Source organism: Grammomys surdaster, unplaced genomic scaffold, assembly GCF_004785775.1.
Source record: "Grammomys surdaster isolate TR1022 unplaced genomic scaffold, NIH_TR_1.0 126546, whole genome shotgun sequence".
Classification (NCBI taxonomy): Eukaryota; Metazoa; Chordata; class Mammalia; order Rodentia; family Muridae; genus Grammomys; species Grammomys surdaster.
Genome location: NW_021621338.1, coordinates 4,849,137 through 4,989,168, shown reverse-complemented (window position 1 = coordinate 4,989,168; position 140,032 = coordinate 4,849,137). Strand labels below are relative to the sequence as shown.

At 51.4% G+C, this 140,032-nt stretch overlaps 4 protein-coding genes, 1 long non-coding RNA gene and 1 pseudogene across 9 annotated transcripts in view; 2 read left to right on the top strand and 4 right to left on the bottom strand.

Moving 5' to 3' along the window:
* Asic4 (acid sensing ion channel subunit family member 4) overlaps positions 1-19,615 on the bottom strand; it is a 21,731-nt gene extending 2,116 nt beyond the window's left edge. Inside the window, 6 exon segments of the mRNA XM_028760670.1 lie at positions 1,876-1,932; positions 2,366-2,528; positions 2,714-2,841; positions 2,943-3,087; positions 18,652-19,272; positions 19,274-19,615. Of these exon segments, the coding sequence (XP_028616503.1) occupies positions 1,876-1,932; positions 2,366-2,528; positions 2,714-2,841; positions 2,943-3,087; positions 18,652-19,272; positions 19,274-19,615 (1,456 nt within the window).
* Positions 12,837-13,748, top strand: LOC114615015. The gene is made up of 3 exons (XR_003710417.1): positions 12,837-13,065; positions 13,283-13,380; positions 13,602-13,748. It is a non-coding gene; the product is annotated as an uncharacterized LOC114615015 (long non-coding RNA).
* Positions 19,616-26,757: 7,142 nt separating the features above from the next.
* Gmppa (GDP-mannose pyrophosphorylase A) lies at positions 26,758-33,829 on the bottom strand. Of its 3 annotated transcripts, none has more exons than XM_028760584.1 (13): positions 33,450-33,829; positions 32,909-32,970; positions 32,711-32,808; positions 31,350-31,453; positions 30,896-31,082; positions 30,527-30,586; positions 29,383-29,513; positions 28,309-28,443; positions 28,090-28,187; positions 27,889-27,935; positions 27,647-27,739; positions 27,311-27,479; positions 26,758-27,036 (listed from the first exon to the last, which is right to left on the bottom strand). In XM_028760584.1, the coding sequence occupies exons 2-13, from the start codon at positions 32,946-32,948 to the stop codon at positions 26,936-26,938; spliced, it is 1,263 nt and encodes a 420-aa protein (XP_028616417.1). In that variant the 5' UTR covers positions 32,949-32,970; positions 33,450-33,829; the 3' UTR covers positions 26,758-26,935. The 3 variants fall into 3 exon arrangements, with proteins under 3 accessions (XP_028616417.1, XP_028616415.1, XP_028616416.1); XM_028760582.1 differs by having other exon boundaries at positions 33,754-33,829; XM_028760583.1 differs by having other exon boundaries at positions 33,527-33,729.
* A 3,628-nt stretch (positions 33,830-37,457) lies between these two features.
* On the bottom strand, positions 37,458-93,335 carry Speg (striated muscle enriched protein kinase). Of its 3 annotated transcripts, XM_028760610.1 has the most exons (41): positions 92,797-93,335; positions 83,993-84,082; positions 83,574-83,910; positions 79,614-80,920; positions 77,733-77,876; positions 77,046-77,228; positions 67,442-67,617; positions 67,156-67,244; positions 66,248-66,423; positions 63,563-63,823; positions 62,252-62,410; positions 61,949-62,138; positions 61,618-61,841; positions 58,782-58,901; positions 58,447-58,551; positions 58,076-58,282; positions 57,638-57,761; positions 57,374-57,549; positions 54,593-54,705; positions 53,901-54,069; positions 53,650-53,746; positions 53,325-53,525; positions 51,922-51,979; positions 51,296-51,373; positions 51,031-51,209; positions 50,633-50,659; positions 49,959-50,111; positions 49,180-49,222; positions 48,140-48,208; positions 45,965-47,933; positions 45,537-45,668; positions 42,673-42,789; positions 42,344-42,511; positions 42,126-42,248; positions 41,777-41,944; positions 41,086-41,665; positions 40,435-40,674; positions 40,099-40,322; positions 39,215-39,290; positions 38,789-38,938; positions 37,458-38,474 (listed from the first exon to the last, which is right to left on the bottom strand). In XM_028760610.1, exons 1-41 carry the CDS (start codon positions 93,188-93,190, stop codon positions 38,282-38,284), a joined length of 9,789 nt encoding a protein of 3,262 aa, XP_028616443.1. In that variant the 5' UTR covers positions 93,191-93,335; the 3' UTR covers positions 37,458-38,281. The 3 variants fall into 3 exon arrangements, with proteins under 3 accessions (XP_028616443.1, XP_028616444.1, XP_028616445.1); XM_028760611.1 differs by lacking the exons at positions 83,993-84,082; positions 92,797-93,335 and having other exon boundaries at positions 79,614-80,917; positions 83,052-83,648; XM_028760612.1 differs by lacking the exons at positions 37,458-38,474; positions 38,789-38,938; positions 39,215-39,290; ... (33 more) ...; positions 83,993-84,082; positions 92,797-93,335 and adding exons at positions 64,142-64,938; positions 68,425-68,599.
* An 8,282-nt stretch (positions 93,336-101,617) lies between these two features.
* Des (desmin) lies at positions 101,618-109,055 on the bottom strand. The gene is made up of 9 exons (XM_028760570.1): positions 108,365-109,055; positions 107,146-107,206; positions 106,955-107,050; positions 106,665-106,826; positions 106,372-106,497; positions 105,715-105,935; positions 104,022-104,065; positions 102,519-102,601; positions 101,618-102,330 (listed from the first exon to the last, which is right to left on the bottom strand). The coding sequence occupies exons 1-9, from the start codon at positions 108,937-108,939 to the stop codon at positions 102,289-102,291; spliced, it is 1,410 nt and encodes a 469-aa protein (XP_028616403.1). The 5' UTR covers positions 108,940-109,055; the 3' UTR covers positions 101,618-102,288.
* Positions 109,056-117,688: 8,633 nt separating this feature from the next.
* On the top strand, positions 117,689-118,117 carry LOC114614936 (annotated as a pseudogene).
* The last annotated feature ends 21,915 nt before the right edge of the window (positions 118,118-140,032 follow it).

The following is a 140,032-nucleotide window of genomic DNA, read 5'->3' as shown; positions in this document are numbered from 1 at the left end:
GGGAGGGAGGGAGGGAGGGAGGGATGGGTGGATGAAGGATGGATGGATGGATGATGGGTGGATGGATGGATGGGTGGATGGTTGGATGGATGGATGGGTGGATGGATGGAGGGAGGGAGGGGTGGATGGATGGATGGGTGGATGGATGGAGGGAGGGAGGGATGGATGGATGAATGATGGATGGGTGGGTGGGCAGAATAAACTGACAGGATTCACAGACTTGATAGGCTAGGATGTCTCTGCTTGACCCTTTGATCCCCCGGTTCGCTCTCTCCTTGTCTTATACCCCAGGGACTGATCCCTGCCAAATGCGTCATCTTGACACCGTAGCCCTCCAGCCTGTGGTCAGGCAGGTCAGAAGGCATCGGAGGGCAGAGGTACATGTGTGTGTACTTCTTTCCCAATTTTTTCAATTACTAGGCTACAGATCGTAGAGGATGCATTCTTCTGTGCCACACTGCTCTCAGCCAGATCTCTCAAACAGCCCCAGGTAAGGGCTCATGCTCGCTCTTCCCCTCTCATTCTCCCACATCTGTCTCCCCTCTCCCTCTCTGTCTTCCTCTCCCTCTCCCAGCCTCTCCCCCCACTCCCCTCTCTCTCTGTTTCAAGATGCTCCTTCAGACCTTCAGGCCTGAGAGTGAAGGCTCCCTGGTGTCACCTGTTTTGTGGACCTGTGGCTCCCTTATCCAGCTGATACATCTGTTCCTTTGTTTAATGCTCTTCAGTCACACACTTTACAGGTGCAGGTGTTATGGGGGTACAGAGGAGAGCCTGGTTTGCCAGTCCACTACCCCAGTGTCTCAAATGCATACCCAATGGCCCATCAAATTTAGATTTCTGCAGTGAGTTCTGGTGCCCTGCTTCAAACTATCTACTGTGCTCACGGTATCACCCACTCACCTTTTTACCTTGCCTTAAATCTGTGCTGGCTTCCAAGAACCTCCCTCTCCATGCTCTGCTCCCTCCCTTGATCTCTGTCTTCAGCTCTACTACCCTAGACAAAGCAAGTTTTCCCTAGCCACAAGGTCTCTGGGACATGGGACATGCTATCCCTACTATGTAGAACCCTTCGAACCTTGGATAATATGTATATAGTTTTTCATGTAGAATCCTTCCTGCTTTTCCAGACTGGGGCTACTTGTCCCTTCCCAGGGCCTTATAACACCTGTGAGAAATCCCTGTTCAAGAACTGTTGAGCTGTGTTAGCATCTGTCCTTAGTCAGTGTTCATGGGCAGGGCTCTTGGACCCTCACTCTCAATACCCAGAGCAAGTTGAATAGGTCTAGAGGATGAATCAATCAGTCAATCATTAGGCAGGTGGATGGATGGATGGATGGATGGATGGGTGGATGGATGGGTGGGTAGATGGGTGGGTGGATGGGTTGATGGAGGAATGGATGGGTGGGTGGATGAGTGGATGAATGGATGGATGTGTGGATGGATGGGTGGGTGGGTGGTGGATGAGCTGCAGCTCAGGGAGACCTGTGGAAAGATGGAGTTCATTTTACCCGTATTAACATCCAGCAATGTATTTTTCCTAGGGCTCAGAGAGAAGTCATTTTACTCTCTCCCAGAGAGAAGCGGGGGTGGGGTGGGGTGGGGGAGAGAATGTTGACTTGGAAAACTGAGATGGGCTCCACTCTCAGTCTTGGTTTTCTGTAGCACCCCCTAGATCTGCCATCACTGAGTGTCTGAACCTATAGAAGCCATTAGGACCCACCCCCACCTCCACCTCCCGCTGAGATGTGAACAAAGCTCGGCTTCAGCAAGACCCCTCCAGGACAGACTGGGGGGAGAAGTGACAGGACACAGGAGATGGGCACAAAGAGGGATGAAGGAATGGTGAGAGGCAGGGAAGGGGAAGGCAGCACACACCCAGTGTGTGGTCAGCACATTCAATGTAGATATTTGGTGGGCAGATGGTCTCGTTGCCTGAAAGGAGAGAAGAATATCTCTGAGATTTACAGCCCTTTCCCTTCTCCCTTACCACACACCCATGTAGACATGTACATGTACATATGTTTGCACATGTGCATAACATCAATGTATACACACGTGCATAAACACAGTGAAAATGCATACACACACATATGCAGGTAATTGTACATTTGCTTACACAATCATGTGTACGTTTTTCAGTTCATGCACACAACCCCAAAGCACATACACACGAATATATATTAGCATGCGCGCAAGCATGTGCATCCATGCGTTCCCAAATACATGAACCCATGCACGAGTATCCAGACATACACATGAGCACATGCTCATGAGTGTAGATGCGTGTACATGTTGTACGCATTCCTGCCCCTGGAAGTTCAGGAGCTCAGAAGAGTGGCACCAAAGACTGGCTGGAGGTGCCCACCTGGCATGTGCACCATCCGGCAGTGGCAGCGCTGAAGCACGGCCTCCTTCTCACAGCGCAGTCGGCAGGCAGACACACTATAGGCTGAGTAGCCCTGAAGCTCAGGCTCCCTGAGCTCGCTTTCCGCCCGGCAGTTGCCCCAAGGCTGGGGCAGATAAGTTAGCTGCAGAGATGGGGCATGACAAGGTCAAGGCCAAGCGTGTCCGTCAGGGCCAGTCCTCCAGTGTCAATAGCCCCAGCAAGGGCCATGGGGCTGGCAGACTGAGTATCTGCAAGGCAGACCTGGCCAGCATCCCTTTGAGCAGTGATTTGCCCTGTGCCCAGCCTAGGCCTAGCTGGGATGCTCACCCGCTGTTCCTGGCAGGACACAAAAGTCTGGAAACCTGGGGACACACCGAACCCCAGCTGGTGGATGTAGGGAGGTTCCTCCTGGCTGTGGATCTGCACCCGGATGCCGGCCTCGAACGACGTCTCATCTGCACAGCAGAGTTGAGGTGCTTCAGAACCCCCTTCAGGTAGAGAGCAGAGCCCAGGCCCCATCCCTGAGTTGGCCCTTATCCCCTTCCCGCCTGCATACTTGTCTCCCTCCATATGGGGAGGTATTCCTCCTGCTGAATGTCTAGCATGATCTCCAGGCCACTACCCATGCCGCCTGCCCTACTGGGCAGTGAGCTCTGAGGATCTGCATTGAAGGTGTAACACTTCCCATAGCGAGTATAGACCTACAGGGAGAAAGAACACGTCAGACACAGGACTCTTTTATTAGTTTTGGAGGGTCAGGTCTTTACTATGTAGTTCAAATTGGATCTGTTCCTCCCTAGGGCCTTGCAGTACCCCAGAAATTCCCCTACCCAAGATATGCTACACCGTGTAGCTACAAGAGCCCTCTGTGTAGCTGGCCTTGAATTCTCAATCTTCCCACTCTAACCCCCTAAGCGCTGGGAGTACAGAGATTTACCACACGCCAGGCTCGGAGCTCTTGCTCTCCTACCAATTCCTGCCCTCCCTCCTCTGAGGAAAGGGTCCTCCTATTGCTACTTAGGGTTTTTTTTTTGTTTGTTTTTGTTTTTGTTTTTTGTAAGGATCCTTAAAATCTGCATCTCCCCGACTCCTGTAACAATTCTAAAATGGTTTCCACCTACTCCGTCTCCCTTCATTCATCCATCCCTTTCCTGTTTTCCACACAGCAGTCAAAACACTCAAACCAACCAAGTCCCCTGCCAGATTCTAGTATCTGTAGCGCACACATCATGTAAAGCTCAAGTACACACAATAAAACGTATTTTAGTCTCGTGCGAGTGTGTGTGTTTACATGCAGTGGAGGCCAGAGATTAATGCCCAGTACCTCCCTCGATCATTTTCTCCCTTACTTATGGAGGCAGAACCCTTCACTGAACATGGAGATCATCAATTTGGCTAGGCTGGCCGGCCAGTAAGCTCTAAGGATGCCTCCCCAGCACTGGGAACACACACACACACACACACACACACACACACACACACGTGCACGCACACATCCCAGTGCATAGATTTTTACATGGATGCTGGTGAGCAGAGTCCTCATGCTTACACAGCAAGCCCTTCATCAACTGAGCCATCTCTCCAGCCCCAGCAAAAGTTATTTTTAAGCAAAACTAAACAATGATAGCGCTTTTCGCCAAGATGGCGTCGAAAGCGAAGAAGGAAGCTCCTGTCCCTTCCGAAGCCAAAGCAAAGGCCTTGAAAGCTAAGAAGGCAGTGCTGAAAGGCGTCCACAGCCAAAAAGAAGAAGATCCGAACGTCACCCACCTTCCGGCGGCCCAAGACACTGTGTCTCCAAAAGCAGCCAAAATATCCTCGGAAAAGTGCACCCAGGAGAAACAAACTTGACCACTATGCTATCATCAGATTCCCACTGACCACTGAGTCAGCCATGAAGAAAATAGAGGACAACACACTTGTGTTCATTGTGGATGTCAAGGCCAACAAGGACCAGATCAAACAGGCCGTGAAGAAACTCTATAACATTGATGTGGCCAAAGTCAATACCCTGATAAGGCCTGACGGAGAGAAGAAGGCGTGTGTCCGCTTGGCTCCTGTTATGATGCTCTGGATGCTGCCAACAAGATGGGGATCATCTAAACTGAGTCCAGATGACTCATTCTAAATAGACACTTTTTTTCACCATAAAAAAAGCAAAAACAAAACAAACAAACAAAAAAAAAACCAATGATAGCTTCTCATTTTCCAGAGAATAAAATCAGACTCTTTCCTTAGCCTTAAAGTTGCCCTTCAGTGTGACCCTGGCCCTCTTCCTCCCTCCCTTTCCTGAAGCTGTGAATCAAGCATCTAGTCCTGTTCACCCTCAGGCCTTAGTGTTGCTCCCTCTTCAGGAGTGGCAGAGCTAGTGGGCCTGCATCCCACTTACCTCAGACCTTGCTCATCTGCTCCTCTACCCTTTTCACTGTCCATTGCCCGTGTCCCCCACTGGAGAGCGAGCTGCATGGAGCAGGGAGCCTGCCTGGTGTCCCATGCATTTGTCCCATCGTGGGGCACATAAGGAACTTTCATAAACCTTTTCTATCCAAAGCCCATCTCATGTCTCCTCCACGAGCATTCTCCCCAAAAGACACCAGATGGCGCTGGTGACCCAAAGATGAAGGCACAGGCCCGGACTGAGGATTTGCAAGGCTGCCTGGAGTCACTGAGCAGCTGGAGTGGGAGGGCTACTGAGAAAGAGGCGGATTCTAGTCCCCTTCCCCCCCCCCACCCCCCGCCCGGCTCACCCCACAGGGATGTGCTCCTGGGTCAAACCCATCACAGGCAGCACCTTCTCTGGGAGTGAGGGGTCAGTGTGCTCCAACATTACCCCCACCCCTTTCCTTGGGAACGTGTTCACACTGTAAAGGCTGGGAGAAGGCATGGAGTGGCTTGGAGGGAAAAGATTTCAGATTTGGCTGCAGCGGGAGAGTGCTGAAAGAAGAGACCGAGCTGAGGGTGGGAAGTGGAGTTCTGAAGCAACTCAGGGACACCTTGAGGGTAAAGTTCTGTTCCCCCTCCTCTGGTGAGTTAGTTACCTCCAGCCTCAGCAGCTCTTCTCCTACCCTACCCCTCCCACACGTCCCCCCAGTACAGCCTTCACCCAAACTGATTTCTAAAACAACAAAATACGCATAGCCGGCACTTTGACATCCACAAAACATGAAAACATCTACTGCTACGCCATGTCATCCACCCGGTCCCTCTGATTTCAGATGTGTTTGATGACCTTGGTTCCAGAGAAGAAAACTGGAGCTCAGAGAGGTGAGGTGACTCTAATGAAGCTGCACAGATAGTGAGTAGATGAAACCCATGAGAATGCGAAGCTCCAGCTATTCCCATAGTTCATTGCTAGCATCCTCTCAACCCAAACCTACCCAGCTCCCACCTCAGGATGGAGAGAGAAGCCTCATATAGGAACTTCTTTTCCTCTGATCCTCTTTCCCTTCAGCTCCATTCTTTCAGTGTCTTCTGCCTTTCCCTTCCTTGCCCATCCCTCCCCAGCTTCTGGGTTCTAGTCCTTGCCCCGTACTTTATGGTTCCTGTCTCCACCTGTATTCTCCATCACAGCCTGTCCTTGTGGGGCAGGAGTGGGCAGCACAGACATCTTAGAGCATGTTAGGTTGGGTGCTCAGTCTAATGGAATCATCACAACTGTCCCCAAGGGCAGTATCACTATCTCCTCATTCCACAGACCAGGAGACAGAAGCTCAGAGAACTGGACCAGTTTGCAGAGGTCTCCAAGATCAGCACTCCTCAAATGCCAATTTGTTCCTGGATCCCCTTTGTAAAGTGCTGGTTCTGGTTTAATACATGGAGGTAGACAGAGGTAGAGAGCAGGAATGAAATTCTGCTTTTCTTTTCTTTCTTTCTTTCTTTCTTTCTTTTTTTTTTTTTTTTTACAAACCTGCTGATCTGTGGTGGCACAAGCCTGTAATCCCAGCAGCTCTGGACCATGGCTTGCCTGGGCTACAAACTGAATTCAAGGTTAGCTCTAGTGACTTAGTGAGACCCTGTCTCAAAAAGTAGAGGGTCATGGGTTCAGCTCAGTGGTGGAGTGATTGCCTACTGTGGGGAGGTTCTAGGTTCCATCTCTGGTGCTGAAATTGAAAATAACTAGAGGCCATACAAGAGTCAAGCAAGATGGCTTGGGCCTAGTCATGGGCTCTCAGGCCGTGACTGGAGAGAGAGGAGCCTGAAGTGTACTGAATGCAAGCCTCCTAGATCGCTAGTGGTGTGGGAAAGGCAAATACAGGAAACGTGCAAGTGAGTGCCCAACATCTTCCTGTTTCAGGCTGAGAAGATGCTGGAATCAGTTCCTGCCAACTCAGCCAGTTTTGAGTGCACGCTTGAGTTGAGAGGCTAAATGAGGCCCAAGTGATGTGAGGGAACCCCGGGTTTGTGTTGCTCACATAACTGTGTCTGCCACGGTCTCCGATGCTTAACCTCACTCACAGGTTTTCAACTCCCTGAAGCCTGGAGTCCTGCTTCCCTCTTAGCAGAAGGAGGGGCAGAGAGCAGGAGAAAGGCAAGCATGATCAAACATCCTCATTTTGTCCCAGATCAAAATTTTCTTTCTTTTTTTTCTTTTAGAATTTCATACATGAGTACATGTCTCAGGTCAGGTCTTTTGAAAAGTGCTTCTGATAGATCTTTTCCTTGGATCCTTTCACACAAGCCACATGAGGTGATCATTGTTGCCCCCTGTGAAGGATGAAATAATTGAAGCCCAGAGAGGGAAAGTGGCTAAGTATGCACAGCAAGCAAAGAGCAGTAGAGATTTGAACAGGATCGAATGCTGTAGACAGTACAATCAGGACTTAGGAAATACCTGCTGCGGGCTCAGTGGATGAAAGATGTTTGGGGGCTCCTAGCCCTTGGCAGAGCTGCACTGTAGGCTTATATTTCAGTATGTATACACAGACACATGAGTTGAGCCCTCTACAGGATGGAGCTCGTCGTCCCTGACTTGGGAGGAGTTGATTACCTGGCAAATGCGCAGGTGAAGTAGTTGTATACTGGAGAAGGGGCAATGTGTGACACCGACGGTGAGTGAAAGTAGTCCACATCCAAAGGACAGTCTACGGAGACTGGACAGGCCAGACTGTCAGGACTGGGCCACCTGCACAGCTTGGGTCAGGCCCCACTGCTGGGAAGAGCAGGTCGTTGCCCTGGAGACAGTCCCTGGCCCAGGCAGTGATGGTGGAGTCAGGCACCGGCTCCTAAGTGGTAGAATTCTGGTGGCAGCACAGCCCACAGCTTCTTCCATGGAGACGGCACGACTGTTCAGCCACAAGGTCCCACTGGCTGTCCACTACTCCCTCCCCACAGGCCGGCCTGGAAGGATGTGTATACAAGGGTTGAGAGCCCACAGGTCCAATCATAGAGAAAGTTGGCGCTGGACCAAAAAGTGCTCTGATGGTGGCAGGGCCATCTCCAGATAACCTCAGCTTCTACGCTGTGCCCATAGGGCCTTGATCCTATCAGAGTCCTAACACCTTGGCTTCTGATCCTGTGCTACCTGCCCTAGCTGGAGTGTGTGACCTTAGAACTTCCGTGAGCTGAAGGTGGATGGTCTGTAGGCAGGTCATCCTAGCATCCCTCTGCCGGCTTCCTCTAGCTAGCCCTTTACTGGTCCCTCTCTGACTCTATCTCTCCTTGCAGCGCTGGTCTGAATCATTGCCTGTTTTCTGCTCTAGGTCTGTCTCCCGACTGCTTCTGTAGATCCCTGGGTCTACATTTTCTGGGTGCCCAACCAGTTATCCCTCCAGACTCAGTTTCTCTGCTCCTAGCCCTTGGCCAGCCTGTTTATCATCTCTTGCTCTCCCAAAGCCTAGACACTGTCTGCCCTCTTTGTCCCTTGCCCCCTGTACCTCTATCCTATTTGCTTTTCTCTCTGTCTCTCTTCAATTCAAGTATTCAGTTTCTACATCTTGTTTTCCCCCTAGGTTTTACTATGGGCCCAAGGTTGCCCCGATGTCCTCCCCATTCTCTCTCCCTCCCCATCTGCCTGAGACAATGATCAGGAGCTGGAAGAGATCTGTCCAGAGCTTGCTTTCCTGAGCGATGGCTCCTCTCTCAGCCCTCTGAGCTCCATCCATCCACAGCTCCCATTTCCCAAGATAGCTCTCCCTGCCTGGCTGCTGGCTCCCCCACCCCACTGCAGCCCTCCCTAGCTCTTCTTCCTCCTACAGCACAGAGCCCACAGGGTTAATAGCCAATTAGTAGGGCCAGGGCTCAGCTATGTGGGAGAAGGCCCTGGGCCTCTGGGAGATAAGAAGCAGCCAGAAGCAGCAAGGACCAGGCAGCTAATCCCACAGCTAATCTGCAGCTTGGGCTTTATCTCCACCGCCTTCTGGGCACCCAACTTCTGCCAAGACCCCAATACCTCCCGCCTCGCTACTTCTCTATGGATAGTAGACCTTCTCCTGTACCCCTGTGCCTTCCTCTGTGAGATCCACCCCCATACCTCCTTCTTAGGTGCCCCGGAATGAACTACCCTTCACCCTGCAGTACCCTGGAATCCACTGTGGACCAATAGAAGGGGTTGGATTCCCCTTCATCCAGCCATGACTAGCATCTCAGGTGGGAGTGCTCCTAAGCTGTGAGTTTACTCAGAGGTGACCCAGGATGCAGGCTCCAGGGGCAGAGGAAGAAACTCAGCACTCATTGCTGGGATATCTGTGCTGGTTAGAAGCTGAGGGTCACTCAGACCAACCCCCCAGTCCCACGACCCATTGTACAAAGGCTAAATCAGCTCCCCATCCAAGAGCACACAAATAATAAGATTCAGCATCACAACCCAGCCTGCCTGCCCGACTAATGACAGAATTCTTTGCTAATTTCGTTCCCTCCCTGGGAGTCAATAGACACTAAGTCCAGCTGCCTGTAACCTGCATTAGTGATTTTTTGACTTTTCTGAACTTCAGTTTTCTCTTCTGTCAAATGGAATCTTCCAGAAATTTTCTGCCTGACTTCTTTCTGGGGATAGTTGTAAATCTTGAAGGGGGAAAAAACATAGCAAGTCCCAAAGCAAGCACTTGTAGTCCTAGATACTTAGCAGTCTAAGGCAGGAGGATTGCTTCAGCCCTGGCATTTGGAGCAACATAGTGAGCTCTCCTTACACCTTAAACAGACACCTGTAAAGTGAAATCATATTTATGACTCCCCAGCATTGGTCTGTGATGCTGGAAGAGAAGCCACAGAACATAGGAGAAGGGACAGAGTCTGTAGCCTGACAAAGCAGTGTTCAAATCCTGCTTTTTCCACTAATCTCAATAAACAGCTTGAGACACTAGATCAAGAGCTGGGTGTCTGACAGTCTCTTTAGGTCTTTGGTTTGCTCCTCCATAAAAGGCAACCAGCAATTCTTCCCCCTCAGGTTAGAACTGCAGATTAGAGATAAACTCCAGAGTGATGCATGGCCAGCACTCAGCAGGGAGGCGGGGGTGACCTAGGGAAGGGAGCATCCAGCCAGGCAGTACAGCGCGTCCATCTTCACAGGGCATCCTGCCTCTTAGTAAAGATGTCTGCCCTTGGCGAATGATCAGCATGGAGCTCTTTCAGAGCACAGCTCACAGGCTCTTCCAGCAGATGGGAAGCTCAACCTGGCTTACCTCCAGGACTTGTTTTTATTGAGGTCTGTGGGATTCAGACCTCTTTGATCCTCCATTTTTCATCTGTGAAATGGGAATAAAATCAGGTACCCTTCAAAGTTGGCATGAGAAAAGAGATAATTATGTAACACATTAGCAACAGCAATAGCAATTTTCTGAATGTCTGCTCTGAATCAAGCAGGATTTGAGTACTTTACATAAATGAACTCTTTAATGCAGGAGGAAAAAAATGATAGAAGCTATTCTTTTTTTTTTTTTTTTTGGTTTTTCGAGACAGGGTTTCTCTGTGTAGCCCTGGCTGTCCTGGAACTCACTTGGTAGACCAGGCTGGCCGCGAACTCAGAAATCCGCCTGCCTCTGCCTCCCAAGTGCTGGGATTAAAGGCGTGCGCCACCACCGCCCGGCGATAGAAGCTATTCTTATTGTCCCCATTTCACAGATGAGATGGTCGAGGCACAGAGAGGATAAGAAACTACCAAAGTCACATGATGTATGTAGTAGAGCAGAGAACGGTGGGTGTTGGAACAATCCATGTGTCAAGCAGTATTCCTTAAGCCTTTACAATGTGTCAGGCACTATGTTTGACACAGGGGATACATCCCAGAACAAAACAGTCTTCCTCAAGGAGTTTGCTGTGGGATGTGGAGGCATGGATTCATTTAAAAACCTGAGCACCTACACCATGTGCCAGGCATATTCAAAATGCCAGGTCTACAAGAGGGAACAACACAAACCTAACAATCACACAAATAGATACTACTGGCTGTGCTCCACGCTGTGGTGGAGATCCCAGCCAAGGCAGCTGCTGCAGCGCCTGCACAGGAGGGCTAGGGAAAGCTTCTTTTGAAGAAAGCTGGCTGGTCCGCTCCCCAGGAAGGACATTGGATAGACCACATGTTCTTAGCGCCCAGTTCTCAGTGCCCAATGTCACCCACGTGCTTTTCAAGGAGTCTTCCTCCCCAAGGTGGATCTGGGAATGGCGGTAGTGTTGGTTCAAACGTAATCACGAGAGCCATGGTGGATGCGAAGGAAGAGTTGGCTAAGCTTCCAGGAGCCAGAGCGTGTGAGGAATTATGGAAGTCGAAGTATGGAATTGGGAGCTCGGGGTTGTTTTCCAAGTAGAAGAAGGCGGGACTCCGGGACTCAGGTAAACAGTTACACCTGTACCCGGGCAGCCACTGCCTAAGCATTAAACCCCAGAAAGAGTTTTGTAAGCCATAAATGTTTTTAATCTAACTAAGTCTTTCCCTGGCATCTCCACCGCCTGATTCAAACAAAGCTGTTGAAGAGTTTAGCACTCACAGTTGGTGGGCGGGAGTTTTCAATACCAACAAGACTCGGGGAGACTTGGAGTACAAGTGTGTGTGTGTGTGTGTGTGTGTGTGTGTAGGGTGTCCATCCATCCGTCTAGTTGACAGCGGGTGGACTCCATCAAGGACCCCCTTGAACTAGGCTCACTTTGGCAACACAGGCCTAGTTGCCCGCCCCGCACTACGAGGCCGCACCCACGGGCAACGCTTCCCGCTGGCCGCCTCGCCTGCGGGGCGGGCATCCATCACCGAGCAGCGCCCTCCCTCTGTCTCCTCCCGGCTCCTCGGCTCTCCTCCCTGGGTTCGCCTCATTTGCATTCCCTCGGCTCCCGGCTCCTCGGCAAAGTGACCTCCGTGCACACAGCAGCGCCAGAGGCTTCCACCGCGGAGGGAGACACCGTCGCCCGCCGCCCGCCGCCCGCTGCGGCCGGGGAAGAGATCAGTGGGGCGGGAACAGGGACAGCGCTGACCGGTGTAGACTGAGCTCTGGACCAGAGCTGGGCGTGGCCAGTGAGCCTGGGAACTACCGAAAGGCCTGGTGCTGAGGCAGCGCTGAAGGACTTGAGTCAGATTTGAACCCGTGACCTTAGTCTCCAGCCCCGCTGAAGTGAAATGTGGAAGTCACTCACCCGGAGGTCTGGGGAGCTGTGCCCGAGAAATGAAACCTCCTTTTGAAACCAAAGGCTCTCAAACATCCCAACCTCCACTCGCATCCTCGCTAGGGAGAAGCCTGCTCCACTGTGTAGTCACCCAAGAGTCTCCAGCCCTCCCCAGGGTCTGTCCAGTCCCTTGTCCCCACTCCCCTGGCCAGCCAGGCTGCCTCCCCCGCCCCCCGCTTGGTATTTACACCTTTCACACATTTGTAAGCTATTATCCTGTCCACGCTTAGTCACCGCTGAGCCAAGCGCCACGGATTTAGCTCCTTTAATCTTTCGTCCTAAATCAATCCTCCATTTCCCCTTAATCATCCCGTGGCTCCTCTCTGAACTCTCGCTGCTGCCTCGCCTGCCGCAGCCTATGCCTATCTCTCTGGAACTGCTCCCTCCACCCCCAGCCCCAAAGCGGTGTCCCAAGGGCACTGTGAACATTTAGGGGGTGGACTGAATATTCTGCCCTGCTACCCCCTGCTTGGGAGACAAGGGAAGAAACACAGGCATCCCTGCCCTTTCTGGAAGACACACAGCAGTAGAACTTTGCTGTTCTCAGTATGAGGCTCTCAATTTTCCTGCCTACACCCACAGCACAGGGGGTGGGGTGGGGGTGCTCTGAAGAGTCTAAGCCCCTGTTACGACCCACCAAACACAAAAATAATGACAACAAAATGCATAACAAGTCTGGTAGATGAGGGCTTTTCCCCACAGCCCGTGTAGCTGGCTGTCCCACCTCCTTGACCCAGCTGCTTAAAGGAGGAGCCAGGGGAGCCAGGAAGAGCATTGGGTGGGGGGTGGGGGTGGAGATTGGGGGATGTGAGAGCTGGTATCTCCCCAACCTGAAGTTGCTGTCCTTTCTCATCCTCCAAGGACCATCCTTAGCCTCCATCCCCACTTACTCCTCTCCCAGTCCTGGGTTGGATCCAGTAGCCTAGAGACTGGACTTTTTTTGAGATCTCTAGGACCCTTTTGCCTCCAGGTCTGATCCTTTCTGCCCCTCAGTCCAGACCTGGATCAGGCAGCTCTGCTCTCCACCACAAGAGGGGGCAGGTTCCTCCTGGAAGCCCAAGGACAGGGATGGGGGTTCATGAAGGAGGCCAGGAGAGGTACGGTATGGGGGCCATTTCTTCAGATGCTAATCAGCATCTTCCAGCAGTGCGAGAAGCTGGGTTGATAATGAGCCCAGCTCGGGGCTGATTCCTGATTAATGAAGAGGCTACAGGGCTTCTTGAGTGGGGCCGGGTGGGGCATGTCTCTCACGACCCTCCCCGCTGCCCTTGAAGACCAGCCCTCTGTGACGGTTTTCCCTGTTCTTCCTTTCAGGCACACTACCTTAATCCGATCCACCATCTTCTCTGCCAATGCGTCCAGACTGAGAGCGCCCCCTCCAGGAGGACTGGAGGAGCAGCAGCCAGTACAAAGTAAGGTGTGTTTTACCCTCCTGGGTTCTGCAATCTGAGTTGTAGGCAGTCTGCAGGATTGTTAAAATTGGGGAACTTTTTTATTGAAACAAACTAGATTTGGAGCTTCTTTTGACACCTTGGAAGACTACTGACATCCTCACATGGGCAAGAGTTAGTTGGAACTGAGGTCAAGACCCCACCTTTCACCATATGTGATCTCATTAACTTTTCTCTCCTAGCTCCTCAAGGCAAGAGCAGCCTTCATCCAGATCCAGATGTTCACTAAATGTGCACAAGGGTCACACCTCAGGGCACGATGGGACCATAGGGACAGAGGACTGCCTGGGAGATTCAGGCAGAGATAATAAAGTTGATCTGGAAAGTGAGAGGTCTGGACAAAAATCAGAAGGAATCCCCTCCCAAAACACACACACTTCTAGAGCCAAGGGTTTTAGGAAAGGTCTGGAGTTGGGAAGTGAGCATGGAGTAGCCCCTTTGATAGACAGTGGCAGTGGGTTAGAGATTGAGCCTGCCAATATTGGCCAAACTACAACACTAGGAAAGACCAGGGACCAAGGAGGAGACAAATGGGAAAGGAGATTGCTGAAAAGCCCCAAACTGGGTGTCAGGGCAACCAGAGTAGCACAGGGCTTACATGAAGTCCTCATTGCCTCAGAGCTGTCCTGGGTATTGGATTGGGAGGGCTGTGAAGGGAGGGGAGGGCAGGGGGGGACTGCCCAGCTGGAAGAGGCCTTGTCTAATTGTGCCTGATTAGTAGAGAGGAAGAGAACAGGGCTAGTGATTAATAGTCACGGCAGTCACCAGCGTGCGGGGAAGGAGGATTGGGAGGGGGAGGGAAGCCTGAAAGCCAAGGGGGAATGGAGAGAGTGAGGTACCCATGGAGCCTTGGCCTCTTGCCCTTCTAGGGACTCTCTGCACCCTTGATTGGGGGAGGGGCTACGTTGAGGAGCTGGGACCTGCCCCCACCTCCCAAAAGAGTCCCTCCTCCTTCTTGCTTCAATTTTCAGGCAGAGGCATGGAAGAGAAGAGACCAAGGTCATGCCTGCCTCTGGGAAAAGTAGTATCTGTATTATGCACACGATGCTTTCAGATACCCCAAAGCCTCCAGCCATGCTCAGCTTAACCTGGGACCTCAGCTTGACTTTGTCATACCCTACAAAACATCATTGTTTAGTCCTATCTGTAATTCTAGCCCTGACTCAGCCAGGCAATCTGAACCTTAGTCACCAATATGCTGTCCAAGATAACACGCACGAGTTGCAGACGCCAAATCACATTCCAAATGCTCAACAGCAGCCTTGCCTAGCTAGTGACTACCATGTTGGAAAATGCAGATGTAGGATGTCTCCATCTTTACAGAAGGTTTGTCATCTAGCACTGACCTACAGAGTACATGTGTGCATGCTTGCTTGGGAAGGCTATAACCACACAATGGACAGCGAAGGTCTGAGGGAAGACCAGAGGATGGAGAGCAGCATTGCTCCAGAGCAGGGATCAGAAACCATCAGGTGATGTTGAGAACAGTGAGATAAAAGACAGCCCGGAGCTGCTGTGGTGGTCTTTGTGACAACTGGCATTTGCAGAGTGCACATTGTATGCGTGCCAGGCAGTGTACTAAACTCTTTTCAGGCATCTTACCCTCAAAACCACCCCAGAGACAATGTAATAGATACCGAATGGATGCTCACAAAAGCATTTCAGTTTCCTTGAGGCCACACGACGGAATAGAATTGAGGTACAAGTAAATGCACACGGTCGGTCAGACAGCTCCAGAACTCACACATGGCATCCTGTCCCCCGCGGAGAGGAGATGCTTGGCTTTCAGAGCTGCCACCTTTGCATTTGTACAGGGCAAGCATGAAGGCTAGGGAGAGAGCTGCTGCTTCCTATCAAGCTGATAGACTGAGAATGAGCCATGATGTGGGGAAGAGACCTGGGGCTCAGCACACAGTTGGCAGATAGTGTAAACAGGGAGAAAGGGTGAGCACTCTACTGTGTCATGGTGAACAGGACGATGGGGAAAGTATGAGGTGCAAGTGGGAGTGGGCCGATGTGAGCTGGCTGGAGAAGAAAAGGGAAAAGCTGAGGGCCCGAGTGGAGGACAGTGGGGATGGACAAGGCCATAGCAAGGTGCCTTCAGAACCCCTGCCCCTCTCTCTCTCTCTCCTCTCCAAACCTCACTCTGGTTGCCTCATCCCTTAAGCCTCCGCAGCCCTCTCTTAGCCCAGAGTGGCCTCTCTCTCCCTGAACTCGGGTTCTTTCCGTCCATGCACCTCATCTGGCAATTAATCCTGGAACCTTATGACATCGCTTGCATGGCTGATTAACTCTTGCATGGTTGCTTAAGCTTTTGAGGATCCCTGTCCCTGTTCTATCATGGGACTGAAGGCATCTTGAGGACAGGGGTGGAGGACTAGGGCTTCCCTTCTTTGCTGTCCCCCACAGGTCCTCTCAAGGAACCCAGCGTGCATGGGTCCACAGACTAGCATTTTGAGCGCCCGACTAGGAGTAAATGAAGGGATATTTGGGAGCGTGGGGGTGTGTGTATGTGAGAGCGATCTCAGTGGCACCAGAAGCAAGAGCAGCGGCTTAGGGGACTGGGGGAGGGCACATTACCCAGAGTAAAAATAGGCTGGAAAATGTGACATTTATTAACTTGGATTCCGGAGGAAAGGTCACAGCAGAGTGGGGAGTGGGAAGGAGGAAACAGGGAAGGCAACAGAAAACACATAGCAGTCCCTTACTGAAGCCTGTCTGTCACCATCACTGGCCATGTCACCGCCCACTCACTCCCTGGCAGGTGCCACCTCAATCAGCTCACATTTTCATCTCCTCACCAAACCCTTCAAATCCCCATCATGTACCCCTACATCCTTGCCACAGAGCTGAGTGATGGACTTCACGTCCTCACTGGAGGCCTCCAGTCTCACCCATCATGTACCCCTACATCCTTGCCACAGAGCTGAGTGATGGACTTCACGTCCTCACTGGAGGCCTCCAGTCTCACCCAGGCAGCACGTCTAATCTCGTTCAATACCATGGGTCTCAGCCCAGTTCCTGTTTCAGACTCAACCAAGTACTCTAGGTCCAGGAGGCGTTCTATGCAGCAGGTTGGGGACAGGGCGTGAGCAGGAGGCTCTGAGTCCAGGCTAGGACGGGCATGGGGAAATAGGAACCTCATAAGGGGAATTCTGTCCCCCAGTGCTTGCTTTGTTCCTCTCTCTCTCTCTCTCTCTCTCTCTCTCTCTCTCTCTCTCTCTCCCTCTCTCTCTCTTGCCCCAGGGTACCAAAGGACCTAGGGAAAGCTATCCTCTCCCCATCCATCCTCAGGATTCCAAGAACTTTGGTCAAGCTTTGATCACGGGAATCCCTGCCCCTGTATTCTCTGGACACCTCTTATCCTATCAGAACCCCTCAGCCACCTTCCCTTTCCTTCCTAAATGCCCTCTATCTCTCTTCCATTGATATGTGTCATCGGTGACCTTCCCCTTTCCTGCCCACCCCAACTGGAGCTAAGAGACAAACTCAGGGACACAAAGGCCCCATTGATTTCTGCCCCAGCAGCACCTGCTGAGACCAAGTTCCTCCCCACCCCCACCACAGAGGGGTGAGGCTGCCAGGCAGGAGTCCCATGGATCCCAAAGGCCACACTCACTTCACACATCACTTCCCTCTTACCTCTGGTCTTGGAGAGCAATGTTATATTTTCCTAGAAGACAGAGCATGTAGCTAGACAACAGACTGCTATTCCCTAATTCCACTCCTGGAACAATCTCCTCCCTCCTGCCCCTCTCTTCATGTTAATTCCTCCCACCGAACCCACCCACACAACCCAAAGCAAGAGGCCCTAGACACTGCAGACTTGGTGGGGCCAGGAACCTGGCTGACACATGTTTCCTGGTAACACTGAGGCAGGGAGAGAAGGAGAGTTTGTGGGTGAGGAACTAGGCTCTCAGGAAGGAACATACCCATTGCTGCTGGCGGCTGGGTGTGAGTGGGTACCTTGGAGGCACTATGCATTTGCTCATATACCAGCCAATAGCCACAAGGATGAGACCACACACACACACACACACACACACACACACACACATACAGGCGTCAACTGGGGACTAGGGACAATCAAGCACACTGTGAATAATAGCTTGTGAGTGTGTGTGATAGACCTGACAGCATCTAAGACACATCCCCCACACTCATCCACCTGATGGTGGGAGGTGTACAAGGGGAGCAGGCAGAGCTGGCACTCCACTTCTGGTGAGGGGACATGTGTTTGTGTTCACATACATGGGGGGTGATGGTGCCAGTTGTCTCTGCCTGGAGAATGGTGGGCAGAAGTTGGGGCAGGTTGGTGTCAGGAGCTAGGATGACATCCTCAGCGTGATCCCCCAACCTTGGCAGCTAAGAGCTGGGGTACAAGCATGGAATGAGTAGCTCTCTGGCTGTGTGGGTGTGCAGGAGTGCATATGAGTGTAGTGACAGGGACACTGAACACACATGGCAGGGAGTATGCAAGGAAACCATGTCCCTGAGTGTGTGTGTTCGTGTGCCAGCTCCGAGGATGAGTTATGCACAGACAGGGAATGAGTGATTCCCAGTGTGAGAGCCAGAGCCAGGCAAGGGAGCAGGAACAGGGACCAGAGGGGGTGGGGGCACTGGCAAGCAGGGCCGACCAGGGGGAGCATGAAAGAGGGGTGTGTGAGAACAGCTGTGAAGGGCTGTGTGTGTGTGAAAGACACAGAGGCGAAAAAGACTGGCATCCAGGGTATATGAAGACCATCTCCATCCAGCTGGCTGATTGGGCCAGCTCCCCAGAAGGCAGCCCCAAGTCCTTCCTTAGACAGGGACACTTCTCCCCTCTAGCAACCCTCTCCCTGTCACTTTGATTTGGTGGGAAGAAGAATCCAGTAGCTCCCCGAGAAAAAGGAGAACAAGAACAAAGTGGACTCAGTCTGTCTGGCCTTGGGATGAAGACCAGCTCCAGGGCCTTGAGTCCATTCTGAGGAATACCCCTGGCCCCTGAACCTTGAACACTGCAGCAGCAGCAGAAGAGAAGGAGGAGCTGTACCATGGGGTAAGCCCTTCTGAGCAGCCACTGTTCCTGGGCTGAGGAGCCAGAGGGAAACACCAGCTGAGGGAGACACGAGGCCCGCCTCTGGTGGCAGAAGGAAGGGAAGCCCTGTTGAGGATGCCCTCACGCACCACCCTCCACCCCCACATTAGCTTCTGGCCACCTCAGGTTTAGGTGGCCCAGTTGGTAGAACTCACCACAGAGAAGTTGCTGGCGGAGCAGTGGTGCCCACTGAAGTTGCAGCTCTTGAGCATGTCAGCCAGCTGGTGGCCAGTGCGGTTGAGGATGTCTACCATGTCAGGCTCTGGGTAGCGAAGGCCAGCTGCACGGTGCCCATCCCGGTCTTTGGGGGGCAGCCCTGTTAGATTGGCCAGGTGGAAGATATCAGCATCGCTGAGTGCCGAATGCCGGAAGCGGTTGATGTTGCAGAGGGTGACAGCCGGAAAGCCCGCCACTGGGGCTGGGACAGCAGGGTCCATGGCTACCAGGTGAGGCCAGGTCAGGTAGCCCCTGGCCAGGCTGGCTGCCTGGTACAGGAAGGCAGCCAGTGAGGTGAGTAGGGCCAGTGCCCACAGGGTTCTGCGCAGTCCATGGGGGCCAGGGCCACAGGCCCGGCCCAGCCCATGCAGAGTGCTGGTGCTGGCAAAGGTGGCCAGGTCCCGAGGGGCTGCTGGCCCCTGAGCAGCCCCCAGGAGGCTCTGCTCATCCCCTGCCTCCTTCTCCTTGGGTTTTGCATCCTCCTCAGCAAATTTGATTTTGCACACAATCTCGATCGGCATCTGTCCCCGGCTGCTGGGACTGGCCAGAGCCTCACTGCCACTGTCCCTCCCTGGACAGCAGCCCTGGTGCCCTCCGGAGTGGTGGTGGTGGCAGCGGCTGCTCTTCTAAACTCAGGGCAACCAGGAGGAGGATGAGGACAGGGTGGGGGCCTGAGGTGGGGGCGTCACTCCCACTCCCAGCAGCTCCGCAGCCCCGGCGCTGCCTCTGCCGCTGCTGCCTCTGCTGCCGCTTGTCTCTCTCCTCGATCGTCTCCTTGTGGCTTCCCTTATCAGCACCCGCACAGCTGTCAGCCCCTGCGTGTGTCCCTGCGAGCAAGCGAGTGAGCGAGGGAGCAAGCGCTGCTCCGCCACGCCGCGCAGCCCCAGCCGCTCCGCTCAGCATGTGCTCTGGAGCCCACCCCGTGCTTAATAATTCAGGACATGTCAACAGCGTTTCACCGTCGGGCACTGGCACGGGAGGCAGGAGCCAGGCCAGGGAGGGAAAAGCCCCACCCTACCCCAGCCCAGGATGGAAATTCCAGGATCAAGGTTGCTTCTGAAACTCTCTCGCTGTACCTTAGTCAAGTGTGGGGGCCACTGACAGCCTCGTCTCGGCCAGCCAGGGAATGATCCTATGCTGAGTGCTCGGCCCATCCCTCGCCACTTTTCCTGGACCACACCCCATGAAGGGTCAATCAACCCCACCTCCTGGCCACCCTGACTCCTGACTCCAGTCTCCAGCGCATCTCACTGCCCCACTCAAAGCAGCTCCCAGCAACTCCTTGTGAGAGCCACTTGTTTGAATGAGGGAGGGAAGGAAGGAGAGGGCACGCAAGAGAGATGAAGAGACAACTGTGGCTTCACTTAGACTCCCCTTCCCTAGAGCCTTGCTGCTGATTTTAACATCCACTGCACCCCTCCCCCTCCCAGAGGAACGCTGGTTCCCTTTTTCTGACTTTGCCCCCAATCCCAGGTCCAGTCATTCTTGTGGACTGAAGCAGAGGCCACTCTGGCTGGCTTGCTCGTCTGTAGCCACTTTACTAGATCTTTAGTCTCCAAATCCCTTGTTATGACCAGGCTTGGGGAAAAGGGGGGGGGGGGGCTGGATGAGCCAGGCCAGGAGGCAAAGAGCTCAGAGGCAGGGGAGATGGAGATGCTGCGTCCAGGGGAGGTCTTAGAGCCAGTGGGAAGATGAGTGGGGGGTTTCAATGGGAATACTATGCTAAGAAAATCAGTGCCCAGAATGTCCTGTCCTCTGGCAGAGCTAGGTAGGGTTGCCCTGCAGGCTGCTATCTTGGAGGGAAAATCAGACACATGGGCTACCATCACAAGAGGAAGTGGAAGCCCCTCTTGGCTCACCAGGAGGGGATACGTTGGTTCCTCCCGCTTGAGGGTAGCAAGAATGGTCCACTTGTGCCCACTGGGGGGTGTGTAAAAATGTGAGTCCTCATGGGGGAGAGGAAGCACTTGTCCTGGGAGGAAAGGGGGGCTGATTAATCGGGGCGCTAATGAGCAGCAGGGAGAGGAAGCTCAGAGGGGAGGGGGAGGCGGCTCCATCGATCCAAGCCGCGGAACCAGCAGCTGAAAAAAAAAAAGTGAGAAGGGAATCGATCTGAGGGAAACGGCAGCTGCTGGGGATTAGAGCCCGAGGTCCACACGCTGTCCAACGGCCACCCCTCCCCTGCGTCAGCCTGGCCCTGCAGTCTCAGGCTGGCCCCAGGGAGGGTCACAAGCGTAGCTCCCCTTGGGGGTTAAGTTTGCTGCTCAGCCCACCCTGGCAGCAAGGCTAGGTCAGGCCCCTCATGAGGGGCACACCAGTGTGTAATCCACCTGCACACCTGGTCCTAGCCGTGTATGGTGCTCTAACTAGATGTTCCCAGCCTTTCAGCAAAGTGGCTTCCCAGGGCCCCACAGCTGGGTTTCCCTACAAGTCTAGGTCAGCAGGCTCTGGAAGTTGGGAAGATAAGACCTCTGGAGACAGGTTCAAGTGCTGCTTTTGGCTGGGACACAGCAGAAGTGGAGTTGGCACTGGAAGCAGGTGCTGAGTTCCTATGGAAGGGTCCAAGTGACCACAGACAGTTAGCTCCCTCTCCATACCCTGGCAGTAGTCTCCCATAATTTCTCACCCCCTCCGTTGACTTCTAGACCTTTCCAAAGCCCCACCCCACCCCCTGCACCACACACCCACCATTCCTCCTTTTCTTTCTTCCCTTTTCTCCCAATATCGATTTTTCTTTACTGGGTTTTTAAAAAAAGGTGATTTAATTGCTTTTTTAAGGTTACTTCAGTCTGGGGCTCTGCCAAGAAAGTGGGAGCTGCCCCCCAGCCTCCCCCCAGCACTCACCACTGCCTGATACCCTCGCTATCTGCCGAGCGCTCAGGGTCAAGCTGTCTCCACCGCACTCTGACCTCCATCATGACACCCCTCCCTCCCTCCCCCACTGCAGGTCAGCAGGGACTCTTCCACCTCTAAAAGGAAAGACGTTGGGTGGTAACTCCATACCGGGGATGGGCTCTGTGGGGGAACTCCAGGGCATTGGAATGAAGCAGCAGTTTGTTACATGCAGACTCCCACCATTGCCTGGTGGCCAGCCGTCTCTAATTGTCCCCAGGTCCCTACCATCCAGTCTCCCAGACCTCCTGGAATCAGGGTTCCCAGTGGGGACCCCATCCTTCCAGCCCATCTCTTGGCAGTTTCGAGTCACTCTCCCCACCCCCAGCCCCTTCTGGCCCCCTTTCTATCCCCTCATACCCCCTTTGCCTCTGGCCCTGTCCCCTCTCCCCCCCTTCTCCCTGCTTCCCTGCCTGCCTCCTTCTCTGCCCGGCTGCAGTTGGGTGATAATCTCCCTCATTTAGCCTCCCGGCTGCTTCCCCGGCTCATTGCCCAGCTGGTCCCTGGGGCCCGGCCCAGTTTCTTCCCCACCCCCACCCCCAGCCCTGCGCCCAAGCTCCCTCAGCCTTTCCCTATTTCTCTCACCCATTCCCTAGGGACCAGCTGCCCCCTTGGGGTGGGGGAGGGATGGGGGGAGCAGAGCTGAGGGGAGCTGGCTAGGACCTGAGCTAGCAGTAGGCTAGTGGAAGGGGCTGCTAGGGACTCCAGAGTTTGGACTGTGGGGAGGGGCTAACGTTCAGGCAGAATGTGAGCCCCACTCGGGTTCGTCTGCCCTCCAATTATCCCCATTTCTCAGATTTGTTCACAGCCCAGTTCTCCCCGCAGTGAAACTCGGAAAGAGAAGGTTAGCGAGAGAAGGAGGCAAAGGTCAGAGTACACTGGGCTAGGCAAGTCGGGAAGGGTGAAGGCAACAGGAGGGCAGGGTGGATTAGTCAGAGGTATTGGGAGGATGCTTGGAAGTTTTACTTGAGCAAAATGTCTCCAAAGGAAAACCCAAGACTCCCAGGACAGAACCTGAAGGATTTCCCAGGGAATCTCTTCACAGCCCAGGGAGTCCCCCAAAGCGAGCTTTTTCTGTTCTTTCCAATCCTATGAGGGCTCCTGACTCCCCTGGCTGGCTGGCTATCTTCATAAACCACACAACCTTTGAACTCCTAAGGAGCATTCTATAGATCGAGTCCCCAGCCTCCAGATCCCAAGGGACACCTCCTTGACACCCGCCGCAGCTCAGAATTCTGGACCTGGTGCTGACTGGGTGGGAAGCCAGTGTGGGACACACGTGGGCGGGAAGGGACAAGGATGGGGCGGGGGGTTGGGTGGGGGTGGGGCAGGGGTGTCTCTGGCCTGGCCAGACCTGGCTGGCGAGCGAGCAGCAGTGACAAACGGGCTGTGCGGGGGCCGAGGGGCGGGGGGCGGACGGCGGCTGATTTATCTGGGTTATTTATGCCACGGACGAGGCAGGAGAAGCGGTTAATGAGAGTCCCGGCGAAGGGGGATGGGAAGGACTGGACGTGATCTGAGGCAACTGAAGAGGGTTAGCGTCCCACCTCCAGGCCCTGCCCCCACTGTCACCAGTACTCTCTGCACCCCAACAGGGCCCTCCCTGGGCTATCTCAGAGGAGCATCGGCTCCTCTGCCTTACACTCGCACTATCTATCCCTATTTGGGTATTCTCAAGCGGAGGTCATTGGTCACTGGAATGGAGAGGGTGGGATTCAATCTTAGGGAAATCCTGAAGGAACTAGGGAGGGGACGTGGAAAAGGAGGGCAGGAAGAAGAAAGAAAGATACACATCCTGACTGACTAGAAACAGATGAAGTATGAGGGGTCGGTTGAGAGGGCTGAGGTAGAAGAGGGAGGGTGGGAGTCGGTGGGCAGCCCACAGACCCTGAGCAGAGGCTAGAGAGAGGGTGAAGGGCCTTCAGGCACTAATCTGGTGTCAGACAGGGAGCCCCAAGATGGGGGTCTGAGTGACAGAGAGGCTAGGCAGGAGGTGGCGCTGGTCAGAGAGCAGGAAGGAGGGAGAGAAGATCCCGAGAAGGAGGAGGAGGAGAGGGCTTTGCAGCAGCGAAAGCTGCTGGGAGCAGATAAGGCAGCACGGCAGCAGGAGGGATTAAAGCTCCGAGGGGCATGGGGAGGGGGTGCCGAGTGGGATGATGGGAGGGGGCAGGGAGGAAAGGGTTGAGGGCAAGACACCCGGCCACAGAGGCGAACAGGGAAAGGAGATCTTTGAGGGGCAGGTTTAATCAGGGTCTATTAACTAGGAGAAGAGAAAGAAGAAAACTCTTGATCATCCGTTCTGGGAAGGAGGACTTTCCTGTCATGAACAGTCCTATACCCCCCACATGCCCGGGGTGGAAAAGCTAAGTCAAGCGATGAACTGGGGAAGGTAGAGAACTGCCGAATAATAGGGTTGGCAGAGGCTGGCCCCAGGAGATGCTCAGAACGGATCTGGAGATACTGAGGGCACGCAGCGCCTCCTTGCGGTGGCTAGTGGAACACAGGAGAGTCAAAGGAATAGGTCATTGATGCTCAGTCCACTGTTGTAGACACCCCACCTGACTAGGGGTAGGCATCCTTATGGGGAGGGGTACAGCCTTAGAAAAAGAGTAAGTTGCTACCCAGGGTGGGCTCCGAAAGTGTCCCTTATCATCCCTTGACCTACTAGAAAGGTGTTCTTGGTGCCAATAAAACCCTTTGCTTTGCTTCCCTAAACCTAGCCTAGGACAATTCAGAGATGGCTTGGTGATAGAAGGCAGCCTTGTGGGAAGAAAGGGAAGGAGAGGGGGGTGCGGGAGGGGAGCGGAGGTGGCAGGCGGGGCTGGGTAATTGCGTGTTTGCCAGTTCTCAGTCTCTGCACACAGGGAGCGTGTGTTGGTGGGTGTTGCTTCCCTTTGAGGAGTGTCTGTTGGCAGAGGTGTCAGTGTGTCTATCTCAGGGGTCTGGGCTCTCCTCGGTTCCCACCCCCTTTTTGTTTTGGGGATCATGGCTCTGGGCACACCCAGCTGTGTTCCGTGCTGATGCGGCAGATGTGGCGGGCCCCAGCTGTGCCTGCTTCCCAGAGAGAGGGAGGAGGCTGCAATCTGCTCCCCCAGAATGGCTGCTAAGTGCCAGGGGGAGGGCCTAAGAGAGAGGTAGGATTGGGACCTGGGCAACCCCCGAAGGACATGAGGGAGGGCACTGCCTCCCCCAGCCCTACTCTGACCAGTCCTCCCCAACCCTAGCCAGCATTCTTGGCTGTCTCTCTCTCTCTTGCTCCTGAAGTCCATCCAAATTTTTCTCCATACTCAGACCCTGTCCTTAGCTCTCCTCCCCTGTCACCCCATCCAGTTTGATGCCAGGGACCCACCCCCTTTCCCCGGCCCCCAACTCGCTCCCCTTCGATGATTTTACAGAATAATCTTTTTATGGAAACTGGAAAAAAAAAAAGCACTAATGGCAGGGAGCACACCCCTCCCCCGCATCCCTCCCCCTGCTCACCCCTCCCCACTTCCCACCCCAGTTCCTTCTGGCTTCTCCCTTCTCAAACCCACCCCTGAACCAGTATCCTCCTACACCTCTACCTTCATGAGGCTAATGAAGGTTGGATGCAAGTCCCCAGAGGAGCAGATAAGGGGGCTCCCTGCTGCCCCTCTTGAGGCTGAGTGCTGTGAGCTGCCCCCTTGGACAGTTGAGGCTTTGGCTTCTCCCAGTGCAGAAGAGTGCTTGGAAGGACTGAGGGCATCGCCCCTTACCCTTGAGACACTTTACACCTGAGACCCCCTCAGCCTAGGCAATGCTTTGAAGATTTTGGCTTCCCTGCGCCATACCACCTTCAAACACTGACCCTTTCCCCTTCCAGAGCCTCTTGCCATCATGTCTCCACCCCCACTGGGTCTAGGAGGGGGGTCCCGGGGGCCAGGGCCTGACACAGACTTATTGGATTTCACGGTGTTTTGCTGAGAAAATAATTAAATTATCATATTTATGATGGAGCTGCCATGGCCTCTGCCAACCACTTGGAACAGAAGGGTCAGGGTAGGGGGAGGAGAAGAAAGGAACCTATAGCCTGGCTTTGTGATCTAACCACCTCCTAGACCCTTCCTTAGGGAGGTGACCCCAGGCTGATGGTTTCGGATGTGACAGGTCTGGGTTGAAGGCAGGGCTGGGAAGAAACCAGGGAAAGGGGCTGTGGAGACTCAGATTACAGGTTAGGATTGCTAAAACCTTGGGCCATCTCCCCCAGCTCTCATCCAGCCCTCATGGCATGGCAGGTCATCTCTAGGGCAGTCCCCAGGTCAGCCTTGGTCCAGTTCCCATATATCTTTCTAACTGCCTGCCCGGAAGGCTATGAAATCCTGAGATCTGTCCCAGACCCTGGTGTTGACAACAAGGTCCCGACACCCTGCTGCCTGCCACCCAAGCAGGCTGCCAGGACCCCCTCCTGTCTCCCACCCAAACCCTGCCCCCCTATTCTCTTCGGGTAATTAGATTCCTCTCAATTAGCAGATTACGATCATTACCAGCTCATCTGGCAACTAAACTCAGCACCCACAGCTGTGGAAAGGGGGGTGCCAAGAGGGGCACACTGGGGTCATGGGCAAACATAGAGATGTGCAGAGAGCAGGGCTATGACCTGCTAAAAGGTATCAGACTGCCAAGAGGTAAAGGGGCCTCTTCTAAACCAGACCTCTGCCAGAGGAGTTGGGGAATGGATCCTGGAAGACCCCTGGGTAGGGGCAAACCCCCCAACTCTCCAGAGCCAGCCTGGGAGCAGATGGAGCTGGCAAAGCGTTAAACAGGCCAGGGCTGGGTCTTGGCATGGAGCTGAGGAGAGCAGGCTGCTGAGTGTTCAGCCTGCGTCCAAGCCTCCCAGCAAGTGTGCCCACTGAAATCCTTCAGCTTTCGGCATTCTGGAAAGCCAGGCCCAGGGAGGCAGACAAGCAAGCAGGGTGAAGGTCGTGGGGGCCAGCAGGCCAGGAGCCTGGAGGGCCTTCCTCCAAAGCAGCTAGTGCAGAAGGCTGAGGCAGTGGGAGGGGGAGATTTACCAAGACTCCGAATTCATTATTCATGAGCCAGCAGCAACGACTCCAATTTAAATGCTAATGTGGGGGGCCTGACTCAGCTGCCCCTCTTGTACCCACCCCCAGCCCAGGCACAAGCGGAGTCCAAGCTGGCTCCAAGGTTCATTGGGGTTTATTTGGGAGTGGAGAGGGAGGCCAGGTATCCCTGGCCACACACATGGCTCCCTACAAGGTGGCTTCCTCAGGTCCTTTCTGGACAGAGCTGGCCAGGCAGGCAGCAGCCCAAAGGAGAGTGGGCAGGAGTCCTGGGGGCCTTTTGGCAGCATCCTCACAGGATGATTTGGTTGGTGAAGCTTCGACTTAGCTCCTTATGTGGTAGAACAATCGAGTTCAAGATGAGCACCTCGGCAGGGATCCGTACACGGCAGCCTGAAGTGTGGATGAGGGCACCAGGAACAGGTCGTGAGAGGTGATGAGACAGAGAGCTGGGGCCATGGCTAGGCCTGCCCATCTGTGCTCCAGGCCTCATCCCCCAGTGATTCACCCAGGCTGGGTACATGGCACAATCTTGATAAATGTTTGCTTAAGGAATACACACATACTCGAGCGTACACGCACACAATACGTACAAGAACAAACATTCCCTCTAGCCATCACCTGTGGAGCTTCCTAACTCTCACCCCCAGCCCCCAATGAACCATACCCAGGATAGTGATGGCAGGAAGCAGCTTTCCATCTTTGAAGAGGCTCTCACTGTCCATGCGAGCTCGGGGGTCATTGGGATTGGGGTCATTGGGAGTCCCCTCTACGCGGGCCCAGCGCCCCACAGTGCTCCCCCAGCCCACAATGCTGTGAAGGACACAGGTGTGCTCCTGTTAGATAGAATGGCTCAGGGTGAGTGGGGAAGGAGGCAGGCACAGGAAGGTGTGGGAGATGCAGAGCCTGCAGCCGGGCTCACCCCTCTTGTTCTGGAAGGCATACCTGAGCCCTCTCCCTCAGCCTCTTGGGTACAACACACTGCTGTGTGCCTGGTTCCTACCTGCAAAGTGGCTCCGTGGAGGACAATACTCTCTCGAAGACGCACACCCTCGCCTATGGTCACCCCCTTCCCAATGGAGACATTGGGGCCCAGCTGTGGAGATGATCATCATACTTTGAGGGACTTGGGGACACAACACGTTTTCCAAAGCAGGGAGACACACCAGCACCGGACCTTAGTCCCTAGGTATCCCCATGGGTCCCAACAGCCTTTCCCTGAAGCTGGGGCCACAGCTTACTTACCACAGCTGATGGGGCCACTTTAGCAGTTGGATGGATGTAAACATTTCCTAGAAGCAGAAGAAACAACCTAGGGGCAGATACCACAAAACACATCTGGACAGGAAGGGGAGGAGACTGAGCCTTCTCTTCCACACCTGAAGTGAAGAGTGTAGGCCCAAGGGCGTGGAGGAATAAAGGGTGATAATGGGATGGGGCCGGTACCTCTGATTCGTGGGCCCCCTGGAGTGTGTCTGGCTAGACGTTCTGGGTGAGTGATCTGGTATCGCCCCAGATAGAGGCGTGAGGCATAAAGGGCTGAGCTAGGGACCAAAAGGGGGAGGTGCACTCAGGGTCCAGCAGGGCCTGTGCCTACCACCCCAATGCCACAATCTTGAGTCTCAAGATCCGTGGCACAGGCTCTTCCCTAGCCCCCCCACATACCCTGCAGACTTGATCTGGCTCCAGATACCATCGGTGAGGTGCACATAGATTTGGCCCTGTCCAGCCAGGGCTGAGAACACATCCTGCTCTAGTCGGATGGTCCCTGCGCCAGGCCATGAGCCTGGAGACTCCTCCCTGGTCGAGAAAGGAGGAGACATCAGTTCCCTAGGTGAGTCTGAATACAGAGTTCCTCTAGGAAGGAACAGAAGGGGCTTTTGCCACTCTCCAAGCCCTCCTCTAACTTTGCTCCTTTACTAAGGTCTATTCAAATCCTAGGCACCTCTTCTACTATCCTTGATTGACTACTCTCACTGGGGAGCCCCAGGCCTAGACCCCACTCCTCCCATCCCTGCTTATGCCCACCCTCCCCCCATTCACCCATTTAGTTCCCCTCCCTCACTGGATGGCAAAAAAACAAAAAACAAAACAAAAAACAAAACAAAAAAAACCCCAAACTCACCCCTGAGCAAGGCAGCTGGTGAGGGCAGAGACAGTCACAGAGAAGGGGGGGGGAAAGAGATGGTAGAGATGCCAGCTCAGCGGAAAGAGATAGAGAGGCCAGGAGAGATGGAGAGAAGCAGAGACATAGCAGAGTGAGAAATGCTGTCAGCAGATGAATGAGGCGTGAGATGGGAGCTGGGTGGGGAGGGGGGACCCAGTAGCCAGCTTTCAGGCTTGGGAGGGACAAACCTGACATTACCCAGCAAGGCTCTGGGCAGCCTGAGCGAGTGTGTGTGTGTGTGTATGTCTGCACTTGAGCGCATGTGCACCCAAGTGTGTGTTGCCGTCTGTTCTCAAAGATGTCTCTGGGACAACCAGGGCTGGAGAGAAATGGACCAGAAGTGGAATGGGCAGGCAGTGACAGAGGAGGAGCTGGGTTGTATAAGGAAGAGGGACAGAATGAGGTTAGAAGGGGAGGGGCTGAGCAAGGCAGGCTACAGATGACAGTGGGAAAGGGCAAAGGGAGAGAGACCGGGAGCAGGGTGACATGGAACCTGCAGAGGCTGGCAGGGGGCATGGGTCTGGGACAGGGATGCTTGGGGTTGGGTCACAGGGTCATGGAGCCTGCCTCACAGTTGCCCATCCTGCTGATTACGCTGGAAAACATCCCGGAGAGGCTTCAGGGCTTCTGGGGAGAAAAGGTAGATGCCACAGTTGATGATGTCACTGATAAAGGTGCTGGGTTTCTCCACATAGTGCAGGACCTGAGGAAGTGAAGGCAGAGTTCACAGTGGAAGGCGGGCCTCCACACCACCACCTCACAGTACATCACCCCCAGGCCCCTCTACGCCAAGAGCAACTCCTGAAGTTCACACCTTGGCCCTCCCTGGCTTCACATACCCGGGGGGCTACCTGTGCTCCGTCCTCCCTAACTACTGGTATTTCAGGAACATAACTGGAAAATAACCAGCCTCTGGGACGTCCTTCTCTGCCTCTTCCTCTGGAAAACCTCTGTTTGGAACCCAGTTGACATTGTTACTCCTTGTCACTCTGCTGCCAACTGCACTTAGCTCTTCGGACCTGACACCCCTAACCTGTGGTCATACCTCACTGTGCCAAGGACTGGCTTTTGACTATCTATCCTGATAGACTGAGGTTTCCTGAGAGGTGAAGAATGTGGTCTGTGGTTCTGTTTCTTTTATGTTTAGCTGGTACCTGCCACAAAACTGCACACGTATGTCAGCACACACATGTACCTTCCGTGGAGATCTAGCTATATCAAACTATGAACAAGTAAAACGGTTTGTGTGTCAAAGACCAAGAGATTCGGGGTCAGGGATTTTTCACAAACAGAGACAAGGCTCCTCTGGCCTTAGAGACTATGCTCCCACCTCAGTAATTAAGGGTCACCAAGCTACTTCCTGCCTATCTTTGCACAAACCGTTCTCTCTGCAGCCTCCTTCATCTCCGTTTCTTGAAGGAAGCCCTGCCCCCTCATGTCAGGCTCTTGCTGGGCCTCTCTCTGTGTTCCATAGTGCCCTGTGCATACATTTATTAAGACAGCACTCCTACAGAAACGAGCTAGCACCCTTCCCCGTCAGTCTCTCTTAAAGGGCTACAAGATGATTTACTAGGGAGGGGTAGGGGGGATGGTGCACAAACTGTCCTATCTGTTGGATATGATGGATTCCTCCTGAAAGTGTTCTCAGCATCCCCTAGAGGTGCAGGGTATGGGGTTGAGCTTACAGAGAGGCACCCAGCCCCATTCCATGCTCACCTCATGCGTCTGTGGATTCTCAACGATGCAGCCATAGTTGAGGGATTGTGTCCTGTTAGCCTGAGAGACAGACATATCCAAGACAGTGACCTGCCTCCTCCAGGGCAGCCAAGGCTGTTTTCTCTCCCTTTCCTCTCTTGCCCTCTAGCACCTGGCACGCAGCTCTGACACTGACAGGCCTTCAGCAGAGTTGAGTGCTGACAGCTGCCCTCCCTCCCCCTACTTCCCAGTAACCAAAGGGCTCAGGGTTGCCAATGACACCTCTGTAACTGTTGGAGTAGCACAGCTCCCTCCCAACACCCATCCCTACTCCAAGACCTACAGTGGCCCCAGTCTCTCTACAGCCTTCAGCCCTTCCAGCCCCCTCACCGTGGTGCCGAGGAGTAAGAAAGGGTGGCGCTGGCGCCTGTGAGCATCCAACATGGCACTCAAGGGGAAGTCAGAGCAGACATCAGCATTGAGCACGAAGAAGGCCTCAGGTGCCCCAGCCAGGATTTGGTCCCGAAAATGGTAGAGGCCACCTCCTGTGCCGAGGGGAGCAAACTCCTGCAGGTACCTGTCCCCAGGAACCCCAGCCAGCTCAGTGAGATACCATGAGCCAGGGTACCTGACACACACTCCCCTGATACCTCCATCCTTGTCAGAAGTACTTCAGGCCTAGGCCTGCAAAGAAACCTCATATGAAGCAATTCTGATGCCCAACAGAAGTACCACTTAGGTATGGCCTAAACCCTGGTGAAGACTACTGACTCAACCCATTCCCAAGAACTTTGAGACTCAGACACACACACACACACACACACACACACACACACACACACACCTGACTGGAAGGTTAAACTCCTGCTGGGTGGCTTCTAGGAACTGGGTGAGAGCCTCATCAGGCTGGTAGAAGCCAATGAGTAGAATCTCCTGCATCCCAGGGACCTAGGACAAAGTAAGAGGTTGGCAGAGAAATTTCTGATGGGAATTGGGAAGGTCTGGGTACTACTGGTCCAGAAGTCTAGAAGATACAGGTTGAGCTCTGGTGAGTATCCTGGGTAACCAGCCAGCCTGCCCTGCTTTTCTGTTGAACAGTGAGGAAGTTAGAACACTCAGCTCCAATCTTCCCATTCCTTGTATAGTCTCCCATGCACCTGGACTGGAACGACCCTGTCCATCAAGCCACAGTAATGTATAATCTAGTCATCTCTTCTGCCTTTGTTTCTTTGTAACCCCCTCTCTCAGCACTGGGGATTGAACCCAAGACCTCACACATACTAGACAAGTGCTTTCTCTCTGAGTTGTATCTATAGCTCATATATGTGTGTCCATGCATATGTGGGGGTACATATGCCCGTGTGTAAATATCCACATGGAGGCCAAGGCCAGTCTTGGATCTCTACGTGAATCTGTCTTCAGGAATAGGCCACCTTGGTTTTTTTAAGCTCTCACTATGGTCTGGGACCTAATGATTGGGCTAGACTGTGCTGGCCAGTAAGTCCCAATGATCCCCCGTCTCTCCCTTCTCAGTGCTGAGATTGCAAATCCATCACAAAGACTGGCTCTTTTAAAAGGGTGATGGAGAGTGAACTCATGGCCTCACGTTTGTGCAAGCAAGCACTTACCAACCATCGCTCATAATATATTATTCTAAGTTTGATTCCAGCATAAGATGACAGGGTCATTTATTAAGGGTCTGCATGGAATTAGGCATTTTACAGCTTCAACACTCTACACGGGGGGCGCGCGCCCCCCCCAATCTCCTTTACAGATAAGAAAACCAGAGATGAAAGAGGTTGAAATTTTGCTTGCTCCAGGACTCAGCAGGAAGACCAGACTCAAACTCAAACCTCACCTATCCCAATAACAAAGCAATAAAGAAAAGGAGCTACAGCGTGGGGCTCACGCTTTATTATCAATCCCCCCTGCTATGACTCTAACTTATACTCTAAGATTCCTGCCTGACTTCACATTCCATACTGTAAAAACTAGGTGTGAAGCCTGAGCAGCAAGAGGCAGGGAAGTCAACAAGGCTGGCTGCATGCACACCCTGAAGCAGGGTCACTCACAGACACCTGGGAATGGCAGCCTGTGGAGTTGCCACTTGCTGGGAAAAGACCGTGGCTGGGAATGGAAGACAGACACACAGCATGAAGGAGAGGAGCAGGGAGTATGGAGTGAGGGGAAGAACTACAGGGTTACCTGGGCACAGGCTTCTATATGGTGCTGGATCATAGGGACGCCTGCCACAGGAAACAACGGTTTGGGCACCTCAAAAGACAAAGGCCTGAAGCGAGTCCCTGAGAGAGGACAGGAGAACATTTTAGCTTCCTATTTCCTTCTGTCCCAAGCCCATCCACCATTCCAGTCTACCCACTACCCCATTCCCCATCTCCTCACCCTTCTGGGGGCCTCCAATGAGGATCACAGCTTTAAGCATGACGACCGTTGTTTACCTAAACCTCAAACCACAACAGAAGAATTACAACCAGATCTCATACCCCCAAATCACAACACACTGTCCTTTCCTAGGATGGAAACTCAAAAGTTCAATATAGTCCCTCCTTGGGCACACCACCACAAAGTTCATCCCAATCTAGAACTTGGTTGGCTTCAAATACCTGTACCCCTCCCTTTTATCTCTAATCACTTCTCTTTGGCCATTAACAAATTCTGTAAACTCAGGTATTCAGTGGAGCCCCATCTCTGACGGAAAATCTCAAAAACCTGAAACCTCCAGTCCCAATGCCTTGCAAATGACTGCTTCCTCTTCCTAGATGCTCAGCTCTCAATCCCAGCGGTAAGTATGGAGCCACAAACCTTGAGTGAGCTTAACTTCAATCCTATGAATAAGCCCCAAGTACTGAACTAACACTAACCTGCATTTGATGAGCACCAACCCTAACACCTCTAGGTGAATGTGAATCCTACAACTACCTACATGTGCTTGAATCAAAAGACAGGTTCCCTTGACATGTCAAACGCTGAGCCTACTACTCCAGCAGTGCGCATACTGACCACTGGTGCGGAATCTCTGGATTCCAAAGACTGATTGCTGACCTTCTCGACCCCACAATTGAATCTGTCCAATACACGTCAGTTTCTCGTAGCCACTGGTTATGGAACCAACACAAGCGTGGGCATGAGAAGAGCAAGACAGGCCCTGCGAACCTTCCCTATGTCTAGGGTCCCTCCGCTACCCCTACCCTGCCCACCACCCCTCTCCACCATGTAGGTCCTTTTACCACTAGCTCCCTTTACGCCAGCTTTGCCGCCTGCCGCTGCTTGCTCCTTCCGCGTACGTGTCTCCTTACAACCCGCGAGAGCTCTCCTTCGCAGGTGCTGCTGGGAATTGTAGTTTTGAAAACGTCCTCGCTCCAACTCTAATAAGACAATTGGGAAGTGTGCTGGAAACCTGAAGTTCGGTCAAGGCATCGTGGGGCAAGGCTTAATGAGGAGAGAGAGGAGTGAGAATGAAGGCTAAGAAGTTAGGCCTGGAAACTAAGATTGAGACCTAAGCTTTTCCAGTATGGGCTCAGGGACAGCGGAGAACTTAGTCACACTTCGAAGAATCTTCTGGGTGGCCAACTTTGGAAGGGACGGGGGCTGAGGTGCAAATAGCTGGGAGAGGCCGCAGCTAGACTGAGCAAAAGAAAAGAAAGAAGTCATAGCTCTAAGGTTTGTGCAGATGAGAAGTTTGACACTGAGAGAAATCCTATTCCAGATTACTGTTTGTAAAATCGGACTAGGCGCGCTTTCCAGATTTCCTAGTGACTCCAACATTCTCTGACCTTGGCCTGTGGATCTTGGAAAGAAGTATGGAGAGGGGGCAGGGAGAATAAATGGCGATGGGAAACAACAACAACAACTCCAACAACAACCACCCACAGAGGGTCAGAAGGAAAGCAGTTTTATTAAGCAAGGCAGAAGAGGGGTTTGGAGCCCACCAGCACCTGGGCTTGCAGCCAGGGCAAAAGGTCTGATGGTCCCTTTCAAGCTACAGTCCACCCAAGAGGAGCACTGGGCCGTGTCCAGTGTGGTAGTCCTGGGGAATGAGAAGGCACTGGTGGCGTTGGTACCAATCTCAACACCCTGGGGAAGGTGTGGAAAGATGGAGGATGAGTCTGTGTAATGAGCATAGTTAATTATAAAACACTGTTCTTTGCAGGTCCAGCGACCCTCGTCTTTCTGCAAAGTTTCTGGGAACAATACCACACAGGTTCCAGTCTCAGCCCTGCTTTTGCTGCAGATCCTAGACCTCCCTGTCGTAGTCCTTGATGTCCTATCTGTGCTTGGTCTGGCAGACATAGAGTGGGCAGTCATTGCTACCATAGTGTCTTTGAGGTCTGTACTGTACCTTAGCATGGACTTGATGAAGGGCAGGGGAACCCAACCATGGGACAAGAGCATCACCTCCCCAAGGAATATCTGGCTCTAAATCTACATGGTGCATTTGAATTCACAGTATGATACTGGGCAGATGACTAGCCTTTAAATTTTATCTGTTTAGCTATTAAACAGGACTTAGCCGTGTCCTTTTTTCTCTGGGTCGAGTGGAAGATCAAAAGAGATACAGCTCTCACAAGTCCTTTGGAGACAGCTTTGTGTAAGGAAAGTACCCTGGGTTGGGTGTCAGAAAACTAGATCTTAAATCTTGGCTCACACTGTGACCTTGGGCCCTAGAATGCTAAGATGGGAGCCCAGGGTTGACTTTTCAGTCTGGGTGGGATCAGGTCCTGAAGTAAGGGAGGAAATTGCTAGGCTCCTCATACCGTCCAGTCAGTGTGGAGGTTCCTCATCACTGTCTGGACTAGGCCCAGCTGCAAATGCACTCCCGCCTGGACACTACCACTGCAGATGCCCACAGTGTGGCGCTGTTTTGAGCCTTGCACAAGGATGCCCATGGCACTGGCTATGCTGATTGCTATACTGGTCCAGATGGCCAGTTCAGCATCTTGCATGACCAGAGCCACCACTACATCTGTGTCCTTGGAGACATAGTATTACTTAGGCCTATGGCATAGCTCCTTGCATCCTTACTCAAGCAGATAAACAGGCCAAGGAGAGTTGAAATTCATCACGGCAGCTTGGCTGCACTGCCTTCGCCGGAACTATGTCCTTCAGAGGCCCCAGAAGCCAGAGCAGGCCTTTTTCTCTCAGTTCCTTCTGAAACATCTCCATCCCTCCAGGCTGGGTCAGTATTCAGAGCTCTCAGAACTGAGGCCTGCTTTGGGCAGCACACCATCTCTGCCCCTTTCCCTTACCCCACTGACACCTAACCTGGGAATAGGTAACCCCTGAACTGTTTTCCCCAGAGCCTCTCTTCCATCTTTGTGACAGGACAGGGTCTGGATGGTTAGCATTATAATTGACTCCCCAACCCCTAGGTCTGTTGAAGTCCTTTGAGGGCATAAACTTGTGCATGGGGTACAAGACTGCCTGTGGTAAAGACCATCTCTGGGGGCTCTGAGTGGAGTGCTGTCAATGCAGGCTAGGGCACCGGGTGGGAGTGTTGTAGGTGCTAGCTTCCGAGTATAGGTACTTGGCACCTTTTGATCAGAACAATCTTGGTACCACTCTGCTGACACGAATGACCTTGGCTCCTCCGTGTTTAGAATAAGCAGTTCACATGCCATTTCCAATGGAGACGGGAAGAAAACTGCAGATCAAAGGGGGACAGGAGGGGAATTTTTTTTTTTTTTTTTTTTTTTACCATTTATCAAGACACAAGTTCAGGCACCTGATTTTGATAGGAACGCCTTTGCAATGCGTGAGGAATTGGAGATCCTCGCAGGCAAACGGCATTTCTTCCTAACTGGGACGATGGGCGGGCAAGGTGTCTCACTCTGCTTTTAACGTCATGCTATTTTATGGTGATGCGCCTTGCCTCCTTCCTGAGGTCCTGGAAGCCAGGATGGCTGAGGAAGCTTGAGTCAAGGGGTCCTCAAACCAGTGCCAAAGCTCTCTGCTTACAAGCAGAGGTTTGTTCCTTCCATTGTGCTAAGAGTAGAGCTTCAAGGTAGAACTCAGGAAACCTAGCTCCTTCTTTCCTTACCTGGGACCTGGTGACCATTCTTTGGTGCTGCATGGGTGTGTCCAGTCATTTCCCAGCAGTCAGTCTCTCTCTCTCTCTCTCTCTCTCTCTCTCTCTCTCTCTCTCTCTCTCATTTTATTTATTTAATGTATGAGTGCTCTGTTGCGTATACATCCGCCTGCCTGAAAAGGGCATCAGATCCCCCTATAGATGGTTGTAAGCCACCATGTGGTTGCTGGGGAACTGAACTCTGACCTCTGGAGGAGCAGCCAGTACTCTTAACTGCTAAGCCATCTTACCAGCCCCCTCCCAGTGGACTCTTTAACTTGCCATCTAGACAAGGTCTAGCCTGATGTGTCCCTCAACCCTAGGAAAATGCTGGACACAGCTGCCCTGAGCACTCACAGCTGATGCATACATTCAGATCTGTGTTTAAGAACCCGAGGCTAGGACACCCCCCCCCCCCCCAGTTCCTTCTCCAGCTCTTCACACTCTTTTTCACCTAATTACTGAGAAGAAATCCATCTCTCCCTAGTCCTGGAGAAGAACAAGAGTAAAGGAGGCAGAGACAAGCCTGGGATGTGGCTGGTCCATTCTAGAGCCCAGCATCCTTCAAGTTACAAAGAGGGGGCATATGAGCAGAGGTGGGTCCCTGGGGTCCAGAGAGAGGGTGGTTATGGGAATTCAGTATGTCTCCCAGCATCCTAGAAACTGCAAAGTGACTTCAGTCTCCCTTCGACTAGCAATGCAGGGGGTGAGAGGCAAGGGAGGGATTGGAAGGCCGCAAGGTGCTCGGTGGTATAGATGGTAGACCCCTGAACACATTGTCATTGCTGAGAGAAGGTGACCCTCCACCCAGGACTCACTCCAAGCCACCCAGCCTCCTCCTCATCCCACCCAGAGACCACGCATAGATCCTGCCACTTGCTATTTTTTTTTTCCTTGTGACAGACAGACAGAGAGCTGCACAGACAGCTGGATGGCTGAGGGGATGGTTGGGACAACATAGGCAATAGGGATTGGATAGAAAGGAAACTCCACAAAAGGCAATAAATAAATAAATACAAACGGGAAGAAGGGCAAAGGCCATGGAGGGGCAGTGAGGACACCCCTGGGCCAGTGGAGGATGCCCAGAACTGCATCGGCTGGGACAGGAGACCAGCTTGAACGGCCTTAGGCACCTCTTTGCCTTTCTCTTTCTGAAGATGCAGCTGCTGGCCTGCCCTGCCACCCCTGAGCTCACTCCTGTTGCCTTCCACCTTTCTGCCCTCTCTCATGTCTCTGCTCTGGCTCCTGACACAGTCTCTACGTCCTGTCCTCCTCTCCAACATATTCCCACATCACGGGATCCTTCTTCCTCTTCAGCCATGTCGTCTTCTGGATTCTCCCTGAGATAGAGCACTTCCACCCCAGCCCAGAACCTTCCTTGAGCTCCTCCTTTCCTACCTTCCAGCTCGTTCTTTACTTCCCCAACTCCCTCCTTGCCTCTTTCTGCTTTCACCCTTGCCCAGCCTGGCCAGCGGGTCTCCTGCTCTGGTTGTGGCTGGGGTGACATCCAGCTGAAGCCCCAGGGCCTTGTCCTTTCAGGTCCATGAGGTAATAGCCCAGCCAGATGTTGCTGCTGCTGCTGGTATCTGAAGCCCCTGCCCGCCCAGCTCAGCATGGGCTCTGGAATGTCCCTTGGCAGCGTGAGTGAGAACCCGAGTTGAAGCCCGTGGCCGGGCTGTGGTCCATGCCACCTAGGGGCTGCCAGGGTAGGAGCGGAGCAGCACCTTGTGACGGGTAGCAGCCTCAGCCCGACGCCGCCGCTGCTCGCCCAGGAATTCCTTGAGCCTGTTGGTGGTGAAGGTGAGTGTCTGGCGGCGCAGCTTCATCAGGTAGGCATCTTGCAGCCATGGGTGGGCCAAGCAGTCCTGCAGTGAGGGCCGGCTCCTGCCAGGCAAGCCAGGGATCATGAACCAGGAAAGAAGCTCTGGGAGAAGGCAAGCTGTTCCCTCCCCCCCAACCCCCGGCCCTTTACCAATCCCAATTCTGATAGTGGGAAGCTCATGGGCTCAGTTCCCCAGTCTCTACAATAGGGAGTGATTCTGTCTTTCCCAGGGCTGTTACAGCCTTTAAATGGCGGGCAATGTGACAGCTCCTCCTGCTGCTGCTCTCTATGGAGGAGTTGGGAGTCTTTGGCCATGTGAAGCCATCCATTCAGAGATGGGTAACACTGGAGGGTTGGCAGGCTGGGGCCTACTCACCAGGGATGTACTGAGAGGACTTTTCTCAAGAAGAGGGTGGCACTCTGGGATGTGTTAGGGTACAACTGGAAGGCATCAAAGCGACCCCCAATAATCCGAGCCTCTGTTTCCTGGGGGTCTGGCTCATAGAATGGGGAGTACCCACTAAGCCTGTTGTGGAAGAAAGGTACGTTGGCATCTCAGATGCCCCTCTGTCGTCTCTACCTTAGAATGATGTTCAGTTGAAAGGCCTAAGAGACATTTGTGTAGGGCATTTGGGAAGTGCACAATATTCATGGACAGTGCCGCTTTGCTATTTGTTATGTGCTGGGGAGACAGGGCATGAAGGATGAGGGGTGGGCAGAAGTGGGCTGAGATCTACAACAGGTAGAGGGAGGGATCATGGGCAGAGGAAGCATGGGGTTGGACCAGGGCCAGGCCACTCACATGATGTAGGTGAGCACACCCGCTCCCCAGATGTCCGTGGCAGAGCCAATGGGGTCTCCCTTCACCATCTCAGGAGCTGACAAGAGACAGAGGTCAAATTGACCTATGTTCCCTGTGGCAGGGGGACAGGGAGAGGCAGGCTGGGTTCGGGGGAGGGTTATAGGACCTTAAGGAACAGGACCATGGCCACGTTACCACAGCATGATTAAAACAAGAACAGCAGGCCTTAGAGGTCAGCAGGCAGGACCAAAGTGGGGGTGATGTGGGCCACCCACGCACTGAGTAATGGAGATTCCAGAAGACCAAACATACAACTTCACAAGCTGCCCTGGATCAGCTCGGAAGCAGTACTCTCATTCACACAGAGCATGGCCAACACTAAGATTAAGAGCCTTTGAAATCAGCCTGGTTGGCTCTAATCCCAAGTCTGCCCCTTCTAACTATGGGACCTTGGGCAATTTACTAAACCTGCCTGGCTCTCCATTGTCTCATCTCTAGAGTGTGGCTTGCAGAATAACTCTGAGGAATAAGGATAATAAGTATCAGTTAGCAGGTAGCTAAATGACTGCCTTTCCTGCTCTGTACAGTTGTAATTGATTCTCTCGTCTTTCCAGCTTTTGCAAATCCCATTGCAGTTGTTTGTAACTGTCTAATTGGACAAATACTTGATGTCAGGGTGCTTCTCCTTCCTCATCTGTAAAAAGGGAGCACTATTATGCCGAACTCCGGGGCTATTGTACAGATCAATGGGAAAAACCCTGTTCATTATTTACATAGCTGTTAATGTATATGGATGGTACATGTGTGGGTGAAGGGGGTGAGCCTGGCACACCCTTGTGGCAATTCTCCAGCCCTCTACCACGACTGGCTGCTGGTCCTCTTACCCATGAACTCCAGAGTGCCAGTGCGGTGGCCAAGCGGCTTCAGGGCCTGAGGGTTATAGGGCTGAGCACTGCCGAAGTCCACAATCTTAAGGGCATTGTCAGCAGCCAACAGTAGATTGTCCGGCTTGATATCCAGGTGCAGCACATGGTGGCCATGGAGGTAGTCCAGGCCCTGTAGTAGCTGCACCACATAGGTGGCCACATCATCTTCTGAATACCGGAATCTAGTGGGGCGGGGGGTGTGTGTGGCATGTTCTCACCAGAGGCAGAACAGGTGATCTTCCAGTTAGCCTCACCCCCATTTCTGCTACCCGTACCCCAGGAACACCCAGCTACCTGTCGCTGAGCCCACAGAGAAGTTCCCGGTTGCCACAGCTCTCAGCGATAAGCACAAGGTACCGAGGGGTGATGTAGGCCTCGTGCAGGGACATGAGCCGCTCGTGGTGTAGAGTTCGAAGCACCTCATATTCCTGCAGCACGCGTCGCTTGCCCTCCGTGGCATACGGCACGATCTTGGCGACGAACGTTCGGCCCGTAGCATTCTCCCGGCATGACCGCACAACGCCAAAGCGGCCCCTGTATGTGTAGGAGGGACACCACACACTCAGGGTAGACACTACCATTGTGGGAGTTAAAATGAGAAGCAGGGACCACGGGAACAAGAACGCAGTGGGCTTCAGTGTGGGCTTCAGAGTTCAGTGCTAGGAACAAAGATTCCAGCTTTCCTGTCCCTCAGTTTTCTCTTCTGTTAAAGGGGTGATGGTGACAAGGCTGTGCCTTCCTCTTACAGTTGTGGAGATTAAGTGACAGCACATGGCTCAAGCTCAGAGCAGTAGCTAACTGAACTCAAATGGTCCTAAACACCCACATCTTAGCATCTTCGTCCAAGTCTAGCCAGGACAGTCTACTCTGCTCTCTGAAAGCACATCCCTCACGTTCCCTGTGTCACGTCCATTCTCCCACCTTCCCCTCCCCATCCCTGCTTGCCTGGCCTTCTCCTCTAGGAAGGTGTAGGGTTTCTGAGGAGGGCCCTGTCGAAGAGTGGTGCTCTCAGGTGTTGGGGAGCCAACCACCTCCTTGGCTGGGCTGAGGCTCCGCACAGTCACCTTGGTGGGCTCAGGAGGGGGCTCAGGGGCTGGGGGCTGTGGGGCTGGAGGTGCAGACACGAAGGAAGTCACCATATACAAGGAAGTTGAGGAAGGTACTGGTTTAACCCCTTGAGGACTAGAGGTTGGGGTCAGAGTTCCAGTGTCAGGGACAAAAGACTTGGGTTCACTTGGGGTGACCAGGATACTGGGTGGGGATGGCTCTGCTTGCTGGGTGGCCAGAAGCCCCCTGTGCTTTCGTGGAGGGGTTGCAGGTGGTGGACCCACAGCCTTGAGAGAGGACAAGGCCTGGTTGGCAGACATGGAGGAAGTTGACGGGCTGAGAGTGGATGACTGGGAGGCTGGGGGAGCAAGAGCAGGGGTGGGGGCCAGTGAGGTAGGAGAGTCAGGCGGTGGGGCCCTGGTTGGCCCTGAGGTAACAGGGGCATCTCGGGGAGCAGCAGCTGGCTGAGCTGGAGAATCTAAGAGGAAAGAAAGAAAATCATCATGGAGTGTTCTGGGAGCCAAGCTGTGATGGGCCAAGCAGTAGAGAGGTCCTGGGTTTGGACACTACTCCTTACACGTCCGCTGACCTTGAGTGCCTCGAATGAAGACCTTCTCAGAAGGGTTGCTGAAGGGCCCCTGCCCAGCACGATTAGAACAGGCCACACGGAACCTCACAGCCACACCGACAGGCAGCTGAGTCACATTGTAGTAACAGTCGGGGATGCCTGAGTTCACAGGGTGCCAGACACATTCCCCTGCAGGCAGCACAGCAGAGGGTTAAGGCCACACAATGATGGCCCCAGCTCTCTACGCTATCTATAAAGGGTCCAGAGACAATCCTCTATTTAGAGAGGACACTGGCCTTCCCGAGCAGCCCCCTACACCTGGTCTGCCACTTGCTGCCTCCTCCTTCCCTCCATTCTGCCTTGCCCTCACCATCTACCCGCCGCTCCAGAGTGTATGTGCAAGGTGCCCGACTGTCTCCTGGCTTCCACAGCACCAGTGCTGTGTCATGGTAGGTCTGGGGCACCTCTGGAGGAGCTAGCTTTCCTGGGATGCCTGGAAGGAGAAGAAGAGTCCCCAGCTGAGGATTCATCAAGCCCGAACCCACTTCCTCATCCCTGTTACATTATTCCTGCCCCCCACTAACTCACGGGCCACGGCCACAGTACAGGAGCTGGTAATGCTGCCCAGGACATTGGTAGCTGAGCACTCATAGAGCCCAGCGTGCCGCTTGCCAGCCCGGGGTATGCTCAGCAGCTGCCGTCCATCTTTGCAGGACACAATGACCACTGAGGGCTCTGACCGCAGGGACTGCTTATCTAGGGACAAGAAGGCATAGACGGAGCAGCTGAGTAAATCCAGGTTTCCCTCACTTGCCCTTTATTTCCTTCTGCCCCCCGTGGCCCAGCCTCTCCCATGCCCTTTACTAGGAGCTGCCTGTCACCGCCTCCCCTCTCTATGGAAGATACAATCTATTTACCTTTCATCCAGGAGATGCGGGGTGCCGGGCAGGCTGCCGGTAGGCAGAGCAGGGTGGCTGCTTCCCCCTCCAACAGCACCTGGTCCTTGAGTTTGATGTGGAAGACTGGGGGAAAATCTAAAGGAAAAGAGAGATAGCTCAGGACCCTGGCTGCTTGCTGCTGAGGGAGAGACAGGTGCCTGTGAGCCCTGGTAGGGCAGGGCCAGTGAATGACTCCTCTGGGCCAAATGTAGAAGAATAGAACCTCCTGCCCTGCGTGCCTTTAAGGATTTTCTTGTGGTAGGCATCGCCAGGCCCTCAGCATATGCAGAACCATCTTCTCCCTGACTGATGACTGGGTGCTTACCTCACGTGTGTAAATCACTTAGAGCTGAGACCAGCACTAAATAAGTGCTCTATGCACGTTTGTTAAAATAAAAACAAACACAGTTTGAAACATGGTAACAGTTAAGACTCTGCAATTTAAACTCCCTCTGGGCCACTGCCGGGCAAATGAGAAGTCGCAGTGGCCTGAGCTAACCGAACGAACGAACAAACGTGCAGTCTTGGGGCCAGTGGGACAGCTCAACCAGTAAAGGCACTGGCTGCCAAGCCTCAGGACCTGAGTTCTGTCCAACAAATCCACACAATGGAAGGAAAAAGTAGACTCCTAAAAGTTGTTCTCTGTCTTCCACACACATGGCATGCCGTTTACACAATACATAAATGTTTTTTTGTTTTTTTAAAAAGGCTGCAGTCCACCATGGCACACACCTTTAATTCCAGCACTTGGCTGGAGGCAGGAGGATCTTTGAGTTTGAGGCTAGCCTGGTTTACATAGTGAATTCCAGAACAGCCAGGGCTACATAGAGAATTCCTGTCTCAAAAACAAAAAAAGACTCTGCAGTCTGAAGAAAGCTGAAGCCAGTGCCCCCTATGGACTGTCCCTGGAAATATGCCTCTCTGTCTCTGTCTCCTTGGGGTGTAGGGGAGGCTCCTGACATTTCTGCATACTCATTCAGGCCACTAAAAAGAGCAGGAGAGAATAGAGACCCTAAGCAAGTCCTGTGCCCCTTTTGAAGCTGCACTTCTAATCTGTGAATTGAGAGGCTGAGACCGATCAAGCTTGGGTGGGGAGGGTCAGCTGTGAGAATGAAAGGAGACACCCAGAGTCCGCGAGGGAAGTGCTCTCAAACATTAGCCTTTCTTGAGGTCGTTACTGTGATCTCTGTAATACACCCAGCAGAGAAGGCAGGAGCTGAACCTGGAAAAAGGGATTGTTTGAGCAAAGCAGAAAAGCTGCCTGGGCAATGGCTGGTGACCTTGCCCAAAGGCAAGTGGCTTGGAGTTCTATGCCAGTTCTGCAGGGCTGGAGCTCCTCAGAGGCACAGTGATTTAAATCTGTGGTCCCTGGATTGTTCCTTAAGAAAAACAAAACAAAACAAAACAAAAAAACAAACAAAAAAACCAATCTGGTTTAGATCACACGATGGAAGGATGTCACATGGGGTGGGGCATGTCTTCTTCACCTGGGGAGAGAGCGCTAAAGACCCCTAGGAAACCAGTATCTGAAGAACCAGGAGGGAGCTGGAATTCAGTGGAAGTACATGAGCTGTGTGTCTCTTCTCCCTGTACCCTATTGTTCCCCAAGGAGGGGCCTCAATCCTATCCTCCAGTGTACTGGGAATGGTCTCTTCAGTTGCTGCCCGCAGTCCTAGTGGGGGTACTGGGGAGGGAACAAAGCAGGCCAGCATAAGAGGTAAAAGATGTCCTATTGTCATTAGCCCAGGACCAGCCCCAGTTGATAAAGTGGGAGGGGGTCCTTCCTGCAGGGGGAGAATGGGGTCAGAGGACACTCACTGCTCAGCAGGGAATCAGCTGCACAGAAAAATGGAGCCCCCCCCCCCCAAGGTGGGAAGGGATTAGCAACCCCGCATTTCTCTGCGGATACTCTTTCCATCCCCCCACCCTCTTCCAGCCAGCTTGTGCACCACCCCCTCCCACCAGCCACACAGCCCCACAGCCCTGACCAGGGCTTAGAAACAGTCCTCTCAAGCCCAGCTGAGTCAAAAGCAAGTTTAGATCCATTCTACCCCAAACTGAGCCAGGATAGACTTGGTGGCTTTTAAAGAGCATGTGCACATCCTGGCTTGGTGGCTTCCTCTTGAACGTCCCGCTGGCCTAGAACCTTGGCCAACAGCCTTCAGTAGTGCTTCTTTTCCAGGTAGGAGGACACCAGGCGGAATACCTCCTTCCCTGCAGCCCCAGGACATTTAAACAAGCAATCGACTGTGGGATATTGCAGGCCTCTACCCAAACAAAAAAAGCCTGAGGCCACTTTTCTCTGAAGTGTCTTGTGGGTGATGGGGTGGGGGTGGGGCAGGCAGAAGTTCAGAGTTGTAAAGAACGGAGGGTGCAGTCCAAGCTGGGATACAAGTTGTGTCTTTGAATGCACGTGAGACTCTGGGTGCACAAAAGCAGGATTTTGAGCAGCTTTAAAACTACACGGAGTTGCAGAAACCTTCTAAGAGACACAAGGCCAGCCAAACAAAGGCCTCAGTAGAGTGGTCTGGAGATGCTTCCAGACTCTGGCTGCTCCCCTTATTAGACCCGAGATTCGGACAAGCTACTCAGCATCGCTTCACTAAGCTATTTCCCCAGCGGTAAAATAGGATGCGGAGGATCATCCTTCTAAAGAATGCTGTGATGTTAAACAAGACAGCGTTTGTGACATGCTTAATAGGACACTTGCCTTCGCTAATTAATGGCAGCTGCTACTGTAATTATCGTTGTTGTTTTCCTAACTGAGGCCTCTTCCGTGGCTGCCCAAGGGCCTCATGGTGGTCTGTTTCGCCCAGCCCTGAAAGCAACCCAAGGCTTCTTACCTGACTCACTGGGCACATACTGGTGACCCAAGTCCTCTTGGACACTGGCGGAGAGGTTTGGCTGCGATAAGCCCTTGTCCTTGCGCAGTCTGGAAAGGCCCCACCGGTGCCGGCTTCGGCTTTCCCCTGGAGCTGTACACACCCAGACTCATAAGCTCTCCTGTAGCCTTTACCACACAGCACCCACATCCCTGTAGCTCTCAAAGTAGCAACCCCCTCCAACAAAACAAAACAAACAAGCAAACAAACAAAACCCCAAATCCAAACCCAACCAAACCAAACCAGCAAAAAACCTTGTCCTTCCTCTTCCTAGCCTCTGCCTCTCCACCGCCCTCTCTACCCCTGCCTGTGCCTCCCTTCCGGCTTCTGGAGCCCCCTTCTTTCAGAGCTAGCTCACCACTCCCGTTACTCGCCTAGTCCCTCCTTACCTGAGGAACCCGATGTGCCGCTGGCCTCTGAGCCCAGAGACTCAGCGGAAGGTGTGGTGGCACCAGTCTGAGACGCCAGCTGATTGTGCGGAACGCCCAGGCGTCGCAGGCTCTCCCCCTCGGAAGTAGCCCTGCGCAGCCGTCCAAACAGCGGCGTGCTGCGACCCGAGGCGCCCCCGGAGTCCTCGCTGCTGCCGCTGCGCTGCAAACGGCTGGACAGACGCTCCAGCGTGGAGCTGAGTCTCCTGCGCACCGCCAGCACCGGGGAACCCCGAGCTGAGCTGCCACCCTCGGAGCTCTCCCCGTCTCCACTACGGGACTCCCAGGCAGGGTGTCGCTGCCCGGGCGGTGTCCGCCGCAGCTTCTGCGACAGGGACAGTGAAAGGCGACGTACAAGGCCCGGCTCTCCGGCTACCCTGAGGTCCTGCACCGAGCGGGAGCGCTCCTGCCGTCGCACCAGCTCTAGCGGCGTTCCCGCCGGGCTGGGCCGGTATATGCCATCGTCCTCCGCCCCACGGAAGGGACCGCGCTCCTCCGAGCGCGAGCGGCTCAGTAGCCTCAGGCCCCGCGACAGAGGCGATTCACGACTGCGCTTGAACTTAGCCTCGAACACAGCCTCTGATTCGAGGTTCTCGATGCTGCCACTGAGGCTGCTGCCTGGCCTGGGGGGCACCGTGGCGACTCGGGCTTTCTCGGCTAGCACTGGGGGAGTTCTGGCCGAAGGCACGCGCTTCTCAGAGGCTCCGGGTGGCGGGGAAGCCACCCTGGCAAACACAGCCGCGTGGGGCTTGGGCTCTGATGGAGGCACAGCGGGGTCCTGTGGGGACAGGGTGGGACTGGACAGCTGGAGCGACTGCATGATCTGGGCATAGGGGGTGAGAGGCTGCGCTGGCATTTGCAGAGCCAAAGTGGGTTGTGCTGGTTTGGCAGTTCGGATTGGTTCTGGTTTGGGCTCTGGGACCTTTTCTGGCACAGGCTGAGGTGTTGGAGGCTGGGGAGAGTCTCTGGATGTGGCAGCGGAAGATTCCGGGGACTTGGTGACTCTGGGTTTGGGGACGCTGGGCCTCGCAGGGCTTGGTGGCTGGGTCTCGCTAAGAGCAGATAAGGAGGGAGACTCCTGCAGCCTGCGAGCCCCAAGCCTGGCTACGGGGATTTCGAGGGGTGCCCCCGCGCGGCGGTGCCGACCCCGGGGTTCTGCCTCACCCTGAGAGAAGCTGCTGCTCTTTTGCAGGCCCCGAGACTCGGGAGGGGGCTGGTGGTGGGGAGCAGCCTCACTGGAAGCAGCCCGCGCCATCCTGGGATCCCGTGCACGACCACCCAGGCTCTCCAGCAGGGGTCCCCTGAGGCCGCTGACCTTGCCATCCTCGGGGCCTCCCCTCAGCAGCCTCTGACGCAGGGCCTGCAGCCTCTGGGCATACTCGCCCTCACCCAGGCCTCCCCGAGTCAGGCGGGTGGCACCCGGGCTGGGGCTCCTGCGCTGCGGCAGCTCCACGGATGCTGCCTTGTGCAGGCTCCGGCCCGGCTCCCGCGACCCGACTCGGGGCAGGGCGCTCTCAGCAGAGCTGCCCCTTCGGAGCTCTGGCCGCCTGGGGCTGGGCCCATCAGGGGACTCCTGGCCTGGAGAGGGGAGTGCTTCAGGGCTGGGGGCCTCCTGGTCCTTAGAGGGAACTCTTCCCTGCTCTTGCCAGTCCATGGGGGTGGCAGCCCCAGCTTCCGGGGTCCCCAGAGCCTCATCTTCGGTGGGGATGTCGGTGAGGGATACCCGAGACCCTGAGAACTCAGGCTGCAGGGGGCGAGGTACTGAGGGAAGTTCCTCCAACTCTTCCTCTTCTGAGTCTGAAGAGGATGAGAGTCCCCCACTCGGGGGTTGTCTTCTAGGCATGGCCACCCACACCCGCTCCGGGGGAGCCCGTAGCAGTTCCGGAATGGGGCGCAGCACCAGGTGGCACTTGTAGCTGATTTGAGAGCGCTGTAAACAAGGTTCGACAGTCAGACCAGAAAGGCCCAGAGGTTTAACTGGTTCCCAGGCCCCTTTCAACTCTGGAGAAGGATGTAGCAATGGAAGGGCAGCTCAGGCAGGAATGGCGGGGGTGGGGGTGAGGGTAACGGAGCGGGTTAATATTACGGGAGGAAATTAGTGTGAAAAGGACAGAGGCAGGTCCGGGACAAACTCACCTGCCACCTCCTCCGTGACAGAAAGAGCTTCAGGTGATCTGTGCTCACCTCTGCACCCTTTGCTTCTGTCTGCAAACCCAAGAAAGAAGGCCTGAGGGACAGCACTCCCTCAACCCAGACCTTTGTAAAAGACAAAGTCCACTGTGGGGCTTGGAGCAAGAAGTACTGATTCCTGAGGGTCTTGTCCAGAGTCAGGCCAGAGCTATAGCTGAGATAAATTCTTTGACTACAAGAGGAGAGGCGGGTAACAGGCAATGCCTGAGGGCAGCTTTCCTTCTGTAGTCCCCAGCTCCCTTCTGTCTCTGTGTACGACCAGCATCCCAGACATTTGAAGTCCTAGTGGTCCGGACTCATAAATGCTGCCTGTAGCAGCCCACCCAGGCTTACTCTGATGCTACTTGTTTCTGATCAGAGGAAGGAAACTCTTCAGGAGTGGCTAGCAGAATGGCTTATCTTTGGCTGACCCAGCACAGTGTTCAATGACAAGTATTTTATTTTGTAGGACGAAATGCATTATGCTCAGGGCCTTGTGTGCAAGGCAAGCAGTCTGCCACTGAGCTATACGGCATCCTGCAATGGCGAGTGGATTTAGATGCCTTCTCTGGACTCATTTGCTGACCACCTCCTTACCAGTGCCTGCCACTGTGTCTGGGATGCTGGGGCTTGAAAATGATAAGAACCATTCACATGAAATTCATAAGTGAGTGAGCCAGGCCACCCTGTCAACAGGGAACCAACCCAGGATAGAGATGGCCACACAAAAGGGAGGGAATTAGGCTAGGTCTGGTCTTGTGTACAAGTAGAACCCTGAAGAGGAACCCCCGCCTCACCAAGGACAGGAAAAGGAGTCCAGGCTTATGCTTAGAGTCTATGCTACTCCAACTTGATCATTGACTTGGGCCTCAGTTTCCTTATCAACAAAATGGGAGTAATACTACAATCATTTAGAGATCTACTGTGAGGCTAATAGGTCACACGTATATAAACTGCATACCATAGTTAACATGCACAATAAATAGAGCTGTTTGGTCTAGACTCACTTTGAACCAAGGATGTTCCAGTGTCTCTTCTGCAGTAGGTCTCCTGTAAAGGAATAAGAAGTAATAATTTATCATTCATTCATCAACGGTTGACCTCTTAAGAACTGGGGATTTGGTGCTAGAGGGATGGCTCAGTGGTTAGGAGCAAATGATGCTTTGCTAAGGGACCGATCAGGTAGATGACAGCTGTCTGTAACTCCATCTGCTGGGGGTCTGATGCCTCTGGCCTCCACAGATTTCATCACCCACAAACACACAACACTCGTGTGCAAACACACACATGCACATAGTTAAAAACCATAAAAATTAGCTAAGCAGTACATGCCTTTAATCCCAGTATTTCCAAGGCAGAGGCAGATGGATCTCTGTGAGTTCAAGGACAGCCTGGTCTACAGAGAGAGTTCCAGGCCAGCCAAGGCTACACAGAAACATTCTATCTTGAAAAAAAAATCAATCCAGGGGGCTGGAGAGATGGCTCAGTGGTTAAGGGCACTGGCTGTTCTTCCAGAGGTCCTGAGTTCAATTCCCAGCAACCACATGGTGGCTCACAATCATCTGTAATGGGATTTGATGCCCTTTCCTGGTGTGTCTGAAGACAGCTGCAGTGTACTCATATACATTAAATAAGTAAGTAAGAACAAAGTCAATCAATAAAAACAAATCTTTTGAATTTTTTTTAAAGAGTCAGGGGTTGCATACCTAAGGGCAGGGGTTTGGCAGGAGTAGGCAGGTGGTTGCGGGGGGGGGGGGTCTCTGCAGTTAAGGGCTCTTATACTTACAGTCGATCCTGCACCAGCACTTTGATGAGGAAGCCCCGGGCCTCCCTGCTCAGACTCAGGAACGTAGTTTCCTCAAATGCCACGTTGTAGTTTCGGATATTCATGAGTGTCGTCCGGTCATTCTCCCCAACAAATGGGGAGATGCCTGTCAGACTGTAGGGGCAGAGTGGGCTATGGTAAGAGGTAGGCAGGGTCTTGAGGTGAAACACAATGCCTGTGGTGAGGGGCCAGGAACGAGTGGAGACCCAAGGGTGTGTGTACACCAGAGGCTGGGCAAATCTGGTCAGGAAGCCAGAGTTTTCAGTCTTGTCCTACTCCCACTTGAGGTCCTTGGATAGGCAGAGAGGTGGCAGTGCCTTGGGAGCTGATTGCCTGTGCTTTGGAGAATAAGTTCTGTCCCTCCTCCAGTGTGGCTTTGCCACGGGGTGATGTATCCCCCTCCTAGCCCATGCTCTGGGCCTTCTAGGGTCAGGTTGTTCCCTGCCAAGATGATGTCTAACCTGCATTGGCCTTTGGATCCAGTGTACCCACCTCTTATGGAGCTGAGACACGCCAACCTGGATAACCAGACTGATGCATGTGAAACCCCTTAAGTATGGAAGTGAAGGGAGAGGGATGTGGACCTTGTGAGTGTTAGGGGTGGGCCAATCAGGAGACTACAGAGGGGTCCTTACCAGAGGAAGGCAACGACACCCACGGGCCTGTGGGAAACCAGAAATACATGTGAGAGGCCAGCCCACTCCAGACAGAAATACCACCATTCTGATAAGGATGAGTCCTCCTGGGAAAACTGCACAGGAGTGTCTACTTCCGGTAGGAACTCAACCCAAAGTCAGGGGCCATGGCAAGGTTGGCTGAGGAAGCCCGGAAGTCTGATGACCAATAAGCTTATACCACCGAGGCCCAGAAGGACTGGGTTAGCCCCAAATGATGAAAGGTGAAAACCACTTGGGCAGAAGGGAAACCTTAGGAGCCGTGCTATCCACTGACTATCAGAAGAGGAAACCCAGTTTCCTGAAGCTCTTCCCAGCCAGTGAGCAAGTCCCCAATGAGACCAGCATGCCAGCATTACCAGATGTCAGTGACTCCAGACACAGGACTCTGGTTGACAATCTCAGGTGCTACAAACTCCGGTGTGCCATACTGACAGTACTGGGGCTCCCCCGGAGTGAGTTCCTGGGCGTTCCCGAAGTCACAGATGCGCACCTGCTCTTCACCCCCTGCGCCATCCCACACCAGCAGGTTCTCAGGCTATAACAGAGACACAGGAACTGATTAAGGAAGAACACCCCATATGGTAGCCCCACCTCCTGCATGCTCGCCACACCCCTCCTCACCTTGACATCCAGGTGCAGTACATGGCTCTGATGCAGATAGCATATTCCCTCTAGTACTTGCCGCATATAGGCCCGAGTCTGTGGAAACAGGGAGGCCAGAATCCGTGGAGGTGGGGGAACACTCTGCTTGATCATCACCAGAGATGTGGCAAGAGGTCGGGCCACACCCAGGCGTGGCCTTCATATGGTTCATGAAAGCTCATCTGTGGCTCACCACACAGGATGAAGGATGCTAAGACTCAGGGTTACCATGTGCCGTTGCACAAAGCTGTGCACAGTACACATACAGAGGAGAGTGGTTTGTATTATACTAAATAGAACCATGCAGTATACACCTTGTACAACCATGCAGTGAGATCAAAATCTAGGTTAGTTTTCATAGAATGTTTATGTTGGGAAAACTGGGATGCAATGGAGTTAGGGGCCAAAATGTGTCTGCTGTTGTTTACAGAGGATGGTACAAGTCTTGTCTTGTGGAGTAGGTATTGTGCTATCTATGTTCTCCACCACCAACCCTGGCTTCCTTGTGGGCACAGATGGCATGTAAAAGACCCACCCACCATTCTTAGAGTTCACACAGGTAAAAGAGGGTACACAACCTTGCCCCTTCCACCCACTGCCCTCACCTCAGACTCACACACGGTGGGCTTCCTGGCCATGCGCTCTAGAAGCTCTTCTGTGCAGCTGTGTCATAGGTCAAGGAGTAAGGGTCAAGCACTAACTGCCCTGCTCAACCCCAGAACAGAGTCCAGCCCATGCTCAGAGCTCCTAGGGCCCTCATTCCCCACAAAGCACATCTGACATGGCCAGACGGGTCAGATGCTGTGTTCTACTTTCCTGGCAGTAGGGTCTATAGATAGGGAGACCTGTTTGAACTTGAACTCTCAGGCAAATCCCTTACCCATTCATTTCTCCCTCAAAGAGTGAAATGAAGGTGACAGGTCCTCTCCTGGCTTATGAAGCATTTTATAGGGCTGGAATTATAGTATATTCTTATTGACTACAGATAGAACCTCTTGGTGCTGTTTGAGAGTAACCCAGAGGTTCTCATAATGAAATTATCTGTCATTTTGCTGAGGTGAGGTCTGGACTTGAACAGTGAGACCGTGAGGCTGGTGTGCAGGTCAGAGTCACCCTGCTCCAGGAGGACCAAGCCAACCGCCAGCATGGCTAGCTCAATGAGCCTTTGTTGAGCCAAAGGTTTTATGCAAGAGAAAGGTGTGGCTTTCTGAAAAGAGTCCTGGTGAGTAAAGCAAGGTCTGGGGTCTCCTCTGGAGCAGGGACCTGTCAGACGGGCAGATGCAGTGCACTGCATCCTGCGATGGAATACGGTGTTTGCTAACTGCAGGACCTTAGACTACACTAGTTAACTTCTTTCTGCCTCTTTCATCAGCCATAAAACAAGGATGAAGTTCTACCAGGTAGACATACATGAGGACTGAGTATGTGCTAATTATAAAACCCATGCAGCATTGCCAGGCACACACTAAATGCTGTGTAAACTTAAGACTTTTTTTTTTCTTTTTGAGACAAGGTTTCTTATGTAGTCCCTTCCTGTCCAAGAACCCTCTCTGTAGATTAGGCTGGCCTTGAACTCACAGAGATCCACTTGTCACTATTTCCTAACAACTGGAATTAAAGGCATATGCTACCATACCTGGCATAAACTTAAGTTTTGGGTTTAGTATTTTTTAAAGTAAAAGATCTAGAAATGCTTTTTACTTAAACTATCAACAGGTTCACCTTTTTTTTTTTAAGTGTTTGACATAGCCTGGATTGGGTTATGAGGACAAGAGTAATCATAAGCTTCTGATCTACCCCCCCAGTACCGGGATCAGAGGCCTGTGTCTCCACATGCATTGCTATGTAGTGCTGTAAACTGAACCCAGGGCTCTGAGCTTGCTAAGTGAGCTAGATCCCCATCCCAGTTATGGCCCTAGCTCAAAGGACCACTTTGCAAAGGGTAAAACACATTCCAAATTTGCCTTTACACAGAACAGTCTCTCATCCCCATCTCGTCCCAGGATACAGCTCCGTGACAATGACAAGTCCCCTGCGCCTCTCGAAGGCTTCGTGGAAGTAGAGCACACAGTCATGCTGGAGTCGGGCCAGCAACCGGGCCTCACGTCTTGCTGATGCTTTAGGCTTAGCCTGGCTAGGGATGAACTTGGCTGCAAACTCCAGGCCAGAGCTTCGCTCCACTACACGCCGCAGGTAGGAGAAGGCACCCCTGGATGACACAGGGAAGGTAACAAGATACTGCTGTCACTACAGCACTGACCCTCCATCCTTCCTGGCCCTCAGACCCAGCAGCCCTTCTTGGTCTTTGAAGCCAGCTCTTCCTCAGCCCACACCTGCCAATCTCTTGGTGGATGTCGTAGTAGTCGCTAAGTCTTCTTCCTCGGTGTTCCTCATCCTCTCCGACCCCCTCGACCTCCATGGCTGTCTGAGCTGAGGAGGAGATAGATGTCTCCATGTTGGGAGAAGTTCAAGAAAGAAACAAGAGCAGACACGGGCAATGTGGAACAGATTCAAAAGGCAAAGGACAGAATTCTGGTACAGGGCAGGATATTGCCTGTCTCCTCTCCCCAGAACACTCACCCACCTGAATGCACAGACAGCTCTGCCTTGCAGGACACTTCGCCTGCCAGGTTCCTGGCTGTACAGGTATAGACACCTCCATCCTGGCTTCCTGCACTGAGCACCACCAGAGAACACTCATTCTCCTCATACACGAAGCTCACATGATTGCTCTCAGCCAGTAGCACCTCGTCCTGCAGAGGGGAAAGTCACTTGCAGCCTGAGTCTGGCTTCACTGACACCTGGGCCTAGCTATTCCTCCACACCAGATAGCCTTTTTCATCTGGACCTGAAGGCCAAGGGCCTGCCTATCAAGCCCCACTTCTGTCTCTACACAGTTCCTCTGACCCTGGGACGGAATCAGCTTCTCCATTGTCTCTTGTTAATAGCCCCTAAGCTGTGCCGGGTGATGGTGGTGCACGCCTTTAATCCCAGCACTCACTTGGGAGGCAAAGGCAGGCAGATCTCTTAGTTTGAGTCCAGTCTCATCTACAGAGCAAATTCCAGGACTGCCAGGGCTACACAGAGAAACTCTGTCTTGGAAAAATCAAAAACCCAAACCAAACCAACCAACCAAACAAGACCCCTAACCCTTCAGTTAGCCCCCAGAGTCCAACCTCCTCCTCCTCCTAACCACACTCTGCCCAGACACTTCAAAGGCTTTCCAGGACTCCACAAAGTTCCCACCAGCCGCCTCAACCTGCATTACCCGCTGACCTTGTACCACATGATGTCCGGCAGTGGTTTCCCCTCAACTACCACAGCAAAGCGAGCGGTTTCTCCAGGCCCCACCTCTACATCTTCCATGATAGACTCAAACCGAGGTGCCTCTGCAACACACAGGGACAGGAGAGGACCAGATGTCATCACCACAGGGGCTTGCCTCCTCAAGCCCTGTCCTCATCAGCAACTCATAGAGAATATCAGGCCCTGCCTTCCCAGCTTCCCCCTCGCCTGAGGACTCCAGAGTTCCTAGCTTGGCTCTCACTATAAATCCTAACAAGACACTTTCCAAGGCTCTAAAGCACAGTCACTGATACAGGTTGCTTGGTGCGACCCTTAGAATTCATTTGATGGCTTTGAAATAAGGACGTTTTTATACACAAAAGAAATCTGGATGTCATCTCTCTCTGGTCTGGCTCTTCAGCCCTTCCTTTCTGCAGTAACATGAGGCAGGTGCAGTGTGGCTCAGAGCTGCACCCTATGGGTGACTGCTCTTCTCAATACTCCACCTGGTGGCCTCAGACTGCCTGTACTTGGTTGGCCCCTGCAGGAGGAAGCTGGGGCTGTGACCTAGAATTCAGCTCCTGAAGGGCACAGCTTCTCTCTCTGATTCTTATTTAAATTGTCTAGGAAGCCTTCTACCTTCTGGGAGATGGCAAGCCAAACAAAAAAAGCACTGCCCAGATATTAACTGGACAGTCTCCGCTTAATTCTCTTGCAAACCACACAGCCACACCATCCTCTGCAAAGCAGCCTCTAGTTCTCATGGTAGAGTTAAACACACTTTGCAGTGTGCCTTGTGACGACTGTGAATCCCAGGCCCTGTGTTCTAAGTGCATCTCGAGGACCCCAGAGGAATGAAAGTAATCAAGCCCCTAAGGGAAAGAATAGAGCAGCTGAGTATAGATTGCCACCACCATAGGGACCCGCCTGGCTTTATATAGAGACAACAGGAGAGGTCATTACAGGGGTAGGGGAAGAGGCTGTTATGTGACAGTCAAGAGAAGAGGTTGTCTTTCTACCTACTCTGCCTGGCTCACGGTGAACCAGGACAGAGAAGAATGGGATATCTGCTATAGGACCCAGGTCCCTTTTGGCTTTGGGTGGTTAGGATAGTCTCTTTCCATTACCATCCATGCCAGGCTAGGATGCAGGGCTCCTAGGCCTCTCCAAGCCCCAAATTTGGCTACACCTGAAAGGGTGGACAGGTCTAGCAGATACTACAGTCTGGAGACAGAGTGGTGACTGAGTCAGAAATGCAGGGTAGGAACTGGACAAGAGTAAAACTCCTGAAATGGAAATCCCATCAACACAGGGCCAGGAGGGCCCCAGCCCCTCCTCATCCCCTCTGTGGCTGCTCCATTCCTCTCAGAACTCAGTCCCCTGTCTGCTGAGGGAGGAAGCAATTTGTCAAGGTCAAAACTCCGGAGGTTTTTAAGTGAGCTTCAATGATTTTTTTTAAAAGCAGCAGAAAATGTCCATTTGCTCATAGATTGTCTGTGCTAACTAAAATGTCACTGTGTTTGCTTTTGGCTGGAATTGTATCCACTCAGCAGGTAACAATATTCAGTTCAGGTGGATCTGAAGTGTAAAAGAGGTGGTTACAGATGCTGGACTTAATTAGCAATCTAAAACACAAAACAGTGGCTACTTAATTCATGCTATAGCCCCAGAAGCTCTGACTTTAAAGGAGAAATTCGCCGGGCAGTGGTGACGCATGCCTTTAATCCCAGCACTTGGGAGGCAGAGGCAGGCGGATTTCTGAGTTCGAGGCCAGCCTGGGCTACAGAGTGAGTTCCAGGACAGCCAGGACTACACAGAGAAACCCTGTCTCAAAAAAAAAAAAAAGGAGAAATTCTCCCTCAAAAAGGGGGGACTTTGTTTCTGGACCTCGACATGCTTAAGGTGACAGCGGTGAAATCAAAGTGGCTGTGCTGAAGGGCAGCTGGGAGCCTCAGAGCTGGGCACAGGCGACAGGCTGTGCTTGAGGGTGTTTGTGTTGTAATCAGCTTCTCCTTTCATGCTGTTTTTGCTGAGACACTATTTCCTTACTGATTTTAGCACACAAAGTAATAATACTCAGAGCTTTGCAGTCTGGCATGGGGACTTGAACCTAGCTCCTGAACTTACAGTCTGTGACCTTGGGCCAGGTTACTTAACACTTGACAGTCTTCATCTGCAAAATGGGAATGACGACTAGCCCCATCTCACAAGGTTGAGACATTAAATGAAGTATGTGATGTACTTCACAGTGACCCTGGTACTTACAAGACGCTAAATACTATGTTGTATATGTAGGTGTGTGTCAGTGCTAGGGCTCCAACCTAGGGCCTTGTGCTGGACAAAGTTCTCTACAGTAAGTGATATTCCAGGCTCTCTTTCTTCTTTTTTAAGTCTGGACCTTGCTGGGCAGTGGTGGCACATGCTTTTAATCCCAGCACTTGGGAGGCAGAAGCAGGAAGCTCTCTGTGAGTATGAGGCCAGTCTGGTCTACAAAGTGAGTTCCAGGACAGCTAGGGCTGCGCAGAGAAACCCTGCCTCAACTAGACCTCCTTTACTTGTAGCCCAGGTTGCCTCAAAATCACAATCATCCTGGCTCTGCTCCTGGGTACATTTATAGAACATGTCACCACGCATGATCAATAAATATTAACATTGCTACCGCTATTATCACTAGAATTGTTACTAGAATGACAGGCCTGAGTGGGAGAACATGGGATTGAATCTCCAGCAATGGGAACATGCCTCAAAGGGAATGAAGAAGTTGTCACTTACCTGCCAGTTCCAGGGTGACCGAGCAGGCATTTGTGCCATGGCGGTTTCGGGCACTGCAAGTAAGGGGCCCCAGGTCTCGTCGGCTCACCCGGCAGATCCGAAGACAATATTGGTCATCATCAGGCTGACTCAGTTCATACACACCTGTGCGCGGCTCAAGGAGGGCTCCCCGGCAGCTAAGGGAGATATGAGGAGTGGTCTTGCCAGGTGGGGTTGGGGATGGATGATCCCAGCTAGGGGGCAATGGTGAGCAAAGACTCATACCTCCTCCAGACAACCTGGGCCTCCACATGGTTAAAAGTGACGGTGACACAGGCAGGCTGGCCCTCTACCACATACACAATGTCCTGCTTGTCCAGCACAGCAGGTGCCTCTTCCAGGGGTGGGCCTGGCGGAGGAGAACACAGGCTCTGTGCTGGGCCGGCACTGGGGCCATGGTACCCTTTGCACCGTCATCCCCTGCCCCTCTCCCCCCTCCTGTACTCCTTTAGAGTTCCAGTTTTACAAATGGAGAAGCTGAGGTTCAGAGAAATAGGACACAGCCAGGAAGCACCCAAAGAAATAGCCAGACCACTGCCACCACTGATGAGGTGGGGTCCTGCCAAGCAACACTGTCCACGCTACAGTTACCAAGTCTAGATAGCCTTTGAGCCTCCACCACTGACTCCACCCCCACCCCTATCCACACAGCATTGGGCTCACCATGCTCTAACAGCTGTACAGGTTCCGATGGTGCTGAGGGCTTGCTGCTGCTCTTGCCACTGGAGCTGAGGACCCGGAAGATGTGCTGGATCCCCTTCTTCAGCCCTGTGGCTGCCCACTCAGGCTCCCGAAGGCCCGTGACCAGTGCTGTCCACTGGTCCGAGCCCAGCACCTGGTGCTGCACAGTGTATGTCAGGGAATCTGGATCTAGCGGAGAAACAGCAAAGATGTTCCTTGATCCCACTTCTAGAGTGCTCCCCACTCCTGTCCTCCATTGTATGCTCAAAAGCCTGGGCCTTTTTGTGCCCCTGCCTGAGCCTTCTCTGTTCATATCTCATCCCCACCCTCTGACCTGTATGATCTTCACCTACCAATAGCCATGTCCAGACTCCTGGGTGGGTTCCACGACAGTGTGACCATCCTTCCGGTCACAGCCACTACTTGTGGAGCGCCGTCTGGAGGGCCTGGAACCACATCTGAAAGCCACATGTGGAAGGTGGGAGGTGGGCAGGTGCTTTAGAGCCTCACAACTCTGCAGGATCACCAACCCTTATAGAGCTAGGTCAGAGGCTCAGCCACAGGCACAGGGACAAGGCCAGCTGCTCCCTCGGGAGTGGAGAGGGAGCTGGTGTAGAGTACCCTTCCCCCAGCCTCACCCTTAGTTGGTGCCAGTGGACACAGCTACTGGACAGGATGCTTGCCTCACCTGTGACATAGAGATGGGCGTAGCAGGCTGCTTTGCCCAGCTTGTTGGCGATGACACTCTTATAGACACCAGCGTGCTGAGGCCCCACAGCTGGGAACACCAGGCGATGTATGTCCCTGTCTGTAGGGGAGGAACAGTGACACGTGACTGATCAGGAGGATACCTTATGGGCTGAGCCTATGGCAGCTCAAGCCTGGCCATACATATGTTCCCCACTGAAGAAAGAGGGCAAAGCGGGAAAGGATGGAGCACCAAGAGGCATGTGCTTCTTGTCGCCAAAGCTAGAACTTGTTGCCTTCGGCAAGTCAAGCCTAGCCACTTGGCACCTTCTTCTCATACAGGGTGTGTCTGTGTTTGTATGTCAGTGTGTCTGTGACAGCTCCCTCATTCCTGTACTTCCAAGGGGTTGCAACTTCCAAGTCATTGTTCTGACACAGGTTTCTTAGTGGATTCCGCCTCAGTCTTGTCTCAGCCTAATAGCCATTGCTTGGCCCTCATCTCCAGTGGAGACCGAGGAAAGCCCACGAGATCACCTAAAGCAAAAACTCCAATATCCATCCCACCATCTGGCTGTGATTCCTTCCCTACTATCTTTCTATCAGGTCCCTGGACAGGCCTGGACAGGCCACGTGAGTTCCACCTCAGAGTCTGTTCTCCATGCTCCTCCATTTCAGAATGTTCTCAACTCTTACCTGAAGCTTCCTTCTTTAAGACACAGTTCAGGGACGTGACCATGAAGCCCATCCTGCCATGGCCCCATCCCCTCCTTCCAGTGCCCTGATGCCCTCCCTGGGTCTCCAGTGCCCTCCAGCAATGTTCATTGCTGGGTACCAGGTCCCAGTGACTTTAGAGATTCCTCCTTCTCACTTCCTCCTATCCAGCTCTGCTTGTTCCACCTAGGATGCAATGCCTTGCATGTAGTAAGTGCCAAATATATGTCATATTATAAATTATAATAAGAGTTGCTTGCTCTGTGTTCATCCGATGCCAGGTACCCTAATCCTTCCAACAACTCTACAAAATGATCCCCATTTACCCAGGAGGTCAGAGACATTAATTGACTTGTCCAAGGTTACACAGCTAGTAAATAATGAAGCCATGGCTTGAACTTGAGTTCCATTTCATTCCAAAGCTCTTGCTTTGCGCTCTGCTTCATCAAGAATAAGGATGCTGTCGTCTGGCTGGACATGAAGAAGTGGTGGCCCGTGCCATTCTCCTTCACACCAGGGATGTCTCCAAACACTCCTGTCTTCCTTTAGCACTTATCTCACTGGGAATGGCTATCAATTCATTTATCTCTGCCTACACTATTTAAAGGGGCTATTTAAAGAGACACCAGAGGCTGCCAGTGACCCTAGACATAGAGTGGAGACATACAGTGGACCCCATACAGTGGAGACACCACCTCCAATCCTGAGATAGACATCTATCCAGGGCCTCTGATGGGGACCCAGGGATGTCTGTGACTAAGCAATGACTGCTTTGGATGCTGCACTGGTGCCAGGGTTGAGGTGAGGGTGGAGCTGGGGGAATGGGATGTGAGTGAGGAAAACCAGTCTAGTCTCTTCCTTCATTCCTCTCTCTCTCATACTTCCTTTCCTTCCCTCCCCTCTCCTCCTTTCCTTTGACAGGGTTTCATATAATCCAGAGCAGCCCAGAAATCACTGTGTACCTTAGACTGACCTTGAACTTCTGACCCTCCTTTCTCTACCTCCCAGATGCTGGCATTACAGGTGTATGCCACCATGCCCAGCTTAGACAGTAGTAGGGATCACACCCAGGCCCCCAAGGATGCTAGGTAAGCACCTTACCAAGTGAGCTACACCCCCCTAGTCAGGAGTCAAGAGCAGTCCTTAGGAGGTGGGCTTGGGTCAGGAGGTCCTTGCTTACCTTTGAGGAAGTGTCTGTACCTCTCTAAGCCTCAGTTTCCCCATCTGTAGACAGGCATAAGAGTACCTGCCTCACAGGCCTATGGCAAGGTAAGACTGTCCCTGCCAGGTCTTCAGGACTTGGGGTGCACCACATAGAAAGCGCCTATTAAGGAGCTCTTAGCTCTAGAAGAGAACCATCATGAATGTGGGCAGGAGGTGCTCACATGAGACTCGTGTTGCTTCAACAACAGAACACAAGTGTTACCTTGGGAAAATAACCAGGCGAGAGGACTCCAACCCAAGTCCTGACTCTCTCTTTCCTATTTCCTAGTTGTCAGCGACCCTGGATCAGCTTCCCTTCAGCAAGATCCTGCACATGCCAACCCTTCCACTGAGGTTTCTCAGGCGTGGGGCAGCTCTGCTTTATCAACAGTGAGGATAGAGGTGAGTAAAAACTGTAATAAGATTTATAATTTGCTGACTGCTTGTGATCTACCAGGCCCTGCCTTGGGACAGTGGTGGCTGTGGTGGTGGTTTGTGTGTGTGTGTGCGTGTGTGTGTTTCTCTGTGTGTGTGTCTGTGTGTGTGTGTCTGTGTGTGTCTGTGTGTGTATGTGTCTGTGTGTGTGTCTGTATCTGTATATTGAGCTGATTTCATTCTGATCACAGCACAGTTGCAAATGAGGAAAGGCACTCTGGATTCTGTAACCTGCTTGCAGTCCCCATGTTGGTGAGCAGCAGGCTGTGCTGCGTGCCCAGTAAATGCTAACACAGCCATTTGGGGGTGACTCAGCAGATGGCACTGTGTGGACTCAGGAAGAAACAGACTGACCTCAGAACCCTGAAAGGCTCTGTTCCCCAGACCCTTCCATCTCAAACCAGACTATGAGGAGAAGTCTCTGAGAGAGTTCTAGAGGGAGGATTTAAAAAGCCGAGAGGTTGCTGGGTCTCTTCCTGGTCACATACACTGTGTCATGCGTCGGTCATCACTGCTTTGAATGCGGTGGCCATTGTGGAACCAGCTGATGGTAGGATAGGGCAGGCCAGTCACTTGGCACTCCAGCATGGCCTCCTTAGCCAGTCCCACTTCCAGATCTTGCAGTGGCCGCAGGAAGTCAGGAATCGACAGCCTCTCTAGATCTCCGTGCTCTGGCTCCTCAGGGATAGACGGCATCTTCTCCAGCTTCGAGCTGTAAGAACCACATGGCTACCCAGATGTACACAGCTATACCCTCCTGGCTCAGGGTAAGGGTCCCTCAGAGGCACGGCAGGCAGTGCCTGGGATCCTAGGTGGTACCTGGGGCCAGAGGAGGCTGTCCGAGGCTCCTCCACATACAGCTGGGCAGAGCAGTGAGCCTGGCCATGAGTGTTGGTGGCACTGACTTCATAGAGTCCTTCGTCCTCACTGCCCACTCGGGCAATGTGCAGCGAGTGTAGACCCCCATCCTGTCGAAGCCGCAAGTTGTCACCCTCATTCACAGGATGGCCTGGGGACATAGGACACAGATGCAAATTTACTAAGGCAGAAGGACCTGTCCTCTGGGCAAACCCTGTCGCACCCATGATGTTTTCTCAGCATATTCAGAGTAGGGAACCATACCAAAATGAGTCCAGGTAACAGAGGGAGGTGGGGTTCCGCTGATCTTGCAGTCCAAGCGGGCAGCGCGGCCTTCTAGCACCTCCACATCTTCCAGCAACCGGGTGAAGAGAGGCGCCAGCGACGGCCGAACCGTCAGCCGGGCACTGCAGGTCAGTTCATCTGGGAGGAAGTGGGCAGCACTGGGTCAAAGAAGGCTGTGAAGGCCCAGACACCTAATCACAGGTCTATTCCAGCCTTAAGAGTTTGAGCTGAGCCCTACAAAGGCTCAGCATGAAGGCCGAGGCAGCGGGACAAGATTCAAAGACCAGGCCTTCCTAGGAGGCAGAGGGATCAAGGATGGGCAGCAGCTTGCCAAGGTGGGCTGGAGACACTGTGGAAGCACAGGACCTGATTCAGCTCTTACCATGTTCATTCAAGATGAAACACAGCTTGACTCTGAGGAGGTTCGTGAAGATAAGCCCACTGCCCAGACTTTTCTCTGTGTCTGGTTCATGCCCACACTCTGTCCCACCTGTCACACACCCAGAGTAGATACCTCCTGGTCCCACTCTATACCCCTACCCCAGAGTCAGGTGCCCTCATCTCTGCTCTTTACAGAGAACAAGATCAGGCCAGAGATGCCATTGATAGTAACAGCAGCTGGCATCCCGGAGTTGCCAGCCTTTGACTTGTAGGAGGCTTTGTTCTCTGTAGAGGTGATCTCACTAATCCTGCCAATCCCCCCTGCCTGGTAGGTATTAGCACCATCCCCTTTCACAGAGGGATACAATAAAGCTCACTCAGGGGAAGTGACTTGTCCAAAGACAACATGCTTGTCAGTTTGTAGGGCAAGAACAGAGATGCCCGAGTCAGGTTGGTTTGCTATAGCTCAGCGGACTTGCTCTGTGTTGGGTATAGGGACTGTAAGAGCATTTCCGTCCTAGGTATCATTCTAAGTCATTGCTTCTCAGCCTGTGAGCTGAAACCCTCTTGAGGTCCAATGGCCCTTTCACAGGCGTCACATATCAGATATCTACATCACAATTCATCATAGTAGCAAAATTACAGTTATGAAGTAGCAACGAAATAAATTTATGGTTTGGGGTCACCGCAACATGAGGAACTAACTGTACTACAGGGCCACAGCATTAGGAAGGTTGAGAACCAGTACTCTTAAGTGCTCATTGTTAGGGGGGCCGGAAGCCCATACTATCTCCTGGCCCTAGCAATTAAGAGTTTCATTTCCTGGACACCTACTCTGTACCCAGCTCCTTCAGTCCCCTCCCAACCCCTGGGGACGACAGTAGCCCTAGCACCTGAGTGAGTGGTTACCTTTGGCTGTGCTCAGTTTGCAGGTGTAGACACCACTGTCGTCCTCATGCACAGAGGTGAGCAGCAGCTTGCATTTGCGGCCATCAAAATGCATCTTGCATTTGAGCAGCGCAGGCTGCAGCAGGCGGCCACGGCACAGCCAGTCCACCTCGACGTCAGCTGGACCTGCCACCAGGCACTCAAACAGCGCCATCTCCCCGGCCCCCACGTCCACGTCCTGCAGGGGGGCCAGCACGGCCAGGGACCGGCTTTCAGGGTGTGCTGAGGGGACGGCAGCCACAGGGGGCACAGACAGAGCAGAGACACACAGGGCAAGGAAGACACACGCATACACACACACAGAGAGACAGACAGATACAGAGAGAGAGATGCATTTGGTTCCTCTGGAGATTGGGAAAGCCCATCCGCCCCAGGCAAGACAGCAAGGAGCCCCTAGACCTGGCTCTGAGATGGGAACCCACGTTGGACCCCTGGGAGGGAGAAGGGATGAGAGGTGAATTGGAATTGAGGAAGGGGATCCGAAATGATGGTGGCGACAACGGCGGTGGCGGCGGCAACAAAGAAGACACAGAACACTAGCTGGGTACAAACTGGACTTTATTTGAGCTACGAAATAGTGCTTCCAAACCTCCACCCCTACTATGACCCTGCTCCTGTGTTCAATCTGGCTACCTCTCTCATTCCCAGACAGAGCATATCGGTTGTGTCTGTGAAGAAGGGTACCCCACTTGGTCCTAAGCTTGCCAGCAGCCAGGGCTTAATCCCAGGCCTCTAGCTTTTGGCCTCTTGTGGAATAAAAAATGTTGTGCCATTTAAAACCCATTTCTGAAATGGTCAGTGCTCTGCCCCTTCCCAGAGAGCTTTCTATCCCACTGTATTTGCCCCTCTGGGCTCCTGCATATCACAGATGCTGTGTTCTGTCATCTTATTCTGTCTTATCCCACCTCAGTTCAAAGACTTTCTTCCCTGACTGTCACAGACACACAGACAGACAAACAGAAAGACAGACAGTGGCCTGTAGCGGCATAGCACATGCACTCGCTGGATGCTCCCTATGGGGACACCGGGGGAGCTTGGCACCCCTCGTGGCCATCCCTTCCCAACATTCAGTCCTTCTGGGGGCCTCCTGGTCTGCACAGCCACATATCCACTTGGAGAGGGAGGGAGGAAAGATCCACAGGGGCCCAGTGGGTTACCCCAGGGTGCTGTACAGGCTAGGGAGGGAAAGGGAGCATGGGCTAAGTCCGGGCCGGTGAGCCGGCTGGGTCTGTGGGCAGGAGGCAGTGAAACACAGCGAGGTCCGAAAGGTGCCTGAGACAGGGGTGCAGCTCGGAGGGTAGCGAGGGCAGCGCAGGTGGCCCCCTGAGCTCACTCGCCTGTGTACAGACAAAAACCTCAGTCAGCAAGCGGCAGGTTAGTGCGGCACACACACACACACACACACACACACACACGCACCACGTGCACACACACCACAGACCTCACTAGGACCCTTCTGGATATGAAGCTGCCTCTACAAAGGTCACTTTTGGCTCCCTATAGATCAGCACTGGGATGAAAGGCTAAGAGGCTAGCCTGGTCCCTGGGGTTCCTCAGGCAGAGACCCTGAGCAACAAAGGGGAGACATGTTCATAGCTATTAGGAGCACCCCAAAGCCTACGGAATGCTGGAAGGAATCCCAAAGAGAGACAAGCACCAAGACACAGGTTAACACAGAGAAGTGGGGCAGAACCCAACGCCAGAGAAAGTAGAGGGCAGAGGCTAAGAATTTAGAGCTCAAAGAGGTGGCAACCATAGCAACGAGAGGAATGGGGGACAGCGAGGCAGAAAAAGCCTGACAGAGGAACTGAGACTTTAGCCCTGGGTTCTAGCAGGAGCTTAGCAGTGCCTTGGGCAGCCCCTAGAGCTGGCCTTTGCCAGGCATGAAGGAATGGTGCCCAGTGAGGGGCAGGAAAGGACAATGGTGGGATAAAGGGCAGAGGAGATGTTCCTAACCCTACGACATCACATGGAAGGGAAGGTCAAATGGGTGGCCAGCCTCTGAGGGGTGACCCAGCAGCCTCCAATGGGCAGCCTAGGTAGATCCTGTTATTCTTGCTGCCCAAGAGCCCTGCTGTATGTCCCCACCTCTCCATCCTTCAGGGCTCTGTAAACACTGGCACCCCTGATGTCCCTCCAGTGTCCCATGATGATGGTACCCTAAGGGTCCCTTCGAACGGGTCCAGCTATCAGCCACTCCCCACTGCTATCCCAACCACAACAGTTGTGCACAACAATCAAATGTGTAGGGAGAGTGGGGGAGGGATGGGGTACAAAAGGAGGGTAAGAGAGTCTGTGGAGCACAGGCGGCACAGAGCAGGCGGTAAAGGCTTCAGGGTGTGGGAAAGGGGTGGTTGGCCGTAGGATGCAGGGCTTCCAGCTACTGCTGGGAGTTATCATGATGGACTATGGGGAAAGCAGGTCGGGGGCGGCAGCCAAGTATGGAATTATTTTCTGTGTGATCTTGGGCAAGTCACTTCCTTTCTCTGTAATTTCTTCCATTTAGCCAACTACAATATAAGCAGCAGGACCCAGGGACCTCCATGGCCCTTTCAGTGTGACATCCTGTAACTGAGGTTGTATGTGAGCTGTCAGTAGGGTATGGATGGAGAAAGGTGGGGATTTCATGAGTATATGGCCTCTCACCTCGGACCTCCAGGCGGGCCTCGCACTGCCGGGCGCCATATTCGTTGACTGCCTTGCAAGTGTAGAAACCAGCATCACCCCGCTCCGCAGCCAGGATCCTCAACCGGCAGAGCCCACCCTCGGCCTCCTCTGCAAAGCGCCGCTGGTCTGGGCGCACGGGCTGCCGATTCCTCAACCTGTCAAGGAGACAATGCCAGAACCTGAAGCCCTTACCTTCATTCACTACCACAGAGGGTGGTAGGCTGCAGAGCTGCCACCTCCCTTCCCAATTGGCTTCCTAAATCTGTATTATATGGCTGGTCACTGTACCCCAAGGACCCAAAGCCAGGTTTACTGTGACTCTCCTTGAATCTCTCCCATCTCAGAACCTGCTTCACCTCTAAACAGTTCTTATATGTCCCTGTATCTTACTTCCACTTATCTGTAACAGAAACATAGATTCCTACTCCCTAAAAAGGTATGAAGAACAATCTTTTAAAAAATTATAATTACACTGGAGACCACATAATCATTTAAAAGTGAAAACCAGAACCCAAAACAGTGTAGAGATGGGGACAATGACATGGAGAGGAATGGTCCAGCTCAGGAACAGTGTGTAAGGACTGGGTCTACCATAGGCTGGGTACAGAATGGCTTGGCTTCAAACATCATCCTGCATCAGCCGACAGTGTAAGGAGGATCAGCCTCCTACAGGGCAAGAGGAATTATTCAAAGCTGATGGACATGAAACCAATCATTGCTCCAGCAACAGAGGAAGCCCTGGACAGGCAGGGTGATGCTGTTATAGCTGAGATGTGATCCCAAGGGAAGGTCTCTAAAATTCCCTTCTACCAAAGCCGCCTTAGCCTGGGAAGTGGCGGAGACGGTGTGGGTATCACTGGTGGGTGATGTAGGCAGTTGTTACTTACCAGGAGACCACAGGCTTGGGCTCCCCCTGCACGCGGATGCTCATAATGACATCTTGACCTTCTCTTACCGATTGGTCCATGAGTGAGACCTGAAGGAGAATCCCAAAGCGTCAGGGGTGACTGGCTGCTGAGAGCCTTCCACAGCAGTCTGTGGCTGTCTCTGGGTAACAAGGGTTAATGGGGCGAGGTTCTGTTACGTGTAATGCTTAAGAGTGGGCTCAAGAACAAGGGGTACACATAGGAATGGTGTCCACAGAAGGCTGGATACCAGCCTCAGGGGTCTGACCTTGAAGGTTGGCGGTGCCTTGGAAGAAGAGTCAGAGGAATCACGATCCTGGCTGGGACTGAGCTTCATGGTGGGGGTTCGGGGCCAGGTCTCCCCAGGCTCCGGGAACTCCTCTGGGGGGCTCAAGTACTCCTCATCAGAGGTGATGGGGCTGCTGAAGGGGGAGGAGGACCCGCCTGGAAGAGAGACGGAGGGCATCAAGGGAAAGGATGAGGGCCCGCCTGAGAACACTGCAGAGAGGAGGCAGCTCCTGCAGGCCCATATCTCCTGGTGACCATGACCACTTCCCCTCCCCGAGTCTGATTCCTTCTCTCTCAAGGCCTGCTAACTCTGACCCTGATGACACTCTACAGAGAATAGCCTGGACCAAACGGTTTGGCCAGCAGAAGGGCCACTAACGGCTTTAGGGGCAGTCCTGACTTCTACTCAAGTAGTTAATTTGTTACTAGCATGAAGCTCCAAAGGAGGTAGTAGAAGCCTCTGGGACCCCACCACCACCACCACCACCACCACACACACAACAGCAGGATGAAGCACTGGTTTCTTAGGTGAACTGGGCCTGGCTCGGAAGGGCAGCACACACCTCAGACAAGCCCCATCCTGACCTCTGTCCCAGGCCAATGAGGCGGCAGTGTCCAGGCAGCCCTTCCCCCTCTCCCTTCTCAGCTTCCCCAGGGGCACCTGTTGGCCCCACCCCTACAGCAGGAACCCCAGATTCTCAGGAAATGGGAAAGTAGAGTTAGATCAACCATAGAAAAGAGTGGTTCAGCCTAAGAAAAGAGGAGGGGGACACCTGAGTCTGCTTTGGGGGAGGGGTGTCCCCAGGGCCCTGAAGCTCTCCCCTACAACTGGCCAGGGGCCCAGCTTCACTGAGCTGGCGCTTATCCGACTGCCAAATACAGACATGAATCTGCCACAGCCCCCTGGCCCCTCCTCCTGGTTCCCCAACCCCAAGCCCCCAGCAGTACTGCACCCCAACTCACCCTGAGGCTTTGTACACGGACCCCGGCCTGCACCTTCCTTATGTCTGCCCTGGCACCAGGCCCTCTTGCCCACTGCCCACTGGCCTTAGCTCCCCAAGGAACAGGCGATCAGCCTGCTCAGCCCCACTCACTCGCTGACCCAGCAGAGGCCCCCGCACTGAGCCAGCCCTGGGGGAGGGGAAGTGAGCCTAGGAGGGGGGAAGGAGGAGGTGGGGGTGGCCAGCAAGAGGCTGGGCAGCAGGCAGGCGCTGGCTGGGAAGGTGGTGCCTGCTGAGACCACAGGGAGCAACCCCTGGGGTGGTGGAATAGGAACAGGGGAGGGGCGGAGCCCAGACCAGCTGAATTTAGCCACTGCTCATTCCAAGCAGCCAGGCATCTGCCTTTACTCTCCTTACAGCTTGGGACACTGACAAGAGCTGAACCCATCAGAAGGGCCTGGACTCCAGGTGTGGGGACCCAAGTCCTCAGAAGGGGATACAGTAGGGTGGCACTGCACTGTGGCATTTAATACCTTGCCTGGACCATAAGTGTTGACTGATACAGCATAGGAAGCGCCATGTTTTGCTCAAACCAACAAGACTCCTGACCTGGGAACACATAACTAGCTAGCCTTAAACCCAAGAACAGGCCACAACCAACTTTTTCAGACACAGAGAACCAAAGAACTGCCAGGGCAGTTCCCAGATTTGTCCCCTGTCAACCTAAGGAAACTTAGTACATGGCTGCAGCCTCCCAGGTCTTGCACTAGGGAAGTCCAAGAGAGCAGGTACTTCAGGACACAGGCCTGCACTAAGCTCAACCGTGGGTTCTACTGGATCCCTGCTGGCAAACTGCCCTTCTCCCATCAGCCCACCAGGGCTCAAAACTAGGAAGGTGTGGGCCACTCCTCACCAACGGCCACTCCTCGCCAGCATCCATTTGCACCCAGTGGGTGGAGAAGGGGCTTGGAAAGAATAAGAGGCAGAGGTGTTGGGCTGAGGGCACAAGTCCCTCTCCCTCCTCTCTCCCTTCACTCCACCCACGGCCACATTCCCAAGCTATGACTTGTGTTCCCAGCACTGCCAGTGATGAAGAGGTGTGGGGGTCAAGAGGACAGCCCACTTTCAGGCTGGCTGTCTCAAGGTTGGGGAGGAGAGAGAAATCAGAATGGCATTTGTGGCTGGAGGTGTGGCCACCAGCTGATACTGAGGTCATAGGCACAACCCTTGGAAGAGGGGACTCCTTTCCCTCTACAGAGTTTAAATTCCTGGCTCCAGGGTCACCTCCAGCCTGGACAGTGCTGAGGCAGCTCCCAAGCTAAGAAAAAGAGGGCGGGGCAGAGATTTAACTTTGATTTCCAAAGGAGACCCCTGGTGGCCAGTAGGGAAATAGCACTTAGGTGCTAGCCAGCCAATCAGCAGCAAGTCTAGGTCAAGTCTCTTGGCCAGATTGCTTGCCAGGTTGCAGGCACAGGCTCCAGAGGAGTATGGATGAGTGCTCTCTGAGAAAGAGAAGTGGCTTCTGTTCGGCCATAAAGACAAAGTACATCACTGAGCTGTAGAATCTCAAGCTCTGCTGACCTCATGGGCTAAAGCAACTTTGTAGCCATTTTTTGTAACATTCCAAACCTGATCCACCTATCGACCCAGATTTCACCGTGGGAGAGAACACCAGCAAGGGCACAGCGTGCGTTTTCTCCCAAACGTTCCCATTAAAGGATCAATTCTTCACATTTTGCCCAGCTCTCTATGAGCTGACTCTCTCCATATAGCTGCCCTTTGGACAGTTCTTTCAGGCCAGTATCATTCAATAAGAACTGGCATTAGAAAGCCCACAAGCAGAAATTCCTCCAGACCAGTCCATCCAGTCAGACCTAACATTCCAGCTGTCTGTAGACTCTTCACTACAGACACAGCTTCTGCTGCCACCCCACTATCTAGCACACGGATGGCATCACCCAAGGCCCTCTACATCAGGAGCGTGTAAGTGATGCTTGAACCACCCACATGGATACCACTTGGGGCTTATTTTGAAATACAGATTCTTAGACCTTAGACGGTCTACAGAATTGATTTTCTGAAGTGAGAAGTCAAAAACTGTAATTTTTTTTTCAAAAGCACTCTAGAGATTCGTAGACACATGAAAGTTTTGAGAGCTAGGCAATCCTCAGGGGAGGATAAGAACCCTACGAGGTGATTTCACTGAGTCTCACAGCTCTTGGCCATTCCACTTCGAAGCAGAGCTAGAACCCCATAAGTCTAGTTCTACAGCCCTTGTGTTTCCAGTTACAGCAGCCAGCTTCCCAATTTGCGCTAGATCTTTAACTCCACGCTAGTGATTACAAACATTTGATTTTGTTTGTTTGTTTGTTTGTTTGTTTTCAAAATTCTTCTTGTGTGGTTGGGCTTTTGTTGTTGTTGCTGTTAGGGTTTTTTTTGAGACAGAGAATCTCTGTGAAGTCCTGGCTATCCTGGAACTCAATCTGTAGACCAGGCTGGACTTGACCTCAGAGATCTGCCTGCCTCTGCCTCCTGAGTGTGGAGATTAAAAGCATGCACCACCACTGCCTAGCTCGGTTAGTTGGTTTTCAAAGTTTGCTGAGCACTGGAATCACCTGGAGAGTTCCTTGGGCTATGGTTGTTTGTGTCTATCCCTCATAGTCTCTGATTTATGGTCTGGACTTGGGCTGGCAGTCTGTTTGAGTCTTTTGTTTCTCAGTACTGGGATTGAATTTAGGGCCTTGCACATTCTATGGAGACATTCCACTGAGCTAGGCTGCTTCTTCTTCTTCTTCTTCTTCTTCATCTTCTTCTTCTTCTTCTTCTTCTTCTTCTTCTTCTCCTTCTCCTCTTCCTCCTCCGCTTCCTCCTCCTCCTCTTCCTCCTCCTTCTCCTCCTCTTTCTCCTCCTCCTTCTTCTTCTTCTTCATGACAAAGTCTCATTATGTCTCCTAGGGTGGCCTTGAACTCAGCCTGTATCCCTGGTAAGTTATGATTTCAGCCTTCACAGTAGTTAGAATTACAGGTTGGGTCACCAGATAGAGCAAAGGTCTGTGTATCTAGCACATTCTCAGGGGGTGCTGATGCTTTTGAGGGCTCAGGGGACCAGATCTCTATGGTTTCTGCTGCCATCCCAATCACCCCTCTCAGACAAAGTCTTATTACTCTGTGTGTTATCTCCAGTGTCCACAGGAGCTCCCATGGCTTGAACCCCCTGAACAATGCTTCTCTCATTCTTCTCTCCTCATCTCCAAGTCCTGTGGTCCACAACCCCCACCCCTCCCCCAATCTATCTTAGCAATGTCTCCAGACATGGATTTGAGGGACAAGATGTGGAAAAGACAGTCGTATAGTTAGGGGACTTTGGTTTGATAAGATACACTTGTATCTTTGTAGCCAGATACACTTGGGTAAAATAGGGAGCAGGACAGAGGACGAGTGGCAAGGGAAGAGCCAATGAAGGCCATGTATATTGGTGACTCTTGGCTCTGGAAATGAGGGAAGATGTGGTATTTAAATTAGAGCTTGTTTTAGAGAAACTAAGGCAAACAAACAATGTGAGGTAGAAAGTGTAAGCTCAGAGGCCTGCAGACTATTTAGGAACGGACATGGGTGACAAACAGGGCTATGGTGGCACACACCTTTAATCCCACTGCTTGAGAGGCAGAGGCAGGCAGATCTCTATGAGTTTGAGGCTAGTCTGATCTATAGAGTGAGTTCTAGATTTCTAGGGCAGCCAGAGCTACACAGAGAAGCCCTGGAGAGAGCGAGAGAGCAAGAGAGCGAGCGAGAGAGAGAGAGAGAGAGAGAGAGAGAGAGAGAGAGCAAGAGAGAGAGAGAGCGAGAGAGAAAGAGAGAGAGAGAGAGAGAGAGAGAGAGAGAGAGAGAGAGAGAGAGACATGTGAGGCCAGGAATCTCCCAGTGAGACCTATGCTGTATTTGTGTAGAAGGTGGAGGCACTGAAGGACTGGCCTTTGCCCTGAAGGCCAAAGAGAACCCCATATGGTTTGTGAGGAAGGAAGAATGAACTGGGGATTAGCTAGCACTTCTATGTGGCCAGGCCTTCGCCTTTGCCCTCCATATGTTCTGCCTTGGTAGGTCCCACACAGGCTCTTTTTGAAATAGCTGCCACGGTGATCTCCAGAGAAGTGAGGGGGAAGGAGGGGTGGGCTTAGAGGTGGGACTTGTCTCAGTGTGTTGGCATGACCACCTATCTCCCCAGAACTCCCTGGGGCAAAAAGAAACACTGCTGAGAATTGTTTCAATTTTAGTTCCAAATGTATGAAACGCTGGTGAGAATTTCACTTGGTCAGCCTGACCCAGCCGGGCAAATGTTGAATTTCTCACATATGACTATGCTGGAAAGCTCTGAGTCAGGTAAGCTGTTTGTATCCATACTAAATTAGATGACATTCTTCTGGGTGACAGATAAGCTCCATTCTAAGTGGCAGCCGTGGGGAGTCAGCCCACAGGTACCTCTGATGCTGACAGTTGGGAACAGGGAGGGGTGAATCTGATTGAGAAGACCGTGGTACTTTTTTTCGTCAAATGTCCGGATCCCAGTGAAATGGATAACAGGGACTGTGTAGTATTCTATCAGTGGTCACTGTCATTGCTAGGGAGGAACCTGGAACCATGCATTTGGTGGGCTAGAACCCAGACCAAGAGAAGAGGGTAGAGGTTGGTGACACATTTTTCTTCTTTTCCTTTTGCATTCATGTTGCCCAATAAATAGTCTCTTTCCTAATAAGGTAATGGAGATCTTAAATATAAGACTAAGATAAGTCACAATGAATGCACTCTCCTGGACCAAATATTGGAGGGCAATTCTCCATCCTCTTATAACCTCACCAATCTTACCGATTACATAGCTCATCCATTAAGATGGTGCTTACATGACAGACCAAAATAAAGAGGAAGAAGAGGAGGAGGAGGAAGAGGAGGAGGAGGAAGAGGAGGAGGAGAAAGAGGAGGAGGAGAAAGAGGAGGAGGAGACAGGGAGAGGGAGAGGGGGAGGGGCAGAGGGAGGGGGAGAGGGAGAGAGAGAGAGAACAAAAATGAAAAGGAAATGAGGCCAGCTAAGGGCCAAGGTCATGGCTGGTTCAAACACATGAGGCATACAGGCAGTGGGGTAGAGGATGGAGCACTCTGAGCCTCCTTCCTCCTCCTCCTCCTCCTGCCAGAGTTTACAGTGGAAAGGACTTAAGAGGAAACAGGACCAAGGCAACACAGGACAGAGATGGAGAGTCAGGAGAAGAGACTCCTCCCCCAAATCTGGCTACTCATAGAGGCCTAGGCAATCTCCTTCCCAGAATCTCGGGGAATACCTTAGCCTCAGTCTCTTCGGAGTAGCAGGGAAGGGGTAGCACAGTGCAGTGCTTAGGGATGTCCAGCCAACAGTTGCCCTAGCTCAGCATCTTACTGAGGTGAGAGGAATTAGCAGCTGAGACCATTAGCATGCATGACAAATAACATGACATTATACAAACACCGAAGTTCCTAATGGGACCAGCCACGCTTGCTAAATGCTGTGTGCAACTGGTGTACCACGTTGCGCAGTACAGACACAGAACGCTTCCCTGGTCACGTGAAGGTGTGCTGGTCAGTGCTGTGCCCTGGAACACTTTGCTAATACTCCCTAGTCTCCGTTACCGTATTAGTGAGTGACAGGGACACAACAACAGAAGCTACTTCAAAGAGCTGGGTTAAATGTTACTTACATGATCAGTGGTGGGCGTAGTACATAGGAAGCACTCAGCAAACACCAAAGAGTTGTTACTCTTATCCCAGACTCACACTAATTTGTTACTTGAATAAGCAATTTCCATTACCATATCACGTATTACTAATAACATTCCCAGGCTGCTAGCCTGGCCTGGCTATGAATCATATTCTTTTTTTTTCCATCTGTAAGATAAGAGCATCAGATGCATGTGTGACACACATATACAGGACTCAATAGAGCCCAAGGAGAGAGACATGCAAAGATTTTGGGGAGAAAAAAGTACATGGTATTCTGCAAACAGAAGCAAACGCTCAGAGACAGGGCGCCTGGTATTAGTAGGTACCCAACAGAGAGGCTTGTGGGACAGATGTGGCAGCTACCAGAAGCTTCACCTCTGTTAGGCACTCACCTCACACGCCAGGGATCCCCTCCATCTATACCCCACTTAGGGTTATTCAGTGGGTGAAATTGACTCAGGGCTCAGGCAAGACTGCCTTCATGTGGCCAGTGGCTATATGCTCTAGTTGCCTGGGTCCTGGTTACTGTTGTTCTCAACCAAGAATCAACATCCGTGGGTTTTCAAAAGCAGGACCTGATGGGGTGGCTACTGGGCATCCAACTTGGTTTCCATGGCCCTGGGTGTAAGGGTGGGGAGGTAGGAAGAAGGGTCAGTGTCTCAATAGAGTTCTCTTCCCACAAGACAGTGTCATTTCCTTCCACATCCTCCCTGTACCTCCAGAGCTGGACAGCATCACTACCTACGGACAGCTGGTCTGGGACCCCCTCTATTGGCAATGTCTTTGCCACCACTGGTCCTGCCTGCTCCAGCTACTCTCTGGGCCCTGTGGCCTCCATCCAACCACTTTAGACCAAACAGTGCCTTGTAGGGTAAGAAAGTCAGCTTGTTCCACAACCAGTGCAGAGTGTGGACCTGCCTGCCAGCCTCTTGGGTCCTGGAGCCAGTCTGACTTATGGGGCCTGCTGTGATGCTTGGTATAGCCCAATGACACAGTGAAGGTTTTCTGGCTGCCCAGGATGAAGCAGGCACAGAGATGCCATGATGAGCTGAGGACTCGGGGGCTGGAGGGCACGGAGGGTCTAGACAGAGGGCTCTGGAAGGACAGGAGTGGAATCCCCAAGGCCCAGAGAGTATGAAGAGAAGGGCAGGGAAGGACATGGCACTTTCCAGAGCCTCACGGAAAGCCGAGCTCATGTGCACAGCATCACCCTCAAACGCTAACAACTAACATTTGTCTACAGCTTTACAGTCCATAAAGCTCATTCGCACATTCACTTCCATCCGTGAGGATGGTATAATTATCTCTGGTTTACAAATGAGGGAACTGAAGCTCGGGAGGTTCAACGTGGCAAACACAGAATTTCCAGTCAAGTGCTGACAGCTGCCGTGCCCCAAGCTGCTTTCCGAACCTTAAATGGCTCCCAGGTGGCCACCAGCCAGGATTGGGGCACTTCATACCCTGCCCATTGGCAGCTCTCAGCCCAAGCCAGGTATTGACTGGAGTTCTGGAGCCAGGCCTGGAGCCCCTAGGAAAGCTGGGAGCTGACTCAGAGGCCAGATCCCAGAGGTGATGGAAGGATGGAAGCAGGAAGTGGACGGGTGGACATGATTCAGCGTAGTGGGAGAGTGAGGAGAGAGGAGAACGCCTCAAACAGCTCCAGGAAGGAATGTGGAATGAAGAAAAAAGATCACAAGCCAGACATACCACCAAAGGAGCTAACATAGCCCAAAGGCTGATACCAGAGCCCACCAAGAACTCCCAAATTGGGAATGTGTTAAAGGCTGAAGCTCTGGCATGTGCATCCATGGGCTCCAAGCTTGTCTCGGCAACACTGAATGAAAGAAAGACAGAACATGAGAAGTACTGATTCCCAGCCTCCTCCAGGGCCCTGAAGCTTCAGATCAAGGATCCCAGAACACTGTTCTCTGAGCTCTAGCCTCCTAGAGGCTTTGCACACCCATTTGGAAACATCCATTTGATAATATCTGTGGGTTTCACCATAATCTTTTCCTGCTTCAACACCCTGCCCATCCCCTCCTCTCCCCACTGCCCAAGATCAGCACATTGTTAGACATAACCACCTAAATGAGTAGCACTGCCATGCACATAGATACTGGCCCAGCCCTGCCTGAACCAGAGAGATACTGACTGCGCTGAAACTCAAAGGAAGTAGTCTGGCACCAAGTGAGGGCCTTTGTAAAGAATAGACAGGACAGCCTCAGCATGGCCGACACTGAGTATTCTCCTTGCTGCCTCTGTAGGGCCAGAGATCCAATGGGGACGGATACAGACAGCACTTGGACTGTGTTACTTTCTGTTTTCTTCTTGTCCTGGGACAAAATGGATCTCAGAAGCTCTTGGTACATCTTAAATCCCTTGAACAAAGTCATTCTTTTTCTCATAGACTCAAAGACCATTGGCCTTTCCACCAGACCCCACTCAGACACACAACAGCAGTGGTTCTCAACCTGTGGGTCTTGACCCCTTTGGGGTTTACATGGCTCTTTCACAGGGTTGCCTAAGACCATCAGAAAACAGATACTTACATTATGATTCATAACAGTAGCAAATTACTATTATGAAGTAGCAACAAAAATAATATTGGGGGCGCCACTACATCATGAGGTGTATATTAAAGAGTGGCAGCATCAGGAAGCTGAGAGCCACTGCTCTCTAGGATGCTCAAAGATGAATTTCGCCAACTTCATGGATTTTTCTGGATGAGAATACCCCTGCCCAGAGACCAGGATCACTTAAACTGCTTCCTCCAGAGAGTCAGACCCAGCACAAAGAAGGGTTGTGCACCTTGGGAAGCCAAAACTTGGAACCCACACATTCACGTTCACCAGGAAGAATCCACAGCTCACCCCAACCAGGACCCCTCTGGAAGGCTCCCTACCAGGTCTCACGGCCAGCGAAGAAGCACAGCTAGCCTGGCCCAGTTCGTTGGTGGCAGTGGCTGTGTAGCTCCCAGCATCAGCAGCCTGGGCCTCTCTGAGCAGCAGTGTGTGCCGCTCACCTTCAGCCCGGATGAGAAGACGACCTTCACTGTGCAACACTGACCCATCCTTTTTCCAGGACACTGTGGGGAAGGAGGAAAAGCCAGCTTGCCATGACCACAAAGGGTTTGCTGGGAACTCTTGTCCTTGCCCTCACCCCACAGGAGCACAGCCTATTGTTTTTCCACTCGAATAGTTTTTTATATAATTTTTAAATTGAGACAGGGTCTCATGTAGCCCAGGCTCACTATGTAGCTGGGATTAAGGATGCTCTGCCATATCGTGCAGTGCTGTAGAGCCGACTCAGAACCATGTGTATGCTCTGCCAACAAAGTACATCTTCAGCCTTCTTCCCTTTGGGGAATTTTGAGGAATCTGTCCTCACTCCAGAAACTAGGCTACCTAGTTCAAGAGATGTGGAGGTAGGGGACAATCTTCCAGAATATACCAGAGCCGGGCAGCCCCATGGTCTGACAATTTTTCTCTTCCCCACCATGCGGTAAGAGGATTCCAGGAAACCTATCCCGTCCCTATACCACATGCTCCCCACCACAACCTGCCAGCCTCCAGCTCTCCCTGCAGCTCACCTTGGGGTGGGGGGTTGGCGGTGATGATACACTTAAGTAGCACATCAGCTCCTGGCGCCACCACCATGTTCTGCAGAGGTATCTCAAACACTGGTGCCTCCAGGGGCTCTTCCCCAGCAGAAACATAGGAGTCATCCGAGGACTCTGCCAGACACAAGAGCAGAGGTAGAGAGGGTAAGGGGGCATGAGACTTGTGGTGGCATTGGGGAGACATTTGTAGGGAGAGGGGATGTTGGCAGTACAGAATCCTAGAAAACCAAACCCAGCATGAGGGGTTTCTGGAAGGTAGGGTTTGAGGGAAGCAAAGGCCTCTCTCTCTTGAATGTCCTGAGGCAAAGGAAGGGGAAGTCAGAGCAAATGTTCTTAATCAGAACAGGGTGGCAGAGGCCACACTTCGTACCCAGTTCCTGCTGGTACTGGAGGGCAGTGGTGTATGCAGAGGGTGTCTTCGCATGAACTGGCCATTTTGTGTGTTCTGGCAGATCTTTGAAAGCACTCTAGGGGCCACAAGATTGTCTAAGCACCAAAGGGGAGAGAACAAGCTACTGGTGACCTATGACCTAAACAGCAATACTAGGTTCACAGGGAAATGTGGCAGGTGGGGATGGGCAGATAGTAAACATGTAAGGCCACCAGATTTCCCGAAGAGGCAGTGGTAGAGAGATCAGATAGTCTAGGAAGATCAGCTTTGATTCTGTCCCTTCAGCAGACAGTAACACTGGACTTCACTGAGAACAGAGTACCAGCAATACAAAAGGAAATAGGATATGGTGTCTCCTTATAGGATACAGAGAGATAAGGACCATACTGCTGTGGATCTCTCTAGGTATCTTCTGAGTGTGTGCTGGAGGTTCCGCCCAGAGCCTTGTGCATACTGGACAAATGCTTTCCCACTGATATCTCCCTCTCTCCAACTCCCCCCTTAGCATCTTCTACCTCTAACATTCTATCAGCTAGATAATGGACAATGTAGGCAGCCCCAAGGGCAGTGAGGACCCCAGGTTGGCCGTCTTCTTAACTAGATCACCCTCGACAAATGAGACCGTCTCTCTGAGCCTCAGCTTTGTTATGGGGAAGATGGCAGGATAGCATTTGGTGCTTTGTACGGCTGGTGTACAGACAGAGAGGAGGTGACATCTCTATGGGTCTATTTGACACACCTGGAACACTCGTGGGAACACAGTAATCGTGGTATGTGTGACGGAGGGAGCCCATACATGTCTAATGATTCTGAGGTGCTGACACATAGGTGAAACAAGGTGGTGAGGGCCAATAATGCAGGTACTGGCAGGACCTGGGCTGGGGCACACTGGGGGACAGCAGTTAGGGACCGTAGGATTCTGTAGGTAATGCTGCTCATCATACACAGGACAGTGAAGCAGGATGCAAGGATGGGACAGGGGAGGCTAGAAGGTGAGTGTGGCTCACAGTGTGACCACAAAGGGGTAAGGACACCATGCTGGAATTGGGACGTGGCGGGGGGTGGGGGGGGAGACAGAGTAAAGGGTTAGAGAAGCTTCCAGTGTTTTTTTTTTTTTCCAAGAATTTTAGAATGCCTGTTCTCACAAATGGATGGGGGGCGATGAGAACGCCTTAGGTTCCAGCCAGCGCCTCCTCCAGCTGTTGGTCCTTGGCCCCGCTGTCTAGCAGGCCACTGGACCAGGGAGGACCTACAGCAGACACTCGGGCTTTGCTCACTGGGCACACTCACATCGCGCCTCGTCAGTAGCTGATCCTAACTTGTAGGTACCTTTACTCCAATCCCTGCCTGTGTCAAAGCTAGAAGCCACAAACCGACTTCAGCCAGCAAGCAGTCTCACTGTTCCCTGAGCTCTCTCAACCGGCGTCAGGGGACATTCTCAGCCCTTCCTGTGCTCTTACCGAGCTCGGGGGAAGTAGGCCGAGCACGGCGACCTTTGCCTTGGCTGCGGGTCCCTCTGCGGTCCCAGGGCCCCCAGGGACCATCCTCCTCAGGTCCTCTGCGCAGCCTCTTCTCAGCCTCAGGTCCCGCTCTGTTCTTCTCCAAGGTTTGGGGCAGAACAGAGTCTTCTACTCCCGGAGTGGCCCAGGGCAGAAAGCGAACTGCTTGTGCAGGAGGTTCCCGTTTGCGACCGGAGGGGGCTTTTGTCCTGCTCTCCGGGGGATCCGTGGTGAAGGGCGGCACAGGGCTCCTGCACTCCTGGATGGCTCTGCTCCTGGTTAGCGGGAATTGGTCCCGACGCTTGATCTCCTGCTGCGGGCCTTCCCCGGGCTCAGTCCTGCCCAGCAGCCCTCTGCTTCGGGGCCTCCCAGGCTCGTCCCCAGATTTGCCCGCGCCACTGGGAGGAGGCGACTGGGTGGCAGCAGGGCTCACAGCCCGTGAGGTCTTGGGTGTGGAAGGCCGGGAGAAGAGTGGGGGCTCTCCGGGGTCCCGAGGGGATGGGGCGCGCTGCAGCGTGGCACGCAGGGACTCGTGAGAACGCACCAGCTCCTCCCGCGACGTAGATCGGCGGATGCGACCCAGCTCCTGGGCAAAGCGGAGCTCGAGGTCCGAGGTTGCACTGCATTGTCTTGTGCGCTCGTCCAGCGAGGCCGCCTTTTGCTGGAACAGGCGACGCCGTTCTGCCACACTGCCCCGAGGTGACCGCAGCTCCTCCTGCGAGGTCCCGGGTGTGCCCCACGCCGCGCCGCCCTCAGACTTCGGCTGCTCCAGAGAGCGAGCCTTGCGTAGGGGCACCCAGGGCCGCAGGGGCGCTGGCGGCGAGTCGCTGCGCTCCAGGCTGCGACGCCGCTCTTCGAAGAACTGCAGCTTGTCCAGGATGCGGGAACCCGCGCGCACCAGCCGGGGCGAGCGGCCCAGTGCTGACAGGCGACCCGAAGCCTCGCTCAGTGGTGTCTGGGGCCGGGACTCCACCGTGCCTGTCAGCGACGGCCCCGATGACTTAGGCTTTTTCCCTCGCTTCTCTTCGGTGGTGATGATGTCCTCAGGCAGCGAGGGCTCCTGAGCACGCCGATGGGGAGAAGTGGGAGTAGCTGGGGGCTGGGCACTAGGTCCTGGCAGAGCCCTCTTTCCCACCCGAGGAGATGGTGGGGGAAGCAGAGCAGACTTGGAGGGAGGTGGAAGGGCAGGGCGTGGACGAAGGGCATCACTGGCTGGTTGAGGCTGAAGGTCAGGCTCCTCTCTGCGCAATCCACTCGGAGGAATGCTGCTGCAGAACCAAGGCCGAGAGGGGTGGAGGACTCAGGGGGCCTTTCCTCCTAGACCCCCTAGCTTGTGAGAGGGATTGAGCAGTGGGGCATGCTGGGCAGGCTTGGGGTGACAAGGGCCAGATTTTCCTGCACACCCCCTACCCTCCACCCCCGCCCCCCGGAGCACAGCCAGAGCAGGTGCTGGGGAGAGGCCAGCGGCTCAGGCACCAGAAGACTGGGCTATTGGCTGGGTCCAAATACAGACTCAGCCCCAGGGGTTCTGGCCAGCCCCCTCCCCCCAGCCCTGGAAGCTGGGGCACAGCAAGTACTGAGCTTGAGGGAGAGAAAGGAATGGCGCTGAGGAGGACCCAGAGATGAGATGGCAAGGGAAAACACAAGGGCTGGATGGGGAGGGGCTCCTCTCATGAATGTGCCTCCTACTCATTCCTGCCCCAAGCTGGTCCCCACAGGAGCCCTACCCAGTCTGGATAGGATACTTGTCCTTCACAGTGAGCAACTGCCTCCTCACTAGGCAGAGGCTTTAGGGAGCAGTATCTTATCCCTGTGGTGACCTGAGTCCATTCCTTAACACCAGCACCCATAGGTTCTCGATGGATACTGCATATGGCACCTGGGATCTCTGGGGAATGGAATATCCAAACTCCCACACCTCTTGATCAGTTTACTTATAGTATAGGCTTCTGTCTACCCCTCATATTTACTGGGGAAAAATCTGAGCCCTTGAAAAGCACGGAAGTCCTCCCTCAGAATTAGCCCTGCTCAGAAATAACTACCAAGTGGGACTGAACAAAGAGTGTGGGAGACGAATGTAGAAGCCTGTCAACCTCAAGTACCTTCTCATTAAACAGCGTTTTGATGCCCAGGAGCCTCAGTTTCCCTTATCTGGATGGGGAAAGGGCATGTTACGCAGGAAGATTGGCAAGAAAGGTATCTGAGAGCTATTATCATACCTGACATATTAGAGAAAGCGGAAAACTTACAAGCATGCTCACGGAATACTTAGTGTGTGCCAGGCATGAATTAAGGCTTCACTTGCATTGAGCTTAAAAAAAAAAAATCCTTACAGAAGTCCCTCAACAGAACAATTGATACTGTCCCATTTACAGATAAACTTGAGGTTGGTTTAAGGAGGTCCAGTGCCCTCCCAAGATGGTAGCTAAGACTTGGTGCTAGGGACGGAACACAGATAGCCTGATCCCAAAGCCTTTGCTCCTGCCCAACTGTCTCAGTGTCTGGGAACACAGAAAGAAGAAGAAATAGTACAGTGCCATCCAGGAGCCTAAGTTCTTTGGCTGCTTCAATGTAAGGATATTTTAGACTACCTGAGTCACCACCCACTCTATAGACCCACCCCTGCCTGGAAGAGGAGGAAGGGGTAAGGACGGGATGCCAGCAAGGAGGCAGTCTATGAGGGAGGTATGGGGGAGGGGGGGCAAAAGTCCTTAAGGAATGATCTCTGAGAACTGGGTGAGGCCTGAAGAGAAATTGGGGACAGCAGAGGAGACCTCTTGCTGGCAGCTCCTAGCTCCAGGCCAGACTGTACCATAGATATCACTAAGGAAATGGGTTCCTCTGAAGTTGCCATAGCAACTCCAGGCTCAGGCTGGGGCCTGGGAAAGAAAGGCAGGGAAGGAGTGCCTGATAACAGCAATAAGATAAGCAAAGGCACTCCTGAGGCCCCTGCCTTGACCTAGGCCTCTAGCCTGCCCTTCACTAACCACTCCAAGCACCCTCCTAAACAACCCACTAAGGCATCTTGCTTAAATTCCATATGTCCACCCGACACCCACATCCATCACAAATCAAGCCCCCTTTCAGTTCCCCAAATACTCCATCACATCTATCATCAGCCACTCCCCACTTCTGACATAGCAACTCCCCCTTTCTACCATCCCCCAAGTCTCCAAAAATGGCTTCAACACCTCCACATGTCATCCATCCCCTTACCACATCAGCATGGACCCAACCTCAGATGTGGTCCATGAGATTCTCACATCCCCCATCACTGCTACTCCAACCCTTCCTCTCCACCCCAGCACCCTATTTCCACCCTCTCCTCATTTCTCAGCCCCCTGCCTCCCCACAGCCCACATCCTCCGCAGGCCCCTTGTCCCAGCTGCCCCTGACCACCTCGCTCTCTTCTCTCTCCTGGGTGCTGTCTCGTTCCCCTGCTCTCTCCTGCTCTCCCGGGAGCTGCTGTGCAGAAAGGTTCTGTTCCTCCCAGAAAAAGGCCCACATGGGAACAGGAATGTGCAGGGAGAGGAAAAGGCAGCAGCTGCTGAGACAGCAGGCACGGAGGGGGCCTCTGAGGGGGGGGGGATCCTAGGACAACTGGAGCCTACATGGGCGAGGCATGAGAGGGGCCCTGGCAAACTGGAGCTCTTAGAGGAGACGTGGAATGGACAGAGGGGGTCCACAAGACCATGAAGACTGCACTGTGAGCCAGCACAGGTGGGAGCAGGAGGCCGTGGGTGGGAGTGGTGTGGGAAGAGAGTGTAGCCAAGGCTAGGCGTGGAAGCGGTGGGGAATGGAGTACACAGAGATGGATGAGGCAGAGAAGACTGGGGTGGAGGCTGGCAGAGCGGTGATGGGGCCGCACAGGACAGCATGGTGAGGTGAGACAGTGTGAACCCAGGCGAGGCAATTACTTACACGTGGATTGAGAGCGCCCGTCCTCTGTACAGACTGAACGCGCTGCCATACAGGTCACTGGCCACCGAAAGGCTATCCTCTGACCCCCAGCTTGCGCCCACCAGATTAGCTCGCGATGCCCGCACCAGCGGCTCCACCCCCAGGTGCCGTGGCCCGGCCCCGGTTGTCTGTGCTTGCCTTGGGCTGCCTGGGAGGGGGCGGGTGCCACCCCCGCTGCCCGCTTCCTGCTCCAGGACCGTCTGCCCGCTGCCCCACCAGCTCACTTGCTCCTCTGAGGTGCCTGTCACGGAGGTCGGGGGTGTGTCCAGGGAGGTGCCCACCAGGGTGTCAGAACCCCCTAAAGAAAGGAGCACAGTGAGGCAGAGGTACCCTTTGTAGAAAGCCAGTCTGCTTGCTCTTGGAGCACCCAGAAAGCTCACCCGTGGGGGTGCTGAAGGCCCTGTCATCCCGAAGCTCCAGGCGCTGGGTCCCCGGCACATCGCTGATGTCATCCTCAGCAGTCTCCGAGTCTGGATAAGAAGGGGTCTGTGTGGGCAGGGACCTCCTCCCTGTGCCTCCAACTCTTCCCTAGTCGCCTCCTGCCTCCCCCACAGCAAGTTCCATCTTAACCACAGGGAGAGTTCCAGGACCCAGTCTACTCTCTTTTGCTCCTGACATCCCCTTGTCCAGCCTGGGATGTTTAAGGTAGCCCCTCCCATGCTGGTGCCCTGGCTCCATCTCTGGACCACTCATCCTTGGATGCTCACCATTACATCCATGGATCCCTTCAAATAAGCCACCCCCCCACACCCACTTAATGGCTTACCAGGGCCTCATCCACCCTCACCATGTCCACAACAGCTTAAAGTCTTGAATAGCAGCATCCCACATAACAAGGCCCTAACTCATAGGGCTCAAAAGTCTAGGTTCCAGTATCCCAGGAACAAAGAGGAGTCACCTCAGAGTTGTACTGTCAAGGCACGCAACCAACAGCAGGACCAGGCTGTCCTGAACCCCAAACCAGCCGGAAGGCATCAGGGTGTAACTGAGGCAGCGTGAGAAGCCCAGACTGGGTTGGGGAAGGGAGTGAGGGGCTAGGGCAGGAGCCAGCTTCCTACCGTAACTTTGCTTTCTGCAGGAGCGGAAAACTTCGCTTCCATAGGAGCAGCAGGAGAGAGATGTGGACAGACAGTTATCAGAGTGTTTGTGGGATGGGACATGGAAGGCAGACAGAACATAGGGAGGCATGAGGGTCCCTGCTGTCCAGGGATACCAGAGATGTTCTGTGGGATGGGGAGGAGAGGGAGGGCCCCCCCAGAATGTACCAACACTGGGGAGCCATATGGTTGGGTTGTCATCTCAACTGCCCAGTGGTTTTAGTACCCTTAGCACTTACTGGTACTCTCACTAGCCACACACACACACACACACACACACATGCCCAGTCACAGACTCAGTGTTTGTACTGTATTTCCACCTTTCCTCACAAATGCATTCCCATCTGTCTGCACTGGACTGTGGCAGCCATCTTTCCCCAAGAATTCCTCTACTACTGAATGGTCCTCAAAATAAATAAATAAATAGAAAAAAATTTAAAAATGTTGTGGTTAGGTTAGGAATAAAGATTCCTGGGCATTTTTCAATATCCTAGAGTCTATCATGTTCTGTGCCTCAGTTTCCCTTTAAGTACCAAAACAAGCAGTGGCCATGTGATCATTGCCAGAACATGGCACTTGGTCCCACAGAGGGACAACAGAGATCCCAGGCCCATGATGGATGTGCTAAGGAGCCCCTTCCCAAATACTGGGGCTTTTCTCTGCTGCGGAGAATAGCTCTTTTTGGTGGTGGATAGATGGGGAGGGGGTTTCATATCTCATGGGCTATCTTTAGGGCCATAATGCCTCATGAAGGGACATGGACCAAGAGGAGAAGCGGGCAAGGGCTACAGCAGCCAGAAGTCCACGCACCATGGGTAAGTCGGCCAAAGGCCCGGCGGGAATGGCCGGTTTTCTGAAAGAGAAAAGCCAGAATGAGTTGTTGAGGGGGAGGCTCGCTCCTGGGCCCATTCGCATTCCAATCTACTGTTATCAAACAGGAACTTTACCAGGGGCCAGGGAAGAGAGACCAGAGCCACTAGGTTGTACTAGTCGTAAATGGCTCAGCTCTCCTTCCTCTAGGGTATCCAGCTGGGCTCTGGGGAGAAGCCTGGGAAAGAAGCGAGGCGGTAGAGCAAACCCTAGTACTTCCTAAGGGATAGAGACTCAGCCTGGGGTCAGAGCAGCACGCCCAGAGATACAGGGGAGGAGACAAGGAAGTCAGTGTGACCGAGGGAAGATGATGTGGGGGGCGCTAGAATTAATAGAGATGGAGGGCCGAGGACACAGATTCCTGCTGCGGGGAAGGGCAGATACCTGGGGGTAGGTGTCAAGCAGTCAGGATAGGGGCTAGCAAAGGGTAAAGTTATCGCTCAAAAGCCAGCGTCTCCCTAATGCAGGAAGGAGGCCCCAGTACGTAGAGGACAGAGCTTGGGGAAATTTCTTGAGCCCAGAGAGGATCCATGCGCTTTGCTTTCAAGATCTCCGGAATACCGAAGGCTGCAGAGTGGGGGGCCCAGGAAAAGCCTGGCGGGGACTGAGGCCAGAGCTGGATGTGTGTGAGATGGCAAAGCAGCCAGTGGGCGCTATGTGCGGAGGCTGCAACGGGGCCTCCAGGGGTCAAGGGGGTTGGGGTTAATGGGGTTTTCTGCCCTTCAAAGCGGGGAAGGGCCTGCGCTTTCCAGTCGCCGGCCAGGGCGCCCCCTCCCCAGGAACGTGCCTGGCCCGTCGCCCCCACTCTGCAGGGCTGGGGTGGGGCCAGCGCTACTCCATCGCCCCTTCCCCTGGGCCCAGCCGCGGTGACCCGCCCTCCCTCGGGGCGCCCAGCCCTTCCTGCCCCCACCCGGAGCCGCCCGCCCCCGGAGCCCTCACCTGGAAACGCTTCTTCACCCACAGCTTCTTCATGGCGGGGGAGGGGGCCGGGCCGGCGGCCGGGCGAGGAGGGGACAGGCGGGGGCGGGGCGGAGTCGGAGGCGGGGCAGGGGGCGAGTTGGGGAGCGGGCAGGAGCCGGCGCGGGTGGCGGAAGGAGCCGCCGGGCCTCGGGAGCCGAGGTGGGGGTAAGATGAAGGCGGCGGCGCCCAGAGCCCGCCCTTCCTCCGCCAGCCTGCGCCCCACCTGGCGACCCTTCCCTTTCTGCCCACCCTGGGACAAAACGCGCCGGCTTTCCAGCTCTCTCACGAAACACCTCCCGACGCTGAGAGCCCGCACCCCCACCCCACATCTGCCTTTCGGCCCCCAGGCACATGGGGAAACTGAGGCACAGAAAGGGGTGCTGTAGCCTTTAGTTCAGGCCACTTTCGTATGCAGCTAGAGGCAGCCTCCTTGCCGCATCCCCTTTCCTCCTGCAGGCTGGCTATGGAAGGTCAGCAGCATCTTCTCTGGCGTACTCCGCAAACATGCGCACACGCACACTGTCAGACAGCACCCAACTCACCTCAGGGTACAGCACCGGGTGGGGGCGCCTAGGTCATGCCAGCGCAAAGGTCCTTGGGTTGGGACTACGGGTTATCTTGGACACAGGTTTCTCAAAAAAGGGGCTTGCCTCTCTTGGTTCTAATTTCTGGATGTTCCTATGATGTCTTCTCCCATCCATCCATCCATCCATCCACCCATCCATCTGTCCATCGGTCCGTTCATACACACACACACACACACACACACACACACACCGGCGTGGGCAAAGGTTACCCATAGATATTCCTAATAATTAAAAGTCAACTTATGTTCTCACAGTTGAGCTACTTACAAGATTTTTGGTGTGTCCCCTCTACTGCCCAACCCATCTTATTCAGCACCACGTGCACACACTGTGTCTAAACAAAGTTCCAGCTTCCTTTCCTACTGATAATGTAGCTAGGTTTCATTAGGATTTGTCAAGGGCCTGGCACTTTACAAATGCCAGCTCATTTAAAACAAAGGCAGGAGCCTGAAACTCTTTTTTTTTTTTTTTGGTTTTTCGAGACAGGGTTTCTCTGTGTAGTCCTGGCTGTCCTGGGAACTCACTCTGTAGACCAGGCTGGCCTCGAACTCAGAAATCTGCCTCCCAAGGGCTGAGATTAAAGGCACACTCCACCACCGCCCGGTAGAGCCTGAAACTCTTAGGACTATTCCCATCCCTGTTTAACTGACAAGTGGCTGAGGCTAAGAGAACCACTACAGGTCTCTTCCCAGCATGCACTGGGTGGTGTCAGTCCCAACTATGACTACAGTAACAAGTGCAGCCTTCTTGGTAAGTTATGCTGAGGACTTTGTGTGAGTTTAATTCCCATAAGCAATTACTTGTCCCACAAAGCCATTACTTGTCCCAGGTCACAGAGCTAATAAATTGAGGGATCCTGGATTCTCTGACTAGGTTATTGACCATTATGCCATAAAGAACCACATGCTAGTTCTTTCCATGTGTCTCCTGACCTTATTGCTTTAAAACCTTGGCAGTGAGATAAATACAGACACAGACCCAATGAATTTGGTTGGGTTTAGGGTGAGACAACACACTTACATTCAGTTGCTGAAAGCAATTCCTATCTCGGTTGTTTGTTTGTTTGTTTGTTTTTCTACGTAGCATCTGTAGTTGTTTACATTTGAGACCCCCTTTTAAATTATTATTATTTTGGTTTTGTTTTGAGACAAGCTCTCATTTTATAGCCCTGGCAGGCCTGGAGTTCACTATGTAGACAGGTTGGTCTCGAATTCAGCCTCTCTGTGCTGGGATTAAAGACATGTGCCACCATATCTGAGGGGCTTAAGGTCCCATCTTCTACACTCTGGCTATGTACAGGTGTTCTTGTCTCTCAGCCCACTAGTGGCCAATGGTACACATGGGGACATGTGTTTAACGATGTGCATTGAGATAGGACATTTGTACACCCATACTAGTTCCAGCCAGAGGCCCTAGGCACCCCCCTCCCAAACACAGCAGCTCACAGATGGAGGAGCTGAGTGGACAGAGTGGGTAACATGAGCCTCTGTTCCCCAGGAGAATCCGAGGGGCTGGCACATTCCACAGCAAAAATAACCAATGGGCAGCGGGCGTGAGTGATGGGACAGCTGGGCTTGAAGAGTGACTGGCAGGATCTTATGTTCCTGTCCTGAGTCTGTGCAGCAGCCTGAAGGACTGAGCTGGAAGGTCCTCACAGCATGAGCCCCCTCCTTTTCTCTTCATGGCTATGCATCTGTACTAATCTGCCACTTTCTCATGTCAGCCCTGATAGCATTCCCCTTCGCCAGAAACAACCCTAAAGGATTCTGCCTGTCCTGATCTCTTGGCAGACTGTCCTCTGAGCCACACATATTACTTTTTTTTCCTCGGCCCCCCTCCATTCAGCTTCTCTCTTTTCCTTCCCTGCAGCTCTGCCACTCTCATACTGTGCAGGGCATGGGGTCTCATATGGTGTGTTTCTCCTTGCTAGAAAGTAATCCCCAGGAAGTCGTAGTTTTTGATTCTCCCCTCTCCCATCCCCGAGTCATGTACCCCAAGCACCTAAAACGGTAGATAGATGGTACATAGGAGACACTTGATAAACAGAGGAATGAGTCACAGAGCTGCGAGCAATAGGTAAGGCGTGGTGAGGAACAGGCAGTGGATCTTCTAGCATAGCTCCTTTTATCCAGCCTTTCTTCCTTCTCTGTTCTGCCCCAGCTTGTTCCCAAGAAACTGCTGGAGAAGTGACTATCCTCCATTCTGCCCAGATCTTCAAGGAGGACTTGCTCTGATCAGCAAAGGCCTCTCTGCTCCTCTCTTGTCCCTCCCAGGATTCCTCTATGGTTCCACTCTGGCCCCTCCTCCTCTCTTTGATTGGCACTTGCTGTGCTATGCACACATGGCTGATGACACTGTTCCCGTTTCCAATTCCACAGTAGTATCTCATGGCTTTTTATACAGACATCCCAAGTCCAGGCGGGAAAGATTACAACTATAGAACTGTCCTTCCTGGAGGTTCTGGTGTATTCCTCTTCTTCCCAGGCCTCAGCTGTCTTCTTTTCTATCTAACTCTACCCTCCCCCTTCCATGCCTTCTAAGTATCCAGGATGGTTCACTTCCATCTGTTGAATGTTGGTTTTTCTGATAAACACTCTCCAGGTCCTAGCTGTTAAGCTTCAACTAATACACACCAGCTTCCCCTGCTTGCCCCTTCTCTCTGCTGCTCTGTACCCATTGCCTCCTCTTAAGCCACACAGGCTCCATGGTCTGAAGGTACCACTTGTTCTGGTCACTTGCCAGGGAGCGGTGTAAGGATGGGAGCCAGATGCTTCCAAAGAAAAAGCCTACCTGTGCTAGAGGCAGGTGGGGGAGGACTGGGGTATTGACAGGAGAAGGGTGAACGTGAGAAGCTCTTGGCTTACTTTTCCTGCACCTTTCTCTCCGTGGACAGGCAATGAGGACCCAGACTCAGAGATCCAGCTTTCCAGATCTAACCCTGCTGTCTCATTTACAATCCACTCAACCTTGGACAAGAATCTCAGCTGTCTCATATATTAGTAAAGTCCAAACAATAATCAGAAAATCTGGAAGATTAAATCATTAAACTAGATAGCATATCTGAACATGTTTAAGGACTTTACTAGCATCCTGAATCCCCGCCATTTTCCCCCCTTTATTTCCCATTCATTGCCCTAAACTCCTTATGTTTACCACCCGAGTTTTCCCATCGTACAAAACTCCCATCCAGCAGCAGACTTATTTTCCAGTGTCTTGCCAACACCCTTCCATCCTGAACTAACATCCCAAGCTTCTAAAGTGCCAGGAACCTTCATATCACCCTGTCTGTCCCAGCCAGAAAGCATTCATGGCAGGAAACTGCTCCTTCCGTCTGTAGCCAGGTCCTTTTTGGCTTCCTCGAGGTCTTTGCATCTTTGTGCTCTCGATTCCAAACAAGAGTGTTTTCTATGAAGCCTGAGCAATCCTGAGCTATTGGCTCAGCTTCCCTGGACCCAGAGCTGTCACTGAGCAGGGACAGGAGGGATGGACAATAGAAGGGGCAGAGGCCAGACTCATCTAGTTAACCCTCCAACATCACCAAAGCCACCTCTACCCCTCACCCCTGGCAGAACTGTTCTGCCACCTTATATCTATACATAGGGGTATGTTCTCAAAGGTGACATGTTTCAGCTCAGTCCTCTCTTCCTGTCAAAAGTGGATGTCAGAGACTTTAAACCCAGCCCCACAGCACTCAGCCCTTCACCCCTGATGTTCACCCATACAGCCCCAGCCGGGAGGTTGTATCCCTATGTCTAGGTGTATCCAGTGTGCCTAGCACACCACCCTGATTCAAAAGCAGCAAGGAAACAGCCCTGCTTGGGGTAAGGGAGGGTGCCTGCATCTTCACAGATGACAGCTAATTCTATGACCCTGCTTGTCTTCTTCCCTCCCTCCATCTCTCCCTCTCCTAGAACATCTTGAGTAGTAGAAAGGCCCAAGATCACCAACCAAACAGGACATTCAGTCCTGACACGCTGTGACCAGCCCTTACCTCAGGCAGACCTCCCTCCTCTCTGGTCCACACTGTTCTCACCTGGACGAGGAAGCACTTGGAGCTGCAGCTCTCTGTGAACCTGTCCAACAGCTGACAAGCACCATGATCTCTGTCCCTTCCTTTCCTGACCTCGTCTCTCCTTCTTTCCAGTTGTAGTCTTATTAATTTATCTAAAAGTTACTTTATCTATCTTTAAGTTATAGTTTGTTTTCAGCTTCTTTTACTCCAGACCACAGGTAGATGAAAAACTACAAGAATCTACTCCTTCAGCTCAGAATTTTTTCAGAACATGCTCCAGCCCCCGGGCCCAAGTTAAAGTAGTCTGTGCTGGTAGCTTCTAGGCCGATTGCCTGGGCCCTGGGACCATAACAAGACTCTTGGAAACGGGCAGGGTGACACTGGGGAGAGAAGACACTGATAAAGACAACGCCTGGCTTCCATTTCCTATTGCATTCCAACGCACCCTTCTTCTCCTCCACTAGCCAAGGTCTTTTATCCCTGGACTTTCTCCTCAGATCCCAACGATTGACCTTTATATTGTACCATGGATCAGAATGAGACATCTCTCTAGAAAATGACCCAAACAGCGGCACCTCCTCAGCTCCCAGCCCTTTGCTGTCTTCCCCAAATGAAACCCACTCCCTCAGAATTCCATTTATATCAAAGTTTGGTAGGTCTAAGACTGTTTTTGCTTTAGAGAATCATTTGGCTCAGAAATTGAACAAAACCCCCCAAACTGACCCAAGGACAATCTAGCCGGTCTGACATCCCCACCAGCTACAACAGGACCATCTACAAGACTGAGGGTCCTGCCCCTCCTCTTCTGCCTCAGTACATCAGCCTAGAACCCCACCTCCACAAGAGCCAGGGCACCAGCCCAAAGCATCCCCTCCTGTGTCTTCCGCACACTCACGTGGGAACCTCAGGAAAGAGATGTGATTCCCAGGCTTTCAGCACGGTTTCCATCTGTCCTAGGACTGTGTATTTGTATTAACACCATGAGTCCAGAACCTCCCACAACTCACAAGTGCCTGAGACACACACGCAAATACACACACACACACACACACACACACACACACACACACGTGGATTCTCAAACAGCTACATCTCATGTCTAGCCTCAGTTCCATTGCCTGATACCCAGGGTCCTGTTCATACACATCTGATCCCTCCTACTTTGCCTAGTCCTGACCACACCATTCTTGTCCCAGTGTTGATCATGGAGAGAGAAGGTCTGGCTACCCTCCTCCCACGTGGCCTGGAACAGGAGAACTGGCCTGCCTGTCTTTTAGAAAAGCACACACTTCTGAGAGGGGCTGGTCACTAGGTCTCTCGGGTCTGTCATTGGAGCAGAAGAGGGCACTTCTCTCCAGGGGGCTTTTCTCTATTGGATTAGAACTTTTGCACTATTATCCAAGAGGTCTGTGTGGGTCTCGGGCTAGACCCACCAACTGCTGACCTTTGACCTCTGACCTTCATGTGGGAAGCATCTTTACCTTGACACACTTTCCTTGCCTTTCCCTGTTGATCTGCCCCTCAGAGTGAGCACAGCTGAAAGAACAACGGGCACCTAGGAAGATGGTGAGGGACTGCAAACTGCATCACATGGCCTGGGCAGCTGTCTCTAACCCTGTGCCCCCATCCCTGCCAGGCAGGCCCCATCTCCACATTACCTCTGACCTCCAGCACTGTGAGTACAGCCTCACAGGAGGCCTGGCCCCGCTCATTCTGGGCGCTGCAGCTGTACACGCCGGCATCCTGTGCCCTGCAGCTCCGCAGCCACAGGCAGCTGGGCTCTGGGGCTGGTGTAGGCAGGAGCTGCCCATCCCGGAACCAGCTGAGGCTGGGCTGGGGTGTCCCGCTCACTACCACTCGCAGCCGCACATCACTGCCCGCACACACCGCCGCATTCTTCAGGGGCCGCAGGAAGACCGGCGCCCCGGCCCCTGCCCCGGTGACGAGGACCCCTCTGCCGGCCCCCACCTTGGCTCTCTTCGGGGGCACCCCGGGGCTGGGAGGTGCCCTCGTGCCGGCGTCCTCGCCTCGCGTGCCCCGGGCTTTTTGCATGGCCTCTGTAAGCTGGACTAGGGGGGCAAGGGATGCTAGAATTGGGAGGCCAAGGGACACCCCAGGGGGTATGGTGCCTTAAGAGATGAGTCCTGTGGGGCCGGCGGCCGGCCTTCCTGCTGCCCGCCCGCTTTCGGCCTGTGCTACCCAGAAGGTCACCAGGGCGGCCGGCGATTGCGCCTCGGGGACTATTTTTAGGGCCCCCGGCTCGGGTTGCGAATGAGCAGTGCAGGGAGGGGGCAGCAGAGGAGGGGATTTGGACTCCATGTGGCTCCTTCTCTCTTTCCCAGTGCCCCCATCGCCAGAGCTGGCCCAAAAGAATCTCCTCCCCCACGGTGTGTCCGTCCCCCCCACCCCTCAGCTTGTGAGATCTGGGGAGTCGAATTACCCCTGGGCTTAGGCCCGCTTCCTCTCTTCAGGTCCCAGTGCCCCAGCCTCACTAGGCTGGTGAAGAGGAAGAGGAAAGGTCCAGAGGAGATGCCTGAGAGGCACATGGAGAGACAGGCCCCAGTGGAGGTGAGCAGACGGGACCAATGGCCTCTCCCAGCATCTCCATAACAGCTGGTAAGCACCAAGACCCAGAGCCGGAGTTCAGGTGGATTTTTGGCTCCCAGCTGGTCCTGTACTCACCACACCACCACCCTACCTTCACCAGCCAGGTGACGCCTAATGGTCTCTCAGTTTGCCCTTACCTATAGAAAGGGTAGTTGGCTAGGATTGTGACCAGCAAAAATAGCCTTAAGGGGAGACAAAGGGACGGCATGAGGATAACATGGTAAAAGAGGGGTTTGGAAGGCTTGAACTGTGGATGAGGACAAATGCTCGGGTTGGTGGATTCCATTCTCAAGGCAGGGAGTGCTACGCCTGATTTCAAGCTTTGGAGACTTATTTGTCCAACTTGTGGAGGTTAGATACACACACACATGGGGTAAAGACAGGGGTGCAGTCTGTCATCAACTTCCCAGGTGCCCACTTTTCTCAGTTGTGCTCACTCTGAAGGGCAGATCAACAGGGAAGGACAGGGAAAGGATCAAGATAGAGAGGCTTTACACGCGGAGGTTGGAGGTCAAAGGTCAACCCGAGACCCACACACACTTCTTGGATGATTGTGCAGAGGCTCTTCTCTTCCAGTAGAGAGAAGCCTCCTGGGGACACACACACACACACTCATACACACACTCACGCACGCTCACACACACACATACACACGTGCACATGAATGCATATAAAACTGGTAAGTCTGATGATCTTGGTGTTCCATACCAAAGTTGCTTTCTTGGTAGTCATACAAGATGTCACCATTGGGAAAACCTGAAGGAAATGTCCACAGGATCTACCTATCTCTTCTCTGTTATTTCTGACAACTTAATGTGCTGCATATGAATTTACATATGACTTGCATAGGATTCCTGAGGCCCTCAGTTCCATTTTCAGACACACACACACACTCATACACATACACATGCACACACACACACACACACACACACACACCCCTTTACAGATCCAGAACTAACCTTGGGCTAAGGGATAAACACTGGGAAAGGCTTAAAGCCAGGGTCATTCATAGATGAAGGGGAGTATTCTTGATTTTTTTTGGCTGGTTAAATAAAAGAATCACCTTCATTCTGGGAAACTGAAGTCAAAATATGCGTGTGTGTTTGTGTATGTGTGTGTGTATGAGTGTGTGTGACTGTGTGTATGAGTTTGTGTGTGTGTATGAGCTTGAGAGCATGAGCGTGCATTCCCAGGTGCACAGTACAAAAGAAACAATTTAAACACTGAATTATGTCCATAAAGATTAAGAGCCTTAGGGAATGTCTTCTCATGTAGTTTGCATACATTGAAGCTGACTCCGTGATGTGCAGGCCTCCGGTTTTTGAGAACTGCATGAAATTGTGTATTTTCTACCCCAGGGACATACAAAGCAGTTCCATCACTCTAAATATTCACGTGTGCATCCTCTTTGGAGTCAGCCACACCTTGTCTACCAGTCCCTGACAACCGCCAATGAAGAATTGAATTCTACAATGTAAGTTGAATTCTAAAAAGGTTTTTTAAAAAAAAAAAAGTGAGAGAAGGCATAGGATGCAGAACACCAAGAACAAAGGAATAGATCCTGTTTGGTTTGGTTTTGAAGCTGACACTCAGGCTGAGGGGCGGGGGGAGCTCCGTGGCCAAGTGCTCATTGTGTAAGCTGGAGGGCCAGTGTTTGGGTCCCCAGCAGACAAGTAAAATCCTGGTGGGTGACACTTATCTCTAACCTCAGTGTTAAGGGGCAGAGACGGGTGAATCCTACTGGCCAGCCTGCCAGCTTACCTGAACTAGAATGTTCCAGATTCAGTGAGAGATCCTGTCTTAAAATCTAAGCTGAAGGGCAATAGAGAAGAGGCTCCACATCAACTTCTGGGCTCTATACATGCACGCATGGGTGGGTACACCCACACACCTCCCCCATTCATTTCTCTCTCTCTCTCTCTCTCTCTCTCTCTCTCTCTCTCTCTCTCACACACACACACACACACACACACACACACACACCCCTCATCACTCCAAGCCTCATCACTAACACAGTACCTCACCCATTACAGGGAACGCAGCAGCGGGTGGTCTGTAACTGTTGGTTCATTGACTAGTTGGTTGGTTAAATAAATGAACCATGTGCCCTTGAACAAGTCACTTAGTGTCTCTGAACCTCAGTCTCCTCATCTATGCACGGGGGTAGCCACACTTGGGGTGTGTTTGTTCCTTCAGCAAACATTCTTGAGTTTGTCTTATGAGGCTGGCACCATTTCGTTGACCGGGAAGAGAACCACGAGCAAAACAGACATAGATGTCAGTCCCTGGGGCTGCTTATACTAGAGAAGACAGACATTTGACAGAGCAACAAAGGAAATGTAAAGACTGAGATGGAGAGAAATACTTTAGTGTAGGTGACTCAGCAAACCCTCAGGGTTACAAGTGTTGTAGGGGTGTGCTTTACAATAGAGTGGATGGATCAATGTGGTGGTACATGCCAGTAATCCTAGCGCTTGAGGCAGGAAGATTGGGAGTTTGAGATCAGTCTTGGCTATACAGCGATGGCCTGTCTCTAAAACAAATTAAACAACAAACAAACAAATAAAATAAAAAGAATATAGGGTAACTGGAGTCACCTGCACAGCAGCTCTGGAGCCAGTCTTAACGGATGAGGAAGGGAAGAACACACAGGGCGGTGTAGGGCCACTTCAGCCTGTGTGGGATGTACCTGGCAGATACTGGGCAGAGCCAGAAGGCCAGCAAGGCTGGAGGGAATGAACACAGCATCAGGGTAAAATGGATCGTATAGCTTGAAAAGGCCAGATGGCCCAGCATCTTGCTGGTCATGGTGCTTTTGTTCTCGGCAAAATGGGAAGGCATCTCTGGATTTTGAGGAGAAGAATTACACGGTCTGACCTATGTTGTGATGGTATTAAATTATATTAAATATTAAAATGAATATTAACTATTTAAAAGGCCCTGGCACAGAGCCTGGAACACGGCTTGTATCCTGCCCACTATGTTCATTCAGAGGTATACCTTGACTTGCTCCCAAGGGTCTATAGGCCTGGGTAGAGAAGGCTCAGGCCCCTTCTGGTGGCTAGCGCCCTCTCCTGGACCAGACTGGACCAGCTGACAACTGGAAAGATCAGGCTGCTGCCAGGCAGTTGCTCAAGACAGTTGGCTGTAAGGTGTTTGTCCCTCAGCATGGGCCTCACGGTGCCCTGTATTCTGGCGCCGGGCTGGGTACATGTGCTGCCAGGTTGCCCTGCCTTCTGATCAGAACTCTGTGGTGTCATGGAAAGATATATGGGCCCCAGAGGCCCTGTCTTCTTTTGCTATAGATGACTGTGTGACCTTGGCAGAGCATGCCACCTCTCTGGGCCAAGGAACATTTGACCTAAGCTGTTTTGCTTGCTTGTTTGTTTGTTTTGAGAAGCTGACCTGAGAGTTGCTATGTAGCACAGTCAGGTCTTAAGTTCATGATTCTCCTCAGTCTCCCGAGTGCTAGGAACCACTGGTGCCTGGCTCCTCTGAGACTTAAAAAAGATTTCTCTGTTTTTGAGATTTTTATCTTTATTTTATTTTTGTTTATGTGTATGAGTATTTGTGAATGTATGTCTGTGTACCATGTGCATGCAGGACCCACAGAGGCTGGAAGAAGGTATTGGGCCTCCTGAAACTAGAATTATAGATGGTTGTGATCTTCCCTGTGGATGCTGGGAATCGAACCTGAGTCTTCTTCCTGAGTAGTCAGTGTTCTCAAGCGCTGAGCCACCTTTCAAGTCCTGAGTCTTAATGACATACTATGTGCACATAAGTGGAAGAGAAACTTAGTAAATGTCCATTGAGTTGGTGAAGAAGTGGGTGCTACTAGCCCTTCCTAGTGAATATTTAATATAGAGAAAAGTAAACAAACGTGCCCAGTGGGTATTCATTCAAGAAGTATTTAAATATTTAATGAGTATCTACTGGGTACCAAGTACTCTTTGGGGTCCAAGGAATATAGTAGTGAATAAAACAGATAAAAACTGTCTTTGGGCAGCTGACATTTTTCCTTATTGAATCAAAGGTCAGTGGCTCATTTGCATATGTGCCCTGGTGAGCTGCGTAGAGATGAGGGGGGCGGGGAATGACCTCAGAGGCCAGGGCTGGAGTTCAGCCAGAGTGGACAGATGGGACAGGAGGGTGCTCACTGGGATGGAGATGCCTCTGCAGTCCTTCCTGCTCCCTTCTCAGAGAGAAGTCAGCTAGCCTGAGTCTGGCCTTTGGACTATGGGAAACCTCTAAACGTGTGTTCCTTTTTTAATGTACAGTCTTATAGAAAGTCCCATAGCATCTCAAGGAGCCTGGAGAGATCTTGTCATGGAAGGGACTGGGGAGCTGAAGCTCACTGAAGAGCTGACTCTAGAGATACACAATCATGTGAGCCACGGACCTTCTACAGTTTGTCTTGTGCACTCCCTGGGTCACTGCTAGCTCATGGAGCAGACTCAGAAAGCTGTACTCGGAATGTTCCCTTTGGGTATGGAGGGCAGCATTGGCCTCCTGCCTGAGGAGAGGCAAGTGTAGTTACAGGTGACAGGTGAATAAAGGAAAGGCTTTCCTTCTGAGCATTCCATAATAGAGGGGCCTCCCGAGAGCTACCACAAACAGTGGGCTGGGACGAGGCTGGGAAGAGGATTCCCTGATTGAATCTGGGGCCCTCAGCTCACTCAACCCTAGGGATGAGTCTGGTCTGTTATATTAGGACAGTGAGGCTAACCCTTCTCTCCCCTACCCCCGACCAATGTATCCTTTTGCTCTGTGTGTGAAGCAGATGAGTACCCATAATTCGCTCAAGGAGAAGGAGAAACAGCAGGACTCTACAAATTTCTTTCAGACCCCTGCCATTGCAGCCTTACCTACCAAGGCCAGGCCCCCAGCCCAGGGGTTCTCAGAGCAGTCAGAACACATGAGTTTTAAAGATAGACAACAGCTTGCTGATATTTCCCATTCTAGTCCCGTGTAAACAGCTTGACTATAATGCTGACTCTGTTAGAGCCTGTGGGAGATGGGAATGATGGGGGTGGAGGCACAGGCGGCCGAGGTGTGGACTTGGGCAGATCCTCTCAATGGACCCGCTTCAAGAAAGTGGGGACTGGTAAAAACAGAGGTATATCCAAAAAGAAGGGGAAAGATGGCACTGCCCAAAGGATTTTGGAAGTTTTTGGAAAGCTATTGTAGAATGGCCAATAGAGGCTTTAAAGACTCAGTAGAGTCATTCGCCTGCACCTGAATGAATTCATCGTCATTTTGATTTGTATATTCTTCCATTCCCCTTCAGTCACTTAGCTATGGGGCGGGGAGCAACATAGAGCCTCAGGCCCAAAGGCTTATCATGGTCCTTAAATCTTTCTTTGACCTGAAACATGTCTTAGGAAGAAGTGGGAAGAGGGATACATCTCATGTGCCACCCTCAGACTCTTTAGGCTGCTCAATTGTCTCCAAGCTGTCTGTTGATTAGGTCTCCATATAGACTGAAATGCCTCCTCAAACATACTCCAGTATCCCACACATAAGTGAAGCTTGTTGCACCCCGTTAACATCTTAGGCAGTGTACTGGCTGCTTTTGTATCAACTTGGACACAAGCTGAAGTTCTCACAGAGAAAGGAGCCTCCCTTGAGGAAATGCCTCCATGAGATCCAGCTATAAGGCATTTTCTCAATTAGTGTTCAAGGTGGGAGGGTCCCTTGTGGTTGGTTCCATCCCTGGGCTGGTAGTCTTGGGTTCTATAAGAAATCGAGCAAGCCAGGGGAAGCAAGCCAGTAAGTAATACCCCTCCATGGCCTCTGTATCAACTCCTGCTTCCTGACCTGCTTGAATTCCAGTCCTGAATTTCTTGGTGATGAACAGCAATGTGGAAGTGTAAGCTGAATAAACCCTTTCCTCCCCAACTTGCTTCTTGGTCATAATTTTTTGTGCAGGAATAGAAACCCTGACTAAGACAGGCAATTCCTTTTTATTAACAAAACTTTCTGAGTCAGCAGTTCTCAATCTGTGGATGTCAAATATCAGATATTGACATCATGATTTGTAACAGTAGCAAACTTACAGTTATGAAGTAGGAATGAAAATAAGTTTATGGTTGGGGATCTCCACAGCATGAGGAACTGCATTAAAGGATCACAGCGTTAGGAAGGTTGAGAACCTCTGATCTACGTTATCATGGCCTCATAACACATGTACATGTTTTTTTTTAATTAATTAATTTATTTTATTATGAGTACACTGTAGCTGTCTTCGGACACACCAGAAGAGGGCATCCAATCTCACTATGGATGGTTGTGAGCCACCATGTGGTTGCTGGGATTTGAACTCTGGACCTCTGGAAGAGCAGTCAGTGCTCTTAACCGCTGAGCCATCTCTCCAGCCCCCAGTGTACATGTTTTATTAAATTGATTTCTCTCTTTTTTTTTTTTTGGTTTTTTGAGACAGGGTTTCTCTGTATTCCTGGCTGTCCTGGAGCTCACTCTGTAGACCAGGTTGGCCTCGAACTCAAAAATCTACCTGTCTCTGCCTCCCAAGTGCTGGGATTAAAGGCATGCGCCACCACCGCCTGGCTTGATTTCTCTTTTCTTTGATAATTCCTATACTCCCCTCTCATTTTCCCTAACTATCTCAAATTTTTCTTTTGTTTGTTATTGGGTGTTGTTTGTATTTGTTGGGTGTTGTTTGTATTTTTTTATTTTTATTTTATTTTTTTTATTTTTTATTTTTTATTTTTTGGTTTTTCAAGACAGGGTTTCTCTGTGTAGCCCTGGCTGTCCTGGAACTCACTCTGTAGACCAGGCTGGCCTCAAACTCAGAAATCCGCCTGCCTCTGCCTCTGCCTCCCAAGTGCTGGGATTAAAGGCGTGCGCCACCACCGCCCAGCATTTTTAAATTTTTTTTTAACACAGGGCCTCATTAGGAAGCAGAGGCTGGCTTCAAACCTGAAGCCCCAACCTCATGAGTGCCCCTGTTAAGATTACAGACAGCACACCTGCCCTGGCTGCCTTTGGTATTTTAATTGAGACTGAATTCCATATGGATAGAGGGTGGCTTGACATTCTCTTAAGAGTGCTGGGCTTTTTTAAAATCCAAGTAAGAAGTCTGTCTTTGCACTTCTGTGAACAATGTTATTTTGCCTGGATTGGCTTCTGTGCACTAAATAAAGGGTTAAAGGGTACTTAGACTGAAGCACCAAGATCAAGAGTTTATAAAGCTGAATGACTGCATACAGAGGGAGTTTGGGGCCAGTCTCAAAAAACAAAAGGAAGAAAGAAAGAAAGAAAGAAAGAAAGAAAGAAAGAAAGAAAGAAAGAAAGAAAGAAAGGAAGGAAGGAAGGAAGGAAGAAAGAAAGAAAGAAAGAAAGAAAGAAAGAAAGAAAGAAAGAAAGAAAGAGAAATTCTAACAGCAGCTTAGTCCTAGCTGTCTGGAGCTCACTCTTCCACCAGCAGCCTTCAGATGAAGATGTAGAACTCTCAGTTCCTCCAGCACCATGCCTGCCTGGATGTTGCCATGCTCCTGCCTTGATGCTAACGGACTGATCCTCAGAACCTATAATCCATCCCCAATTAAATGTTGTCCTTATAAGAGTTGCCTTGGTCATGGTGTCTGTTCACAACAATAAAACCCTAAGACACCAACTCTGCCTTCACCCAGATGCCCAGATGATATTAAGGGAATAGGAAGCCTAAGGAGATAAACTGGACAGAAGACTGTGGCTTTTTAACAGAAGCCTCTCTCCAACATCCCATGCTCCCCAGACAGCAGAGCCCAGAGGCCCATTGCTCAGTCTAGCTCAGCAAGAGTCTGCCACAGTCCATCCCAGGGTAATGGGGGTGTGACAGGGTCATGAGACACAGTGACAATGGCAGGATCATGGAGGTTTGTGCTTGTCTCTTTATTGTTTCTGTCCAGGGCCCCTGTGGTGGGAGGGGCAGGCAGGGGGAGGTGGTGCCCTCCCACCCACCTGAGCCCACTCTCTGCCTCTCTCTTCTTTCCTCTCCAGCTTCTCACTCATCCTCTCTCCTTCTGTAACTCCTGCTCCCACATCCAGCACCTTCCAGCTCTCTCTCACAGCCCCTGCTTACCAAGCCCATCCTGGGCTGGGATGGGGAAGAGAGGGGCCATGAGGACATTTTTCAGGCCCCCACTCTCCATCTCAGCTTGCTGAGGCTTCATTCTGTCTCTGACCCAGGCTGGGGATGTCCACAAAGCACTGTCCTGACCCCGCAGATCCCAACACCCTCTCTGGTACCCTCTCCTAAGCCAGGGGTCACAAAGGTGGAAGGGAAAGGGTCATGACTTGAGCTGGGTTCTCTCTTAAGAGCCAGGCTTGACAACTGCCAGTAGCCAGGGCTCATGGGAGGGTCTGCAGAGGAGGCTGAGGGGTTTCCTGGGGCTGGGGAGCATGAAAACCACAAAGGGGTGATCGGTGAGGAGGGGTCAGAGGCTGCGAGTGGAGAAAAGTGGCCAGGTGTGACATCTGAGAGTGGAAGAGGCTGGCTTCAGGAGGCAGTGAGGACGGGGCCAGGACACTGAATTCCTGGCTTACAGCACTTCGTGTTGTTGCTGTGTGGCCTCGCTGACAACCTAAGCAGGAGGAGAAGGTCAATCTATCCACTGCTGTCTAAGAAGAGCCTCACCCCCAGTCATTTCATCCCAAGGCAGCAAGCCCTACTCAACCCCACCCAGAGTTGGAAGCCACCCAGCTAGTGAAAGACACCCAGCTGTCAGACACCCCCATTACTCCTAAAGACAAGGGACCTGACACCACTTACCTCTCCATCCCGGGTCTCAATGGTCTTGATCATCACTGTCTTTTTAGTGTGAACTTCAGAACCCCTTTGCTCAGGGCTGGTTTCTGTAATAGACCCACCACATGCTCAGCCTAGCCAAGTTAAAACCTAAGCTGCACCATAACTGGAAATCCACCCCATGCTGCATTACTCCAAGTACTAGCTGATTTTCACCTTCCTTGTGACAACTGTCTGACTTCTTCAAGACCTCACCGTCGAACTCAGCACCCAACAGATGACTCTATAGGGCTATGGGCCAGTCTTGCTAGAGGAATGGCTTCAAGAGCCAAAAGATTGTGCTGTGGAGTGGTACAGGATAGCAGAGGACCCAAGGCCTAGGATCAATATTCATATTTCCTATCCTGCGTTGCTGTCTCTCCACCTCTGGATTTTCAGAAGAGTCCTGAATGATGAGTTTATATCCGTGGACTCTCCTCTAAGACAGAACCTCAAAGCCCAGGCCTATAGACCTGCTGGAAGAACTTAGAGACTCCAGGATGAGCTGTTTAATGTCTTAACGAAGCAGGAGCTAGTCACTGATTCACAGACCCTACTGTGCCTCAGTTTCCTCTCTGGGAAACAGCAGCCATGAAATTTCCCTTATTGTGGCTCAGAGCTGCTGATATGCAGCAAAAGTGATTTGATATGCAGAACGCATACTCGGTATCTGAATAAACAAATAAGTGAAAAAAGAAATCTGAGTTTCATAGTGGGGGTCACATTTAGTTCCGTGGTGTCAGGAGTTTGGCGTTCATGAGTCCCTTAGCAAGCAACCAGCCTGTAATGAACGCTTGACTCGATGGACCACAGCGTGTGTTTTTCCTGATGGAAATGAACATCGAAGATATAAAAGGTTTGATCTAGGAAAGGAGAAGCTGCCAAGATCTCCGACTTGCTTTCCTAATGTATCATTACTGAATGCTTTTCTGCTCTCTGGGGTTGGGAAGCCACTTGATCTGCATATTACTAATGTCAGGATGGCAACGTGCCCTCAGAGCTTGTTTGCCTCATTGTTTGGCTTTGCTAAAATTTGGCTTCTTTTTTTTTTTTTTCCAAATGTGCATCCAACATCTTGCTCCCACAAATGGGGCACTCAACAAACAGCCAGAGAACGGTGTGCCAAGTGTACTCTGGCAGCATTCCAGGCAGTTCATGAGCAAGGGGTACCTTCCCGTGCAGAGAGCGAGATGCTCCTACTGCCAAGGGGACACCCCTGCAGCTTCCCGAGTTTGGGATTCAGGACATATCTGATTCTTGAGAAGCAATAATCCAGAAGGCTGGGGGGATTGTAGTCAGAACAGTAGAACACAAACCAGCACCAGCGTCATCACCACCACCACCATCATCACCAGAACCACCTTGGTGCTTTATCTACAGTCCTCTTTCATGCCTGGCCCGCTCCAAGGCTCTACCATTCTCTCCTAATAGGCTTGAGCTCCCCAAACAGTCCCTCCAGCCCACCACTACCATCCAGCTCACACTCACCTCGGAAGTTGAGAGCAGAGAAGGTCTGGATAGGAAGGTTGATCCTGAAGAAGGAGAGACCATGTCCCCAGAGGGTTAGGAACACTCCAATCTCCCCCTGATATCTGGCTCATCACTCTTCAGTCTGGTTCTCCCCAAACATTTCCAGCTGTCCCAGCCCCACTGAGCCTGATACTCTTACTCCCCACAGTGCACAGATCAAGAACCAACTCCAGCTGTCGCAGAAATTGCCCTTCTAGAAAGTTCACCCATTGTAATCCTGATCTCAGGCATGACTAACCCCACTGCACCCTCCGGGCCCTCAGATCTTTCTTGCTCCTGGCACTGAACATTAGCTGTGAAACTCACTTTGTCCCCACTCCCCAGGCAGGCCAGATCCAGGAGTGATCCATTTAGAAGATCTGGCCCTAGCTACCTTAAAAGGTCATTCATGTTACGTTAGATGTACGTCCTACAAAATGCAGGGGTTGGGGATGGAACCCAGTTGGTAGATAGCTTGCTAAGCATGCACGAAGCTGTGGTTCAATCCCCAGCACCACGTGAACCCGACATGGTGGCACAGCCTGTTCAGGTCCCATCATGTAGGAAATGGAGACAAGAGGAACGGTGTCCAAGGTCATCCTTGACCCACATGGCACGTACGAGGCCAGCCTGAGCTCTATTAGACCCTTCTCAAAAGAAACAAATAAAACCCTGACTTCTCCCTGTAAGTCTGTACCTAGACACGCTGCCGTGCTTTATGAGGACTGATGGGTACCGTTTGTTGCCATAATTGATCCGTCTTAAATTGATGTTAAACTTAAATGCAATGAAAATATTAGAGTACATCTAGTGACTTTTGAGAAATATCTCCATGTAACTGCCAGTACAATCCAGATTTATAATATTTCTGTCTCCCAGAAGATTCCCTCACAGGAGACTCTCTCTCTCTCTCTCTCTCTCTCTCTCTCTCTCTCTCTCTCTCTCTCCCTCTCCCTCTCCCTCTCTCTCTCTCTTTCTCTCTCTCTCTCTTTGTCTCTGTGTGTGTGTGTGTGTGTTGGGTTTTTTTGAGGCAGGTTTTCTCTATGTAACCCTGGCTGTCCTGGAACTCACTCCGTAGACTAGGCTGGCCTTGAACTTAAAAGACCCACCTGCCTCTGCCTCCCGTGTGCTGGGATTAAAGGCGGGTAACACTACTGCCGGGTCACAGTCCTGTTTCTTGTGTCTGGAGTTTGAGTTGATTGCTTTGAGCATCTGTGTCTTCTCCTTTGAGCATGAGTGACTGTGTGTGTTTATATGCGTGTTCACCTTAGCCTCCTCTCTAAGGCCATCTGTGTACAAGGCTTCCTGCTTCTCCATTTCTCTGCCTGTCTCTAGCCCCGCCCTCTCTACCCTCATCATTTTCCACTCTGCTTTCATGGCTCCCCTGACTGGCAGTAATATTTTATTACTGATTGCCAAATATGATTTTATGCTGTGGGTTCTTAATTCTAAAGGTGGATAAGGGAATACTTACACTTCTCTCTCTCTCTCTCTCTCTCTCTCTCTCTCTCTCTCTCTCTCTTAATAAAAAGCTGTTAATTACATCGTGTTTTACCCAGGTGGCCCTCGCTAATTTTCTGCAATGGGCAGAATGGTGGCCTCTTGTGTAAAATTGTTTCCAGGTCTTGTTGAGATATGGGGTGAACTGGGCTCCTAGCACCTAAACCCTCACCGGCTCTCCTCGCCCTCCAGCAGCTTCCGGTAGGTGGCGATCTCCACATCCAAGGCCATCTTCACATTGAGCAGGTCCTGGTACTCCCGCAGATGGCGGGCCATCTCATCCTTTAGGTGCCGGATCTCCTCCTCCAGGCGTGCAATGTTGTCCTGATAGCCACTGGCCTCACTGGCGAAGCGATCCTCCAGTTCCCTCATCTGCCTCATCAGGGAGTCGTTCTGCAAAGGATGAGGGGGTCCAAGTCAAGCGTAAGCTCTGAGCATGTCTAGGAAGGAGGGTCTTAGAGAACGCGAATGGAAATGAGACCCAATGTTGGAGGTTGGAGGTACTCCACGTGGTCACGGTCAGGTAGAAGAATCCTCAGAGGCTTTTTTTCTTAACTGTGGAACCCTGAGCTCTAGTAAAGTATTACGTGGCCATTCAGAATAAACCACCTAAAAAGGAGCGTCTGTACCAGTCATCCAACCTTACAAGGAGACACCCCCAGGACTCATCTGATTCCTTAGTACCCAACCAGGAATCCGTCCATCTGGTTTTACCTCTCTATGAGTTGAAGAGTTGGAGGCCCCCAGAGGGTCTGTAATAGGCTCCGAGTATGACAGGGTGAGGGTCTGAGCTAAGCTGCGGGCAAAAAGAAGGTGAGGAGGGACTCACGGTGCCCTTGAGGGCATCAATCTCGCAGGTGTAGGACTGGATCTGGTGTCGGTATTCCATCATCTCCTGCTTGGCCTGTCGCAGTGCATCATTGTTCTTATTGGCTGCCTGAGTCAAGTCTGAAACCTGAGGGCAGAGAAAGGGTCTCTGAGACAGAGAGAAGCAGGATGCAGTGTTGGCAACGGAGTATAGGGCATATAGGTTCATGCTACTCCATGGATGCAAGTACAGGAAGCATTTCACATGGAGACAGAGGAGGACAGGTGCCAGAGTGCCTAGGCTAGACCACCCACCTTGGACTTGTACCATTCTTCAGCCTCAGAGATGTTCTTAGCCGCAATGGTCTCATACTGAGCCCGGATGTCCCTGAGGGCGGCTGTGAGGTCTGGCTTGGACATGTCCATCTCCACCTGGACCTGCTGCTCCTGAAGCTGGGCCTGAAGCTCACGGATCTCCTGCAGGGCACAGCGGGGACTTCAGTCCCCTTCTGGACCCTCCCAAAGCTCCTTCACATCCCCCTCATTTCAGGGTTAGCCCTCCCCCCTTTCTAGTTTCCTTCACCATCACCCCAGGGCCCTGGTACCTCTTCGTGCACTTTCTTAAGGAATGCAATCTCCTCGTTGAGTGACTCGATTCTGCGCTCCAGGTCAATTCGAGCTAGAGTGGCTGCATCCACATCCTGGACGGAAGAAATGACAATGTCAGGTCAGGAACAGCTCAAGTGGGGACCAGAGAGAGGGGAGAGATGACTGCTGGGGACCAAAGAGGGCTCACCGCTCGGAAGGCAGCCAGGTTGTTCTCTGCTTCTTCTCTCAGTTGGATTTCCTCCTGTAGCCTAGCCAGGACAGACAGACAGACAGACAGACAGACAGACAGACAGAGAAATTGTGAGGGACACAGCCAGCTGTAGATAACTACTGGCTGGGGACCTATCAGAGAGCCAGCTCAGGACACAAGGACAAGTCTTGGTGGTTGGGTAGAAACAAGAGGGGGGGAGGGAACAGCAGAGGCCCCGCCCACGGTGGGGGGAGCAGGAAGTGGCTCAGTCTCAACCCTGGAGCCACACCCTTGAAGTCTTGTGTCCCAGATAGACTGACCTCCCCCGAGGTTAGGAACTCTGTTTTATTTTATCCACCTCTGTGTTCCCAAGCTCAGCCTGACCCATGTCGGAGCTAAATAAATGTTTGTGACTTTGGTGGCGAGAAGGTGACTCAGCTGGGTAAACAGAAACAGGACCATCGGTATGGAGTCTTTTCTGTCTTTAAAAAAAAATTTTTTTTTAAGTTTCTAAAACAAATCTTGTTACGTAGGCCCGGTTGGCTTTCTCCTTGCTCTGTATCCCAGGCTTGCCTAGAACTCATGGCATTGCTCCTGTATCATCCTCCCAAGTACTGGAATTACAGAGGTGTGCCCCTCATATCTGGGCTACTCAGCCTTTTTTACTGGATCATGGTGGAATGGGCCACAGCCCTTATCCACTGTCCTCTTGGATCAAGCCTGTCCATTTACCTAGTGTAATAGCATTGCCTCAGCTAGGCCCAGGGCTCAAGCTCACCACTCACCCCTCCCTCGGGCCTCATTACAGCTGAGCTGAAAGCTACTGTCTGACCTCCCTCCTGCTCTTCCCAGCCCATCCATCCTTCCCGGCTCCCATCAGCCTCTCTTCTCTCTCTGACCGTGCCCTGGTCCTTTCCTTGGTTATGGTCATCACCACACCATCACTCCAGCAACTTAGCACCCTTTCAAAGGCAGCTGCCCACTGTGCACTAGGCAAGGTCCCCCATTTCTTCTCTCAGTCTAGCTCCCCAAGACAACTACTCCAGTGTTACATAGAAGGAGTCACGGAAAGATCCGGAGTCCACCTCTACTTAGCGAACACTGGGGAATGACCTTCTCCAAACATGGGCTGAGAAGGGTCTCAGGCTCCGGAAAGGGGGTGCCTGCAGGGGGATGGGGATGAGGGGGAAAGATGTGGGAGGCGCTGGGCCCTCACTTGGCTTTGAGCCTCTGCAGGTCATCTATCAGATTGTCACGCTCCACGTCGACGCGGGCGCGCTGGTTGGTGAGCACCTCCACTTGGCGCCGCAGCTCGCGCATCTCCTCCTCGTAGAGCTCGGCGACCCGAGTTGGCTCGCGGCCCTTGAGCCTGTTGACTTCGGCGGCAAGCGCGGCGTTCTGCTGCTCCAAGAAGCGCACCTTCTCGATGTAGTTGGCGAAGCGGTCATTGAGCTCTTGCAGCTCCACCTTCTCGTTGGTGCGCGTGGCCAGGAACTCCTGGTTCACCGCGTCGGCCAGCGAGAAGTCCAGCAGCTCGCCCGCGCCATAGGATGGCGCTCGGGTGGTCCCCAGCCGGCTAGCCCGCAGCGACCCCAAACCTCCGGCCCCGCCCGACGTGCGCGACACCTGGTACACGCGGGATGTCACTGAGCTCGAGGAGCCCTTGGTACCAAAGCCTGCTCGAGGGAACACGGGAGAGCTCAGCGGGGAACCCAGAGAGAAGCCGGGGGCGCCGCCGAAGGTGCGGCGGTAGGAGGACACGCGCTGGCTGGACGAGTAGGCCTGGCTCATGGTGGCGGCGTGGACTAGGCTGGGCGGACGCACAGAGGAGGCAGCGGGCGGGCAGCCGGCTGGAGAGTGGATGTGAAGAGGGGAGACGGAGCCCCTTAGCTGTCCGCACTATTTGTAGCCCTCCTGACATCACCCCCCGCCGCCCCTCCCCTGACAGCTGCAGGATCCCTCTGTCCTGCCAGGAAAAGGGCGGCCGCAGGCGAGGGGGCGGGGAGGCCAGCTCCCCCGCAAGAGGCCTGCGCCCCTGGACAGCCCCAAGAGGACAGAAGACAGGCAGGCCTGCTGGCTTTCACAGGGCAGGGAGCTGACAAGAGACCCCTGGCTGGCCCCTTTTTTTTCCGTTTGGATGCCTGCCTTATCCTGGGGAAAGCTGGCTAGAGAATTTCACTTGTTTGAGGCCGTCTATTTTCTCCGAGGAGAGGTTTTAGGTTATTAGAATGAACAAGAAGGACCCTCGAAATGTTTTATTTGCAAAAGTTGCCTAGAAAACGCTGAGGTTTCCAACGACTAAGGACAAAGCTCAGACAGGAGTCTACCAGCGGAGTCTCTGGGTAGGCCTGTAGGATAGGCACCTGTTAGTCAGAAAGTGACCCTGGCCAGTACCTGATTGCGTATGCATACCGCATACCACTTACACCTGGATTTTAACTCTGAGCCTGCCTCAGTTTCTCTTGGGAGAAATGTAGGCCTTCTGCTTCCCTCAAGTTTATAACCAGCAAGATAGTTTCCAGAAAGATTCTGATGGCTGTCTCCAACTGCGTGTAGTCACACCCCCGCATCGCCTTTGCCTGACTCCTGCACCCCTGTCTCCCTCGCCCCCTCTCTGATTCATCCCCCTACTCACACCGCCCACACCCACTCACACCACGGGTTTGTGTTTTGTCAGGAGGTGTGTGTCAAGCCAGCCATCTCCCTGGCAGCAACAGCTGCCAAGGCAAAATACCAGCGCTGGTATTTATAGAGGAGAAGGAAAAGCACGGACTAGGAAGCAAGGTACAGGAGAGGCCGTCTGGAGACTGGGAGCCAGGCACCTGAGGAGATAGAGGTGTCAAGCTTCAGTCACTCCAGGACCCCAACAAAGATGAAACCCTGGAGTGTGTTTGCCTTCCTTTCCCCATCCCAGACTCCCCAAAGCACAAGGCATTCGCTGACCCCCTAAAGGCATTGACATTTCTCTGTGCACATTACTGTGGCTCTTCACTTAGGCCTGACCCTTCTAGAACACAAACCCTGGAAATAGAGTACTAGATTAGAAGTCCATAGCTCAACCCTGGAAACAGAGCACTGAGTTAGGAGGTGTCGTCCTACCCAGGGCTGGTGAGAAAGAAAGAGATGCTAAAAAGCATGTCCTTGACCTCCCTAACTCTCAGGGTCCTTAGTCATTGAGTGGGGCCAAGCAGCTTTGCATCACTGTGCAGTGAGCCTGTGAACAGGCCAGGGAGACAATAAAGCATACAACAACAATAACAACAATGCCTTATATGTACTTATCCCTGCTGAGAACACCATGCCTGTGACTCCCCAGTTCTCCAACAAACAGCACCATGAAGCAGGGGCTGTGTAAATGCCATCTGTGTAGCCTAACATAGTGAGGTAGCCTGACTACAGGGTCTAGGTTATTTCTCTGCCAGTAGAGTGAACCAATTCAAGCTAGATTAGGTTATATTAAAGGCAGGTTTATTGGGGAGTGGCTCTCAAGGGAGTTCACTGGCTCCAAGTATTGAAGCCAGGGGAGTTGCCATGGGGAATGGGAGGGAAGGGAAGAGAATGAGAAAAGGGGCTCTAGCTCAGAGAGAGAAGGAGAGGAGAAACCAAAATGTTTGGATTACACAGGGATGAGCCTCTGGGGAAAGGGCAGCCCAGCCCCTGGGCTGGAAAGTTGAAGGTTGAGGGCAGGGTATGCCAGGTAGGAGCTGAGGGATGCTGGGAAAACCTGGAGACCAAGTCTGCTTTGGTGTGTAAAGTATGTGCCTCGGTTCCTTGTCCCCAGGTCTGAAACCAAACACTAGGCTTTGGCTCTACACTGGATGATGCGTCTACAGCAAGTGAACTGTGAAGGACTTGCTACTGCAGTCTTTTCAAAGCCTTTCACATTAAGCAGCTAATTTTTTTCCCCGAGACACATTTATGAAATGGATGGGGAGCTCCAGGTATTCTTATCCAGCCTTCAAGTCAGTGCAAGCTGTTATGTTCTAGTTATTTTGGGGCCTCAGCTCCCAATCTAGACTGTATGCTTCTAGAGACTCTCGGAGGCTGTATGGATCCTTTATACATCCCAGGCAGCACCTTCAGTTGTCATTGTCATTTTCTGGCCCTTGTCCTTCTGGATGACACTTTACCCCTTCTCTCAGCACAAAGAGTAGCTACATGACTCAGATCCCCGCCATTGCATCTCCTGACTGTAAGGGGTCCATCAGAGATCTCTGGAATGTATGAATAAAACGGGGTTTGCTAAACTGGGCCCTATGGTGGCCTTGTTTCCTGACTTCTGTTGAGTGGGGTGGAGGATGTCAACATGATACACATGGAAAGCCGGGGAGGAGAAGCTGTTAGCCTGGGTGTGGTCGACAGCTCCAACTCCTAGGCCCTTGTCACACTTTGTCCCCTATTTGGATCAAGAAACTCCTTTTCCCACTAAATTCCATAATTTTCTTGATGTTGGCTTTAGTCATCTGCAATCCAAAAAACAGGGCGTGTAAGGACATTGCTGCGGATATATAGGACATTCTTACGAAGCTGCTAAGAAGAACATTGCTGGGGCTTTGTGAGCCATCCCTAGTACACATAAGGGATTGGCCTTCAGTCCAGCTCTAGCCTTTAGTTGCTTGGTGAAATGAGGCAGAAAACAAATAAATAAACCGCATCATCTCTAGTCAAAATCAACAACTACCAGGCTCTTGGCTTCAAACCAGTTGGGACTTTTTCCAAGATGCGGTTCCACTCCTGAGGATCTACCACCGTGGGTAGCAGTAAAACAACACCCTGGAGCCTGAAAGGCAGGAGAAAAAGGACTGCCCCAAAACATGCTCTGAGAAGGCGCTGGAGCAAAACCTTGGTCTCCCGAGGGAACTGGGAATTGCTGGGAACTGGACACTAAAAATAATCATTATCTTCCCGAATGGACAATGCCCATGATCAAAACACAAGGTATACCCCCCCCCAAAAAAAAAAGTTTAAAGCGAACAGTCACTGGCTCCCATTTTCCAACAGTTGACTATTCCACCTCAAACCCCGCCCCCAGCCCCCGCCCTCGACCCCGCCCCTGAGCCACACAACTGAGTTTAGGTGGTGGCTGCTGTTGTCTTTGATCATACATATGGAGCTGACCTTTATTTTTTCATTTTGTAGCCTAGACTCATGATTTTCCTGGCTTAACTTCCAGAGTGCTAGGATAACTGGTGAGCATTACCACACCTGGCTTTTCCCCTTTTAAAATATTATACATGCTGTTCTGAGGCAAGCTATTGTCAGTGAACACAGGTGTCTTAGAAACTGTCCTGTTTTAGTTCCCTCATAACTGAGTCCAGTTTTATCATTATAAAATATATGTGACATAAAATTAGCCTTTATTTGTTTGCTTTATTTGTTTATTTGTTCTCAAAAGCCAATCATGGTGGCCCATGCCTTTAATCCCAGCAGAGACAGCCAGATCTCTGTGGGTTCAAGGCTAGCCTGGTCTACATATTGAGTTCCAGGACAGTCAGAGCTACACAGAGAAATGTTATCTCAAAAAGCCAAACCAAACAAACAAACAAGCAAAAAATCAAATCAAAACAAAGACTATCAAAATCTAAACTGAGGCGAAAATTTTTTTAAAATTTTTAAAATTATTTTTACATATATGGGTGTTTTGCCTATATGTATGTATGTATGTATGTGTATGCATGTATGTATGTACATATGTGCCCCACATGGATGTGCTGTCTGAGAAGTCCAGAAGAAGGTGTAGGACTCCCTGGAACTAGAGTTACAGATTGGGGTGATGGAGACCTCAGGCAGCAAGTGAGCAAGATGAGGAGACAGGCTTCAGAAAGTAGCTCATTTAACTGGGGGTGGGGGCACAGAGGTTTTTAAAACCTTTTGGATGCCTCATTTGCATAAGGAGAAATTCCAGGTGCTACTGGCATGACCTTATAAGGTGAGAAGAAGTTTAACCTGGCTGCAACCAAGTGACTTCCTGTGGTGTGGGCAAGGGGGGGGGTACAGGACTACATGCACCAGAACTTGCAGGCCCCAGGCAGGGGAGGGAGGGGTCCCAATTCCTACCTTTCTAGAGATGAGATTTCTGGGGTTGGACTGGCTCCTTTCAGTTCCATGATTCCCCACCCCACAACTGTAAGCTCTGATGTAGATGTTGGGAATTGAACCCGGGACCTCTAGAAGAGCAGCCAGTGTTGTGTTCTTAACTGTTGAGCCAATTCTCTTGTCTCAACAAATCTTGATTCATTTGAACAGGGGCTGGGTGTACAGTTCAGTTGCCTAACATACACAAAGCCTTGGGTTTGATCCCTACTACTGCAAAAACTGGGCACAAGCCTAGACTCCTGGGACTTCAGAGACAGATGCAGGAGAATTAGAAGTTAAAGTTCATTTTTGGCTCCATAACAACTTTGAGGCAGCCTGGGCTACAAATTTGTTTGCACAAACAAACAAACACAACAACAAAACCCAACAAATGCTGGAGTTTATTGGTGCTAACAACGATTTCAGACTTAGGCAGTTGCAAAAGGAAGTGGTTCTAGCTAAATAAAGGGAGCATGATGGGGAGGCACTTACTGGTCAGACACAGAGAGAAAGCAAAGACAATGGTTGGTTGGTTGCTGCTCTGGGGTTGTCTCCCTTTGTCTTTTCAATTAGAAATCCTGGTCTGTACCTGTTGGCTGTTTCTGCTTATTTGAACTATGTTCTCTAAGTTCTTTCTTTCCTTCTTTCTCTTCTTCCAAATTTCCTTTCTCCCTTTGTGTGTTCTAGCCGGAGATTTGCAACACAACCCAGCCTCACCTTGAACTTATTCTATACCTCAGCCTGACTTGGAACTTTCCATTCCTCTACCTTAGTCTTCCATGTCCCTAGGATTACAGGTTTGTGGCACCAAGCCTGAATCTGTTTCCCCTTAGTATGGTCTTTGAAAAGAAATAGCTCCAATTAGGTTTTGCTTCTATTTGCCGAGTAAGCAAGGATTCCATTACTTATGAATCCTGACCGGCTTTTTCTACTCAGAGATTCTTCAGCCCATTTAAACACCATATTTTATTTCTGTCTCCATGAATTTGATTGCAGTAGGTAACTCATATGCATGGAGTCATACAATATTTATCTCTTGTGAGTGGTTTATTTAACTTAGCCATACAATTTCAAGGTTCCTCCATGTTAGAGTAGGTTTCAGGATTCTCTTCTTTTTTTACGGTTGAATAATATTCTCTCGTTTGTAATGTTACTCTGCTTGTCTCTTCATCTTCCAATAGCTATTTGGGTTGTTCCCACCTTCAGTTACTGTGAATAATGCTGGACACCGCACGGTATAATATTGACCTCCCCGGCAAGACGTTGCCCATTAGGGCAATAGCAACATGACCACTGTTGGGGGTGACTAACTGCTTTCTGGTTGGATTTGGGGACTGTTTCACAGGAGGTAATTCATGCCTGGTGATATCATCACAGTCAAGAGCTCATGGCTGGGGCCGGGGGGCTGTGGGGGGGGCAGGGGGAGGTCACAAGCTTGATTATTGTTGTTTTGATACATGGTTATGATGCCAAATTGCCTTCTAAATATTTGTATAGACTTGCAATTAGGGATGCTCTCAACCTTGGTCAGAGAAACTTCTTTTTGCAGTGGTGGTGGTGAATACAGAGACTCATAACTGTTCAGACTGCTGAGAATGAATGACAGTTGAATGTTCATCCCTAAACAGGACAACCTCTTCCCATGTTGACCTCGTCCTGACCCGAGGCTCAAGGAGCATCTCAGAAGAGGGGGCAGGAAGACTGTAAGAAATAGGCACCAGAAAGGATTGATGTGAAATTCTGTCTTGTGGACACGGCATGGATATTGGCCATCGCCCCCATGCACTCACAGCCGCTGTGACTCTCTGTGCAAGATCAGACCAGTCAAAGTTCCAGAATGGAGGGGGTGGAGGGAGGTTCATGAGACCTCACCCTTAGCCAAGGAGCCATTGGCAGTGAATAACTTCTAGAGGAAAAGGAATCATTTTTCTTTGGAGTATGGCCACTTGCATGTTGCCCCACGCTCCAGTAGGTAGTCTGCTCTGGGGGTGTGTCCCAATGCAAGTGTTACCGCTTTGAAGGGAGAGGCATCCTGGCAGTCAGGAGCCAAGGAGTACCACAAAGTCACACCACACAACAAACCTCACAGGAAAGATTTACTGGGAAGGAAAAACCCAGGAGAGTGGCTGCCTCTGTTCAGGTGAGAAGCAGCAGAACACTGTAATCACAGTCAAGAGTCCATGGCTGAGAACTCATGCTCACCTTAGCATAACCATCCTCCTTCAGCAGAAGGCGGAGTTTATATGGGGTTTCTTGGGGACAGAACTTTCCAGGCTGGAGATTTCCAGGATGGGGATTGGTAGCTTTCAAGTCCTGAGCTTGGGCTTTTTACTCTATAGGGTAGAGCTAGGCCCCTTGTGTGTGGAGGGACCAGGTCTGACCTTTAGGCTCTTAGGGTGTTCAGTGGTTGGAGGGTGATGGTTAGAGGTCCTCAGAGGAGGGGCCTGGCTACTGATTCACCTCCAGGCTCCTACAGCATGAGCAGTGTACAGTCAGCATTAACTGAATTCAGTGGGTTTTTGTTTTGATTTGGTTTTTAAAGAGCATAAGAAGTTGAGATGAAGATGTGTTGGAGGGAAGAGGGCACAGAGCAAATTGAGTGGTAGAAAGTAGGGTGGATATGACCAGAATACATACTAAGGGCCTCATGGTGCAGTGGGAGCATAGCTAACTCCAAAACTCAATGTATGCATGTATAAAATTCTCAAAGAACAAAGATCAAAATTACATTTAAAAAAGTTTCTTCAGAGTCAGCGCTGGCATACACCTGTAAGCCCAACACTTGGGAGACAGAAGCAGGTGGATCGCTGTGAGTTTGAGGGCAGCCTGATCTACAGAGTGAGTCCTAGGACAGTCATGTCTACACAGATAAACCCTGTCTCAATAATATTAATATTATTATTAATAATAGTGGTAGTAGGTAGTGATCCTCCCAGCTCGGATTCCTCCCAGCACTCATTATGTTCTGGTCTTGTTTGTTTTGTAACATCTGTCCTAATGAATATGAAGTGGTACTTCACTGTGTTTTTGATTTGCATATCACTGATGATCAATAATACTAAGCATCTTTCTGTGTTTGTTGATCATCTTTGGATCTCCTTTGGATAAGTGTCTGTCCTAGTCGGGATTTCTATTGCTGTGATGAAACACAATGACCAAAAGCAAGTTGGAGAGGAAAGAGTTTATTTGGCTTACACTTACACATTGAAGGAAGCCATCATTGAAGGAAGCCAGGACAGGAACTCAAACAGGGCAGGAACAAGGAGGCAGGGGCTGATGCAGAGGCTGTGGAAGGTTGCTGCTTACTGGCTTGTTCCTTATGCTTGCTCAGCCTGCTTTCTTATAGAACCCAGGATCACCAGCCCAGGGATGGCACCACCCACAAAGGGCTGAGCCTCCCCCACTGGTCACTAATTGAGAAAATGCCTTACAGCTGGATCTCATGGAGGCATTTCCTCAACTGAGGTTCCTGCCTCTCTGATGACTCTAGCTTGTATCAAGTTGACACACAAAAAACTAACCTGAATAGTGTCTCTACATATTCCCAGCTTGTCTGAAAGCTGACTGAAAACTCACAGAAATCCTCCTGCCTCTCTCTCCAGAGTGTTAGGTTAAAGGAGTGTACCACCAGATCTGGCTCAGTGTCCAGTGTCCTTTGAGACACAATCGCCTTTAAGGGTTTGTGAAAAACAATTTAAAAATCAATTTATCTCTCTCCTTCACATCCTTTTGAAGTCATATCCAAGAGATTATTGCCAAATCCAGTGACATGAAATGTTTCCACTATGTTTGTTTCTAACAGTGTTATGGTTTTTAATGTCATGCTTAAATATAGATACTTAATTTCTATATAGGGCATAAGGTAGGGGCCTAGTCTAGTTGGATCTTGCATATGGCTAGCCAGTATTTCCACCACCATTTGCGGAAACCTGCCCTTTTCTCATTGAATGATCTTGATTCCCTGTTGATAACTATGTGACTATGTGAGAATTTATTTCTGAGTTCTGTTCTGTCCCATTGACCTATATATTTATATTTGTCCTAGTAACACATTACTTTGATAACTGTAGCCTTTTGTACAAAATACTTTGTAGTATTTTGAAATCAACAAGTGTAACCTGGTTAGCTTATTTCTTTTCCAGTCTTTGTTTCATTTTCTAGTTGAAGACCATTGGGAAACCAAAGACAGCTTAGGACATATTTTTCTTTTTCTGTAAAAAAATGGAGTTTTGATAGAGATCAAGCTGAATACGTGCACAGCTTTGGGGGATATCAACATCTTCATAATATTTCAGTTTATGAATATGAGATGTTCTACATTTACTTGGGTATTTATTTCAGCAGCATTTGATAGTTTCAAACCTTCATTTTGGTTATTGTTACAAGTTCTAACCAATGAAGTTGTTATAATTTATCATCAACCAAGAGGGCTCTGTGGCTCTTCTGCTTCCGGTGTCCTACAGCCATGGCCGCCACCATCGCTGCAGCCGGCCCTGGGGAGCCTCTGTCCCCCGAAGAATTGCTCCCGAAACCGAGGCAGAGAAAGCCGCGAGGAGGCGCTGGAAGAAGACAATGATGACAAGCTAGATGAGACCCTGTCAGAAAGACTCTGTGGTCTGACGGAGATGTTTCCCGAGAGGGTGCGGTCAGCAGCCGAGCCACCTTTGATCTCTCGCTCTTCGTGGCTCAGAAAGATGTACAGATTTTCCAGGGCAGCTTTGTGGATTGGGACCACTTCCTTCATGATTCTTGTTCTTCCTGTTGTCTTTGAGACAGAAAAGTTGCAAATGGAGCAACAACAGCAACTGCAGCAATGGCAGATACTTTTAGGGCCTAACACAGGGCTGTCAGGAGGAATGCCGGGGCTCTACCTCCACTTCCTGGAAAGATCTAGATTCTTACTTCGGTATTTGTCCTTGTGGGAGAACTTTGAAATTCATTTGTGTTTGAACTGCTGATTGTTTGAACTTTTTATTCTTTTTTTTTTTTAACCTTGGCACATCAATTTATTTGAACGTAGTGGGAACTTTCTCCGTTTCTCACGGAGAGACCCCAGGTACACACCTGTGCCCCTCATAACGAATGCCCTCACTTACTTCCTGTTCTCACTCCGATGCTGGAGTACAGCCATAGGAAAAGTTATCCCACTCTCTTTAATAAATTGCTCCTAAGGAAGTTCTTACGTGCCCATTGTGGCAAAGAAGTAAGTACCCCTGACCATAAGGACTTTTTTAAAAATGGAAATGTCTAGGACATATAAACAGTGTGGGACTGACAAGATCCATTACACCTGTAGTACAGAACAGTCACCAGGAATCCCTGTGTGTGCGGGAGAGAAGGGAGGCTAGAGGGGGACTGGACAGAGCAGGCACTCACTTCCTCTGCACATTTTGGCTCTTAGACCTGTGTATGTATAAAAAAGAAGTCAGCGCTCACTTTTTGCATTTGAATATTGAAAGAACTTGAATTGGAAAAAAAAATAAAGAGGGCTATGTGTGAGCTTTCTCCTTCCTTCTGCGCTGTGGAATATTACATTGTGTGGAAATGTCTCACACAGCAGGAATAAGCTCTATGTGTTCATGATCCTTTTTATTGGCTCTTGAGTTTCCTTTCCCATATGTGTTCCCCCCATCTCTCTCTCCTCTCTCTCTCTCTCTCTCTCTCTCTCTCTCTCTCTCTCTCTCTCTCTCTCTCTCTCTCCTGTTGACATCAGGGTAGTGTTGGGCTCACAGACTGACATAGGAAGTATTCTTTCCTCCTCTAAATTCCAAAAGAAGTAACTAGTTTTTCTCAAAACATTTTGCAAAATTGACCGGTGAGGTCATCAGGGTCTGCACTCTGGGCCTGAGGTATTGGGGCCTAAAAGTTTAAGTCTTCACCTCAGTGTCTTCCCTTGTATTTCACCACAGACCTGGCATAGTTTATTCAGCAGGTTCCTTATTTATGGGCATTTATACTGATGCCAGTTCTGTTAGTATAAGCACACCTTTGAATAAGAATGTTTTAGTAAGTTATTTTAAATGTAAACTCATGTTATTTCATGGTCATGCCTCTCCATGGAGCTCCTTGGTCCTGGGAAATGTGAAGGTCCACCCAGACCAACCTGCTTGTGGTGAGGTAAGTGGTAAAGTGCCTTGCACGATGACCTGAGTTCAATCCCCGGAACTCATATCATGGAAAATGAAAGTTTAGGAAAGTGAGGTATGCTTGTAACTCCACCATTGAGGAGGCAGAAGCAAGTGGATCCCCGGGGCTTGCTGGCCAGCTACTCTAGCCTACTTAGGAAGTTCCAAGCCAGTGAGAGACTCTGTCCCAGACAAACAAACCAAAAAATCCCCCCAAACCAAAACTAAAGTGATGGTAATGAAGAATGACAACAGAATTTGTCCTCTGGCCTTCCCAGGTGCACGCTCATCTGCACATGTGAACATGCACATACATTCTTACTCTTGTTCTCTCGTGTGTGCACGCTTTCACACACCCCCATCTTGATATGTGTGTGTATGTGTGTTTTGTCTGTTTGTATGTCTGTACCTACAGCCTATGGAGGCCAGAAGAGATGTTGGATCCCCAAGACTGAAGTTATAAATGATTGTGAGCCTACATATGGGATGCTGGGAATTGAACTCAGGTCCTCTGCAAAAGTATGCAAGTGCTCTTAACTACTGAGCCAGCTCTCGAGGTGTGTGTGTGTGCGTGCGTGTGTGTGATTAGAGGACATCTTTCTTTCACCTAGTAGGGCCTGAGGGTTAAATAAAATCAGGTCATCAAGCTTGGTGGCAGGTACCTTTGCCTAGCTCAACAATCTTTGTTTTATCTAAGACAGGGTTTCATATAGTCTAGGCTGGCTTCAAACTTGCTATATGGCAGAGGATAACCTTGAACTCTGATCTTTGTGCATCCACCTCCCAAGTGTCGGGATTACAGATATGAGCTCCCATGCCCAATTTATATCTCTTAAAGCTTCCACCACCTAAGACTGTAGCCCTACAACTGCATATGTTGTCAGCCACTGCTTAACATGATTACAGGGGCCAAGCTTCTGTAACAAACCATGTCCAAACCAGTGCTTCCAAAGTCACACTTTGCTCCTTTTCCCAGGACCTACACCCCCACCCCTCTGTCTCCTGTCAGCTGTCTCAGGAGCGGGCCCTGGGAACGCTGCACAGGGGTGAACTCTGGGGGCCTGAGCTCCTGTCAGCCCTTCAGCTCTTGGTGGGGGAAATGGTTAGAGGCACAAACACAGGGTAGAGTTTCAGTTGGAGTTCAAGATGGATGCTCATCCTGGGGTTTCAACCTACAGCCATCTGTGCTACCTGACAAGTGCCATTTTCTCTCTGACCTTGGAATGACCTTTGTGAGAATGAGGAGCCAGGCCAGATCTTGTTTAAGTGGGATAGTGCTCAGTTCTGACTGGTTGAGTCTCTGGGCACCAGAGGGAAGGTTGCCTCTGGACCCCGGCAGAGAGGCCCTCAGGCTCTGCTTGCGGTCTTCATTCACCTTCCTCTTCAGGAGCAGCTCCTAAGGCTGCACCAGTGCAAGCTCCTGAGTGACTGTAAAAGGGAAGGAATGTCCAGAGGCGATTGTTTCTTCCTGAAACCCTAGGGGCGGGGCCAGAGCTGGGGGGCCCAGCCAGAATGGCGTCAAGATTCTCCCTGAAATTCATCTCTCTTTTGCTGCACTGGGGGTGGGGGAGTGGCTTAGTCAGAAAACCCCATACCCCGCCCCCCACCCCCTTTGGCTTAAGACATCTCCCAAACACATCCTCTTGTTCTCAAGCATCTCTGCCTCCTGCCCCCTCTTCTTCCACTGGTTCTCCATCCTCGATCCTCACCCCCAGTCCTGCTTCAGGCCCCCCTCCCCCCTCACATACACTCCTTTTACAGACATGAAGTACCCTGGGTTTTCTGCCAAAGTAGGAGATGTCTGGGGCTAATCTCACCTCCTTCCGCCCCAGCTTCTACCAAATAGGACATCTGTGCCCATGAGGGAAGAATGGGGTGAAGGAATGGAGGGGGGATGGAAGAGGTGGAAGCCTGGTCTTAGGGTGATGCCTTAGGGACTATCAGTGCCACAAAGTTCAGACGTAATGGAAACAGAGGTAGGTCATAGTTGAGGTTAGAGGGGGAACCGGTGCTCCAGTAGCATTAGGGAAGGGCTGGGGTGGGGGTGGGGGTCCCCTGTAATTCTAATGCTTGGGAGGCTGAGACAGGAGGATCCAGAATTCTTTTTCCAAGATTGGGTTTCTCTGTGTAGCCCTCACTGTTCTGGAACTTTCACTCTGTAGAGCAGGCTGGCCTCGAACTCACAAAGATCTACCTAGCTCTGCCTCCTGAGTATGGGGTTTAAGGCCTGCATCACCATGTCTTGCTTAATTTTAGTTTTTAAAGCATCTACTTGTTTACTTATTTGGGGCTATGCTACCACAGACATATGAAAGTCAGAAGGCCAGTCATGTCTCTCTTACCATGTGGGCTCTGGGATTGAACTTAGGACACCAGATTACCCACTGAGCCATATAGCTGACCCATAAGCTAAATCTCATTGACTTCTCTGAGCAGTGTGGCCTGGAGTCTCCAGATTAAGAGAAACCAGATTACAGGTGTATCCTCTAGAAGAGACATTATCCTACCACACGTTGACATGGCTACTCTGCCAAGCCTCTATGGTACTCCCACCCCTCCTGGGGATGGGTACTCTGGCTCCTTTTTCCCACGTTTCTTGGCTCAGCCTTGAAGCCATTGGCCCTCCCCACAGCTAATGCAGACTTCCCAACAGACTGTAGGGGAACCCCCTGAACTCCTCTGTTTATCATTAGTCCCCAAGGGACAGATGAAGCAGAGCTGTCAAGCCTGCCACCACAAAGAAAAAAAGAGGACCTACTCTCTGTCCAACCTTGGAAGAGCTTTTGTTGTTTGTTTTGTTGTTGTTCATAGTTTGGCTTTTTCTTACTGTATTGATCTCAGATAGGATCCCTTTGTGTAGCCCTAACCGGCCTGGACCTCCCTCCATAAACCAGGATGGTTTCAAATTCACAAAGATTTGCTTGCTTCTGTGTCCTGAGGGATTAAAGGTGTGTACTACCACACCAGGCATGGCATCAGATTTTGTGGGCTGCAGAAAGGGAGGGGGGTCAACGGGTGTGGACAGGGCAGGACCCATCAGCCACCACCAGAGCCAGTTCTTAGGACTCTACCAGAAGTTGAGCCCTGCTAGCCTTTCCTGTCATGTAGAAACAGACCGGTGGCTGTGATCCTGGGTCTTCACTCAGCGCTTGCCTCTCCCTGATTCATCTCCATTCCTTTCATCTTTCCTCATCAGCCCCTTTGGTTCTAACTCCTCTAGTTTGGTCATATTCCTGCTGTTCTGGGCCCTTTCCAAATTTCCTCTGAGACTCTGGGTGCTTTAAACAGGGCCTGAGCGGCTGGCAATGACCTCACAGGGCCACTATGCATAAGCTGCTATTTATAGCTGTATAGCATCACACTGCTCTTCGTACTGCCCAGAGTCATGGTCATCTTAAGAGTCCACTTAGACTCTTGGGCTTCTCTGACACTTCAGATCACATCACACAACAGTACCCTGAACAGTGCTTGTGGGAGGGAGGGATACTTATTCTCTGAACCATTCAGGTACACACTGAAACTGGGTCTGAAACTCCAGAGAACACCAGATAGGGTCTTGCTATATGTAGCTTCTCAACCTGCACACCAAACTGTGCTGGTTGTATGTTCTTATGGCCCGAACGACTTACTCTCCCACCTTCTTAGACCCACTGAGAGATAGTTACACAATGGTTCAAGTTCTTCTGGACTCCACAGAGCTCTGAGCAAAAGAATTGGGAAGAGCAGGTAGTCCCTGCCTGGACTCGAACCCTGGATCGATCCCTCTTGAGTGAATTTATCCTCCATGAGCCTCAGCTGAGCCAGCCAGATGGCTCCGCAAGTAGAGGTGACTGTTGCCAAACCTGGTAACCTGAGCTCAGCCCTCGGGATCCACATACTGGAAGGAGAAAAACTGCACATTGTCTTCCGATGCCCACACGTTAGCCAGGGGACATGTGCATCCACATGCATGCACACAAAATAAAAATGCAAAAATGTAATTAAAAATAAAAGTAAACCGGGCAGTGATGGCATAAACTTTAATCCCAGCACCTAGGAAGCAAAGGCAGGCAGATCTCTGAATTTGAGGATAGCCTGGTCTGTAGATTGAGTTCCAGGGTAACTAGGGCTACTCAGAGAAGCCCTGTTTCAAAAAACAAAAGAAAGAAAGAGAGAGAGAGAGAGAGAGAGAGAGAGAGAGAGAGAGAGAGAGAGAAAGAGAAGAACATAGGAGCAGATGAAAGCTACATGTAATACATGCAGTGTAAGCTGTAAGCAGGAGGATTAGAGTCCCAGGTCTGCCTGGGCTACACTGTGAACTGGAGACCAGTCTAAACTACAACAGTGAAGAGCTGGGTGTTGTGTTTTATAAAAAAGAAAAGGAACCAGGGATATGTTTGATAGAGGCAAGGTATGGTGTGGGGTAAGGGGGTGCCTCTGCGGGTCCATGCTGAAACATCTCTTCCCACTGAGGTACCAGCCATACAATGGATATAGTATGAAATAGAGTTTATTTAGGGTATGGGGAAGGGAGTTGAGGAGGGAGTAGAGACAGAGAAAGGAAGAGGGGGTTAGGGGGAGAGGCCCAGCATGAACATGGGGAGAAAGCAGGGGTGGGGGTGGGGAATGGGGAGAAAAGGGACAGAGAGGGAAGAAAGTAAGAGGGAAGAGAGTGAGGAGGGGCAAGAAGCCCCTTTTATAGTGAGTCAGGCACACCTGGCTGTTGCCAGGTAACTGTGGGGCGGAGCCTAGAAGGAACGCTAACACTGGTCTTTAGCTCCGTGGTAAAACACTAGCATACATAGGGTCCCAGGTTCAACCTCCAGTACTTCTGGGCCTCAATTTCCCTATCTGTGAAAGAATAAGAACAGTTTGCATTGAGAAAAAGAGACCAGAAACTAAATGACCCATCACAGTGAGCTCTAGTTAAGGGCCAGCCATTACATTATCCCGCCACTTCATAACAGGGTCTGGCTCTAAACCTTGCTTCTAGTAGGCACAAGGTTAAGATTCATAGCCGTAACCTCCTGACTCCAGGTCTCCCACCTTCTATACTGCCTATAGTGCCTCTGGTAAGACCCTAGCTGCCACTTCCGAGCTCCAGTGCTATACTAGGTGTAGTACTGGGATCGCTGCCTTATGAATCCGTGTCTAATCCTGACAACCTTGTGAAGCACCGGATTCTGTCTTCCTTTTACAGAGGAGATGAGCAGAACTTGGAGAGGAGAAGTTCCCCAGGGTTGCACAGCAAAACCCACCACAACTACCATCAAAACAAAAACCACTTTGACTTGGCCCTTCCTAGTGGCCCTAGAAGGTCTGCTCTTTTCTGTGTGGGCCATACAACAGACAGACTTGACAGCACTACCCTAGGTCTTTCTCTTTAACTCAGCCCTATAAGGGGATTTCCTTGGGAAAAAGTCCCACTTTCAGAATGAGGTGGCTTGGGACAAGTTTCTCTCTCCAACCCCACTGCCCTCCAGGAGGAAGCTGAGGCCTCAGGATGTGGGGGTGGGGGAGATGGGGGTAGAGGTTTCCTAGCTGTAGGGCAAAAGAGCTGGACACCCACACCGACATGCCAAAGCCCCTTGGTTGCACCCTGGCCACAGACTGCCCCCAACCGGTCTCATCCACACATCCCTTTTAGCTAGGCTGCCTGAAGACTAAGGGTTAGAGCCAGGCTAGATCTTAAGGCCTCAGAGTTGGAAAGAGATTCTAAGGCCGATTGCCAGCTTCTGGGGATTCCCATCGCCTCAACGCCCCAGCTTCCCCGGGCCAGAGACAAGAAATGGCCCCCAATAGGCTCTTTTCCCACGAACTTCCCAGCAGCGTTGCAAGTCTTTCTGCTGCCAGAAGCTGTACCCACAAGAGTCCCAGAGTCCTTCGGATGCCCCTCCTCATCCTGCCTCAGATAAGCTAGCCCTCCTCCACCCTCCCATTCTGGGTACGGGAATAGAAGTTTTGTAGAAGCTCTGAGAGCCTACTCTTGGGACTGGGAGCGGCCACAGCCGCTGCTGTCACTCAGGATAGGGGAGGGGCTGCAAGGAGAGGAGGGCTCAGTGGGGGAGGGGACTCGAGTTGCTCCCCAAGTCTTTTCTTCACAGCTCCATACCATCACAGGGCAATTCAGAATCTGGGTTTGGGGACTCCAGGCACAAAACCTCAGTATGAGGTCAGCACCTTAATTTCTGTCTCTTCTCAGCTTTTCTCAGTATCTTTTCTCAACTGGGTATCTGCCCCATCCTACCCGTAACTAAGTAGACGGTCTCTACAGGGTGACCCAGGCTTCCAGCCTCACTCCGGTCAAAAGGGCTTCCGGCCTGACTTGAGATTCCCCACCCCCACTCTTAGGTCTCCAGCCGGCCTCTCTGGGCCTCCCAGCTGCTGGCCCTTTCCAATTCTTTCTCCTGGCACCTCCCCCAACCCCGACCAGATTTAGCTCCTTTAATCTTCCCTGAAATCCAATCTGGGCCGTTTCCTGAGCACAAGCTGCACTTCCCAAGCGGCCTGTCACTGGAGAGGGTCCCAGCCAGGGAGGGAGGCCTCAGCTCTTAGCTAGACTGAAGGAACCCCACTTCCAATCCTGGACTTCCAGGTGAACCCCTCTTCTTCCCACCCCAGGGAAGCCCTGGGAAATTCTGGTTGTGTAGGGTTCAGCTAGCTACCATTGGCCTCTACAGGGCCAAGGGTAGCCTGTTCCAATGGGCTATCTCTCTGCCTGGGGCACCTTTACTCAAAGAGTTCTTTTCTACCATGGGACTCTCCTCTCCTTTGCACTGCAAGCTGCAGCGGGATCATCCAGTTCTCCTCTTGGAGCCCAGACTGGAACTAGTACACCCCAGCACTCACCTGAGCTCCTCTTCCTCCTGTGTGATCTTGGGTGTGTTGCCACCCTCTCTGGATCTTCAGGATATGGGGATCATAACTTCACGACCCTTAGCTCAGAGTTGTGAGGAGTAGCTAAGGGACTTCATGCCCGGAACGAATCTGGTGCATGACAAGTACTATTCAGGCACTAATCAAAGGGCTTGAGATATGACTCAATGTGAAAGTGCTGGACCAGCATCTGCAAGGCCAGGGCCGACATCCCCTGGACTACAAACGGCAGCAACAACATGCTCATTATAGTCTGGATTCTTCTGAGAAATCTTTTAAAAAGTGTCCAATGAAAACACCATCTCCTAGCTCGAAGCTCTGAGACTTTCTTCCGTGTTAAGATACCATGGATTGTGAGACACTTCATTTATTTAATAACCTCATTTCTGGAGGAAACAGCAACATTACCACACACAATGTGGAAAACTGTCAGCCATCCATCTTCTGATCTCAGAATGTGTGAATTGGTCTGGAATGCAATGTCTGTGTAGCACCCCTGCCTCTATCCAGACAGAGATCCCCTGTCCCAGCTTCCTTGTGTTTGTTTGTGTATTTATTTACTTTATTGTTGGTGCTTGGAGACTGGGGTTCATGTCATTTCTACCAAAGGCTTTTTTTGTTGTTGTTTTGTTTTGTAGCTAACTGGCCTTAGGTAAGAGAATTGATTTCCTCATCCTCAGTTTTTCCTTAAGCAATTCACAATTGTAGTGAATATTAAACAAAATGCATGTATATATTTATTCAGCACTGAATTGGATATTCAACACACGGGAGCTATTATTATTGTAACGATTTTGAAACGTTTGTTGAATTGAATCCCTTTTCCAAAGACGTGGGAGGTGAAGCTCTGGTATTCCATGGTCCAGATGCCCTCCAGTGGTCATCATGGGGAATGGCAGGCTTCCTGTAGACTTTGGGACTCCCTTAACTGGTCCACAAACTCATTAAACTACCCACACCCACGCCAGGCTCATCCAATCCTCCTGGAATTCTTCACATTACCCTTCCTTTTAAGGAGACCTTAGGGATTTCTAAAAGAGTACTGAATAATATCAGAGACTAGAAAGCAAGGTTTAGCAATGGAGGCTAGCCTAGACACAGTGTCTCAGAGTCCAGAGTCCCACAGAAATAGATTGTGTTAATCCCAAAGATAGGAAGAGAAAGACCACTGACCCAAATCATCAGGGACAAATTAATGAAAGCAAGCAATTAATTAAAGCAAACTTTTAAATGGGTACAAAGGTTTCCTCCCACTAAGGCAGGATTTGTGAGGGCAGTTTGGATGTGAGGAGACAAGGTTTTTATAGCTCAGGGGTAGGGAGTTTTCATGTGGGGGATTTGGACAAAATAGGCAGGGTTACTGGAGCAGAACACGTTAGTCATAACGACCTCTTGAAGCAAAGACGTGATTGCAAGGAGGTGGTAACTACAAGTCGTCCTGACAAGGTAGCCATAACAACCCTTTTGAAACAAAGACAGGATTGTAAGATGGTTATTAGCTTTTGAAACAAATGACTGCCATTCCTGGAACAAGCAGTACAGAACCCTTTGTAGTTAAGGTTGCAGGTGGGGCACAGTGCAGTCCTTGAGAATCGGAGGTGTAATCATGAGCAGAAATGAACCTAGTTTGTCTTTACTGTAAGACGGGGCTTTTAAGCCTAAAATGGACACAGATTGGTTCTTCAGCTGGTGGAATACTATAAGCCATTCTTCTGTGACCCAGACATGGTGGGACCTGGCCTGTGAAAACACCCTCCTGCTGCCATCTCCAAAAATCTAGCCCAGGACAAGGTTATCCTGAATCCAAGGGTCTGAATCTACAGTTTAACGATCTATCCTCTGCTCACCCAGACCGTCTTTCCTTTCTCCATTTATCCATTCATCAATATGTATTGAACACTGGATATGTACCAAGCCTCATGTTCTAAGTTCTGGGGGTTAAAAAGATCAATTTAACACAGATACAGACACAGGGACTAAGAGTTGTTCACAATGTCCCAGACACCACATGGGGAGCTAATCCTCCCATTCAAGTGTTTACAGCATCTGTGTGTGGCTTTGGGGGTGGGGGTAGGTGGGAAGCAGTACCAGAGGCAGAAAAGCCAACATCACATTAGATTCCAGCTGCCAGATTTCCTGAACAAAACATGCCCCAGTCTGGTTACAGTAGAACCTGGCTCCCCCCTCCAGGGTCATTGTTGTGTTTTATAAAAAAAGAAAGAAAGAAAGAAAGAAAGAAAGAAAGAAAGAAAGAAAGAAAGAAAGAAAGAAAGAGAAGCCAGGGATGTTTGGTGGAGGCGCGGCATGGTGTGCGGGAGGAGGTGGCTCTGCAGGCCCATGTTGAGGCATCTCTTCCCCCTGAGGGACCAGCCATATGATGGATATAGTATGGAATAGAGTTGACTTAGCGCATGGGGAGGGGAGTTGAGCGGCTAGTAGAGACAGAGAAAGGCAGAGAGAGACGGGGGGGGGGGGGTAGAGGAGTAGAGGCCAGCCATGAACACATGGAGAGAGAGGGTGGAGGGGAAAGGGAAGAGAAGAGACAGAGAGGGACTAGAGAAGAGCAAGCAGAGCAAGAGAGGGAGAAGGAGGCAAGCAGCCCCTTTTATAGTGAGTCAGGCACACCTGGCTGTTGCCAGGTAACTGTGGGGAGGAGCCTAGACTAAATGTCAACAATCACCCTGTTCCCTGGGAATCCCTCCTCACCTCAAACAGATTCCTACTTCTAAAGACACCAGAATAAGACTATTTCTCTGCTTTTCTGCCATGGCCCTTACCCAGGCCCAGAGCTAGGAGCCAAGTAGGAGCAAGGTTTTTGTTTTGTTTGTTTGTTTGTTTGTTTGGTTGGTTGGTTGGTTGGTTGGTTTTCAGAGACATGGCTTCTCCTGTGTATCCCTGGCTGTCCTGGAACTCAATCTATAGACCAAGCTTTCCTGGATCTCAGAGACCTGCCTGCCTCTACCTCTGCAGTACTGGACTTAAAGGCATGTGTCACCACTGTCTGGCTGGGAGCGAGGTTTGTTTATTTTTTGAAGAAGGATCTCACTGTGTAGCTCAAGCTGGCCTCATGAAGCCTCCCTGGAATTACAGCTGGGAACCATCATGCCCAGCTTGGAACACCTTTTTAAAGCCCGTGCTTGCTATGGATGGCCCAGCTAGGGACTTCACTCACCAGTACTTAGCATTGAAACACAGCTTCCCATTTCTGGCCAGATCACCATCTGGGATCACAGGAGGGATGGAGGGAGGGAGGGAGGGGAAGAAGGAGGGAAGATGCCAGTGTTTCAGGGTCTGTCCTTCTGGAAGATGGCTGGAGGAAGGTAGAGTCCATAAGCACATGTCACTGGTGTATACAGCCTACTGAAACTGTCCTTCCTTCATGAGGATTTCCCAACTGTCCTCCCTGCTGCCCTTTCTGGGGCCTAGCCAGCTGGGCCCATTCCCTCAGAACCCTTCACAACATCAGCAGCACAGATCATGGTTCCTTCTAGGTCTTCTCAAGGGCCAGACTGGTGCTGTCCAATAAAAACATAATGGGGGGCCACACAGATAACTTTAAATGTCCTAGAAGCCACATTTTAAAGAAAGACACGAGAACAGATGGAATTGGTTTCAGTAACTGAATATACTTATTCTATCTGAAATATGACTTTACCACATGATCAACATGAACATATATATTTTGTTTATAAGCTGATGTGGGCATTCCTTTCTACTGCAGCGCCTCTCAGCGTGCAAAGTGCCTGAGTGCATAAATCCCTTTCAGGACCTCAGGAGCTACATGTGCCTGCTGCATTGGGCATCAAGGTTCTAGAACCTTCCTTTGCTATTTGGCACGTGCATATTTTTTTTAAAAAACTCATGCAGTTCATCATCCCATCTCTGGGTATATTGTCTCCTTAGGGAGATTAGGAGCTGCCTTGGGACAGACTTATTTTATTCTCCTGCTTATCTCCCATGACACCTAAAAACTGTGTTCCACACTCAGACGACGCCCTGAGCGTGATTGTTGATGGGAGTGAGCGTTGGGGGATTGATTTTTGTGGTTTGGTTATGGCTGTAAATGGTGTTTTATAGATTGCTTCTAGAGAGGCTCCCTGCCGCAATCATAGCAGAAACAAGCAGCCGTGGTTGTCAGCAAAGGCAGAGAGGCCTCGGGGCAGATGGGGCTCCCTGAATCAGGCGGGGGAAATCCTGCTAGACAAGACACCATTTCTCTAACTTAAAAACCTGTCATTGCTGCCGCTTGCTCTCCCGTGCCGCCCCGTCTCCATCAGACCTGAGATCTAGGCCTTGTCAGGCTGCATTACACAAAGGATGTGTCTCCGGTTTCCCACTACCAGCCTTGTAGCAGCTCAGGGTTGAAAAGGAGTTATTCAGGCTGACAAGAGCCTGGCCCACAGCAGATGCTTGGAGCGTGCTGTAGGGTGAGGAACTGGATGGATCGTGGGTGGCAGGGAAGCCTTTCATTCAAGTATTCATGTGCCGGAAACATGTATGGAGAAGCAGCTACTGGGTTCTGGGTCCTAGACCGGACAAGGCAGGTGTGTCCTTGCCTCCTCATGGGAGCAGACAACCACGGGCATGCCTCTGCATGTAGAAAGAATGATGAGCACCCTGGCTGATGAAAGGAACCAGGGGTTCTTCTTCAAGGAGACAAGGTGGCCCAGAACACAGGATGTCCTGGCCAGGTGAGGAATATAACTGTTTAAACATGGGATCCTACAAGCTATTATGGGGCTCTATGAAACATCTGTTCTAAGTTGCAGTCATGATACTGTAGCAGGCTAAGGCAATGCAGTGAGTACCCTTCAAATTGTGCCAGAGGGGTGCTTGTGTCCACACCACCTTGGAAAATCTGGACCACAGCCTCAGGAGGAGTGGCCAAGTCACCATGGTGCTCACTCTCTTGCCAACATCTGGGTAACCAGGTAACACCTGGGTAACCAGGCCCACCTCTCCCGTGTTCGATGAGAGTGTCCTGGCGTCCTTGCTCCAATGACAACTGTCATTAGATGCACTGTCATAGAAATTATGGGGGATACATGGTCTCTGTCTTCAGTCTGCCAACAAATGAGACATGGAGCAAGAGGCTGGGCAGAAGATTGCTACTTATCACCCTCCCTTACTCTGGCTACAGTGCAATCATTCCCAGAAAACCAGTTTGTCCCTAGCTCACCGTCCCACCCAGCAACATAGCAATGAGCTGGAGTGCAGCCCACCCATCGGCACAGGGTTTTTGAGATTCTAAACCACTGCTCCTTTGAGAGAAGCCCAAAGATAGCACAATCACTTGCTGTTCCTGCTAAAAATGCAAATCCTCAGGCCACGGGCCAGATCCTCCATACCAGGGTTTTCAGGTGTAGGGCTCATGAACCTGCACTCTAAAAAGCCCTCCTAAGAACACGGACCCTCACTCTCGCCGTAAGGTTTAAAGAATCTCCACATTTCCCAGGCTGGCTGAGCAGGGTGGGGGGCGGTTTCTCTTTTCAGTTGAGTGTTGGCTTTGACATTTTTATTACTGATGAAAAGCCATGATTCACGGGCTGTTGGTGCCCCCCCACCCCGCCCCATCAGCCTGGAAAGAGTCAGAGGCCACTCAGAACAGAATCCTCTTATCTTTTCGATCTATCTATAAAATGCTTACCTGAGCAGACACTGTTTAAAGGCCATTAAAATACCAGACACAGAATAACCTGGTTCCTGGAACTTTATAGACATATTTACTCAAACCCAAGTGCTTACAAAGAGTAAATAAAGGGAAGCGAAATGAGTAAGCACCCCAGAACTAAGAACCAAAAGTAAACAGCCCTGTTCACTAAAATAAACACGGCAAATCCAGCAAGGATTAAATGACTTCTAGTGAGACAAGCTGGGCGCCAAAATGCTCCGTGCCAGCTTCTGGGGGCAGGGGCTGGGGTGGGGGGCAGTTTCCGCTCCCTGGAGAGAGGGCTCCAGGAGCATGCACCATTGGAGGTGAGGGCCAGGGGAAAGCAGTACCCCTGTGTCTGTGTAAAGTGCCCCAGAACGCCACATCATAGAGCTCTAGGGCCTGAAAATCTCTAGGATGAAAGATTGTGTCTCTATAGGCCTAAGGCCACATGAGGGTTTCCTAGAGGCATATGACACTAAGTTACTAAAAGGTGCCACTTATTTAGCAATTCCACAAGTATTTATTTAACATCTAATATATACATACTGTGTCAGTTATTAAAGAGGCCAGAATGAGTAAAACTACACACACACACACACGCCATACATACACACAAAGGCCAAAATATAACCTCATCCTCAACTTTCTCAAAGTTTAAAAACGAGACCGTATAGTAGGGGAGAGTCCATGAACTGCCATTTGCTGTTCGAGGAACGGATTAAGCCATAGGAACCTAGGCGTGTTCCTCCTTTAACCCTGATTGCATTCGAGATAACTGCTCTTATCTCCTTCACTTCGTTTCCAGATGAGTAAACTGAGGCTCGAAGGAGAAGAAGAGATCAGTACCAATTTGTGACATCTCCCAATCTGGGTGACGTGCTCCCAGGCTGTTTCAGTCACTGAATAGAACGCAGCAATGAGTTGAGTGCTGGCTCCAGCACACCAGGGCAAACACAGCCCACAGTTAATAAACAGACGGACCAAGAGGTATTATGAGCCAAGCACACATTCCTAACCACTTTGTTATATGGCCAAGAGATGCGTGGCATTGTTGACATGGAGGGCGACACTGCATGGGGCCTTTGTGAAATGACATTTTTACAGTGTCTCATAAACCCATGAGGCTGGCAATTCCTGCTTTTTCTTCTCTGCCTCACCCAGCAGAAGTGTCTGGTTTTCCTTCTAGGGCTATTCAATGAAACAACAAAAAACCAAATTCTCGATTTAAAATAATTTTATACTCCCAGCGCATTGCAAAAGAAGCACAGGGAGGTCTGTGTTTCTTTCCCTCAGTTTTCCCCCAGTGATTACAAAACACATAACTATAGCCAGAAAATTGGCATTGTGAATGTGAGTGTATACTAGGCCATTTTCTGCCCCACCCACCCACCCACCTAGGATTGTCACACTTAGTAAATTAAAATACAGGATACTATCTTAGTTATCCTAATTGTCAACTTGACCCGGCCTAGAGTCATTTGAGAGAAAAGCCTCTAGTGAGGGATTGCTTAGAGCAGACCGGCCTATGGGCAGGTTGGCTTGATTATGAACTGATGTAGGAGGACCCAGCCCACTGTGGGCAGCACCATCCCTAGGCAGTTGGTCTTGGGCTAGGTAAAAAAGCTTGCAGAGCATGAATCTGTATATGAGCCAGCAACCAGGGTTCCTCCCTGGTCCCTGCCCTCAAGTTCCTTCCCTGACTTGCTTCAGTGATAGTCTGTGAACTGAAGTGTGAGCCAAATACACATTTTTCTTCCCTAAGTGTCTTTTGATCATAGTGTTTTTACCACAGCGATAGAAAAGAACTATGACAAAGACTAAAAAATTATTTTTAGCATAAATATGCACCATGCAATATTTGGAACATATATTTTCTGAAACTACTTCTTGCTGACTTTAAACTCATGTGGAATTCCACATTCTGTAGTTTAGCTGGCAGATTCCGTCTGCTCCCTTGTGCTGGGGACTCAGTCCAGGACCCTCTGCATGCTACACAAAAGCCCTGTCTACCCGATCCTTGGCAACCCCTATTTTATTATGTGCAGATTCACAACTACCATTGTCATTAAAATACAGAATTATCCATCACACAGATGTTGCAGATGAAGCCAGATGTGGGACTGCATATCCAAAATTCCCAGCATGTGGGAGGCTGAGGCAGGAGGCCTGCCTGGAATTCAAGGACTACAAGACACATAGCAGGCAGGCTCCAAGACTATACTTTAAATAAAGAAGCAAGCAACAACAGAAACATGTTGCTCATGCTATCCTTTTTGTGCCACACCCACCTTCCTCAATCCTCCCTGTGTCTGGCACTCGTTTCCCTATTCTTCCTCCCTTTACCGTGTGTTTGTTTTTTATTTTAACTTAATGTCTGTGAGATCCATTCAAGTTGTTGAATTTAGCAGGGTTCTCTGCTTTTAGCTGCTAAGAATGTTCCATGAAGGTCCTTTATTCCAAAGAACTCTTAGTTTTGAGATAGGATTCTACTCTGTAGTTTGGCTGGCCTCAAACTCATGACAATTTCCCTCCTGGCTGCCCAAGTGCTGGGATTACAGGCATGGGCCATCATGCTCAACTAAGAAGCTATTTTTTTTTAATGTCATTCAGAGTGTGAATGTATGTCCTTCATATATAATAAATATGATGTGACATTTATGAGCATAATATTTTGTTTGTGTGTATATGTGTGTACCATGTGGGTACTTCGACCTGCAGGTTCAGAAGAGGGTGTCAGATCCTGGATCTGAAATTACAGATGGTTGTGAGCCACCATGTAGACACTGGAAACTGAACCTGATCAGTTAAGAGCAGTAATCGCCCTTAACCACTCATGTGTTTCTCTAATACTTACTATCTCTGCGCTCCGGGGGCTGAGACTTGGCACTAGCAAATGAGATACATTACCTGTCCCTAACCTGCAGGATATTCTCAGCTGACAGATACTGAGACGTCTTCTGTGGATCCTAAGAGGTGACACTGGTACCAGGAGGAGAGGACAGGGGAACAGCTTGCTGCCTGTGGAGATGCTTCGGAAGGCAGAGACGGCAAGATATTCGGATGGTTTGTACATATGAAAAAGAGAGATACGGAGGATACAGTGTGAGATCTGATGAGAAGCTGTCAGAGCAGAACTGTCCTTTACTGAGTGTCATATGAGCTCGCTAAGGAGAGACGGTCTACTCACCCTAGCCAGAGAAGGAACCAGCAGACCAAAGAAAGATTCTGGAGTCCATATTGGCAAAGTAATGAATTTACTGGGGTTCTGTTCAAGAGCTTGGGGCAACTCGCAGATAGCTGCACAACAAAAAAGGTCTACTCCTAGTCAGTTTTCCTTTTCTGTTTTAAAGTAAGGTCTCATGTAGCCCAAGCTGGCCTTTGTAGCCAGAGATGACCTTAAACTTCTACTTTTCTTGCCTCCACCTCATGAGTGCTAGGATCACAGCCACAGGCCACCAGACCAGACTTTGAATTTTTTTTTTTTTTACTTGTGAGGCAAGCTGCATATGTATTTTAGCAGGTTTTAAAACATTTTTAAGCTGGGTAGTGGTGGCACACGCCTTTAATCCCAGCACTTGGGAGGCAGAGGCAGGCAGATTTCTGAGTTCGAGGCCAGCCTGGTCTACAGAGTGAGTTCCAGGACAGCCAGGGCTATACAGAGAAACCCTGTCTTGAAAAACCAAAAAAAAAAAAAAAAAAAAAAAAAAAAAAGAAAAGAAAAGAAAACATTTTTAATGATTTATTTTATGGGTATGAGTGTTTTGCCTGTATATGTATGTGTACCACACGCAAGCTCAGTGCCCTCAGAGGTCAAAAGCCATTGGATCCCCTAGAACTGGAATTATGGATGTTCATGAGCCACCATGTAAGTGCTGGAAACTGGACCTGGGTCATTTGTAAGAGCAGTGAAGTGCTCTTAACCACTGAGCCATCTCCCCAGCCCCTTTTAGCAGATTTAAAGTTAACTGCAGCTAGGGTCAGAGGGGGTAGTAGTTGGAGTCTCAGGGAAGAATATTGTGAAGACCCTGTGACTTGTTCCTTCCTCCAGGAGCAAATGATCAGAACCACTACCATAGACTTAGCTATCTGCTGTATGGTTGGTTCTGTTTGTCCCATCACCATGACAGCAGACCTGGGACTCTTTGTACAGGCTGGTTTGGTGTCAACTTGACACAAGCTAGAGTCATTATAGAGGAAGAAGTCTCAGTTGAGGAAATACCTCCATGAGATCCAGCTGTAGGGTATTTTCTCAATTAGTGATCAATGGGAGAGGCTCCAGCCCACTGTGGCTGCTGCCATCCCTGGACTGATGGTCCTGGATTCATAAACCATGGGGAGGAAGCCAGTAAGCAGCATCCCTCCATGGCCTCTGCATCAGCTCCTGCCTCCAGGATCCTGCCCTGTGTGAGTTCCTGTCCTGACTTTTTTTTTCAGTAATGAACTGTGATGTGGAAGTGTAAGCAGAATAAATCCTTTCCTCTCTAACTTGTTTTGGTCATGGCGTTTCATCACAGCAGTAGAATCCTAGTTAAGATACTTCTGTAGGTCACCACAGTGTCCTGTCCCAGGTTTGGTGAAACCCAGAAGTAATAGCCATGCTACAGTGAAAGAAAGAGATGGAATCACCTTAGGGGAACTCAGAACTTGGTGGAGATTTTGAATAAACAGATAAATGTTTGGGGCTGCAGTCTAGAAGATGAAACATCTGGAATAAAGTAGGTAAGTTTGGAAATCGAGGGTTAGACACTAATTAAAACCATGAGACTGGATCAGATCTAGCAAGGGGCGAGAGTGGATGGCCTATGGGTAGGTAAGAACTCAGCCTAAAGCTTTGTCTTATAGACTGTTCTATTGCTGTGAAGAGACACCATTGTAACGGGAGATATCTAGAAAAGCCTCAGCACCGACCAGCAATTTAATCGGCAGCGCAGCTTTGCTTAGCTCTGGCCGCTATGTTCCGCACTAGAAGCAGCCAGAAGCCAGGCACGCCACAGCTAGAAGCAGCCAGAGACCAGGCGTGCCATAACTAGACCCACGAGATGCTAGCATGGGAGATGGCTCTGCCAATCCACCACGCTGCATCCACAAAGCTTGGCTGAACCCTAGACAATAGCTTTCATACTCACGGTGCCCGGTAGAACGAAGACTCTTAATGATTAAAGAAGTGTTACCCAATATCTAACCTTTTGATAGAAGTTGCTACCTAGGACTGCTTTTGACCCATTTGTCCTCCTCTATGGTTGATAGCCTCCTTCTTCTCCTCCCCTTCCTATCTCGTCTCCTGTTCCTTTCTCCCCTCCTCTTCCTCTCCTTCTCTCCTCCCAACCCCTCACTCCGCCTACCTTTCATATTGCCCAATCACTGAGCTCCACTGCGTGTATACTGTAGCAGTAGCAGGAAATTATCCTGCTACACACCATGACCAAGACAGCCCTGATAAAAGAAAGCCCATCATCCTCATGGCAGGAGTGTGGTGGCAGACAGGCAGGCAGGCAGGCAGGCAGGCAGGCAGGCAGACAGCAGGCAGCAGGCAGCAGGCAGGCAGGCAGGCAGACAGCAGGCAGCAGGCAGGCAGACAGAAGGCAGGCAGACAGAAGGCAGGCAGGCAGGCAGGCAGGCAGACAGAAAGGCAGGCAGGCAGGCAGGCAGGCAGGCAGGCAGGCAGCAGGCAGCAGGCAGGGTGCTGGAGAAGTAGCTGAGAGCTTTACATCCTGATCCACAGGAATCAGGCAGAGGAAGACTGGTCTGGCCCTGGACTTTTGAAACCTCAAAACCCACATCTAATGACACATCTCATCCAAGGCCAGGCCTCCTAATTCTTTTCGAATAGCTCATCAACTAGGGACTAAGCATGCCAATACATGAGTCCATGGGGGCCATGTTCCTTCAAACCACCACAGGCTTAACACTTGAAGTTGAGAAGGCTGGAAAAAGCTGGGAAAGAGGGTAAAGGACTAGTTAGCCAGAAGAGTAACTAACTTGCTGCTGAGAGTTTCTGAAAGGGACAGAAAGTAACTGGGTGTGGCCTGTGGGTCAAGTGTGATGAGGCCACTAGCTTCCGAGTTATGGTTGTTTTTTTTTTTTTTTTTAACCTTGATAAGAAAACTATTGATGGAATGATTAAGGTGAAAATGTCACTCCAAGAGTTTGCAACTGAATGAGGGATATTTTAGACAGGAGTCTTGATAACTGTTTTCTAAAAAGATTGACTCAAAAGGGAACAGAAAAATAAGGCCGTTGTTGGAGGAAACCTAAAGAATCATGGACCCTTATACCTGCAATCCCAGAGTTCTGGAAGCAGGGAAAGGCCATCCCTAGGGCGAGCTAGCTAGCTAGCTTAGCCTAATCTGTGAGCTCCAGGTTCAGTGAGAAACCACACCTCCATAAAATGGAATCTGACATAAATCTCTGATTTCTGCATATATGTATATGTGCACGTGCACACTCGTACACTCACACTTATTTGAATATACATATACACATGTATACATACCATCCGCAAACCATGTATACCATGTATACACACGTACATCCGCAAAAAAAAAAAAAAATGTGTAAAAATACTTACTTAAAAATAAAAGAGAGGGGCTAGAAGATGGCTCAGTGTTAAGAGCACTGACTGCTCTTTCTGAGTTCAATTCCCAGCAACCACATTGTTAGATTTTTCGTGCACAGCTTGGAACAGACCACAGCAGAACACGCGGTTCCATGAGGGGGAGTTTATTCAGGAGATAGGGAAGAGGAGAGAGAGAGCAGAGAGGTAGAGGAGTAGAGGCCGGCACGACCACGTGGAGAGAGGGGGAAGAGAAGTGGGGAAGGGAGAGGGGACAGAGACCCTGCAGGCAGGGATCAATGGAACAAGAGAGAGAGGAGGGGGCAGGCAGGCCCTTTTATAGTGGACAGGCCTACCTGCCTGTTGCCAGGTAACTGTGGGGAGGAGAGTACCTGGCTATTGCCAGGTGACTGTGGAGGTGGAGTTTAGACAGAATACTAACACACATGGTGGCTCACAACCATCTATAATAGGATCTGATGCCCTCTTCTCGTGTGTCTGAAGACAGCTACAATGTACTCATATATATAAAATAAACAAATAAATCTTTAAAAAAAACTTTAAAAAGATAAAAATAAAAGAGAAAGGGAGAAAGGCATGGAACCTTGTATGTGGGTGCTGCAGCTCCTGGATGGGGCCCAATGGATGGTAAGGGAGGCTCCATACCGCTCTACATACAAAATTGCTAACCTGGTATCAACAATCGGAGCCAATGTCCTGGTTCCAAAACCTTCTCCTTACCTGGCTATTTCTTTCTTTTTTTGGGGGGGTTGGGTTCGAGACAGGGTTTCTCTGTATAGCCCTGGCTGTCCTGGAACTCACTCTGTAGACCAGGCTGGCCTTGAACTCAGAAATCTGCCTGCCTCTGCCTCTCAAGTGCTGGGATTAAAGGCGTGCCACCACCACCCGGCAACCTGGCTGCTTCCTGTATTGACCCCTGTGCTTGCTCTGTGCTGTATCATGATGCTTCCCCCTGCCTACTCCAGTTTATATGACAACATATACATGTATATGTATACATGTATATGTGTATTGAAATAAGTGTGAGTGTACAGGTGTGCAAGTACACATATACATACATGCAGAAATCAGAGATTTATATCAGATTGTCATTCCACCATATGGTATGGCTCTAAAGTCAACAAAAGATACCTACCAAGCATGACACAGCTCCTTGCCAGGGACCAGCTTTGGCTTGGAGAGGGGTTCTGAGGAAGGGGTGTCTGGGAGTGGTGGGAACAAATGATTCAAAGTCAAGCCATGCGGGGGGGTATAGCTCAGAGGTAGAGCATTTGACTGCAAAGTCAAGCCATGGGTTTGAACTGGCAGCCTATGTTCTGCTGGAGACAACTTTCCGGCCTGGTTTCTCTCTGTTCTGCTTTCTTTCTCTCTGATCTGCTTTTTCTGGAGATTTCTCTCTATGCTCTGCTCAAGACAAGCAGTTCCTCTTGCTATTCTAAAAAATTCTTTAAATAGTTCATCTCCTGCAGACTATAAGCCCAGTCTCTCTCTCTCTCCTTCTCCCTCTTCTTCTGCCTTTCCCTCTCCTTCTCCCTCTCCCTCTCCTTCTACCTCTTCTTCTCCCTTTCCTTCTTCTTCTTCCTCTCCCTCTTCCTCTCCCTC

Excerpts from the sequence above, each read along its gene's own strand:
- Des (XM_028760570.1), bottom strand. The coding sequence starts at position 108,939 with ATGAGCCAGGCCTACTCGTCCAGCCAGCGCGTGTCCTCCTACCGCCGC. Across the intron at positions 107,207-108,364 it reads CTGCAGAGGCTCAAAGCCAA|GCTACAGGAGGAAATCCAAC; the intron begins GTGAGGGCCCAG and ends TGTCCTGGCTAG. Across the intron at positions 106,498-106,664 it reads AAGAATGGTACAAGTCCAAG|GTTTCAGACTTGACTCAGGC; the intron begins GTGGGTGGTCTA and ends CTCTGCCCTCAG.
- Gmppa (XM_028760584.1), bottom strand. The coding sequence starts at position 32,948 with ATGCTTAAAGCTGTGATCCTCATTGGAGGCCCCCAGAAGG. Across the intron at positions 30,587-30,895 it reads TCTTACTCCTCGGCACCACG|GCTAACAGGACACAATCCCT; the intron begins GTGAGGGGGCTG and ends TCTGTCTCTCAG. Across the intron at positions 29,514-30,526 it reads AGAATCCACAGACGCATGAG|GTCCTGCACTATGTGGAGAA; the intron begins GTGAGCATGGAA and ends TCACTTCCTCAG.
- Speg (XM_028760610.1), bottom strand. The coding sequence starts at position 93,190 with ATGCAAAAAGCCCGGGGCACGCGAGGCGAGGACGCCGGCACGAGGGCA. Across the intron at positions 58,902-61,617 it reads TGACCGACGCATGACACAGT|ACAGGGACATACATCGCCTG; the intron begins GTATGTGACCAG and ends CCTCCCCTACAG. Across the intron at positions 51,374-51,921 it reads CCACCGTGTGTGAGTCTGAG|ACTCGGGCCTATATGCGGCA; the intron begins GTGAGGGCAGTG and ends CTGTTTCCACAG.